Source organism: Chrysemys picta, chromosome 14 (genome assembly GCF_011386835.1).
Source record: "Chrysemys picta bellii isolate R12L10 chromosome 14, ASM1138683v2, whole genome shotgun sequence".
Classification (NCBI taxonomy): Eukaryota; Metazoa; Chordata; order Testudines; family Emydidae; genus Chrysemys; species Chrysemys picta.
Genome location: NC_088804.1, coordinates 19,749,052 through 19,893,230, shown reverse-complemented (window position 1 = coordinate 19,893,230; position 144,179 = coordinate 19,749,052). Strand labels below are relative to the sequence as shown.

The 144,179-nt window shown below is 40.9% G+C and overlaps 1 protein-coding gene across 7 annotated transcripts; it reads right to left on the bottom strand.

Annotated features, from left to right (window-relative positions):
• Nucleotides 1-40,179: 40,179 nt before the first annotated feature.
• On the bottom strand, nt 40,180-141,646 carry LOC101938809 (ATP-binding cassette sub-family C member 12). 7 transcript variants are annotated; one of them, XR_010592562.1, is made up of 31 exons: nt 141,466-141,628; nt 133,288-133,412; nt 125,542-125,708; nt 124,691-124,846; nt 123,334-123,481; nt 119,498-119,731; nt 119,062-119,235; nt 115,943-116,090; nt 112,776-112,924; nt 109,539-109,646; nt 106,216-106,491; nt 105,371-105,442; nt 100,264-100,388; nt 89,769-89,841; nt 82,937-83,140; nt 67,950-68,084; nt 67,744-67,846; nt 67,592-67,663; nt 65,340-65,429; nt 63,873-63,976; nt 60,379-60,585; nt 58,337-58,563; nt 56,800-56,937; nt 54,645-54,831; nt 52,553-52,642; nt 52,246-52,435; nt 48,641-48,790; nt 46,977-47,055; nt 46,528-46,641; nt 42,417-42,581; nt 40,180-40,890 (listed from the first exon to the last, which is right to left on the bottom strand). XR_010592562.1 is itself a non-coding variant. In XM_005289954.5 (31 exons), the coding sequence occupies exons 2-31, from the start codon at nt 133,381-133,383 to the stop codon at nt 40,798-40,800; spliced, it is 4,284 nt and encodes a 1,427-aa protein (XP_005290011.3). In that variant the 5' UTR covers nt 133,384-133,412; nt 141,466-141,628; the 3' UTR covers nt 40,180-40,797. The 7 variants fall into 7 exon arrangements, 6 of the variants coding, with proteins under 6 accessions (XP_005290011.3, XP_023959893.2, XP_065423172.1 ...); XM_005289954.5 differs by having other exon boundaries at nt 48,631-48,790; XM_024104125.3 differs by lacking the exon at nt 67,950-68,084 and having other exon boundaries at nt 48,631-48,790; nt 141,466-141,646.
• Nucleotides 141,647-144,179: the final 2,533 nt, after the last annotated feature.

Sequence of the window (144,179 nt, the reverse complement as noted above, 5' to 3'; positions counted from 1 at the left end):
GTGCTGGGTCTAACCTTCCCTGTTTGACAAAGCTTATTGACAAGTTGGTGTCAAGGTATCATGGGTATTACTTGTAGTGTTTAGAATTCCTTGAAAACTAATATTTTTGTTCTGTCAGAAACTTTTTTTTAACCACTGTCTGTGAGGATTTGCTTTCCAGACTGTGGGCCCTAACTGGGGTAGGGCTTACCAAAAAATCAGCTAGAAGTCTAAAGACTCAGGGAGAGAAGTAGAAGTACATAACCTACATAATCTGTGAGGGTAGGCAAAGGAGTTGATGCAAAGAACTCTTTGCTCTCGTTATCTTACCTTTTCCACAAGCAGTGCATTTTCTGTGGGCCCTGTGTCAGAGTGCGCCACAAAGTAGTTGATAACTCTAAAGGAAGCAGAATTGTTGTTTTTCTATAACCTATTTTTTTGTTTGTTTCCTTTATTTAAAGAATTTTGGGAATTCAGCTCAAAGGTATAACTGTTTTCTAAACATACCTTATTTTTATGTATAAATTAGTTTTACTTGATTGGTTATCATTAAATTATAATAAGAATACTTGTATGCAGTGTTGTAGCTATGTTGGTCCCAGGATATTAGAGAGAGAAGGTGAGTGAAGTAATATCTTTTATTGTATCTATTATGTATTTAAATTTTTTGCTTTATTGAAGTTGGTCCAATAAAAGATATTATGTCACCCACCTTGTGTCTTTAATAAGAATACTTAGGGTTTATACCATGATTAGGGGCTTGACTCAAAGCCCGTGGAAGTCTATGGGCTGGATGAGGCCCTTCGAGACGGAAGGTGATACTGTAATAAAGGCACTGGACTATCACAGTCTGGGTCCTCCCACAGGCTTCCTGTGTCAGCTTGAGTCCCCACTTAATCTCTCAATAGTTCAGTCTCCTATCTGTAAAATGGGGTAATACCTTTGTCTTTCTTGTCTATTTAGAATATAAGCTCATTGAATCCTGGACTGCCTCTTATTGTGTATATGTACAATGCCTAGCAAAATAGGGAGACAGTATTGGTTTTGGCCTCTAAACACTACTTCCATACATATAATAATAATCCTCAAAGTACTTTAGTATGAGCTGGATTATGCAAGGTGCTGAGCACCTCCTTAGAGGTTCTGGGCAGTTGCAAGAACTATTCAAAAGTGTAGGGGTGAAAAAATGTATAAAGACTTAGATATTATGATGAATTTTACCTTCAGTTTTTATGGTTTCTAAAGAAAAAATGCAGAATTCGAAAGAGAATGTTTAAAGAAAAACAAAGGAATTTCTAACTATATTTTCATAGAAAGCTATTTCCTTTTAGTTTTGGTGACTGGTAACTACAGTGTTGGAATTGAGAAGTTCAAGAATAAATACAAGTTAAAATAAGTTTTAAAAAGAACGTATCTAACCTCATGTAGGGTCACAGGAAAATTGCTGGAATAAATAATTGCCACAGAATAATTGCTATAGTTAATCTAGTCAGATTAAATTTTAGAACATTGTTCTATTTGCCCATCAATTAATTTATTGGCAGATGTAGTCTCCAACAACTTTGTAACTGGCAGAGGCTAATTACCAATGGGCATTATGCTTAAAATCTGGCCAACTCAGTGATAAGAAAGAATATTCGTAGAAATAATTAGCAAATGCATCCATTCATGTGCACAATAACAAATCTCAATGTTTGGGGTCCTGATGCACTAACCAAATTATTACATATCTATGGATTTGTCAACATGGAAACTTTGTGAGCAGCAAGCCAGGATGTAAAGCTACAGAGCGCTAGCTTATTGCACACTAACTGGATGTGTGGATCTTGCTACTGCACACTAAATGTTCTGTAGTGTGCATTGATGTACTGCTGTGTATGTCAAAGTGCACTACAAAACTTCTAGTGCACAGTAGCAAGGCCCATGTGATGACTTAGAGTGCTGTACATTTCCCCCTGTGCAGACAAGCCCTGGGTAAGTTTTACCCTACCTCATTTATATAAGGAAGCACTAATAAGTACTTTTCCAGTAGAGCTGGTCTGAAAAATTCCAAGAAAATTTTCTGTCAGAATTTGCCAATTCATCTAAATCAAAAAATTTAGTGAAAAATGATTAGGATTGAAACAGCCTAAGGCCTTGTGTATTCATACGGTTATTGCTGTTTAACTCTTCCTGATTAACTCCATATGCAGACACTTTCATTCTGGAATAAGAATGTCTTGTTCCCATTTATCTTAACCCACTTAACTCTTAACTCCCCCTCCCATTCTTTTCAAATGCACCAAGTGTAAACCTGTATTTTCATTTTTCAATGTACTTAGGTTTTTCTGTCACTGTAGTAAATCCACCCCCTCAAGGGGGTGGTAGCTAAGTTGATGAAGGAATTCATCTGTTGATGTAGTGGTGTGCATAATGGGGCTTAAGTTGGCTTTACTATATTTCTCAGAAGTTTGAATTTTCACACTCATGAGTGATATAGCTAGGTCTTCCTAAATTTTAGGCGTAGACCAGGCCACAGTATAAAAGATATCCTTAGTAAACTTATACTGGCATTCATTTTAAATTGCCTTTTCACTTCATCCCATTACTCCCAATTACACATTTGAAATATTTGTGATCTATTAAGTCCTTACTGGGTTAAACTAAACATAAGAGTGCCTAGTTTCTTCTGGAATATGCGTGTCCACACAAGGATTTAGTCAGGAATAACTCTGTATAGACCAGGGGTTCTCAAACTGGGGGTCGGGACCCCTCAAGGGGCCACGAGGTTATTACATGGGGGGCGGGTCACGAGCTGTCAGCCTCCACCCCAAACCCCGCTTTGCTTCCAGCATTTATAATGGTGTTAAATATACAAAAAAAGTGTTTTTAATGTATAAGGGGGGTCGCGCTCAGAGGCTTGCTGTGTGCAAGGGTTCACCAGTTCAAAAGTCTGAGAACCCCTGGTATAGACAAGCAAGAGGTTTTCAGTAGTGTTTAGCATTGACTTATCTCTGTTCTCTCATTGAAATCAGTGGGAGTTTCATCATTGACTTCAGTAAGAGTAGAGTTAGGCCAATGTTGAGCATTTTTGAAAACTCCACCCTAAATTACTGTGGCTGCAGCAGTCCCATAGGGATCACTGCACCAGCCAGAGATCAGATGACCATGCTATACGGCCTCCTATTCTCTCCCCTTTCTCAACTCTCACCAGTGTGCAGGACTGGAGAGCTATGCAACAGGGCTCTGCCACATTCTTCCAACTGGGTCCAAATGTCATTGCTAGTCTCTATGAAGCTATAGACAGCTATTAGTTTTGCTTTCAGAATTTACACAGTGTGCCTGTTGACATTCATTTGGGGCTTATCTTTCTCCTGTTAATGTTCCTTGAGTCTGAAACTCCTTGCTAATATAGAGGAGGCAGTGTCAGAACACATTTTTATGCATAACATAAGACTTTCTTCTTTGCTGTCACCTTCACTTTGTTTAGTATTTCATTAAATTCATTTTCATTTACATGGAACACACTATGCTCTCTGAATACTAAAGCAAACATAAATAGGTTTGTTCACCATTCATTGCATTTAAAGAGCATACTTATTGATAAATCAGCAGAAATTTGTGTGTCTTTTAGAACCAGGCTTTTGTTCAAAGGGTGGCTTTAATGATGTGTTTTTAAACTTCACAGAGTATTGTGCAAAATGTTACCCCTGAAATTTACCAGTAATCCATTCTGAAGGATATTATTCTCCAGTGAATAAGATAAAATCCAAATACTCTTGGTGTTGCATAAATTTTCATTATTGGGTGCATTCAGGATGTGGCAGGTGGCTGATAAAGCACTTACAGGAATTTTCCATCTTTTTGTTATTTGCGGAGTGTACAGTTTTTCCTCTTTGAACAGTATGTTTTATGTCAAAGGAGTTTATGTGCTGTTCAGACTTCTATTTAATCTCATCTACTCTTAGATGTGAAAATGCAGCTTTTGAGTCTTCACCATTTTATGCATTCACTGGTTTATACAGTAAAATGCTCTGTCCAGCTTGAGCCCATCTTCTGGAGCTATAACAGAATTTCACTCTCGAGTGCCTTACTTTGTGTATTTCTTCACCCAAAAAATGCAAAGGAAGCTACGAATTTTTGTTAACGTTCATTTAATGTCATTTTTCAGTGTCCATCTGAGTGAATTAAAAATACAGATGTTTAGTATAAGCACCAGGAATAAAATTGATAATGAAATAAGGAAACGACAAATAATTTATAGCTGAAATACAGCATTTGTTCCAAGAGCTTTTGAATTTATAATAAATTTTCTTCCACTGAAATGCACTGTGAGTCACTTCCCTTAATGATAATGTGAGCTAGGATTGTAAATGGAAAAACCCCAAGAGATCAAACACATTTTCAAAGATAACGGCCTAATTCTCAAAACTGCAGTTTTGCACACCCTTAATAGTCAAAAGTAAAAGGATTTTATTGCACAATAAAAGCCACAGTCTGCCCTCAGATATGTATGTAACTTTCATTTATTTAACTGGAGTTGTGCAAACATGAGAGGGAAGGATTTATCCCTAAACATACAGTATTGTCTGTTACCTTGAAACAGGAAGAACCCTACAGATTTCTATTTTGACTAGCTATACTTACATGTATGCATGATATTTTAATTTTCCCCTCCTAGAGCAACAAAAATAAATAAACCCGAAGAATGGCCTTTTGTTAAGGCACTGAGCGGAGACTTAGGACATCTGAGACCTGATTCTCCATTGCCCTGCACTTTGTGTAATCATACAGAGAAGTGCAAAACGGATGTAAAATCCTACCAGTCAGAATAATAGCATTTCACATGCACTTTTCACTGGAGTAAATGACTTCATAGTATGCAGAGCAATAAAGAATGCCTCTAAATCCTATTCCTCGCTTTCCTGCAAACTTCTTGTGTGACCTTGGGCAAATACCTTCACCACTCAGTGCCTCCATTTCCCCCATCTATAAAATGGGAATGATAACACTTCCTTATCTCGCCTTTTCGTCTAATGTTGGTGAGGTGATCAGGCGCTACAGTAATGCATGCCATAGATAGATAAATTCTTGTTAGGGTTTTGGTTGGTTTGCTCGTTTTTGTTTTGTTGTTTTTTTTTAAATATTTTGCCAAGGGTTATCTGTTGCAGGGCCAAATTCTGCTCTTGGCTACATCTTTGCAACCAGGGCTTTGGAGCTGTGCTCTGGCTCCGCTCCAGCTCCAGGCAAAAACCTGCAGCTCCTCTGCTCCAGAGCTGCTCCGCACTCCAGCTCTGGGCTCTGCTCCAAAGCCCTGTTTGCAGCACTCTGATTAACAGACTTGCATGCATGTAACTAAGAGCAGAATTAAGTCCTCAGTACGTAGCCACAAATTGCAAACATTGGCTTTGGAGTCTTGTTTTATATCATACAGTAGCTTCATTTCAAGCAGTAATCAATTAAAAAAAATATGGGCCAAAGTCCTCTACTCTCAATTACTTAAGAGTTACGCTAGTGTAAGAGAGAATGGAATTGATCTCATAGACTCCTTTACTGGGGAGTGCACAGGAATCAGGCAGTTTTTCATTACATTTAAAATGTTGTACTTGTTATGATTCTCACATTGCTAAAATTCTACTGGCATAAAAGTCTCTGCCTTCACATCATCTACTGTTCATGTCATTGGATACTTCTGCATGATAGATCAAGAGGCACATATTATGGATTTTCACATGCCATAGTAAGGAAATCCATTTTGTTTCCCAAAAGATGAATTTATTGGTGCTGAGTTTCACTTACAGTAGCTTATTGCTTTATGGTGATGGAGTTTTCAAAGTGAATTCAACTAAATTGATAGAGGCGAGGAAGCAGTTCCTGTATATAATCCATATTGTATTTTATCACAGAAGGGAACTCAAATAGAAATGGAGACTGGAATTCTAATTCCTTTTGCTCATTCATAAAAGTGTTTGGTTCAAGGAAATTGTTGCAACATAAAGATATGCACGATCCATGCCAAATGATGAAGGAAATTCTGATTCAATGGAGAATGGAATATGAAAAGATTATCTCCCTAGTACTGGGAAGATTGTCTCCATAGAGTGTTTATTATTGGTCAGATGAGTTTGGTTACAAGAATTAAAGAAGAAAAAACAGTTACTCACCTTCTCGTAATTGTTGTTCTTCGAGATGTGTTGTTCATCTCCATTCCAAGCAGGTGTGTGCGCGCTGTGTGCATGCCAGCCGGAAGATTTTACTATAGCAGCGTCCGTAGGGTCGGCTTCGGCGCCCTCTGGAGTGGCGCCTTCATGGCACTGTATATAGGGGCCAGCCGACCCTCCACCCCCTCAGTTCCTTCTTGCCAATACTCCAACAGAGGGGTAGGAGGGTGGGTATTTGAATGGACATGAACAACACATCTCGAAGAACAACAGTTACGAGAAGGTGCGTAACCGTTTTTTCTTCTTCGAGTGATTGTTCATGTCCATTCCAAGCAGGTGACTCACAAGCCCGAATCTAGGCGGTGGGGTCGGAGGTTACTGCAGACTGGAGGACTGCGCGGCCAAAGGCAGCATCATCTCTGGCCTGGTGTGTGATGGCGTAGTGCGCCATAAAGGTGTGCATTGAGGACCAGGTGGCCGCTCTACAAATTTCCTGCGTCAGGACCTGGGCCAGGAATGCAGCGGAAGAGGCCTGCGCTCTTGTGGAGTGGACCGTAATAGGCGGGGCTGGTATATTGGCCTGACTGTAGCACTCCCGGATGCAGGTTCTGATCCAAGCCGAAATTCGCTGTGACGTGACTGGAAACCCTTTTATCCTGTCGGCCACAGCAACGAAAAGTTGGGTTGACTTCCTGAAGGACCTTGTCCTTTCGATATAGAAAGCGAGAGCCCTGCGAACGTCGAGGGAATGCAGCCTACGCTCCCTCACAGAGGAGTGTGGTTTCGGATAAAAGACCGGGAGAAAAATGTCTTGACCCATGTGAAATGGGGAAACCACCTTAGGCAGGAACGCTGGGTGCGGCCTGAGTTGGACCTTGTGCTTGTGGAAGACGGTGTACGGGGGTTCAGATGTTAGAGCTCTGAGTTCTGACACCCTCTGAGCTGATGTGATAGCCACCAAGAATGCGACCTTATATGAAAGATATAACAGCGGGCACGAAGCCAGCGGCTCGAAGGGGGCCCTGTGAGGACGGATAGGACCAAATTGAGGTCCCAAGCTGGGACAGGTTGACGGATGTGTGGGAACAGTCTGTCAAGGCCCTTAAGGAACCGCGTAACGAGTGGGTTCGCAAACACTGAGGTACCCCCCTCTCTTGGGTGGAATGCCGAGATTGCAGCAAGGTGTACTCGAACCGACGAGAAGGTCAGTCCCAGGTGTCTCAGATGCAGCAAATAGTCCAATATGAGGGGGACCGGGGTGAGCGAGGGAGCCTGGCCCCATTGTGTAGCCCAGAGGGAGAAGCGCTTCCACTTGGCCAAGTATGTGGTCCTTGTAGAGGGCTTCCTGCTACCCAGAAGGACCTTCCTGACCTGATGAGAGCATTGCAACTCCACCGGGTTTAGCCATGGAGCATCCAGGCTGTAAGGTGGAGCGACTCCAGGTTCAGGTGAAGCAGGCGACCTCGATCCTGTGTGATCAAGTCCGGGAGTAGGGGCAACCTGAGTGGCACCCGCATAGACATGTGCAGGAGAGACGTGTACCAGTTCTGGCGCAGCCACGCCAGCGCTATCAGGATGAGCCGAGCGTGATCTCTGCAGGCCTTGAGGATTACTCTGTGAATCATGGGAATCGGGGGAAAGGCGTAAAATAGCCCGTCTGTCCAAGAGAGGAGAAAGGCGTCTGTTAGGGACCCCGGACTGCGTCCCCTGAGGGAGCAGAATTGGTGACACTTCCTGTTCTCGGTGGAGGCAAACAGGTCCACCTGGGGATGACCCCAGAGCCGGAAAATTGAGAGAACTATATCCCAGCGGATAGACCACTCGTGACCCTGGAACGAGCGGCTGAGTGCGTCTGCGAGCCTGTTTTGCGCCCCCGGGAGGTAGGATGCTGTCAGGTGAATTACGTTCTGTATGCAAAAGTCCCATAATGGGAGGGCTTCCCGGCAAAGGGGAGAGGAGCGAGCACCACCCTGTTTGTTGATATAGAACATCGTTGGAGTATTGTCCGTGAGGACAGAAACGCATCTGCCTGCCAGCTGGGATTTGAAGGCTATGCATGCGAGGCGCACAGCTCGTAATTCCCTGACATTGATGTGGAGCAAAAGATCCTCTCATGACCAAAGGCCTTGGGTTCTGAGGTCACCCAGATGTGCACCCCATCCCCGATCCGATGCGTCCGTTACCAGGGAGAGGGAGGGCTCGGGGTCGAGGAAAGGAACTCCTGCGCAGACCACCCACGGGTCGAGCCACCATTGAAGGGAGTCCAGCACCGTCCGAGGTAACGTCACCACCGATTCTAGGGAGTCCCTGACTGGCCGATAAACCCGTGCCAACCAAGACTGGAGTGGGCGCAGTCTGAGTCTGGCGTGTCTCACCACGTAGGTACATGCTGCCATGTGCCCTAGTAATTTGAGGCAGCTTTTTGCTGTGGTGGTGGGGTAACTTTGGAGGCCGAGGATAATTTTGGATATAGTCCGGAATCTGGCGTCTGGGAGATATGCTCTGGCGTGTGTCGAGTCCAGAACCGCTCCTATGAATTTGATTTTTTGGGTTGGAGATAGTGTGGACTTGGCCTCGTTGAGTAAGAGGCCGAGCTCGAGGAAGGTTTGCCTGGCAAAGACCACCTGAGCCTCCACTTACGCCCTGGACCTGCCCTTGATGAGCCAATCATCCAGGTAGGGAAACACCTGGATCCCGTGCCTGCGTAGGAAGGCAGCCACGACTGCCATGCACTTCGTGAAGACCCTTGGGGCTGCTGACAGACCAAAGGGCAGAACCGTAAATTGTAGATGAGCGTTGCCCACGAGAAACCTGAGGTAACACCTGTGCCGAGGGATTATCGCAATATGAAAGTATGCGTCCTTTAAGTCGAGGGCGGCATACCAGTCTCCTGGATCCATGGAAGGAATGATGAAGGACAGGGAAAGCATGCGGAACTTGAGCTTCTTCACAAACTTGTTGAGACCGCGCAAGTCTAGAATGGGTCTGAGGCCCCCTTTTGCTTTCAGTATTAGGAAATATCGAGAATAGAAGCCCTTGCCCCATAGCTCCTGAGGAACCTCCTCTACTGCCCCTGATGCGAGGAGGGACTGAACTTCTTGAAGTAGAAGTTGCTCGTGAGAAGGGTCCCTGAAGAGGGACAGGGAGGGGTGCTGGTGGGGTGGGAGGGAGGAAAACTGGATAGTATATCCCTCCTTCACCGTGCGAAGCACCCAAGCGTCGGACGTGATCCGGGCCCACGCATGATAGAAGGGGGACAGACGTGACGAAAAGGTAAGGCTGGCAGGATCCAGAGTTCTGACCGGTAGGTCGTCCTCGACCGGGCCATCAAAATGGTGGTCTAGGCCCCTGTGTAGGCCTTGGTTGGGTAGAAGACTGGCCGAAGGGCTGCTGTTGTTGCCTCCTCCTGCCCGTCATTGGCCTTCTGCGCGAGGCATCCCCTCGATTTTGAGGTAGGTACGGCCGAGGGGCCTGCGGTGGCCTAAACTGTCTACGCTGAGTGACAGGGGTGTGGAGGCCTAGTGAACGGAGAGTGGTCTGTGAGTCCTTTAGGCTATGAAGCCTCTTATCGGTTTTCTCTGAGAAGAGCGTGGGCCCTTCGAAAGGGAGGTCCTGGATTGTTTGTTGGACCTCGTGAGGGAGGCCGGACACTTGAAGCCAGGCTCCATGCCTCATGACCAGACCAGTCGCCAACGTGCGTGAAGCTTAATAGGCCACGTCCAGGGCCGCCGGTAGGGAAGCCCGGGTAATCAATCTTCCCTCCTCAACCAGGGCTGAAAACTCAGTTCGTGACTCCTGCGGAAGGAGGTCCGTGAACCTAGACAAAACCGAGCACGTGTTGTGTCCATACCGGCTCACTATGGCTTGCTGATTGGCAATGCGCAACTGCAGGCCCCCCGTTGAATAAACCTTGCGCCCGAACAGGTTCAACTTTTTGGCCTCTCTATTTTTAGGCGTAGCCCCCTGAAAACCCTGACGTTCCCTCTGGTTGGTGGCATCCACCACTAGGGAGTCCTGGGGAGGGTGTGTATAAAGATGTTCATAGCCCTTGGTTGGAACGAAATATCGCCTCTCAATCCTTTTGGCCATAGGGGCCAATGAGGCAGGGGTTTGCCACAAGGTGCGGGCTGTGTCCGTAATGGTCTTTATGAGAGGTAGGGCTACCCTGGATGGGCCTGACGGGGTCAGGATATCAATCACCAGATCTGTGTCTGCCTCGATCTCCTCAGTCTGGATCGAGAGGCTTTGGGCTGCTTGAGTAAGCAGTTGTTGGAGGATCCTATTGTCCTCCAGGGCCGGTGCCGTTGAAGTTCCCGCTACTGCCTCATCCGGAGATGAGAAGGAAGAGATCCCTTGAAGAGGGCCTTCATCTATCCCCTCTCCCTCTACGAGGGCCTGCGGCACACGTACTCAGGCTGCGCGGCCGGTGCAAACTCGGGATGCGGCACCGTGGCCTGTACCAGGGTCGACGCCAAGCGACGAGGCATGCTGGACGGTGCCTGCGGTATTGGGAGCAAGGTCCCCATCAGTGCCGTTGTCTGGCTAGACGGTGCCGTGTCCCTTTGTGGCACACTCCTGTCAGACGGCGGTGCCGGTGGCATTAGCGGCGGTACCGCGGAGGCTGAAGAGACAGATGCGGCTCGTGAACAGGGTCCGTACGCCTGACCCACTGACTGGTGGTAGGCCCACGGCATCCAGAATGGCCACTGGGGGGGCGGTTGCCACTGCTGCTGCTGCCAGTGTAGTGGGTATGGCTGGACACTGGTACGCGAGGACAATCGCCTACTTCTTGATCTGTTAGAGCGGTACGAGTCCGCCTCAGAGTCCGAAGTTTCCTAGTAGGAGGACATAGGAGGCGCGGTACCCACTGTCGCCGTAGAGGGTGCTGTCTGCACCGGTGCCGCTAGAGTGGCGCGGCGTGGGGAGCACGGCGAGAGCAATGCCAGCTTACCCCTAGATTGATAATGGGGCCGAGCGGTACCCGGAGGTTCTCTGCATCAGTGTGGCAACGCCGGCACCGGGAGGTTCAAGAGGTCTGAGGCGGCCTCAAACGTCTCCGGCGTCGATGAGAGGCGCACTTCCTCCATCGTGTCCGGGGATCTAGGCTTTTCCGGACTCGACCGTACCCTCTCCGGGGTGGGAGTCAATGGGATGGTCGGATGGGTCTGTGGCGCGAATTGTCCTGTAGTAGATGTGGACGGCGCAGGCCCTTTAGAGTCCCGGTGTGGAGAACGATCCCTCACCGGCCTGTTCTTTTTAACCGGCACTGGCGATGGGGAATGGTGTCTCATAGAGGACGGTTTCTTGTGCGCCGACTCTCTCCGGAGTCGGGGTTTGGTGGCCTTGGCCTCACGACTCATCTCCGGCACCGGAGCACTGCGCACCGAGGATGAAGTGCTCAGTGCCGTCTCAGTAGGCCCGGGATCTGATTGCGGCCGCAGGGCCGCCTCCATTAGGAGGACTTTAAGTCTCTGCTCTCTATCTTTGACAGTCTTGGGGCGAAAAGCCCTGCAGATACTGCACCTGTCTTTTTGGTGGCTCTCGCCTAGGTACCTCAAGCATGAAGAGTGTGGGTCACTCTTCGGCATGAATTTCCCGCAGTCCCGGCAGAGCTTGAACCCCGGGGACCCAGGCATGCCCCAGCGGGGCGACGAAAACTTGGGGAAAACCCCCCAAGTAATAACTAACTAAGCTAACACTTAACAACAAACTAACTATTTACAACAACGACGGAACACTGTTACGATTGCTGAAGAGCAAGCGAAGTTCCAGCTAGCCGTCACTGGCGGTAAGAAGGAACTGAGGAGGTGGAGGGTTGGCTGACCCCTATATACAGCGCCATGAAGGCGCCAGTCCAGGATGCAGGTTCTGATCCAAGCCGAAATTCTGACAATACAATTATAAGGTTGTGCATTCCTCAAACAGATCTAATTATTTATTATAGCCATAAATCAATATCAGTATGATAATCTAGTTGTATTCTGGTGTTTTTGACATCCCAGCTGGTAAAGTGAAAATAACAGCATCCTTCCAGAAAATGAACAGTGCCATAATCAGCCAATAAACTGTTAATTTATAAATGTAAGGATTCCTATACATAGACTTCGAGATTGTATTTAGTAAGGGAGCCAGTCATTTTGTGAACATTTATGTGTATTTCACACTAGTGAGTCAAAGGCACACTGACACAGATGATGCCTTTGATTAGGATGCAGATGCGTGCTTTGAGCATTCATTGCATCCCACAGTGAGTCTACACTGTTTTTTCTATACTTCAGTCTTTTAAAAAATAATAGACACCCACCCTATTCCCATTCACAGGTAGGGAAATGGATACACATTTAAGTTTCAGTGGAAAAGCAATCCCATCTAATGGCCATTTTAATTGACAAAATGTATGTCTGTTCTCTTTGGATTTCCCAGGATAAAACCACTTTCTTTATTTCTATCTAGCAGGTGGCAATACAAATTATTTTGTGTATTAATTTCCCTTCTCCATTCAGATTTTTTTATTGTTTTTTTTTTCCAACACAGCAACTTTTGACCATATTTGGACTGATCAGAGGGAGAATGACAACATTTAGGAGAATCATCGTAGCAAAAGCTTTTAAAAGCCTAGGTCAATTTGCACTCTGATATCCCAGTGTTGTGTGTGTCAAGAGACAGGTTCCTCCTCTCTTTCTTCTCTATAACAGTTGTTTAAATTTACATTTAACTTTTTTAAATGAATGCAGAGCTCCTGAAAAATGCCATGTGTGACAGTGTGGGAACTCAACAAAATATGCACAGCATGGCCTTTGGGAGTGATGCCTTCCCAGGTGACACAATACAGTTCCCCAACCTGGTTAGAGCAAAGGATGGCCTTTTGGCTTATCCAGTTCAAGGTCTCAGTCCTATATGCTTTGCAGTAAAGTTAGTGGGAGTCTAGGGTAGATGTGGAATGCGGGATCAGTCCCTTAGTCTCTAAATGACAGGGCTTTGGAGCTGTGCTCCGGCTCCGCTCCAGCTCCAGGCAAAAACCTGCAGCTCTACTGCTCCGGAGCTGCTCTGTGCTCCAGCTCCAGGCTCCGCTCTAAAGCCCTGCTAAATGTAATTACTGGAATGTTGATGAGTTATGTTGTCCACTAAGAGCTAGAAGGAAATCACCAATTCCATTCACATACCTCAGGACACTGAACAAACAGAATTTGATTATCACTTAGTCATCAGCACCAACAGGCTGTTTTGGAACCAGAAACTTAAAAGTTACACTGAGGAAGCCACCATGTCTGACTACTAATGGCTTTTCCAAAAATTTAGCAGTAAATAAAATGGTTATCTAATAATTTGGATCTTTGATTTGTATTGCTACCTGCTTGTTATGTTGGTAAACTGTTTTGAGATCTGCTGTCTCTTCCTAATGATGTTCTCCTGAGTTGTTTAACCTCTTTTTGTTACTTTGAAAAATTATTTAGATTTGTTTGTGCCATTACCTCTTATAATTAATGCATAATCTTAATGAAACAGTAATTGTTCAGGAACTGCTCTATTATGGCTCAGAATACTATTACAATTACCTTATTCATGGCTAAGATTTAAAAAAAAAAAAGATGTATAATTTCCCGGATCTCCATCTTGAATGTAAATTCTATTATCATTTTCATTGACCTTCGTCATGTCCCTGCTTTGCAGTGGATATTTAAAAACATCTATTAATGATTCCATTGTTTCCTTTGCTCTCCTATTTCAGAATACAGGAATGAATTGCATCTGGACCTGAGATTGTCAGACTGTAGGATCTTGTTTCTTCTTCTGACAGGATTGTGATTTCCCTCCCTCCCCCTCTTTTTCCTCCCATGGGAAATATATCTGTTTCCAGCATATATCTACCCTTCTCTGTGAACATAGAGCTAAAGAATCCATTTAATTTCAAGCAGTATGCAGGGACATAGCAAGAATTCATTGCAGTTGGATACACAATCCAATCCCAGACTTGCTTTATAAATAAACTTGCCTTCCACTTTACTCTGCACAGGTTTTCAGGAAATTAATTTAAAGAGAGCCTTTGTTTTCCACCTATTAACTGTGAATATTTAAATGTGAATGATTTAATTAAAAGGAGGCATTTCCCTCTGTAAACTATAATTCCTCATAGAATCCTCCCTGTACCACACAGCTTTTCTCACCCTTTCTCTCTACATATCTTAGTCTGTTTTATTTTTTGTGGCAGTATTAGAATGTGACCTTCTCAGAGCACGGTCCATTTTCTTTCTGTTCCATGTACATTCAATGAGGATTATATTGTGACTGGCCCTTATGTGGGGTACAAGTGGGAAGGTGTAATAAGTCCCTAGCTCAAGGGCTGTGGATAGCAGAGGACATTGCACCACTAGTACAGTGTCTGCATTCCCCTTTAGGTGCATTGATTCTGCCTTACTGAGGGCCAAATCTCCAATGTATAAACTGAGCCATAGACACTTAATTATAAGTTTTGACTTAACTGCTGATAGTCATAATTTTACTGCAGTGGCCTGATTAGTGGCAGAAACAGTATTGGATCCTAGCATAGAACAGATTCTCTTCTGTCTTAACAGTCCTTTAGTGAGCAGATGAACAATTTTATCCTTAAAAACGAAATGTTGCTTAATATTGCAGAATAACACGTCCTAGTGATTGTTAAATCAAATTTTGTTAATAGCAGACTGGATAGCATCTGATGCTAGGCCCTTTGCATTTGTCAAGTGTTACTTGACTCCCCCTGTTTCTTTTGGCCCACAAACAATTGTAGTTCCCTTAGGGCTAAATCCCTTCCTTGGGGGTATGTGTATGGTACCCAGTGCAGTTTATATTCTTTTAGTGGAATATAGCAATTGAGGCTTAATTCTCAGCTGTGACTAAGGAGTGCTCATGTCGAATGACGAAATGAGATGTGGCTTTAAATGTGCTCTACTGATCCTGGGACACCTGTCCACACAAGTTGCTGAGGGATGCTCTGACTTGTATTGAGTGTCTCGATATGTCTACATTGCAGCTACGAGCATGCTTCCCAGCCTGGGTAGACAGATGCACACTAGCTCTGCTGAAGCTAGGATGCCAAAAATATAAGCATGGATGTTGCAGCAAGTCTACAGACTACAGACCCAGGGTGTTGGATGGGCTTGTACTCGATGGCTAGCCGTGCCTCTGCCTGTATACAGTTTTCACACTTCTGTTTTTAGCACAAAGCTAGCACGTCTGTCTACCCAGGCTGGGAGGCATGCTCCCAGCTGTAGTGTAGACACTCTCAATGGCTGCAACTGGCTGTTGTGGAAGCTAGAGTTCGCTAGGACGCAAGAATGATCCGACTGTATCCTTTTGCTGACTGCTGGGGGAGCATGGGAGCTATTACAATGGCTCTTCACAAATCACAAAAACCTTTGTGCTGTGGAGGTGCATCCTTCCGTGGCTGCCCAAGTTACCCTGGAAAACTTAGTTTCTCTTTGTAATGCTAGCAACAACATTGTCTCCACTGATTGTAAACCCAGTAAGGAGCTGCATACCTTAAGACTGCGGTGCATCACAGGGCATGCCTACACTAGAAGAGCTACATTGATGCAGCTGTGCCACTGTAGCGCATCTGGTGAAGACACTCTGTGCCGACGGGAGAGCACTCTCCTGTCGGCATACTTACTCCACCTCTGTGAGAGACGGAAGCTACGTCAGTGGGAGAGCATCTCCCGCCAACATAGCACCAGTGTGGACAGTGTTTAGGTTGCTGTAACTTTTGTCGCTTGGGGGGGTGGGGGGGAGTGTGTGGCTTTTTCACATCCCTGAGCGATATAAGTTGCATCAACTCAAGCAATAGCGTAGACCTGCCCCCAGTATTTTGAACATATGTTACTGTACAACTTTCTGGCTTTCAGAGAATGTTTTTTCCCCCCTGAAGCACATGAAAACAATTTTGGCTATAAAACATTTTCAAAGAAAAGCAAATGGAAATATAAGTATTTTTCTTCCTTTAGCTCTAACAAAAGAAAGATTTCTTTGTCCCTCAAAGGGAAACAGAAATACCCATTCAGCAATGTTTATGTAATCTCCGTGTATGTCCATATTTGGTGGTCAAAAGGCTAATGTTTTTGAGGGAAAAATAATCAGTGCTGAAGATTCAGTTGAGAAAAATGCATTTTATAGGCAGAAAGCTTTAGGCTATTTGACAGAATTTTCACAGAGTGGAAAAATGAGTTTGACAGTATGTGTTCTGACTGAAGAAGCTTACAGCATTTCAAAAGTCAATCATTTCTAGCTTTAGAGGAGACTGTTTCTTCATTCTTTCCGCATGTTAAACCCTAAGTGCTTTATTCTGTTTTGTTGTACTACTTATGCATACATATAGTTTTTCTCCCACAAATTTCCTAGGACGATTTACAAGTGGGAATGCTGGTTGGTATTCTGCATATCAGCCACTGAAAATGCACAGGCATGAAAGTGTGCAAGCAACATTTGTAAGATAAGCTAAGATTTTATCATGGATATTTTTAGTAAAAGTTACGGACAGGTCACGGGCAATAAAGAAAAATTCATGGAAGCCCTTGACCTGGCCCTGACTTTTACTAAAAATATCCATGATAAAATGGGAAGGGGCTGTCCAGCTGCGGGGTGGCTGGAAGCTTGCGGGCCCACTGTCTCGGGCAGTGGGCGTACCTCACAGCTCCCTACTGCTGCAGGAGGCAGCAGGACCCTGCAGCTCCCAGCCGCCGGGGCTGAAGTCACAGAGGTCTTTGAAAGTCACAGATTCTGTGACTTCCGTGACCTGTGTGACAAAATCATAGCCTTATACATACAGTAACTCCTCACTTAACATTGTAGTTATGTTCCTGAAAAATGCAACTTTAAGCGAAATGATGTTAAGTGAATCCTATTTCCCCATAAGAATTAATGTAAATGGGGGGGTTAGGTTCCAGGGAAATTTTTTTCACCAGACAAAAAACCACACACACACAGTATAAGTTTTAAACAAACAATTTAATACTGTACACAGCAATGATGATTGTGAAGCTTGGTTGAGGTGGTGAAGTCAGAGGGTGGGATATTTCCCAGGGAATGTCTTACTGCTAAATGATGAACTAGCATTCAGCTGAGCCCTCAAGGGTTAACACATTGTTGTTAATGTAGCCTCACACTCTACAAGGCAGCACGAATGGAGGGAGGGGAGACAGCATGGCAGACAGAGACACACACCCTGTGTGTCGGAGAGAGAGAGAGATGCACATTGCCCCTTTAAGTACTCTGACCCCACTCTAAATACATTGCCTTTAAAAAGATCAGGAAGTTGAGACAGCAGCTGCGGCCAGCAAGTTCTTTCCATCCTGAGCCCTGTCATGTCCCCACTCTGCTCTATATGGAGAAGGGGTAAGTGGGGGGCAGGAGTAGGGGGGAGGGGGACACCCTAAATTAGCCCCCCTCTCTCTCCCCTTCTGCACAGCAAGCAGGAGGCTCCCCGGAGCAGCTCCAAGGCACAGGGCAGGAACAGCACATGGCAATGGAGGGAGGGACAGCTGAACTGCCGGCAATTGATAGTCTGCTGGGCGGCTGCCGCACAGGGAACTTAGGGGAGCGGGGAGCCGATTGGGGGGGGCTGGTGGCCCACCCTGGTTCCAAGCCCTACCAGCTAGCTACAACGGACTGCTGTTCCTGCAAGCAGTGGACAAAGCAGGCGGCTGCCAAACAACGTTATAAGGGAGCATTGCGCAACTTTAAATCAGCATGTTCCCTAATTGATCAGCAATGTAACAACATTAACCGGGACGACTTTAAGTGAGGAGTTACTGTAGATAGAATGAACTGGAAATATAGCCAGGGGAATTCTTTGTATGTTCACAGGGCCGGCTCCAAGCACCAGCCGACCAAGCACGTGCTTGGGACGGCACCCTAGAAGAGACGGCCAATGTTGGAGTGGCGGGGGGCGCTCGTGGTGTTTTTTTGTTGTTGTTATTGTTCGGCGGGGCGGCGCTCGCGGGGTTTTTTTGTGGGTTTTTTTTTGTTTCAGCCGGGCAGCGCAGGGGATGTTTCGGTGGCGCGGCCCCCGCGCTGGGGTGGGGGAGGCGCTTGGGGTGCCCGGGCACGGCACTCGGGAGGCAGGGGTTTGAGCGGCCCGGCGCTCTGGGGTTTGGTTGGCGAGGCGAGGTGCTCGGGGAGGAGGGCGGGGGTTTGGGCGGCCCGGCGAGTCGCTCGGAGGGCGGGGGTTTGGCTGGCGCAGCACTCCGGGGGTTTGGGCGGCCCGGTGAGGCGCTCGGGGGGAGGTGTGTTTGGGTGGCCCGGTGCGGCGCTCGGGGGGTGAGGGTTTGAGTGGCCTGGCGCTCCGGGGGTTTGGGCGGCACTGGGGGGGGGGGGTGTTACGGCGGGGCAGCACTCTTCTTTTTTGCCTGTGGCGGTAAAAAAGTTAGAGCCGGCCCGGTATCTTCACCATGTTTAAAGGGAAAAAAAACAAATTCTTGAAGGCCGGGATGCAAATTTTATGTATCATGGACTCACTGTAGCTTTGGAATAGTCGCTTAACCACTCCCTGCCTCACTTTCCTCATTTGCAATTGTTTAGCTACCTTGGGGTATTTTGAGGATTCATTAGAGTGAATGCCAAGATAATATAAAGAGGATTTGGTACATAGGATCCCAGACATTAAAAGGATCCCACACTCCACTCTCCTCCCCCATGTCCCTTCCATTAGCAATATCCTGTTGCCACGTCACTTTTCCAAATCATAGGGGACCATATTGTATAAATTATTCCAAACATGGGAAGGTAGGAAAGTGCCTAGTTTGGATGTGTTTTGAGATGTTTCTTCTTCACTCAGCCCGCTCCCTTTGTCCACAACCTTGGAGTCATCATTCACCCTAAACTCTCCTTTGTCCCTCCCATATTCTATATCTGTAAATCTTCCTATCACCGCCTCCACACATTGCTCCTGTAAACCACTGTCTTGAAAACAGATCTCTCTGCTAAAAATCATCATTGCCTTTCATTCTTTTAACCTTGACTATGGCATTACTGTCCATTATGGCTTCCCCAAATTGCAGTTATTCAAATTCCTCACCACACCACATACAGGGTGCTTTCTAACTTCTTGCCTGCACTATATTACGCTCATCCTCAGACACTGCCACTGGTTCCCCATTCATTTGAGGATGCAGTTCAAAACAGTTCTTCCTGTGTCTGGAACTCTCCATGGACTTAGTCTATTTAAGTGACAGATTCTGTCCCTGTCTCTCTTTCTATACTCCTTTCCACACTCCCTCTCTTCATCTAGTGTCTGCATACTCTCTATCAATTCTTACTATCTCTCCACCTTTATTACAAGAGCCCTATTCTCTGCAGCTTCTGCTGTTTGGAACAGCATTTGTGTATCTCTATACTCATCAGTTTTCCATTGCTAAAGATCTAATCTGGAAAAAAGTGTTTACTTCTGGTCTAAGGTCAGGACTGGAAGCCTGAGCATTTAAATCTCCATTTGGAGTCGGACACTGGTTCCATCTGTTACCTTGGACAACAGCTCTGCTTGTCTGTAAAATCTGTAATAATAATTACCTAACTCAGAGAGATATGGGGAGGGATATTGTTTATAAAGATTAAAAGCTAAATAATGCCTAATTATTAAGGGTTGTATTCTGCTGCCCATATCTTTACTATGCAGGTAGTCTCACTGACATCAATGAAGCCACTCACATAGAAAGGTATTACTCAATTGAGTAAGGGTGGCAGAATCAGGCTCAGAATGAAGAGGGCAATGGACTGTCGCTTGTCTGTACATAATAGAAAATGTTCTGAGGTTAGATGCAAACATCAAAATATCATTAGAACCTTTAAAGTTTAAATAAGATGTACATAAATGGTTTTATTTCTGATGATGGGTTTGCTGAATTTCACACAAAAATGTGAGTGAGCGGTATGAAATTTCTGTTACTAGTTCTGACTGATGAGGAAAGTCTGGAGGAATTTGAATTTGCTTGGCGTGATTAAAAACACTAACCAACCAATTCCTTTGGCAACGGCGGTGTAGGGGACATATTTTAAAACTATCCTCAGGCTCTTTCTTATTACATTTTTTAAAAGAAAAGGGGAGATTAGGAGGAGTAGCTTTCTGTAAATTGCATGTCTTTTTATGTAGATTTTCCAAAGAATCCACTGGCTACTGCCTCCAGCTAGGCATCTCCCTGAGATGTGCACTGACTTGATGGAGGTTAATATAATTTAGAAGGTAAAAAAAAAATTAAATGAGATCTGCTTTGCAGCATATGATTTAAGTTACACCAAAATCTGAGATACTCTGTGTATAAGAACTGGCCCTTCATATCAGAAATGAACAGCATCAGGGGCTTGGCAGGAACATTTTATTTGAGTTGTCCCATCACATTATTAATTCATTTGGAATTCACTTTGCTTCACTGTGATAAGACTGTTCATAATAAATTCATTTTGTATTAATGTGGAGGGTTCGTAGCTTCCCGATTCATCCCCTACAACATTGATTAAGTACTTGTGGAGATCGTATCTCCTCAACGAAAGTACAACTGTGGTTGACAATCTGAATTTATATAAATATGCTTTCACATAGGGGCCTTAAACATAAGAGATGGTTCATGTCCTTTTTATATACCTCTTGCATACTTTGCAAGATAATAGTGTAGAACACCTTCCCCCTCCTAAAACACATCTGTCTAATCTTCAATCCCTTTTCTCCTGCAGGAAATTTAATTGGAAACCTCTTTTTCATGCTTCCAGGAATTATATTATTATTTATATAGCACTGGCAAAGAAAGCCGTGAGAAAGGGCATCACATTTTGTGTATTTAAAATTAAGGCCCCAGTTCCAAGGATTTTCCAGTCTAATTTATACAACTAGCATAAGAGTAAAAGCATCAGATCAAAAGAGTTGAGAATAACTAAGAGGATAACTAAAGTTGTGGAATTTCTGAATTTTCAAAGATTTTTTTTATCTTATCAAATAATATGACTTTGCATTTCCATAGCACCTTTTATCTGAAGATCTCGAAGCATTTTACACAGTTATGTGATTAGGATTACTTCCATTTTACAAATGAATGTCCTTAACCAAGTCACTTAATCAGTGGCAGAGATGTGAATAAAAAGCAGGTGTTATCTGTTTCTCGGTCTCCTGTTCCCACTACTCCATGCAGTCATTGTGTATCTGTTATATACAATAAAGCAAAAATTGGGGAAAAAACAGCACCTTGGATTGTAACTGACAATGGCGGGTAATTTGTATTGGGGATCCCAAGATTGTTTTTTTATTTTGTTGGATCTGCTTTTTGAAAGCTCTCCCCAGAATTACCCAGGAGGGTCATTTTTTCAGCACATTTTTCATCATAAACTCACCAACAGGACCAAGCCAAAAATAAATAAAATAAATAAATATAAACGCTCTCACTACTGAGCTAATGGAAAAATGGAGATATTTTTGGCGATCGGGGACATGTGGGGGAGGGCAGTGAGGATGCTGAAATGGATGGTTCCGCTCAGGATGAAATCTCTTTGTTGTGTGAACGTGCTTTTTATTGGTTTGTGCAACGTGAGCCTGGGACCAGATGAATGGTTCTGTCAGAGATTGTGACAAAAATATATATGACACAGGAGGGAAAGGGGGGAAAGGTGGATTATGTCACAAAACTATGCTTAAGCCAAATACCTGAGACTAGGTCTGGAGAGTGCACACAATATCAAGAGCATTCTTTAAAGAGCTTTTGTTCAGGCATACGGTAGACCGAGAGATGCTATAAGGGCTGAATCTCAAAACACACTTTTTTTTTCAGTTTTTCAGTGAGACATCCAGGACAATGAGGATGTTTCGCAGCACTTTTACGTGCCTTTTTTTTTTTTTTTAACTTGCTGTCAAATGGGGATGAGAACACAACACATCCCTTCTAAGCACTGTTTTGGATAGTGAAGTGTAGAAACTTGGAGAGGAAGAGTCGAGGGAGCCCCAAAACAGCACCTTTCCAAGAGCTTTCCTTCCCAAATAGTTTGCAGCCCAGCTGAGGGACTTGCCACTTCAGCATAATGAATGGGAAAAATAAAGTAATAGAGCTGTCCACAGCCATATGGCTCTTGCTCCCGCAAACTCTGTAACATCAATCAAACCTGAGTTAGAGGGACATGTTACATCTCTGCTGCACGTCAGACTGCTGTTCAGGTGCTACTATGTATAAAGTAGCTCTAGAAGCCTGAAGCAAAAAACCAACATAATAACATTGCATCTGAAGTCATTTGCTACCTCAGTTGCATAAAGTCCTACACCAAATATTAGGTGTATTAGTTGATGTGTCCTGCTGCATCATTTACTGGAGAGGTCACATGTGAGTTTAGGGAAGATAAAGCTTATACGACAATTGAAAGACAAATATGGAACGATAAATTACCTTAGTGGGGAAAAGTGTGGCGTGTGTGTGGTCTAGATCCTGCCCTGTGTTAGGCCAGGCTTGTGTTGCTCTTACGGTACAAAGTTGTTTTAATGATGGTTTAGTTGGCCATTGGAAAATTTCCCCAGTGTCGGAGAGTGTGTAGCCTCCATAGTGGTCCGTGTGGCCTCTTCTCCCAATTGCTGTTGCAGGGGTGTGATCAGAAAAAAATGGCGTGTGGCCATGGTCTCTTCATCCTGGAAATCCTTTAGCTGCAAGAAAAGCTCCATAGAGGCCATAGGCAGCCAGAGCAACTTACAGTGGCCTTCAGATTTGGTCTAGCTTGCCCCAGGGACTGGTACCGGAATGGTCCATGATCAGAGGAGGGAGGGTACAAAGATGGCTTAAAACCAGCTTTCACACTGGCTCTCCTGACCTGCACTGAGGGCTTCTTAGCTGTCGGTCAAGATCTGTGTCTGTGTGAATGAGTGCATACACATACATCAGTTACCGAAATGGAATTACATGGTCTGTGGCTCTGTTCTGAAAGGAATCAAGAAGTGGCTTCCAAGTCCAGTTTATATTAATCAATCTTTTCTGGGTTCTCTTAGAAATACACACAAAAAAAGCACTCACTGTATTTCACAGGAGATCTGAGTATGGTTAGTTTTTAACGTATCAAACACTTTAAAAGCTTAAAATACGTAACTCATACAAAATCTGAAATGTCATAGATTTAAAACCACTCTTATGCAGTACAAGGCATCTTATTCCAAGGACTCTATTGTGTTATTTTGTGTGTGTGTTTGTGTGCCTAAGTGTATGATTTGCTTTGAGGCTGTAGGCAGGTGTCCTGGATGTAACATTTCTCATCACATTATATGATCAGATACTGCTGAAGGATCAAATTCCTTGTCTATGTGTTGTTCCTAGTTGCATATGCAGCATTGTTATAGGAAATGCTTTTTGTGCAGTCCATTATAGTGAACTAGTGACATGCTGTGAAATTCAAATGTATATCTAGGTTCAGATTTCATACTCTCAAACACCAGATCCAAACTTGGGGTTAAACTTCTGGCCAAGCGGGGACTTGGAAAATATTTCAGTCTTGGCAAAAATTTTCCGACTTGGCAAAATATTTTCAGCCCGCTACCTCCAGGTTGACCTGGTGGCGGAGCGGAGACTTGGAAAGTATTTTGGACTCGGCAAAAATTTTCAGGACTTGGCACAAATGTTTTGGACGTGGCAAAAAATTTTCAGCCCGCTTCCTCTAGGTTGACCTAGTGTCCCAGCGGGGACTTGGAAAATTTTTTGCACTCAGCAAAAAATGTTCGGACTCGGCAATAATTATTCGGACTCGGCAAAAAAATTTCGGCCCGCTTCCTTGGGGTTTACTTGGTGGCCGAGCGGAGATTTGGAAAAATTTTTGGACTCGGCAAAAATTGTTCAGATTTATCAAAAAATTTTCAAACCGTAAGCTCTGGGTTAATCTGGGGGCTGAACGGGGACTTGGAATATTTTTCCAACTTGGCAACAATTGTTCGGACTCTGCAAAAATTTTTGGGACTCTGCAAAATTTTTTCGGACTCAGCAAAAATATTTTAGCACCTTTCCTCCGGGTTGACCTCGTGCGTGAGTGGGGATGGGACTTGGAAAATATTTCGCATTAGGCAAAAAATTTTCAGACTCATCAAAAAATTTCGGCCCTCTTCCTCCGGTTGACCTGGTGGCCAAGCGGGGACTTGGAAAATGTTTTGCACTTGGCAAAAATATTTTAGCCCGCTTCCTCCAGGTTGACCTGGTGGCCGAGTGGGGACTTGTAAAATTTTTCGGACTTGGCAAATATTATTTGGACTCGGCAAAAATTTTCGGACTTGGCAAAAAATTTTCATCCCGCTTCCTCCGGGTTGACCTGGTGGCTGAGCAGGGACTTGGAAAATTTTTTGCACTCGGCATTATATTTTTGGACTCGGCAATAATTATTCGGACTCAGCAAAATTTTTCGGAGTCGGCAAAAAATTTTCATCCCGCTTTCTCCGGGTTGACCTGGTGGCCGAGCGAGGATTTGGAAAATTGTTTGGACTCAGCAAAATTTTTCAGATTTGTCAAAAAATTTCAAACCGCAAGCCACGCAGGTTGACCTGGTGGCTGAGCGGGGACTTGGAAAATATTTAGGACTCGGCAAAAATTTTTCAGACTCGGCATAAATTTTCGGACTCGGCAAAAAATTTTCAGCCCGCTTCCCACGGGTTGACCTGGTACTTGAGTGGGGACAGGACTTGGAAAATATTTCGCACTCGGCAAAAAATTTTTGGACTCGGCAATAATTATTCAGACTCGGCAAAAATTTTCGGACTCGGCAAAAGTTTTTCAGCCCGTTACCTCCGGGTTGACCTGGTGGCCAAGCGGGGACTTGGAAAATTTTTTGCACTTGGGAAAAAAATTTTGGACTCGGCAATAATTATTTGGACTCAGCAAAATTTTTTGGAGTCAGCAAAAGATTTTACCTCCGGGTTGACCTGGTGGCCGAGCGGGAACTTGGAAAACTTTTTCAACTTGGCAAAAATTTTTTGGACTCAACAATAATTTTTCAGCCCGCTTTCTCCGGGTTGACCTGGTGTCCCAGCGGGGAATTAGAAAATGTTTCTGATGCGGCAAAAAATTTTCAGCCTGCTTCCTATGGGTTGACCTGGTGCTTGAGTGGGGACCGGACTTGGAAAATATTTCGCACTCTGCAAAAAATTTTTCAGACTCGGCAATAATTTTTCAGCCCGCTTCCTCTGGGTTCACTTGGTGGCCGAGCAGGGACTTGGAAAATTATTCGGACTCGGCAAATATTATTCGGACTCAGCAAAATTTTTCAGACTCAGCAAAATATTTTCAGCCCCCTTCCGGTTTGAAAATATTTCGGCCTCGGCAACAATTATTCGGACTCAGCAAAAATTTTGCCAAGTTGGAAAAGTTTTCCAAGTCCCCGCTCGGCCACCAGGTCCCCACTCGGCAAACATTTTTAGGACTCGGCACAAATGTTTTGGACTTCGGTTAAAATTTTCAGCCCGCTTTCAGCCCGGAGGGTGGTAAAGCACTGGAATGCGTTACCTAGGGAGGTGGTGGAGTCTCCTTCTTTGGAGGTTTTTAAGGCCCAGCTTGACAAAGCCCTGGCTGGGATGATTTAGTTGGGAATTGGTCCTGCTTTGAGCAGGGGGTTGGACTAGATGACCTCTTGAGGTCCCTTCCAACCCTGATATTCTATGATTCTATGGTGGCCGAGTGGGGACTTGGAAAATTTTTCGCACTCGGCAAAAAATTTTCAGCCCGCTTCCTCGGACTTGTCAAAAATTTTCGGCCTTTTCGAAATTTCCAAACTTTTCCAACTTGGCAAAAATAATTTGGACTCGGCAAAAATTTTTCAGACTCGGCAAAAAATTTTCAGCCCGCTTAATCCAGGTTCACCTGCTGGCCGAGATGGGCCTTGGAAAATTCTTTGGACTCAGCAAAAAATTTTCAGCTCGCTTCCTCTGGATTGACCTGTGGCCGAGCGGGGACTTGGAAAATTTTTCGGACTTGTCAAATATTTTTCAGACTCGGCAAAAAATTTTCAGCCCACTTCCTCTGGGTTCACCTGGTGCCCGAGCGGGGACTTGGAAAATTTTTCACTCTCGGCAACAATTTTTCAGTCTGCATCCTCCGGGTTGGATGGTAAATGGAAAATGGTAGAACACACTGCTCTAAAATCAGCTGGAAGAGTCTCCCAAATGCGGAGGGTAGTGGGAGGGAACAGAGATCTATTACATGGACAATTTCCTGCAAATAAAACAGCTTTTGGTCTTCTTAGCTCTTCACAGCTGAGTCCCCATGCTAAACTCTCCTCGCATAGGTTTATTTATAAAAAGTATTTATACTAATAGAGATTTATCTGCATTTGCAATTGGGTTGATAGAAATAGTAGGTGCTTTTGCTCACAAGTGCCAACTTCTAGGGCTAGATTTTCAAACTTACATGCACAAATGAAAAAATGTGTGTCTAATTGTCTGACTTGTGGTTTGGCTATACAGGTTTGCGTGAGGGGTAAGCATGTAAGATTCCACTTCAAGTGAGAGAGTTTCTTCTGACTTGTCAATACTGTATATGGAAAACACAGAGGAATTTGCTCTGGCTCCTTAGAATTGTACATTAATATTTCCCAATTTGTTTTAACCTTTGAGAGCAACATATGGGTAACCTATTCTCTTTGGCAGGGTTCTCCTATGTTTAGATTTTTGTCCCTTTTTTAGTTAGATGCCTTTCCCCCTTTGTTTAAGCAAGAGCATGTATCCACAGATATGCACCAGATTCTCAGATCGGGGATTCAGAATTCAATGACTGCATAAAGAAAGGGCTGGAGCCATATTACAGAACTTTCATTTAATGTATGTGAAAATTGGAACTAGCAGGAGATGAGCAATAACAATAGGTCACTTACTTTAATTCTCTGTCTCACTAAGAAAACAGTGTCTTTGAAAATGCTGTTTGTTTTTTAGTCTCAATTAACTTCAATTGCATGCTAATTTCTATTATCTTGTAAACTGAAAATAAGTTTAAAGATGAGGATACTCAACATATTTTACAGTGTGATGGAAGTTGAATAAACAAGCAAGTATTAGGGTTTAAGAACCGAATCAGCTTCAATGACATCAGCCTTAGCCTGTCAAACAACATCTGTCACATTGCGCACTAAGCAGAGCCTGATGGAAACCACCTGCCATTCCAGAGCTGGATAAATTGTAAAGAGAGAGACTGTATAGTTAAAAGGGGGTGGGGGAGGAGTAGGGAAAAAACACTGAACTACACAATTATTCATGTCATAAAATAATCACTGATTTTATTTATTTACTTATTTATTAATAGCTCTGAATTTTCAGTTTTCCTCTAACCACAGCAGCACCCAGTGGCTGAAAAATTAAAAACTCCCTGAAAGCAGAGCCCCTGATCTTTGGTGTGGTATGTTAGTTTCTGATCATGCATGTAATAATTCAGTAGGATTACTATGGATGAGTGAAGTGTCAAGGTCATTTACATACTTTAAGAGACAATAAAGTATCTTAAATGTGTTTGATTGCAAACACTAGAGCAGTCATTTAGAACTCTCAACTCAAAGCCTGTATTGGGACAAATCCAGAGAGATGCTAAGCACCTGCTGAGCACTTTCAATAGAAGTTGCAGATGTTCAATATCCCTCAGCACTTAGTCCATTCAGTGTAAAAGTGTAAGCCTGAAAGAGCTGAAGAGTGATTCAGTACAGTACTAAGTATTATTTAAAGGCCACCCGCTGCCCAGGACCATTGAAGAAGGCAGTTGTGTGCACATTTTGTCATAGCAGCATTCAGTTCTAATTGTAGAATTCATTCCTTTCCAGTTAAAATTTATTGGTGAGAGAGTCACATTGATATTGAATTCCTTTCCTGTTTAAAATGGGGATTTTGTTTCTTTGCAATAAGAGGAAATCTTTTGTAAATGCTTTGGGAGTGGTTCTGCACTCAGGTACAAGTTTGCACCTACTACCAACTCCAGTAGGGTTTGGGGCTCTTGAATCTGAGTGCAGAATAGGAACCAGAGTGTCATCCTTACCCACTTCTTCTTGTATTCACTGGGCCTGATCCTTCATTCCCTTGAGTTGCCTCTACATGCAGATAGCTACCCTGATTCAGTGAAGTTACTCACACAAGTCAGGGCTCTGCAGGATCAGGATTGCTGTAGGTAACATTTTCCATTTGTGTTTACCTTTTGAAAATTCAAGCATTTCATCAGAGTGGAGATGTAGGGCCAGATTTTCAAAAGAGCTCAGTGCATCATAGCGCATCTTTTGAAACCTGGCTGTGTCACACTAGGAGCTGCTGAGTACTTTGAAAATCTGACTTTATTTAGGTACCTAAATGGAAGCTGAGCTCTTTTGAAAACCTGGCTCCAATTTTGGGTGCTAAAGCACTTGAAAATCTGGGCCTGAGTTTGTTTGTTTGTTTTGAGTGAATGATTAGAATCAGATCTTCTCTTTTGTAGCTCTCATACAATGCTCTTGGTTCCTATTAGAAAAGAATTTGCTAATCAGACATAGTCTAACAAACTGACTATTAATGAGGGAAGACTGAGTGTGCCCATGTGAATTTCTTTCTTCAGCTTAATTTTGATTTGTTAAGGACACTGGCCTTTTGATTCCAAAGGTTTACCAAATTATCTTTCTGCACAGTGTGAAGTGGTAACCTGTTATTTAGAATTCCTTTTGAGGGAAATTTACATTTTGTGTAATGGAACTGTAACTCCCGATGCACACTTAATTGACACTGAAAATGTTCAAGTTTATTCAAATAGAGCTAAACACTGAGATGTATAATTTTAATGCCAATTAGTCTGCTCAAGTGAGGTTACTTAATGAAAGTCTGTATTTAAGCGATGAAAGAATTTGCTGTGGAAAAAAGAAGCCCCATATCTTGCAGCCCATTAAATCATTGTAGAACATACAGTGTATTTCCTCAGATATTTATTACAAAAATGAGAAGATGCTAAACAGCAGTAAAGTGCTACAACTATAAAAGCTTGGGGAAAACATGAGTAAGATAATAAGCAAATGTTCTAAACCCTTTGAATGAATGGAGGTAAGAGAGTAATTCTTCATTTTCTCTTTTAGGGATGTTAGGGTTAAGGAGTGGTCTTCTGAGATACACTCCATTCTTGTTCTTTTATCATCCTTCAAAAGCCAGGGTCCAGTTTGCTCTCTCCCTCCAGCTGAGGAAAGCTGTCAGACGGAACTGCCTTCAGGTTATTTTTGTGCCTCTTCCAGGTCAAGCTGGAAGGAACTGTGTCAGAGCAAAACAAGACGCTCCCTTCCTCAAAGTTCAGTTTACTCCTTCACAATCCTTGCAGACACTGGGAATCAGGAGACTAAGAGACCAAATACACATCTGAAGTCCAGTCTGCTGCATTGCTTGTCTTTCACTGCATTTTAGGGATGAATAGTATAATTGATCAGAACTGTACTGCTGGTCAAATTGTAGATGCCTGGTGCAGAGCATTAGCAAGTATAATTACCAGTTGTCCAGTGCAGAGTAATCAGTTTAATAATCACCATTTTACAAGTCAGTAAATAGATCTATGTGTATGTACATCCCCAGAGCCATAAATGGCAAATATTCTCTCTCACACACACACACACACACACACACACACACACACACACACACACACACACACTTTGTTTTCAACAGGCTTAATCTGCGCAAAGGGGTGGGATATGTGTGGGCCAGCCATATTATGTGCATGCAGTAACACATTTGCATAATTTGTGTGCACCCTTTATTGGACTACCTGGTGTAATGACACAATTTGGCCCTAAAATGTGTAGAACTTTTTTTTGCATGGAGTTGGAATTTTCCAGCCCAGAACCCATTGATGTTAATGGGTCAGCAAAGTGAATTATTTCTGGCTCCAAAGAAATAATTTATTAATTACAACAAGTGGGTAATGGATTTTATTAAAATGATTAACAGTCAAAGAAATGGAATGCAACATTGCCAAAATAAAGAGGTTATAAAAGGTGACCCTTGGGATTTTCCAGACCTTCAGATGTGTTTATCTGCATTGCCCACATCCTCAGAGCATTCCCAATAGTGGACCTGGAAAGGATGTAATTTATCCAAAAAGGGATGCTTTGCAAAACATTCCCAACATTCATCTTCTAACATCTGAGAATTGCTTCAGTGAAGTCTGTTTCACACACCCAAATTATTTCAAATCTTAGATGGAGTAGCGTAAAAGAATGTACAGGTCACTTGCTGCTATATGGAGTAGCATCCTACCGTCCCCCGCCCCAGTTGTACCCATAAGAGGAAGCCATGCCAAGTCAGGCAGCACAGGGGCAGTGGTAGCAGAACTGCAATATTAAATGCTGCAGGGGCTTTTAAATTCTCTGAGCTGAACTAAGCAGCTGCAGGTGCCCTGCTGCTTAGTGGAATTCACAACCCAAGACAATGCATTGTTGTTAGGTGCCTAAGGGTGGGTTTCACAAAAGCCAGCAAGCTCTTGGGTGAGTACTCCAACAACTGGGCTAAAAGTTATAAGGGAGGGGCCAGTGCCACCTCCTCTGGCATCTGTGGTGTAGATTTAGGTGTGCTCTGAACATGCCCCGAAGACAAGATAGTTGGGGGAATGCCTATTTTGAGAATCTCGCCAAGATTTGGGGGTGAGTTTGTTGCTGAGCTGCTGAGTGTCAAGAAAGAGGTGGCTGTATGCATGCCCAGCCACCAAAATGTAGACACCTCAGGGGCTTTAACAGTGGAAATTTAGGCAGCAGTTGAACAGGGGTTTTGTGGATGCCATGGGTACCCACATGTTTGACTTAGGCACCTACTGCCTCTTTGAGTACCTAAGTCCCTTTGTGAATCTGGGCCAGAACCTTAAAATGGGTCTGGGCTAGTGCTGTGAGAGGATGAAATAAGGGTGAGAAGAAGTCAGAACAAGAGTCCTAATAATTGCTCTGTTTATGTGGAGATTACAGACTATTAAACTTCATCCAGGCTTTGCTGGTTTGTGTAAATTTGGATGAACAAAATCATGGTAAATAAGTCAGAAAGTCCAGAGACAATTTTAGTTAAATCTGGCTCTCCTGTGATCTTTCTTGCTATCTACTCTGACCCTGATTATTACTGTCTGATGTGGAGCTGATAGGGAACTGGCTGGCAGTGTATGTTTCTGTATGTATCTGTTGCTATAAAGAAACGATGCAAATGTTACCATTAAGAAGTGTTACGTGGATTTGAAACAATCTATGTGAAATATGGTTTAATGAAACAATTGTTGTATTTAGACAGCTTCTGACCTATAATTCTGATCCTGCATGATTCATGCTGCTGAGAGGGAAACACTATGTGTATGCTTAAGATTAGCACTGTGAAACTTCAAAAGTTCAGTAGTAGATAGCAGTGTGAATGAACTGTGAAATATATTATATATAAACATTAATTTGGCATCTGTGATGAAGCTTCAGACATTTGGGATGACCAAATGGAAATAACGAGGAGTCATTGCAAAATTCATTTGCAAATTTAACACCATTAATTTGGGCTTGAATAGGGACTGGGAGTGGCTGCCTCACTACAAAAGCAACTTTCCCTCTCCTGGCATTGACACCTCCTCATCAATTATTGGGAGTGGACGACATCCACCCTGATTGAATTGGCCTTATCAACACTGGAAAGGTAACTCCCTTCTCTTCATGTGTCAGTATAATAATGCCTGCATCTGTAATTTTCACTCCATGCATCTGAAGAAGTGGTTTTTTTTACCCATGAAAGCTTATGCCCAAATAAATCTGTTAGTCTTTAAGGTGCCACCGGACCCCTCGTTTTTGTGGATACAGACTAACACAGCTACCCCCTGATACTTGACACCAAATGGAAATAGTTTTTTAAACTTTTAGGACACAATGGATAATGAGTTACAAGACGATCAAAAAGATTTATACAAAGTATGCATGGTATTGGCAGATTTTTGTGGCAGGTGGCATGCATGTCACTCTTTGGGGCAGTTGCTGTCATTTATTTTTTTTACTGTGTGTGTCCAGTACCAGTCCCAACTTGGTAAAGGCAGGTAGGCACTACATATGCAAACTCTAGATGTAAGTGCTGTAGCCTGAAGTCCTTAGAGAAGGAGCTCTCTGCTCTCATCTGTTGGTGAACAAGTGGAAATATGGCTACAGAGAGAGTATCTGCATAAGCTTTCTACCTAGTACTCTTCCAGTAAGACTTTGTGTGTCTCCATAACTGTACACAAGCTCGGAATTGGTTGGATAGTGGAACTGAATTGAGATGAGAATAGGGCTCTGATCTCCCAGCAAGCAGTGCATCCTCTGTGGTAAGAACTCTCCTCAAGGGTCCTGTATGCTACTGGTTTCATTCCACTGAAGATTCTGTAGTGCAATCTCTTTATTGTGAAAGTACAATTTACAAATGTAGGATTTTTTTTTTTACATAACTGCACTCAAAAACAAAACAATGTAAAACTTTAGAGCCTATAAGTTGAAGGATGAAGGGGCATATGAATGTGTAGAGAATATCTAGCACATAAATATCTTGCAATGCTGGCTACAACAGTGCCATGCGAATGCCTGTTCTCACTTTCAGCTGACGTAAATAAGAAGCAAGCGGCATTATCTCCCATAAGTATAAATAAACTTGTTCGTCTTAGCAATTGGCTGAACAAGAAATAGGAGTGAGTGGACTTGTATGATGTGAATTGAAAAATACTATTTCTTTTATCTTTTTTACAGTGCAAACATTGTAATCAATAATAATATAAAGTGAGCACAGTAAATTTTGTATTTTGGGTTGTAATTGAAATCAATATTTGAAAATGTAGAAAAACATCCAAAAATATTTATAATGCATTTAAATTGGTATTCTATTATTGTTTAACAGTACATTTAAAACTGCAATTAATCATGACTATTTTTTTATCTAGTCAATTTGTTTTGCATTTATCTCTTGCATTAACTGTGATTAATTGACAGCCGTACTTTCATTGTTTCATACATAGCCGCTGTGCTGGTGAGTGTAGAAGTATTACCTACTAAGGGCGCCCAGCCTGAGAAAGTACTTAGTGGTACCAGAAATTTGTGGGTAGGGGCTTGAAGTGGTGGTGTGCTAGTCTTAAGAGGAACCCTTTGGTATTTGGACCCAGACCTTTTTGTTGTGGACAGCACCTCCAGTAGAATTACACAAATTATGTCTGTGTGGTGAAATGCATGGTTCATGTATTAAGCTGTGTCTTTCATCCAGTGCTGCAGCCCCAAAAAAATTTTGGAACCTAAATAAGAGTGGATGGAAGATCTGGCACAAAGGAACACAAGTTTTGTTGGTACTTGGACACTACTGAAATGGGTGCAGAATAAGAGCCTAGGTAGAGTGGAACAGAGAGATCTGACATTGCTGTGCTATTACTTTTTGGGGAAATATTTTCCTTGATGTAACCTGTTGTGGAATACTCTCTTGTATTTCTGTATCCGTATGGACAATAACCTTCTATCACGGATAAATACAAGAGGGCTTCAGATATTTTAAGAGTAGTGAAAGTTTCATTTCAGGTAAAAATCCCTCGATCGTGATTCCTAGCTCTCTCTACCCATGAAATCCAATACTATGCTCTCTCCTCTATTCTGTCAATCCCCCAACATGCTGCTGCCTTCCCTACCTTTTAAAATCTTTTGCAGGAATCAAGTGTTTCTCTTTTGGACTGAGCACAATTAATTAAAACCTCTTTAGCTCTGACTGAAACATTGGAGTCTGGGGAGGATTTAGCTCTTATGAGAGCTACAAATTACATATATTTAGATAATATATATGTATTATGTGTGATTGCTATTTAAATAAGGTACTACCCTGAACTGATGACTGTTTAAAATGGAGAAGCCACTTCCTACTTTGATTATATTAAAATAATGGGAACAATATAATTTCTACTTTAAACATACCTGAGTGAAGAACAAGTGACTTGCCACAGATCACAAACTGAGTCACAAGCAGAGCCAAGAACAGAGCCCAGAAGTTCTTGCACTTTAACTGTCAGACTATGCTTCCTGTTCCCTTGTTTCTAGTACTGCTTGACTGCTGAATCACATTTAATGTGGGTCTTGCCAATTTTCTTAGATAAAATGCTCATCTACTATGGTGAAGGGCAGCTTCAAAACTCCTAGATAGAATAGAATAAATCCAGGATAACCATTTAGCTTTGTGGGAGATTTTATAAACTACTTCTGTTAATCAGCTGATTGACAGTAAAAAGGACTTCTTTTCATGAACACTGCAAATTTTTAAAAATGTCCCTCTGATTTTTATTTAAAGCTTGCCATTTCATTTAGGCTATTTCTTATATTTTTTTTCTAGAATCGGAGGCAAAAAGTCATTTTAAAATGTGATATTTTAGAGAAGACGACAGATAAGATAAAGCTGTGTAGAAGTGTGTTGAAGGCTGGTTTGACAAGATTTAGTGAATTTAAAGTACAGAACAAACAGACTGAGAACTTTGTCAGTGACTTAGATTCTCTTAAAATTTTTACTGACAAGTTTCCTTGATTTATCTTTTTTTAATGCCTTCTTCCTTTTAATATCCCCCATATACCCTTGCAAGATTAATATGGGCTAAGTCTATAGGTTCCGGAACAGCAAATCCATTTTTCTTCTTTTCATACAAAAGGCAAACACTGTTTCCAGTCACTGAGAGGTATTGTTTTCTTTTTTGCTCAGAGTAATTAAGATGTGAAAATATACTGCCTTTAGGTGATATTCAAACTAAGATTATGATGCAGAATGTCTTTGGTGCTTCCAGGGCCGACAAGGGGGGGGGAAGCCGGTACAAATTACCGGGGCCCAGCTTCCCCCCCTCTTGTCAGCCCTGTTTAGGTGGTCCGCCCTTCCTTGGGGGGCCCGAAAAAATTCTGGGCCCAGCTTCCCCCACCTCTCGTCGGCCCTGTTTAGCTGGTCTGCCCTTGCTGGGGGGCCCGAAAATTTTTTTCACCGGGGCCCGAACCCGCTCTCGGCGGCCCTGGGTGCTTCTGTATCATTACAACTGCGTGAGTAGCTTTTGTATAAGAGCATGCCCATTATATGATCAACATGAAGATCTTATAAAATTGTTTAAGAATTTTATTTAATATAGTTTATTTTCCTTTGGGGTGAGCATTTGCGCATTAAACCCCTTCTCTTTCAGAAAATATCTCTGATATTTGGTGTAGACTTTTATAGCAGCACATAACTGGAGGCAGTTTCGAAGACTAAAGTAATTGTGGGCTTATTTTATAGCATAGTGATGTCTATCTACCTGACAGCATTTGCAACTCAGGTAGTTGGACAACTGAGTGCTGTAAAATACAGCTGCAATTATTTGCAAGCAGAAAAATGCAGGTGCAAAGTTGAGGCCAACTTTGAGGTCTTTTTGAAATTCAGAGACAAAATCTAAAATATTGCCATCAAATTTGTATGTGCATTGGTGAAAAATGCCTAAAACAGAATCTCCGGAATCCCTGTAGCATGTGGAAACATTTTGCTTTACTCTAAGTCAAAAAATACAATAAAGCCAGATATCCATTGGTTAGGGATCTAGATTAGGGCAACAGATTAATTCACTGTTTCATTTCTGAAGGTTTGGATTCAAATGGAACAAAGTAACCGTCACACCAGATCAGATCAGTGGTCCATCTAGTCTAGTATACTGCCTTTGACAGTGGCCAATAGCAGATGCTCCAGAAAAAAGTACAAGAAACCTTCTAATGGATAGTTATTGAATCATTTACCATAGTCTTACTTCCTAACCCTGTCAAACAAAATGAAGGTTACTTAACAATTGGTAGGATCAAGCCCTTTTAAGCCATAGCACAGATTTTTCCCATGCTGCAGTACGCAATTACTTCCAATAAAGTCACAAGCAAGTCACCACATTTCTTGTATATTTTGTACTATACCATGTCTGATGAGTCATAAATTTTAATAATGAATGTGCTAGAACAGTCCCTTCCAGAGAATCCCCTAATTTAGCTGTGTTGCAAAGATGTTACTGACAAGATTGTGTGTCTCCCTGAGTATGGACACTAAATTAATTATTCCTGAAAATGGTAATCCCTTGCCAGAACTTGCTGTGAATTTGCTCTCCTTCTATATTGCAATTATTGTTTCTATCACATAGCAGGGAAGGGGAAAAATAGAGCTAAATGTTTAGCATATGCTTGTGTATAAACTGCCCTATCATTTATTCTGATCAAGGACTTGGCGATTTGGACCATTGGACTTGGACCATTAGGTATCTGCTTCAGGACCATCACTGCCAAGTGCCCACACAGTTTAAAAAGCAATATACACATCGTGCTTATACTCAGTTCTTTCATTTTAATATTTTTCTTCTGTTGTCCTCATTGTCGCTTGTCTCCACAGACCTTTGAAATCACTGCCATATTCCTGTATTTCAGTGCTAGCCAACAGTGCAGCTTCCCTCCAATGAGAGTCTCACAATTATTTTTCATATTCTCTACCTGCCATTACCCTAGGTACCAGTCCATGCTTTTCTGTTTCCATTACTAGGCTGAAATTGTAAGGTTGTTTTAATTTTTTGCTTTCTTTGGGCTGCCTTATCCTGTTGTGGGATCTGGGGGGACAGAGGACCCTGGAAACTCAACATGGTTAACTTCACAGAGCTTCAGATTAACCTTCTGCTAGGTGGTAAAGATGTTGTAGACTCCTGACTCATAGTACCTGGGATCCATGGAGACCAGGCCCAGAGATCCAGAGACATTTGTATACGGACATATGTTCCATGCTGCTTACTTTAATAAAATATTTCCTTCTGCTGTTTACCCTACTGCTCCCACGTTTTCTTAGTGCTCTTATTTATGTACAAAACATGCACTGACCCGAGTAGAAAGGCCTTACAGCTAATTTTGATGACAGCCACAGAGGAACTCTGAAAAGGAAGTATCATAGACAAGATCCCTAAACTTACAAGACCCTCCCTTGGCCTGATTAATCTCCATCTGAGGGTCCTTTCCAAAGACAAAGCCATCCAAACTCATTTGAATTACAGGTTCTTTAGGTATTGTCCCTCCCCTTATTTTCCTTCAAGACAAACGAGATAAGGGACAAGTATTAAAATACCGTAGGCCTAGATAATTAAGGGCTATATGTACCATAACCAAAATCTTATAGTGAGAACACTGGTAAGTTACAACCAATGCAGATCACAAAGAGAAGGCATTAACCATACAGATGCTTCTATAACAACAAATAAAAAGGTAGCTGTGTGCGCTGTATGGCTCTTAGATTCTGGATTAATTTTAAGGGAAGGACTTCTAGGAACAATTTAGGATGATTTAAGCTGGAGTTGAAGAATTATTAAGGGCTGAACTGTGACATCTTTTGGAGGGTCTGAAACACAGTGGAATCCATCAGCTTCCTAGGGTAGAAAAGTAAGACCCCAATTCAGTGAGGCATGTAAGCATATTGTTGTTTGTAATGTGGTAGCACCTACCAGCCCTAGTCATGGACCAGGGTCCCATTGTGCTAGGTGCTGTACAAACACAGAACAAAAAATACAGGCCATGCCCCAAAGACTTTATGCCTAATTTTAAACATTCATGTAGTCCCATTGAAGTTGATGAAACTATTGACATACTTAAAGTTAGGCATGATCTTAAGTGACTTGCTGAGTTAGGGCGTATAGTGTGTTCCCCACCTCGATAGGACCAAGGATTGGCCTGGACCTTAGCATTTGGATTCTAATCTGAGTGATATTTTTATTTTTTAGAATTATCAACGTTTCAGGAAATGAAGGATAAAAACATTAGATTATCCCAATATTTTCATTTTATTGTGGACTATTATTTCATTATTTCAATTTTTATTATTTCAATATTTCATTTTATTGTGGATTATAATGCCCTTACTCATACTGAATGGTTCCTCACTGCACAAATATCCACGTTTACTTCAGTGGGACCACTTGTGGTATAAGGTACTATTTATCATAAGTTACAGCATCACAATCTGACCCCATATTTCTCCATATTATTTTGTGGTGTATCGTAGGCGCCGACTCGTGGGTGCTCCGGGGCTGGAGCGCCCATGGGGGAAAAATGGTGGATGCTGAGCAGCCACTGGCAGCCCCCCATCATCAGCTCCCCTCCACCTCCCCAGCACCTCCCGCCTGCTGGTGAGCCTCGTGGATCAGTGCCTCCCCCGCCCTTCCCGCGCCGCCCACCCGCCCACCGCAAACAGCTGTGTCACAGCAGGAGGCTGGGGGGAGGGGGGAGGGGGGAGGAGGGAGGACGTGGCGCACTAGGGGGAGAGGGTGGGACAGGGTGGGAAGAGGTGGAGCGGGGTGGGGGCGGGACCTGGGTCAGAGCCGAAGGTCGAGCAGCCTCTGGCACTTTGGAAAGTCGGCACATGTGTGATGTATATTATTCATAAGTCCCTTAGGTAACATCTCCATGAGGATAAAAGCCCCGCAGCACAGCTGCAGCTGGCCCAGGTCAGCTGATTCAGGCTCACAGAGCTAAAAATTGCTGTGTAGATGCTTGGGCTGGAGCCTGAGCTCTGGGACCCTTCACCCTCGTGGGGTCCCAGAGCTTAGGCTCCAGCCCAAGCCCGAACATCTGCACATCAATTTTTGAGTCTGCAATCCTGAAACGGCTGACCTGAGCCACCCACAGGTTTGTATCCCTGTGTAGACATACCTTTAGAATGGAAGTGGCTTCATGGCCTGGGATTCTGTTTTGTTTGGTGCATACTGCATATTGTGAAATATCAGTCACTTTAGGCATTGCTTAAGTAGCAAGAAGAAGAAAAGCCGCTCCCAGATGACACACAGCAGATCTACACAACACTAGCAGGGAGCTCTATGCAATCTGATATCAACAATCCCTTTCTTTACAACTTTCTTAAAAAGCATAGACACTGATTTTTAACCATACCAATGAAACATACTTTGTAACATTTTGCATCAGCAATTAATATAAACATTTAGTTCTCATTGTAAAAGCTAACCAAAGGCCAATGTTTCAACAGAACCATTTAAGAACATTAAGAACCATTGAGAACATTTTCAAAAGTCACAGCTTATTATCACTGGCCATTCTCTAGGCCCTTTAGAAAATGTTCATGACAACAGTAGAAAGAAAACACTGAACTACTGTGGTTCAGTTCTCATACTGTAATGTATGAGAAAGCTCTAATTAAATTACCGAACAAAAAATGTATATGGAAGGAGAAGATCTGCAAGAAATTTTTACTTTTTTACAGAAGAGATCAGACACAAACATACAAGTCTACATACCAGTGCATCTGCATGCACAATTATCTATTGCACACAGGAAAATCCTGATTTTCCAGTTAAAAAAAGGAAGTGTCCTCACATAGGGAGGTCTCCTGAAAATTTGGGCCATAAAAGGAAATATTAAAGAAACACATAACATTGCAGAAAGACAAATTTTGTGAAGCTGCATTGGCAGGTGTTTTGAGTAACATATTTGAATGACAAACAGCAAGATTAGTGGCAGAGCTAATAGGCGGTCAAGAGGGGCAACTGCAGCCTTTAGGTGTATGTCTGGTGCCTTTTCATGCATTTTATGCATTGACAAAAGAAGGTGTACAACACAAATTTTCACATGGCACTGGAGACCGACCCCACCCTGCACTGACCTGATGGTTGCTCCTGTCCTGGAGGGCTGGGCATTATGACATGGCACTGTGACCCTATGTAACATGTCACAAGCCACTCACTCCAATTTCACCCAGCAGCCCCTTCATCGTGAGGAGGGACAGCTGGGCCAAACCTGAATGGTGCTGCGACCCCGTGCACTAGGTCACAACACCTGGACCAGGGAACTGGGCCCTGCCCTGCAGGACAGGAGCCATTGCTGCTGGGTGAGTGCAGAGTGGGCTCACTCTCCAACACCCCTGTTCCCAGGGGCCTTCCTTCTGCACCAGATCAGAATTAAGGCTGTGATGCTAAGGTGGAGGGTGCAGAAGGCATGATAATATGTGAAATACACAGGCATGATAACGTGTGAAATTAGCAAACCAGCAGGTATAATTGAAGGTGGCACCACTAATTATCCATTGCCACTTCTGGTTCCAAACTTGACTTTGCCACTGAGCAAGAGATAAAAGTATTGAAACATAAGCTTCAATGGATAAAATTTTATTTTTTTCCAGTCTGTAATGATTAATAGATCACATGGAGTATACAAGATAATCATCTTTACACCAAACTTGCCAACAAACTTAATTTATGCCTTGGATCAATACACCTGTTGCATATTAAAATGAAAGATATTAATCAGCACTTACCCATAAACTTCCAGGCTTTTCACTTCTAATTTTATAATAAAGCTTTAAAAATATTATTGTCTTGCATTTTCCAGTGTTTCATCATTTAGCTATATTTTTATAGGAGTGTACAATATTGGACTGGTTTTAAATGATAGAATGTGGTAAAAATAGTACATTTCTGTAGTTTCCACTGGCTGGGTGCACTATGACACACATGCTTCATTTCCAGACTTCAAACCAGATGTGAAGTAAGCAACTAATTCATCTGGCATTTATTCTAGCTTAATCCTTAGTCCTTTTAGGTGATGTTACGTCACTGGTAGTGATATGACTTTCAGCTAAAGGTCACAATTTTAATTTCTAACCAGATCTTGTTGCTGGAAGTTAACATGGCAATCTAGTAATATCTTTATTTCTATCTATATCACACATCCCTCTTCAGTGATCACATGACAAAACAAAACATGGCTTCTAAAATGCCACTTTGTTTGCTGCAGCCAAGAGTGATCCAAATGCAGAATCTGTTTTTTGTACAAGATCTTCGGGCTTGCCAAACTCGATTACCTGAAAGTCAGCAGGAAATAGATTGAACAAATGTCAAACAGGAAGCAAAAACACAAATGTTTTTGAGTTTCACACTATATAAAACTTCTTTGGGTGAGGAGACCACTATAGGTTATGGGCCTATTAAAAGAGTGGCTGGGGAAGGGTCTGTGGGTTATGTGCAGGAAGTCAAACTAGATTATCATGATGATCCCTTCTGGCTTAAAGTATATTACATATATAAACTAATAATGGCAGTATGAATTTGCTATAGACCACCAGCACTAGAGAAAAGTGAGCGGAAAACATTTGTGAACCAACTTATGATTCTCTGAACCTCAGTGCTTTATACTCATGGTAAATTATGATTACCCAGAATTCTATAAGGTAATAAATGGAGCCACAAATGCATCAGCAGAGACATTTCTATATTACTTAAAAGATAACTTATTAGCTGGTGAGGGATGGGGGCATGGTCAGAGAGCTGCTAAGCTCCAGTTGATTGCTGGCTGATGCAATGGTCTTGTAAAGATCATTACCAGCTGGCATAACCCTGAGACTCTTCTAAGTGGCACTGGTTCCCTGATCAAGGGGTGCAAAGGTCACAAATTCCATCTTTCCTTCCCCATCAATTTTTACTTGCCAACAAGGATCAGAGCCAAAGGCATAACTTTACGGAACAGTTAGATAAAAGTCTATGTAACTCTGCTGTGACTATACCCAGAATATTGCATTCAGTTCTAGGCACCTAATTGCCAAAATGCTATCAACAAATAGGGAATTCAGAGAAGAGCAACAAAAATGTTTAGGAGGCTGGAGGGACTGAGGACTTGTCGACACAGGAAAGTTTTTCCAGTTCTACCAATATAGTTAAGCTGATATAACTCTCCACGTGGACACACTCATTCCAGAATAAGAATGGTGTTTTTTCAGTTTAGTTTAAACCCCTTCGTAAGCAATATAAGCTAAAGCAAAAAAGCCCCCTTATACCAGAATAAAAATACCAGTTTAAATTCATGTCAGTTTATACCAATGTAACTTTTCTGAGTAGAAGAGCCCTGATTTATAAAAAAATGATCAAAGGCTCACACTTGTTCTTAAAGTTAAACTTAATTTATTTACTGGATTGGGGCCAGAATGTTCAGCACATTACAGAACTGAGCCCCGAAAAAGTTAAATAAATATAGCATGGCTGAGCAATAATGAAAGGAAATAGGGGAGGGTCATGGCAAAAGTCTAAATATTTGAAGGGTGCAAGCACCAATGATGAAGAGAATATTTTGGATGGTTTGGAGTCTGAAAGGGAACAATGGGAAGAAATTAAGAAGAAACTTAAGGAAAAGTTTCCGTGAAAAGAGATCTATTAGGCAGTAGAAACCTTTTTCCCAAAGGAAGTAGTAGTGAAAGCCCCGTTGTTTCAGACATTTTAAAGTAGACCAGACATAGCACTAGTAAATGTACAATAGGGAATAAATGGTACAGTGGCAGAGTGATGGATTAGATGATCTAACTGGTCTTTTCCCTTTCTAACTTCTTTGATTCTGTACCTTTCCATTATCCATAACCAGAATATGGTCACACTCCAGAACAGTGTTTATGCGATGCGCAATGGTTAAGACTGTGCAGTCCTTGAATGCTTCTCTGATTGTGCACTGAATTAGTGCATCAGTTTCAGAATCAATTGAGGCCGTGGCTTCATCAAGAAGTATGATCTATTGAGGGGAAAAAAACTTTTAAACATACAATATGTTGTTTTTTTTTAAATCTTTACGCCTTACAATGCTTTTATACATGAATAAACAGGAACATATATTAAAAATGGCGTTTATCAAGTTAGATATTTATTTTATAATGCTTATTTTTAACAATCAGATTAGACCAAAAAATGAAAATCTGATTATTAAATTCTCATCATAGGGGTTTGTTTGAGAATTTGCAAGGTGGGGAGATTTTGATTTGATCCCTAATCCTGTAAATACTTATATGCATGCTTAACATGTGAGACTACTCATGTTACAACTACTTACATGAGGAAAGTTAAGCATGTTTGTGTGTAGGATTGGGGTGCAAATCAAATACTCACTACACTTCAGATTCTCAGAAGAAACCCCAGTGATGTGAATTTGATTTTCATTTTTTCCTGTTCTATTTGTATTGTTAAAATAAGCATTTTAAAGATTTCTCCCATACTGACTTCAATGGGATACTCATATGCATAAAATTAAGCATGTGGTGTTTGTAGGATTAGGGCCTTGATTTGTAATATATTTCTGCTACTTGCTGGTGGTATGTGCAGCAAGGTGCAGGGGGAATGTGCTGATGTACTGGATTTTGTAATGATTTGGGTATTATTTTTAACTAATGGCAAAGCCAATTACAGCTTGGACTAGGGCATTCTTTTATGTCTTTTTAAATCTAAATGAATAAATATTCATTTTAAGCATTGGATACCACAGTTACAAACTGAAATTTCCACAAGGTGGGGAAATTTTAAGCATATTGGTCATCTAAGCAATAGCACCATCTTCCTCTTCAGTTGCGAATAACAAAAACAAAAGTAAGTATGGGGCTGTGACAGAATATACCGTGTTCATACCATACACACTATTGTAATAATCTTTGTACAAAGTATGCCTTGTAAGGTATCTTTTGAAAACTCATAATTTGCTGTTCAGTATCGTCCTGATAAAATGTGTGGCAAAATTGTATGTAAAATTGTAAAATTTTCCTGTATGGTGTTATTAACACAGGTTCCAAACTCCACAGCCCTGCCCAAACAGAAGGCGGCAAACAAGTCTGCCCTAAACAAAGGAATGTGTGCTTGCCGTAATTTGCATTTAGGTAGTAAACAGTCATCAAGCAAGAAGGGAAACAAAGAAAGCTCAAACAGGTGAGGGGGGAAAACAGCAGGGAACATCCTCTAACATAGACTCTTTGTCTTCTAGTGCCCAGCTAGAAATATTTTTCAAGAGGGGGACTGAAACCATAAAAGGAGGGACAAAAACCCAAGGCACCCCTCTCTCTCTTCCTGCCCATCACATTCATTGCACCTGAAGTGACAAAGGAAGCATTTGCTGGACTCTGGGGAAAGGGTCCTGACATACAGTTTCGTCAGTAAGACTTCTGAAAGCATGTGGTGAGAAACTTTGCTTGAATCTGATATAGTTTGTTAAATTAGGTATTTGTAAATGTCTTATCTTTATTCTTCTTGTAACCATTTCTGACTTTTATGCCTCATTTTTTGGACTCACTTAAAATCTCTCTCATTGTAGTTAATAAACTTGGTTTATCTGATCTAATGTATTAAAGTTGAAGTGTCTGGATAACTCCATTTGGGGTGACAAGTTTTGTGCATATTATTCTCTTAAAGGAATAATGGACTTAAAATATTTTGTACTGTCTAGGAGAGGTCTGGGCAGTACAGGACATACATTTCTGGGGAAAATCTGGGACTAGGGGAGTGTTGGGGGTCACCCTGAAGTACAGCCAAGGCTGGTAAGAGTTGGAGTGTAATCCAAGTGTGGCTGGCAGGCTGCAGTTACATAAAGACACAAAGGAGGTGGTTTGCATGCTGGAAGGCTGTTTGTGAGTGACCCAGGTGTGAGCTACTTCAGCAAGGCATTGTAACCCCCCTCCTCCCAGGTGGCAGGACAGAGGTGACAAAGCCCCTCATTGGTCTGGATTTACCCTGGTATGTCACAGGGGCCAGTTGTGTTTGTTTTTCAGGAAAGATTTAGGTCCTAAATCCTTCTCTCATTGAAGCCACTGGCAAAACTCTCTGGGTGACTCCAAATGGAGGAAGATTGAGTCCTAGAAGAGCAAATTATGGCCCCTATTGTATGAAGTGTTGAGGAAAAATTAAACTTGAATTACAGGAGAGAAAAGATAGGACACTTGCAAAGAGGACTCTAGGAGGCAGAAAAGAGGCAGTCTTGTAAGTGGAACACAACAGCAGCTTTATATGTATTATCTAGTACGTACCTATCTTTTGAGGGGGAGGTTCTGACTTAACTTTAAGAGATAATGTATATGGATGTAATTTCTTAAATGGCTATGTATGCAAACAACATGATCCTGGTGTGGTGGGTCCTGTGATCCTTACTTACATTGAATAGTACCTTATTCCATGAATAGTCTCATTTTATTTCAGTGAGGCTAGATTAAGATAGAATCTTGCTCCTATCTAGTTGCTTGAATTGCACAGTTTGCGCCTTCAGAATTGCAAATGTGGGTTTAAAAAGGAGGTTGAAGCCCTTTGGAAATGGGGCCCACTACATTAAAACACAGAATCCATGTTTGAGACCATCCTGATACAGTTGCAGGCTTGAAAGGGTTTGCCAGAGCTGGAAATTCATAATTTTAAAAATATTTTGAAACTTTTATCGGGGAGGTGGGGAGAGAAACAGTGGATCCTTGGAACTTTTGTTCTGATGGTTTCGGCGATTGTGGAGGAATGAGAAACCTATTATAAACTAACACCACATATCTTGTAATATTAAAAATGGGTCCAGATATTTGTATAGATCAGTGCCAAGTGACAATATGTGCATGGCTTTATTAAAATGAAAGGTACTCAAGATCTTGAGGCTTATACATTAATAAGGATTTACTGATCCAACCCTCATTGATATTCATTGTCTTTCCACAGAGTAGAAACTGGATTGGGCCCTTGCTGAAAATTGGCAGTAAGTCCCCATTGTCATGTTTATGCTCAAATATGCAAGTTAAAGCCAAACAGAAGCTTTTATGCTTTTACAGACAGATGTAGGAACTTGTTTGTTACTGCTCTATTGCCTTATAGATTATACCGTGTCAACACTTGAAGAGTAGCCTGATGGACCAGTTCTACAAGGTTATTTAGTTTCCTGAGAATGCTGGGAAATCCCATTATGGATTAGTTCCTCTCAGGAACCAGTTCTCATGGTCTCTCTTACAGGTTTTAAACCTTCATTCCGAATAAGTTTGGATATGTATATTTGAGCATAAAAATTATTTGTAGGGATGTACTCCTCCAGGGAGAGAGAATCCCTGCAGACAGAGCCCTCTTTTGAAGTTTAAATTTCATTTTTACTTGAAAAAGCATAGCTGAGCAATAGGCAAATCTCAAATATGCTTTGCCAAGCAAAAGACAAAAGGTTAGAGCCTCAGCTGGTGTAAATCAGCATAGCTTCACTGAGGTCAGTGGATTTATACCAGCTGATGATCAGGCTCCATGCTTTTATAGATTCAAAAATGACCACAGGCTTCCTGTCCTCATAGTGCTATTAACTAGTAGGACAACAGAACTTTGTGACTTCAAATTGCCAAAAGCAGCAATTAAAGTGAGCAGGAGACATTGTTAGTGTGAGATGTATATATTGTTGGAAAATAAAGAATATGGGTGTTCAATCATTAACTGCAGTAGATGTTTAGTGTTTAATATGACAAGATATAGGTTGATTTATGAGGAAGCTAAAAAGTGGAAGAGATTTGGATCAAATATAGCAGATAAGAAATGCTGAAAAATATATTTCAATTGAGTTGACTTTACTCATAAGCTAGTCATAAAACTGAGAACAAACATATTGGTTTCTTTCCTCTAGATGGGAGGAAAAATATTGCAACTCTCATGCATTTGGGACCACTGCTAGAAGTATCAGACTCTCCCCCATTACTTACTTTTGAATTTCGAAGGAGTGCTCTTGCCATACAAAGCAGCTGTCTTTCCCCTACTGAGAAGTTTTCTCCATTTTCAACAACTTCTGCCTGTAATTTTCCTGGGAGTTTCAAAATCTAGAATACAAAGAAAAAGACACGACTATACATACTATACAATAATATATATTGATTGTGCATGATCATACATTTATCAGGATGTTATATTTTCATGATCATTAAAAAGAGTGTTGTACATTTCAAATAAACATTCTGCCATTATAACATCAAAAAGGAAAGCAATGCGGTAAGTAGACATTATTCACAACTAATGAGATTATATATTAATGCCTCACTATTATTATCACCAATTTATCATGATAAATTATATGCCATAACAAACAGTAAATAATGACTTTCCGTTTATTATCTTTAACAGAAAATGAATTATGACCAAACCCCAAAAAATGTACCGTCTCTTTCATAAATGTTCTTTCCAGAGCTTTCCAGATCTGCTCATCTGTATAGTTATCAAAAGGATCTAGGTTGTACCTGACAGGCAAAAATTAAAATTAATTTTTTTTAAATAAAACACAATATAGTACAACAATACTTTGTAAATTACTATCACAAGTCACTTTGAACATGAAATATTTTGGCTGAATGGCCAAAGAACTTATATCTGTACTTTAATTTTTATAATGCATGTTTTCAATTATTTTTCATACATTGTTTTCCTGTATTCTGAACTCTTAGCTGGTTTGAGGGAAAAATCAGTTTGTCCTGTTGATATTGATACTTCTGGATTCATGATTATTCCGTAGAATATGTTGATATTATTATAAAAATATAATAGCTATATTCAGGATTTCAGTGTTACTGCTAATATGATCTAATGCCTTCTCTTCTCACCGAAGTGAGGTTTTTATTAAGGAATTTAAGGAATGTTGGTGAACAAGTTTGGGCAGCATATTCCAACACTAAAGTGAAGCATGAAAGATTGCATGGAGGGCATTGTAAAAAAAGATGAAGGTGTTATGAAGACCAAATGGAGACGAGGGTGCAAGGGTAGTGTAGGCCTGGTTGAAGATGTAGGCAAGCACTCTCTGACATGGGGCTATGAAGGCAAATACAAGAAGGTGGGCATGAAGAACAGCACAATGGGAAGCCAGGAAAGTAATGCAAATAAGAGGATGGTGTGGTTGAAGTGACAGCCAGAGAGGTAACATTTTGGATAAATTGGATAGGGACAAAGGAGAGTGGTGGCATCAAGTTTAATGAGGAATGGAGGTAGTGGAGAGGGTCTAGAATGAAGGATAATGAGCTCAGCTTTGCCCACATTAAGTTTGAGATCATGGTGAGCCATTCAAGCTGATATATCTGAGACATAATGAATTCTGCTCCAATGAAGATGAGTGATTTTTAGAGGTTAGTTCCTTGCCATTAACAAACCATTTTCAGTATTGGTAAACTGGGAATTTCAGATGTTCTGTGTATATTTTATGAAATTCTGTTTTCAAAAATTTGATTCTGAGAGCATTACTGGACTTGGACACAAGTGGTCTGGGTTCAATTCCCAGGACTGTCACAGACTTCCTGTGTAACCTTCGCCAGTCACTTAGGATATGTCTACACAGCAGCTGAGAGGTGCAGTTCCCTCCATGGATAGACATACATACACTAGTTCTGCTTTAGATGGCACCTAAGAATACCAGTGTGGCCCCAGCAGCTTGGGCTAGCTGCCAGAGTACAGTCTCCTCCAACCTCCTGGGTAAGGACATGGGTCACCATCCATGCTGCTGTGGCTATACCGCTGTTTTTAGATGCTAGCTAGAGCAGAGCTACTGCCTCTATATCTACTTGTGGTGGGAATCGCACTCTCAACTGCTGTGTAGACATACCCTTAGCCTCCCTGCGTCCCAGTTCCTCATCTGTAAAAGGGGATGATAATACTTAATTTATCCCACCTTTGTCTGTTTATACTGTATGCTTTTCTTACTATGTGCATGTATAGCATAAGGGGGTTTGGATCTCAAGGCTTCAATCTCAAACCAAAATGCCTCAATTTATGATTTAATGAGATTTCACTTGCAACAAATGTTAATTTACAGTTGTAAGAACAACTACCTTACTGTACCTACAAACAGAACAGGATCTTGAGGAATAATAGAAAGCTTTGTTCTTAGATCTTCCAAACTAATAGTACAGATATCAACATCGTCAATTAGGATAGTACCAGCAGTTGGTTCTACTAGTCGAAAGAGTGCAACTCCTAATGATGATTTTCCTGTAGGGGATAAAAAAAAATATTATGCAGATAAACTTTGACTTTTATAAACAATGATGTAAAGTGCATTTTAGTCTACCTGGAAAGTTCCAGGTTTGATATATGTGTGATCCGAACTTTGTTTTACTCACAGATGAGTTATAGCACAGTTAGCACCAGTGCAAGTTGCTAAAATGTAGTTGTCTGTACCGCTTCAATGTGTGGCAACACTTATACAAATTGATCACTTTGAAGGTGAGAGGTAAGTTCATTCTCCATGCTTATTCATTCTTGGGCTCTCTGCTGAATATGTTAACAAGTTTGCCAATAATGTTAATTATAAATGAAAGATACTTACTTGTAACCAGAGTTCTTCCAGAAGACTCTGTAAATATCCATTTACGGGTAATGTGCCGCCTGGTGGTGCCTAATGATAGAACCTTCTCCAAGTAGTGCCCATAGAGTACACATGTGCCACCATCTCAGCATCCTCAAATGTTCTAAGGGTAATCTATATGAGGTGATGGTGTGCCCCCTTCCACCTTGTTCTTTCCACCACTAACCCAGAGAACCAAGGTAAGACTCTGAGAAAAAGGGGAAGGTTATTTACTTGTACCCGAGTTGTGGTGTGAATATGCAGAGTTGTCTTGAAGAACTCCAGTTACAAGTAGCCACTTCTTCTTTGAGTGACTCTGCATATTCATAGTTATGAGTAGTTTGGTACACAGTGCTGAAATTTCAGGAAGAGGGAACAGAGTCCTAATCAAATAATGATTGAAGCATGTCTCTTACTAACTCTGGCATCTGCTCTTGAAGAAAAATCCAAAGCATATTTTTTGGTAAAAGTACAATAGACTCACCTCGAAGTAGCAGCTTAGTAGATTTCTCCAATAGGAACATGTTTAAGGCATGCAAGAGATGTTACCATTGCTCTAGTAAAATGGCACTTTACAATAGCAGGCACAGGAACTGCCACTAATTTATAACATTCACTTATACATTGTTTAACTGATCTAGAAATAGTCTGAATAGATACACTATTACCCATATGATTCTTAGCTTAAGAGATAAATAACCTAGATGACGTTCTAAAACTCTTTGTTCTATTTAAATAATATGCCAGAATCCTTCTAGCATCTAAAGTATGTAACTCCAATTCCCCTTCATTAGCATGTGGCTTAAGGGGGAAAAATTAGGGAAAACAAATTAATAGTTTGATGGGTAATTCAGATGCTATTTTTGTAGAAACTTGGAGTCAGTTCTAAGAACCATCTTGTCTGTATGAAAAATAGTAAATAATGGAACTATCATCAGAGCATACTTTTTGATGCCCTAGATCCATGAGTAGGGAGATTGTGGAGTTGATATGAAGTAGCAGGCCCTCACATGAAGAAGACTTCAGCAGCCAGTTGTCCAAATACAGGTAAACAAACACACCCTGCTTTCTTAAATACACTGCTACTACAGAGAGCCACTTTGTAAAGACTCGTAGTGCTGTAGAAAGGCCAAACAGCAGGACCTTGTACTGGAAATGTTGCTGGGCCATAACAAAACAAAGGCTCAGCTGGATTGAAACATTAAAGACCAGAACTTCCAAATGTACTTGTTCTGTTTTCTGAGATCTAAAATTGAAGAGAATCCCTCATCTTTTCCTATACCAGGAACTATCTTGAATAAAACCCGGACACCAAAGATGTTTGGGTATCTCTTTGACAACACCTAGCAGAAGCAGTTTTTGAACTCGTGATAGAAGAATAGCCTCATGAGACAGTTCTCTGTAAAGGGAAGATTAGGGAGATTTGAAAGAGGGTAGTTTTTTTATTTATATGGCATACCCCTCCTCGGTGATTTCTAGAACCCACGTGTCTGATGTAATAAGCCTTCAATTGTTTATGAAAATGATTAGCCTGTCTCCAAATAAAGGAAGGGAGGAATTGTCACTTATTGGTTCCTGACTCTCGATCCTCACATCAAATCTCAGGCCTGGTGTTCAAGGAAGGTAAAGAGGAGGGAGCAGGTTGTTTAGTCTTAGGTATGTATCTAAAAGCCTTCTTCTTGCACTCGCTCTGAGATGAAAACAAAGCTTACTGATACTGACATCTGTGATTTGAGAAAAATAAGCAAATGACTGAGGTAAAATTGTCTCTGATAATGGAAACAAGGAGTGTGGTCTCTTTCTGAACCAGGGATAGATACCCAGTGAACAAGCAGTGGATTTGCTATCTGTTAATTTTTCCAAAAATTCATCAGTCTTATTGCATCCCTCTCAAAAAGAAGATCTTCCATTTTAATTTGGTATCCACAGCCAGTGAAGAGGAACAAAGCTAAAAAGGTCTCCTTAAGGTAACTACAGATGCCAGTGCTCTAGTGGAAGAGTGAGAAGCATCAGCTGAAGCCCTGAGAGCATGCTTCACATTTTGTCCCTTCATCAAAATAATATTTGCCAGCCTTCTCTTATTGTCTGGCAAAGCCTGAACAAACACAGATGCCATGACCACCTGGTAATTAGTCATTCTAATACCAAGAGACGAGGAAGAAAAAAAACTTTCTCCCCCTCTCTGTCAAGAGTCTAATGGGCCTAACTGGACCTAAACTTATTACTGGCAGCAGCCACCACAGTGAATTAGGCAGAGGGTGAGTGTGACAGTAAGAAAACCCCAAGTCCTGAGGTATCTCATACAATCATCTACTTTTTCAGAAATACACTGACTGGAAGCAGGGGTTGCCCAAACAGTCCTAGTAGCAAGGGCCCAATCCAGTTTCTACTCTGTGGAAAGACAATGAATATCAATGAGGGTTGGATCAGTAAATCCTTATTAATGTATAAGCCTCAAGATCTTGAGTACCTTTTATTTTAATAAAGCCATGCACATATTGTCACTTGGTTTCCTCCACAGCCACAGATGGTAAGTTCAACGTGGATGCCATGTGGTCCACCAGGTCATGAAACTGCAAAGCATCCTCAGAAGGATACAAAGCAGAAGCAACACCTACCTGCTCATCAGGTGACAAGTCACATCGAAGTCTGTATCTATCTGCTCTTGTTCAAAAAGAGGAGCTATCTCTATCTTCCTCTTTAGAAAACGTGTCAGGCACTGGACTCCAGGCAGGAACTTTCTGCTGGAGGTGAGAAGCCCCGGGGGGCAGCTGGGCTCCCAGGGAGGAGCGGTGGGGAACTGAGCGCCCTGGCCCCTACAGTGCCCCCCTTTAGTCAGTGGAAGTGCTCCTGGCAAGGATGTGCACCACCGACAAAAGGAGGGTAGTGTGGACATCAGCCACCACGACTTAACATAGGTCAACTTAAGATTGCGATGTAGACATTCCTTTAATGGCAGAACTGAGTCCTTTTAATGTAATGTCACAATTTACAGATAAACTGACTATAGAAAACACTGAACTATCAAAAATATGTAATTAATTAGTATGAGGGGCCAGAGAGAAATCAGGGGGCAAAAAGACAAAATGGTATATCGCACCAGAGCCTGTTCTTCCAACAATACCAATTGTTTCTCCACCATGAATGCTCATATTTAAGCCATTGAGAACCACAGGACTGTTGTTTCTATATTTCATCTGGTAATCTTTAAATGTGATGTCCCCTCGATCCGGCCAGCCTTTGGGAGAGTTCACTATATCTGCACACTGGGAGGCCTCACGAACACACGTCTACAAGAAAGGGAAAAAAAGGAAAACATTTAATTGAGCCACCAAGTCAACAGTTAAAGATTTCAGCAATATTTATACACATGGGGTCTTAGTGGCCCATTTAGATGTATTTCTTACCGAGATATATTCTTGTATCTGTTCAACAGAAGTGAATTTAGCTTCTGTCTCAGTCCCTGTTCTTACACATACTTGGAGAAGTCCACTCAACTATTAAAAAAATAAATAAAAACTTTAATGGAACTATTCATGTGCATAAAGTTGAGCATGTGTCCTAAATCTTTGCAAGAAAAGGGCCTAAAACAATAACAAACTCATTAATATTTATATCAGCTTGCTGAACTCTTCTGACTACTGTCCAGAGCTTCACAGGAAATCTCTTTCTGTCTAATAAGTGAGGCATATGATAGTGATCATTTAGGGTGTGACTTTCAAAAGCACAAAGGAAAGTTAGCCACCCAACTCCCATTGATTTTCAGTTTGATTTGAGTGCTTAACTGCCCTTCGTGTCTTTGAAAATCAATCCCTTACAGTCTGACCTTCAAAAGATAGGTGCGCAAACGTGTATCTAATATGTTTGTTTATTCAGCCAATACTCCATGCGGGGGTCTTGCTGTGGTATAGTCCTTCCATGCCCACGCCAATGCAAGGCTATTAGGTATAATCTAGCCCACAGCTGTGCCAATTCTCCATTCCTTTTGAGAAGTGTAAAATCTTCACACACACAACTGTATGCCAGGAGTTTCTCCCTCTCTAATTATCTGTGTATGTAACAGGCATTTGAAAAAGTGTATATGAATCACGTAACAACATACAGCCTTTGGAATTTAGCCCAGTGCATTGTGGGAAGTCACCTTCTATTCACTTCTATCTACAGTAGCTCTAGTGATGAATGAAGAGTGCATAATTAATGTAAAAAAGTGTTTTGGAGAATGAAACTGCACACAAGCTAATCACCAGCACAGCTCAATAATAGATCCCGAGGTGATTTCAAAGCTATTACAACTGCCTATGGAGCTTGCCAAGCTGAAGCAACTGGAAAAATATCTTTCACAGTTTGACATGAGGGTCCTGCATTTTTCTGGCCTTTCTGCTCATTGTTAGGAGATATTAGGTTGTCAATTAAATGTGTTATAAATATATTAGTATTTTCCATGACATCTTAACTACCTCACATTTAGGAATAAATAATATATATATTTTTTAAATCTACATTTTTTCATATTTATTTTTAACATTTAAAATATATTTTGGCAACACATCATTAATCCAGCAGTAAAAGCAATTGGGCATATGTATTCAATCTTTGCACACTAACTTTTAATAGATGTATGAGCTTTAAATGTTACGAACAAAAGTAGTGGGCTAAGGTGACAACAGTTAAGGTAAAAATGCAGAAACTCCTTGTTGCTTCTGAGAGGTTCATTATGACTGGAAATATTTCTATTACTTTATTGAAAGTAGAAAGGTTATGAAAGTAAAAACAACACTACCCTAAGTGTGTAAGAATGGGGATGGTTTATTGTAATTTTTAAGGAAAAAAATATAATTTATTTTCATTTGCCATTTAAAAAAAATAAACAACTCCCATTCCTTTTTGTACTTTGCAATAAGTTAGGTATCATTTTCTATGGTAAATTCTATATAAAATGAAGGGATATTTAACATTCATATACTAAACACAAATGGTTTGGAATTATTTACTTATATATTGTGCAGTAGTACATGAAGGCCCTGGTCAGGATCAGATACACAGTCTGGTAGGTGCTGTACTGACACATAGAAAGACACAGTCCCTACCTTGAAATGTTAGCAATCTAACTTAAAACAAGATATTACAAATGAGTTATTAAATAATAGAAGGTAAGATGCAGTGAAATGAGGATGAGATAACGTATTTACATAAATTAGCTATGTGTACAACTTGAATCTCAGCTCTTTCTAAAATGTGAACTATTTTTTGTCTCCCTATGTTCTCGATTCTGCCATTCTTTTTCACGCTGGGTAATATCTTGAGCCATTGATTTCAGTATCCAATGCGCTATTTGCAGAGTAAAGTATTGCCCAGCCTGAGTAAGGGTGGTAGAATCTGGCTTCAAGTGAATATAATACTTTCATGTATTTTAGGATAAAGAGAGGGTAGAATAGGAAATGTATATGCACTAACATAATTAACAGAGGTTAACCCAAGACACCAAACATTTATTTTTACCTGAATAATATAGGACAAAGCCAAGCCTTTTGCTGCAGTACTAATAAAAGAAGGGCTCAAAGCAACAAATAATGCCACAATGAAGGTTACCAAGGTCATGAGGATATCCGTTCTAATCGCAAACCAGCGTAGTGCATAATTAAACAGCAGAAAATGGCTGCAGTTTTCATCATTTAGCATTTTAAACCTGAAATGAAAATAGATGAACATTTCTGATAATCTAAAAGAGGTTTTAACACGTAAACACAAGTTCCATTCCTCCTAGTGAGTCGGTGACGTAGATATTTTTATGACAGCCTTCATGCATGTTTTATTCTACTTACTTAAAATATTATGCAAACACAGTTGAGTAAAACAGGAATACCACAGCTTAGTATGAATTTTTCAGGAATTGATTTATATTGCAACATTTTTCTAAAGGGAGGCTTCCATAAGTCCCATCCTCAGGAACAGAAATGATCTACTGTATCTGGACAAGACCCACAAATACTGATAGGGCAAGACTGTACAGATTTAGGAGCTCTGGGAGTCTAAAGGGGCCTTAAAGTGTGTGTAAGAGTAATTTATGCAGTGTAAAGAGCCATCAGTATAGATGAGAATCAGACCTTTAATGCAGACGAGAAGTGTCATGGTTAACCTCAAAGTCCACATGACATGAGGTAAAACACAACAGTCCTTGTCTATGATCAGTGCTACATTGTGTTAAACATTGCATTAGTTAACCTGTGTTCTAACAACCTGTGCATTTAGACACATAGGGAAACTGGGAGCTTCCCTTTGGAATTTCAGGGGCTATGGATAGGGGCCTACTAAATTCACGGCCATGAAAAACGCATCACGGACCGGGAAATCTGGTCTTTTGTGTGTTTTTACCCTATACCATACAGATTTCAAGGGGGAGACTAGCGTTTCTCAAATTGGGAGTCCTGACCCAAAGGGGAGTTTCAGGGGGGGTCACAGGGTTATTTTAGGGGGGTTGTGATATTGCCACCCTTTCTTCAGCACTGCCTTCAGAGCTGGGCAGCCAAGGAGTGACAGGTGTTGGCTGGGCGCCCAGTTCTGAAGGCAGTGCCCCGCCAGCAGCAGTGCAGACGTAAGAGTGGCAATACCAAACCATGCCACCCTTACTTCTGCACTGCTGCCTTCAGAGCTCGGAGAGCGGCAGCTGCTGACTAAGGGCCCAGCTCTGCAGGATACCATGCCATCCTTACTTCTGCGCTGCGGCTGGCGGCCTTCAGAGCTGGGCTCCCGGCCAGCAGCTGCCATTCTCCAGCTGCCCAGCTCTGAAGGCAGCGCCACTGCCAGCAGCAGCACAGAAGTAAGGGTAGCAGTACCACAGCCCTCCCTACAATAACCTTGCGACCCCTCCCCCCAACAACTCCTTTTTGGGTCAGGGCCCCTACAATTACAACACTGTGAAATTTCAAATATAAATAGCTGAAATCATGAAATTTACGATTTTAAAAATCCTTTGACCGCAAAATTGACCAAAATGGACCGTGAATTTGGTAGGGACCTAGCTATGGAATCTGAACCTTTAAGCAAACTAAGCAGGGTTCATAGTCAGTTCTGGAGAATAGATCTGACATGGTACAATTCATGAGACATCACAAATCAAACCCTAAAGGTCTGTATGTGTGGGTCTAGATAATTTTGAGAACCCACCAGTGAGAACTCATTGCCCCTTGGCTTTTAATTCAGATCCTAGAAATTGCTTAAAACTCAGAAAGTAAAAATATTGCACAATGCTCAAAAGTGGACACAGAGAGATGGGACATATAGTGCTGTTTGTGAGACTTCTAAGAGTCCATGGTACAAACTAGGAGCATCATTTTACAAAAATGAAAAGCTGCAGGATCATTGCTGTTCTGCATTATAATAACGGAATGGTTTCATCAGTGTCACTTAGAGTGACCAGATAGGAAGTGTGAAAAATCGGGACAGGAGGTCAGGGGTAATAGATGCATATATAAGAAAAAGCCCCAAATATAGGGACTGTCCCTATAAAATTGGGGCATGTGGTCCTCCTAGTGTCACTGGATGTACAAAGACACAGTATCCACAATCAAGTAAAGAATAACAATGCAGTGCTCTCTGTCCATATCAAAATGACAAACAAAACAAACAGGATATAATTGTAATGTATGCAGCTTACTGGTTGATATAGTCTTCTTTTTTATTATAAGCATGAATTACACTGAGGCCTTGCACAGAAGAAGTAATGTGTGAAAACCATGGAGATCTGCTAATGTTTTCCATTCTTTTTAGTTCTCTGATGGCTCTCTGAAAAATTCTGCAACAAAATGAAAGCAAAATTATATTGTAGGTGTTTATATGTCAGTAAGCCAATGGTATACATCACTGTCTCATGGCTAAAGCCAGTAGTCTGAACTGGAATCTCAAATGGCCTGCACTGGGGGAAAAGAGAGAGGAATTGCATTTCACATCCTTACCTGGAGCGCCTAAGTATGAAGAAGGAGTGCACATACCATACTATGCTCCACTCTGTGCCCAATCAGCTTATCTTAGCTGGTCAGTGCCATGCTTTACCGTCTTCCTCTCACCCCCCTGGAGTACCTTGTGTCCCCTGAAGGCTAAGAGGGAGCAGTCCCTAAGCCCAGGGACAGCTGCTGGGTCTGCCCTAGCACTGAAGTACAAATGGAGGAAAGCTCCTTGTCTAAACTTAAAGTGAGTAGAAATTGTGAGTGCCTCCTGCCTCCATTTTTAAGGGCCCAGTTTGAAATACTTTAAAAGGACTGGATAATCAGAAGGGACTGGGTGCCCAATTTGAGATACCTTAAAGGGACTGGATGCTTAGTACTTTATGAAAATCAGGTCATTTCTATGTGTCTCAAATTGGGCACTCAAAGTCACTAATCACTTTTTAAAATCTTGGCTACGTGTATCCTCTCTGCCCCCCAGTGAGAGACCAGGCATAATCTAGCCCTTCATGTATATCATAATGTATTATGAGTACTGAAGTATGACAGTAGATTTTGAAAACTGCAAGAGTAATATCATCCCCTCTACTTCCAGGTACAGAAGGGACGAGAGGCATGTGAGAAAAATACACGCAACATGTGGCCAGAAAACACGTATGGGGAGAGGAGCCTAAGCAGCAGCATCCCACTGAACATCCATCCTCCATATGAACAACAGAACTGTGGCTTGGTGCTTCCACTGTGAGGCTGTGGCTTTAAGCTGCAGTCTCCATAGTGTCTCCACTGCTGGAGATTATATAGCATGGGCTAAATCAACGCATTCCAGGTTACCTTGGCTATGCCTTCCCCTGCCAGCCTGGTTTATTTCTGTGGCTTTGGTCCTGATTGTAGACCTATAGGTTGAGGGAAGGTTATGGATGACTTCTGTCTCTGTAACATCATTTTGGGCAGACTAAGGGCTCTGGACTATATTGGCAGAAAACAGTGCAAGCAAAAGACAGAATTTAGCCCTTAGTATAGAAGGCAGTAAATATTTGATAGCTTCCCAGTTTCCACTGGCTGTGCCAGCTCTATGAGATACTGGTTCCTGTAGTTCTCACCCTCCAGTAAACCTTTACAAAAGAATTTATAGTATTTCGGAACTGGAGTTCAACAACAGATGTACATAAGAACTACAATTGCTATTGACTAGACCGCAAAGGTAATAAAAATTCTTAAAATAGTTCTTAAAGAACTAGCACATCAACTTACCGAAAGAGAATAACAAAAATAGTAGCTAGGACAACAACTGCAATTAGGAGGAACGGAAACACAATGGCTATTATGATTAGAATAGAGATCACCATAAAAAACTGCTGCAAAAAATTCTCTGCATGAAATGGAAGTCTCACATCCAATTCATCCATATCCTTAGAAAAACGGTTCATTAGCCTACCAGTGGGAGTTGTATCAAAGAAACTCATTGGACTCAGTAAGATCTGTGGATAAAGGGAAACAGCAGAATCAAATGACAGTCTTTGTCTTTTACAGTATTCAGAGTTTGTGTGATAAAATAGACACTAGTATAATCTTGACTAAAATGTAAATAAGAGAAACAGCAAACAAATGTATTATAGCTTTCACAACATCACATAATATTTGTGAAGCAGCCTTTGAAAATAGAGTAAGGGCTTATCTCCTGTTGTCATGATCATAACAGAATAAATGTACATGAGAATCTGAATGGTGAGGATCTACAGTACACTTAAAAAGGAATCATTACAAAAAGATATACTGTATAGGCCCTGATTCATCAAGGTGCTTAAACAGGTGTCTGACTCAAAGCAGGTATTTGCAATGTTGTGGTAGCCATGTTGGTCCCAGTATATTAGATAGAGAAGGTGGGTGAGGTAATATTTTTTATTGGACTAACTTCTGTCGGTGAGAGAGACAAGCTTTCAAGCCACACAGAGCTCTTTTTCAGGTCAGAAGTGCTCTATGTAAGCTCGAAAGCTTGTCTCTTTCACCAACAGAAGATGGTCCCATAAAAATATTACATCACTCACCTTGCCTCTCATAGCAGGTGAGTAGTTCCATTGAATTTGATAGAACTATTCGTATGCTTAGAGTTGGGCACTTACTTAAGTACTTTGCTGAATCAAGTCCTCACAAAATATAGGAACAAAGGACAGGTCACACCAGATTAGATGAATGAGGTAAAATTTTCAAAAGCACCTAGGTGATTTAGGAGTCAATAAGCTTTACAAAAGCACCAAAGCAGGTTAGGTGCCTAGATCGCAGGCGCCGACTTTCTGATTTCTCCGGGAGTGCCAGACCCCCGCTCCGCCCCAGGCCCCGCCCCCACTCCACCCCTTCTGCCAAGTGCCCATCCCCGCACTTCCTCTTCCTGCCACTGCTCCTCTCCCAGCTCTTCCCACCCCGTTCCTCCCCCGATCATGCCCTGCCCTCACTCTGCTTCTTCCTGCCTCCGCTCCTCCCCCAGTTGATCAGCAGCAGGCAGGAGGCACTGGAGAGGAGGGAAAGGAGCTGATTGACAGGGCCTGCCGGTGGGTGCTGAGCCCCACTATTTTTTTTTCCCTGTGTGCTCCAGCCCTGGAGCAACCACAGAGTCGGCGCCTATGGCCTAGATGCTTAGGCACTTTTGTAAAGCCCACTAGGCAACTATCTGCATCTTTAGACACCTAAATAGCTTTGTAAAGCTGGCGTCACTTCTGAAAATTGGATTTAGGTGCTTTTGAAAATGTTACCCTTTGGCCCTTAGACTCCAGTGCCTGGAGTGATTTTCAGTTGGATTTGAATTCCTGTCTTTTAGGCACTTTTGAACATTTTACCCATTGCCTTTTTTGTCTAGTAAAATGCTTTCAGCAGAGACCAATATCTGATGCTTCAGAGGAAGGTGAAAATCCGTATGGTGTTTCTATCCAATTGCACAGTGCTGTCACATGGTGATGTTGCAGTTTCCCTCAATAGCAATAATTTTAGGTCCAAGTTGCAAGAAGTAATAGTTTGCATTTACATAGAGTCTTTCATCTGAGAAGCTCTAAGCACTTTGTGAACATTAATTTAAAGTTTACAGCAACTGTGTTCAGAAGGCAGACATTATAATTTAATAGAGAAACAGGCACAAAATGTTCATATGTTCAAAAGGTCACACAATGAGGCAGCAGCTGAACTGGCAACAGAACCAATGACCCCAGGCATCAATAGTAACTACTGAACCATACTCCATCCTTTTATAAGCTTATTATGGTAAATATCCCATAATAATGGTTAAAGCCATGTATTTTCCATACCTTATAAAATACATCATCATGTAACATTGAAGACGCCTTTAACGTTGTCTTTGTGAAAACAAACCCTTTGATGATACTTAGGACAATCATGGTCACCATGCTTATTCCATAGACTAACTGGTAAAAGTGCAGTCTGGGGTTATCCGAGATGCTTCCCATGTCACAAATGGGATATTCTGTTTCATTACTCAGGAGGCTGCAGTTTGTCTTTAAAGCAAATGTGTAAAATACAGTGATTTAAATTTGAAAGCTTTTACTGATAAAATGATAAATGGATAGGGATAAAGAAAGATCAGATAGTTAAAGTGTAAGGATACCCTCATCTACACCACTTTCCCTATGCCTGAGTCAGAGCTGGGGTGGCATAGTGCTATTATGTCACCTTCAGACCACACTTGAATCTCCCCCCCCCTTACACAGTGAAATCCTCACAATGCTGCATATCCACTGATGTCATGCAGCCATAATGACTCAATCTCGCCCAACATTGTTACTTTTTGCAAAGAAAAAGATTTTCCAGTTTGAAATCCTACAGATTTTTGTAACAACAGTTCTCTGGCTATGTTACACATACCCCTTCACTAGCTTTCTCTTTTTTATTGTATTTTTTTAAGTTTTATAAAATTCATTTTCATTAGACAGTTCCACTTTTGCCTACATCTCATCTCTCATTTTTTTAACAACTTATCCTCCCATTCTAATTTGAATAAAAATTTATTTTTATCCCTATTAAATTATTTTGGACTTTTCTAGTTATCATGTATGTGTGTGTCACTTACCTCCACTAAATGGAATCAGAACTGCTCAACTGTATTTCATAGGACCCTATAGCTAACTGTTAAAGGAGAGTCTCCTCTGTGCAAGTGGTAGGGTCTTGTGCTTTTGGAGAAGTATCTGCATTCTATGTTGTTATCATTAAATTTTAAATTACTATTGTGTGGAGCTTAGTGACACCTGTGATGTTTCTAGGTCCCACAGCCTTGTTACTCTAGTAATATGATTTGTTAAGTACCATGTGTATTTATGGTGCTATATAAAATGTAATAATATTGCCTCCTGAAAGCTGTAGTTGGGTTTTAAAATGTATACTTGTATATTTCAGCAGGCAGACAGCCACTGAAATCTAGAAGTCAGAGTTCTTACTTAAACTCTTTAAAATAAGGTAATGGCATGTTGTTAAGAGCCAATAGTTTATAACCCTGACTTTATTTTTTCCAGTCCAGTATGTACATCTGTGGAAATAGAAGTAGTATTGACAAAGCTGTTACCAGAAAGACAATGATTCTTATTTTTCCGTGGAAATGTATATCAGATAAGGAAAAGTAAAGTCAAGAGTTTAAAACACCACTGTACCTTTAAAAATTTACCTTTACCTTATTTTGTCAGCCTAACCCTTGTTTATGAAAAACAACTGTGGATATCAGGAGTCTTTTATCTCCTTGCCTTTGAAGTATCTTAAATATTGTAAATTTAAGAGGGGAAAAATTAATATCTATTTATATTTTCAGGGACACTGTCAGAGATATCCCTATTTAAAAAAAGCAAATTTTTAACCTGTTAATGATAACACCTTAAATTATTAAGAACCAATTTTACTTTTCTCCATTAATTATATTCATATTTTGCATTTCCTTTAGCTTGAAGAATGAAAACAAATTGATCCTTTTTACTGGAAATTATGCTTCATGGTTCTGATGCATGAATACAAAGTTAATGATGCTTACTTCCTTTGTAGAGCATTTTGAGATCTACTGATGAAACATGCTCTATAAAAGCTAGGTATTATTATTATTATTATTATTATTTATTGTATTATAGTTTTGGGGTTATAAACACAGCATACTGGAACCTTATACAAAAGCTGTTTTCATTTACATTATTGTTAGGTTTTTCTGTCATTAAAAAACCCAAACACTTAAAGTTGAGTCACTGTCAGCTAGTTAATCCCCTTTTATGCTACATAGGGACAAGTTTTTACACTTGCCTAAGCCTTACGTAGCTGCAAAGACAAGTAGAAAGAAGAAATTTCTCCCCAACAGTCTTTTGAAACTGGGATGATGCACTGGCCAGCTCTGGTAGTCAGCTGCCTGGCAAAGGGGGCAAGATGCTGGACCCCAGAAAGGGATGTTGCAAATTACTTCTCCCCAATCCTATGCAACTGGATTGCCAGGGAGGCATTGTACCTCTATGATCCAGGGCCTCTGGTGCCCTTCAGCTGGCGAGAAGGCACAATTTAGCTCTAAATTATTTTTATCTAATGATAATGGGAAATTTAGGTCTGATTTTGTTCCAGTAAAACATGTACAACAATAGAGCACTCAAACTAATACAAATCAGTACATGATTCATGTCCATTTATTTATATTCATTGTGAAAAAATGTGAAGCAATAAATCAGTCATATACACAGCTTTGAATTCCCAGCTAGTATGTCCTCAATTAGTATATAATTCAATACAATCAATTTGATTTTTATATGGCATACTTAATATGCATTATCTCAGAGTTCTTTACAGAGAGTTCATTCTATGCCAAAAAGGAAGGAAAAGTTTTTGAAGTAAAATTTAGGGTGAGTATGTGAGTCAGTGGGTTGGAGAGAGATGTCAGAGAATCCTAGATACAGGACATACAACAGCATCAGAGAAAGATTAACTTCTGGAGGAGCCCAAAATTGTAGAGGTGGAATGAGTGGGATAGGAGGGGATTAGATAAATGTGAGGCTAAAGGGACAGTGTGGATTGAGTACAGGGAAAGTGTTGCAAACCAGGAGGGCAATGTTGCATTGGAATGTGCAGGAGGCTGCTGAAAGTGGCAGGGGTGATATGGTCCATTTACTTAGAGAGCGTGCACACAGCAAATGAAGGGGTGATTGTAGTGCCAATAGGCATACTGGTACTAGCTCTAATCGAACTAGCCTGGGTAACAATAGCGAAGATGTGGTGGCACAGGGTTCAGTGCAGGCTAGCCATCCCAGTTGAAGCCCACCAGGAACCCTGGGTGCACACTTGGGTTGCTAGCCCATGTTGAAGCTTGTGCTGCCCCATCTTCACTACTGTTGTTACCCATGCTAGCTAAAGCAGCAATCACACCATTATTTGCTCAGAGAGAGAGAAAGAGAAATAGTTTCAGCAATATGAATCTGAACGAGCATTGTGTAAATGATGACACACTGGACACTTTCAAGAGCAAGTTCAACAAAGTTCAGAGGAAGAGAGAGTGGCCCTCTGAAGTTTAGAGAGAAAGGATTTATGAAAACCATTTTAAAAGGAACTGCAATTGAGATGGGAAGAAATTAAGACAAATAAGAATTTCATATAATTCATATTATTTCATATTCATACAAATAAGAAGCAGGGTTTGAAGGAAGCTGTCGAGCAACTGTCTTAATGCTACAGATGCTGGAGTTGAGCTTTATTATTCATATTAAATTCTTCAAATATATGTGTAACTCTGTTTTTAAGGAGCAGAAATTTACAATTAAATTGTTACACTTACCCCTGAGCCCTGTTCTAGCCAGAAACTTAACCACCAATTGCTGAAGGTTGAGCAGCCAATCATCAAAATAAAGAGAAGTACAACAAAGGAAGATAGTATGAAACCTGCAAATGGAACAAAAGACTAGACTAATAACTGATGGTGTAAGAATGGTTAAACATACTATACTCATGTACCCTGTTCTCAGCAAAGACTTTATTGTTTAATCTGTATTTATTCTTCTCTTCCTATAGGTGCAGAACTGCCATTTACAAGAACGTGGGGACAAGGAGTTAAATCCTGAAGTAAAGATCAAGGTAAAAACTGAATAGGGGCTTCTGTATTTAACCCATTAGCCCTAAGAAGGGGAACTGATATTAATTGTTTTTGGTATTTTCCAGAATGGTGGCTAAGGGCCAGATTCTGCAATCCTTGATCATATTAAGTAGCTCTTATTCAAGTGAGCAGTCTGACTGTACAAAATGTTAATGATTATGAGTGTGGGTTTCAGAATCTTTTAGCAAATTAATGCTTGGGAAAACACTTGATGTACATATTAAAATCTATGCGTACTCACTGCACACACACACCACATGATTCTTACTAAATGAACCAGCATTGAAATAGTGGGCAATGCTCCCTGGATATAAACCCAAAAGGGGTTATAAGGATTAATAATTCATATTTAAAATCTGGTAAGTGGGTCTCACTCTCATTTATGTATGTTACTATGTGATCTGTGAACATAAATGCTTGTTTGCATATGCATATATGGGATTTGTGGTCAAATAGTTCTGTGTGCACTTTTACAGGCACAGTAATTGTGCCCCTGGCTAACCATAGGCCCAGACAGTATGTTTTATGTCAGCGAGGTAAAATCTTAAGGGTAAAAATATGCATACATATTTACATAAACACAATTTTCCTATATAATTGTAGGATTAGAAGTTGTCTTAAAGCAAAATCTCACAAACTCCCTGGAAATCTGTGGGGTGTGTAAATCTGAACCTGATCCAGACCTGAATTTCACTGCTGACTTCTCTATCTAATGAGCTGGACCAAAACCCAGATGTGAACTATTCCAAACTTCAATCTTGAAATCCCAATCTAGATCCAAATTTTGCTTTTCAGGCTCCGCTCTGACTAGAACGTTTCACATTTTCTCTCTAATAAATGTCAGAATATCTTAAATTATTACTCAATTACTCAATTTCTCTATAAAACCCAGAGATCTGCAATTCTAGGTTATAAATATATCAGGAGATTACAATGCTTTGTTTCTTGAGAAATACAACCATTGTTTTGTGTGTTTGTCTAATTTCAATAAGATTAAAGCAGGAAACTTTAACAGAGATCACGAATGAGGCAATCTGAAACTGGAATATTAGAGTTTAGATTTAGGGAAAAACATTGGAAAGGAATCCTAGCTTTAAAAATGGAAATATCAAAGGAAAAAATTCAGTATAAAGACATTTTTGCAGAATGTACCTCCAGATGCCTTAATATACGCGTGATAGGTTTTCCATGTCACTGAGCCTTCTTGTTTTTCCTCTTTTCTAACAAGTTGGTTTACAGGAGCTACCACACAAACAAAAAGCATACATTCGTGTAACAAAATTTTGACCCAATATCAAGGAATCCTGGGCGTGTTAAACCAAAATAAAAGACTCTATATGCTAAAATACATATTTGTAGCTTCATAAGAAACTCAGTGAAATGTATTCCTTCTTTTAAAGAATCCCCACTGCCTCTGGATGCTGCCATATGGTAAATGCTCCCTCCAGTTTTATAATGGTTTTTGAATGACTAGAAAATCATGATGAGAATTAAAATGTAAATGATATGGATTTGCTAAAAATGATCGATAGCACATAGGTTTGAATGCAAAACTCTATTGACATTCCTGTTCTTCTTCCTCATCCTTGACAGAGCAATATGCATGCTAAAGCAGAATAAGAAACCAATTTTTTCTGCTCCACCTAAGACAGTTATAAAACTGTGTATATCACTACACTGCTAATGTATAGAATTTGATGTGAAGGGAGAGGTTTTTTAGCTAAAAAGTAATTTGCTGTCTAGATTAGTCCTTTACAACAGTGCTTCTCAAAGCTGGTCTGCCGCTTGTGGAGGGAAAGCCCCTGGCAGTCTGGGCCGGTTTGTTTACCTGCCGCGTCCGCAGGTTCGGCTGATCACGGCTCCCACTGGACGTGGTTTGCCGCTCCAGGCCAATGGGGGCTGCGGAAAGGGCGGCCAGCACATCCCTCGACCCGCGCCACTTCCCGCAGCCCCCATTGGCCTAGAGCAGCAAACCACGGCCAGTGGGAGCCGCGATTGGCCAAACCTGCGGACGCGGCAGATAAACAAACCGGCCCCAACCACCAGGGGCTTTCCCTGAACAAGCAGAGGCCTGACTTTGAGAAGCACTCCTTTATAACATCCCTGTAACTTTGATTTAGCTTGAAAGTGTCTTTTGTTTGTCCTAACCCCATTTTGTTTCCTTGAAAGGATTTTAAGAGCAGTTGAAATAACAGTTCCAGCCACTTTGGGCGATTCAAATGAGAAACTTCTGTTCAGCATTAATACTGTGACATTTGGTTCTACTGAAGGATCTGGCTGGCAATTTAGCCAAGGTAATTTTAACTTCTTCATATTTGTGAGAGATGTTCTTATAAGTGACAGTGTCAGCTATGCAAATGAAGGAACAGTGTCAGTGCTTAAAAGTTTTCATCTTTCAGGACAGATAACAAAATGGGCTGTGTCTTATCTTCTCTCTCTCCTCCCTGCACTTTTTTAGCTACAACCCCACTCTTCCACAAGTTACATTTAATAAATTTCAAAGTTGCTCCTATTCCTCCAACCAAGTTGAAAAAACGTCTCTCAGGTTGCTTCACCCCACCAACATGGAAGGTGGAGGTAGGACTCTCTTACTGGGAGTCTCATTAGAAAACCCCCCACTCAGACTTACTACCTCTCCAGCAATGCCTCAGTTGGTCTACAATAGAGTGGAGGCACAGTGGCAGAGCAAATGTGGGGATGCTTGCACTGCAAGTGTCTGTGTTATGCTTGTTCCCAGGGCCAGCTCCAGCGTTTTTGCCGCCCCAAGTGGCGGAAAAAAAAAAGCTGCAATTGGCAGCACTTCGGCGGGAGCTCTACCACCGCCGCTTCATCCTTCGGTGGCAATTCGGCAGGAGTTCCTTCCCTCCGAGAGGGACAGAGGGACCCACCGCCGAATTGCCGCCGAGGAGCCGGACGTGCCACCCCGTTCCGTTGGCCACCCCAAGCACCTGCTTGCTGCGCTGGTGTCTGGAGCCGGCCCTGGTTGTTCTAAAGGGAAGACATCAGCTTACAGTATTCTCAGTGTGGCATTTTTCAAAATATTAAATTAATCTAAAACTGTTCCAAGAAGTGTGGCGGCAATGATGATTGAACTGCCTCTCTGCCCATCAGGTCAGGAAAGGCAATTTTATTATTATTATTTTAGAATAATTATTTGTTTTGCAGTAATGCACCAACATCCCATTGTGCTGTACAAACAGAGCAAAAAGACAATGTCATCCCTAAAAGAGCACCTAATCAACGCAGGCAAGAGGATCTGAGGAACAGAAACTAGTTGATGGACACAGCACATTTTGAATGCAGCAATCTCTTTCAAATCAGAAATCCATATTAATATACAATTAAATTTATTTTTTTAAAACCAACAATTTGGAAAGATGCACAAATGAATCTTTGTAGCATACCTGTGTTATTTCCCCTTTGTGGGCCTCTTTCAGGTTCCTTTATGATGATTTCTTCATCAGACATAACAAAAGCTATGTGTATGAAAGAACAGTTAGTCTTTTTTAAACAACAGAGAATAGGCAATTCTGATTATTGTCCTAAAATACATTACCAGGAATTTCAACTCCTCCATAAGAACTTCCTGAGGAATCACTCTTATCCTGAGTTTTGCTCGTTGGTTCTTTCATTGATCCAGTCAAAATAATTTCTGGGTCCTGTAAAATAAGAAAAATTTACTTGTGAGATCTGAAACCCTATTTTCAATATTCTAAGGCATGTAAAAGCAGAATATGTTTAAGAGTAAGGGCTAACTGTTACCTTTGCTTGCTCCATATAGAGGTTTTGAATTAGCTGAGCATAGCGTCCTTTTTCTTTCATTAAATCTTTGTGAGTTCCCCTTTCATATATTTCTCCATCTTCTAATAAAATGACTTCATCACAGAATTCTAAATACTACAGATTTTTAAGAATGGACCATTAATTCCATAAATATTGTAACTGCATTGGAAATAAATGCATGCGCGTAGTGTCTTCAAAGTGAATGATGGTAATTAACAGGTTTCATTTCACAGTTGGGAAAACATCAGCAATTCTATGTTCATTTACTACATTCATGCAGGTGTCTATGCCTCTGTCTGTACTCCACAATTAATTGTGTAAAGGAATTATTTTAAAATTGCTTTCCAATACGATCAATTTTGTTTCAAAAATTCAGCCTAAATTACAAAAATAGCTTGTTTGGGCTCCACTGAAATTGATGCTCTTCCCTTTAATTTAGCCAACATAATGGATTCATTCCTTAGCTGTGTTTATAAATGGTGAGGGCCACTGAGAGGAAGAACTGTGAAAAGGGCACTTTCTATAACCCTGGGGCTGGTTCTGTGCTGGACCCTGTGTAGTTAGCCCTGGAGCCTAAGGGCTGGCTATGATTCCAAGGATCTGATATATCAATTGGAGATTGTCAGAGCACAGTGGCACTCTGGTCACACACCCTTCTTGGCATGACCTCAACATGTCCCCTCTGTAAGTTCCTGAAGAGAGATAGCATAACAACTGGCTATGGTGGCTGTACTCCACCCAAGAATTTCTCCTTGGCAGAGGGTTTCCAAGCTGACTGCTTATGTTTTCTTTCCAACCTCTTTAGGCCAACTGAATGGCAGTGCAGAGCAGGGGCCAGGGCAGGTCTGATGCACTTAATTTACTAATTGGATTTCTATTTATTCTGTCTCTGACAAAGCTGAACCAAATCTCCCCAAGTTATTAGTGTCACAGTTCTGCACATAAAGGGCAAATCCTGCCTTCACTGGTACAGGTACAGCAGCAAAACTGGTGTGGCTGCTGCACTAGAGGCATGGGGGGATGTTCAAACTGCAGAGGGATGCACCATGCCTCTGCAAGTTCTCTTCACCCTACTGGCTTCATGGAGTGGCGCTGGCTGCACAGTAATTTCATTGCCTTGATGAGAGTATTCTTCTTCCCTTCCTTGGGTGCTGAGGATTAGTTTTGCCCCATGAGTCTCTTAGAAAATTAACTTCAACAATCACCTTTCCTCAGCCTTTTCTGTCAAACTGTACTTCTTGCCAAGTTGGCAGGCCCCTTACTCTCTCCCCAAAAGACATGTCAATATGTGATCATTACATTATACATTCAGTTCAGATCTGGGCTCTGGAGTTTTGTGTCCCAGAATGTACTGGGACCTAAAGAACCTGAGAAATTTGAAGTAGGTGACTATTACTCCTGGGAGAATTCTGCACCACTATGTACGCGCAGAATTGATGTTCAACGCAGAATTTCTTTTCCTGCAGAAAATACATTCTGCCTAAGAAGTGCTGCAGTTCTGCCTTTCACCCAACAGAGGCTACTGTGGCACCAGAACAGCCATGTAGAATTTTTTGGCGCACAATCTCCCCCCACTTCCCTCTTTGAGAGCATTCCAGATTGTATAAGCAAGTCCTTGCCCCAGCCAGCCCCAGTTGATTTCAAGGAGGCAGTAGTGCAGTTTTTCTCAGCTCCAAATAAGTGCAACGTATGAGTTCAGTTCTTGAAGCGCACTCATATCACTGTCTCCTGGAAGTATGCACTGGTGCATTTGCACCATCACCACAGAGTTTTTTTCTTTAGGAAATAATTTAGGAAGATAAAAACACAGGCTCTAGTTCTAATGGGGACTTCAATCACCCTGACGTCTGCTGGGAGAGCAATACAGCAGTGCACAGACAATCCAGGAAGTTTTTGGAGCATGTTGGGGACAACTTCCTGGTGCAACTACTGGAGAAACCAACCAGGGGCCATTCTCCTCTTGACCTGCTGCTTACAAACAGGGAAGAATTGGTAGGGGAAGTAGAAGTGGGTGGCAACCTGGGCAGCAATGACCATGAGAGGTTGAGTTCAGGATCCTCACAAAAGGAAGAAAGGAGAGTAGCAAAATACAGACCCTGGACTTCAGAAAAGTAGACTTTGACTCTCTTAGGGAACTGATGGACAGGATCCCCTGGGAGGCTAATATGAGGGGGAAAGAAGTCCAGGAAAGCTGACTGTATTTTAAAGAAGCTTTATTGAGGACGTAGGAACAAACCATCCCAATGTCCAGAAAGAATAGCAAATATGGCAGGTGACCAGCTTGGCTTAACAGTGAAATCTTTGTTGAGCTTAAACACAAAAAGGAAGCTTACAAGAAGTGGAAACTTGGACAGATGACTAGGAAGGAGTATACAAATATTGCACGAGCATGCAGGGGTGTAATCAGGAAGGCCAAAACACAACTGGAGTTGCAGCTAGCAAGGGATTTGAAGGGTAACAAGAAGGGTTTCTACAGGTATGTTAGCAACAAGAAAAAGGTCAGGGAAAGTGTGGGACCCTTAATGAATGGGGAAGGCAATCTAGTTACAGATGATGTGGAAAAAGCTGAAGCACTCAATGCTTTTTTTGCCTCGGTCTTCACAGACAAGGTCAGCTCCCACACTGTTGTCCTGGGCAACACGGTATGGGGAGGAGGTGAGCAGCCCTCAGTGGTGAAAGAACAGGTTAAGGACTATTTAAAAAAGCTGGACAGGCACAAGTCCATGTGTCCAGATCTAATGCATCCAAGGGTGCTGAGGGAATTGGCTGATGTGATTGCAGAGCCATTGGCCATTATCTTTGAAAACTTGTGGCAAGCGGGGGAGGTCACGGACGATTGGAAAAAGGCAAAGTATGAATTGGATGAATGGACTGTAAGGTGGATAGAAAGATGGCTGGATTGTCGGGCTCAACGGGTGGTGATCAATGGCTCGATGTCTAGTTGGCAGCCGGTATCATGCGGAGTGCCCTAGGGGTCGGTCCTGGGGCCGGTTTTGTTCAACATCTTTATTAATTATCTGGATGATGGGATGGACTGCACCCTCAGCAAGTTTGCAGATGACACTAAGCTGGGGGGAGAGGTAGATACGCTGGAGGGTAGGGATAGGGTCCAGTGTGACTGAGACAAATTGGAAGATTGGGCCAAAAGAAATCAGATGAGGTTCAACAAGGACAAGTGCAGAGTCCTGCACTTAGGATGGAAGAATCTTATGCACCGCTACAGGCTGGGGACCGACTGGTTAAGCAGCAGTTCTGCAGAAAAGGACCTGAGGATTACAGTGGATGAGAAGCTGGATGTGAGTCAGCAGTGTGCCCTTGTTGCCAAGAAGGCTAACGGCATATTGGGCTGCATTAGTAGGAGCATTGCCAGAAGATCGAGGGAAGTGATTATTCCCCTCTATTCGGCACCGGTGAGGCCACATCTGGAGTACTGCATCCAGTTTTGGGGTCCCCACTACAGAAAAGATGTGGACAAATTGGAGAGAGTCCAGCGGAGGGCAACGAAAATGATCTGGGGGTTGGGGCACATAACTTACGAGGAGAGGCTGAGGGAACTGGGCTTGTTTAGTCTGCAGAAGAGAAGAGTGAGGGGTGGGGGGGTTGATAGCAGCCTTCAGCTACCTGAAGGAGGGTTCCAAAGAAGATGGAGCTCGACTGTTCTCAGTAGTGGCAGATGACAGACAAAGGAGCAATGGTCTCAAGTTGCGGTGGGGGAGATCTAGGTTGGATATTAGGAAAAACTATTTCAGTAGGAGGGTGGTGAAGCACTGGAATGGGTTACCTAGGGAGATGGTAGAATCTCCATCCTTAGAGGTTTTTAAGGCCCGGCTTAAAAAAGCCCTGGCTGGGATGATTTAGTTGGTGTTGGTCCTGCTTTGAGCAGGGGGTTGGACTGGATGACCTCCTGAGGTCTCTTCTAACCCTAATCTTCTATGATTCTATAAATGAGGCCAGCTATATTAATGTATTATGAAGGATGCCTGCTAAAATAGAAAGTTTTTAAAAAATCAAGCAAAGCAAAGGCTTCTACAGCAATGTCAAATCAGCTAAGGTATACATATGTAGGTTTTTCTCCTCTTGTTTTTCTACATTTCTATTTATGTTGTTAAATGTTAAACACAAATATACAGATTGGGCAGAGTGGCCAAGCTAACATTGCTGTAGGAACCTCACATTTTGCATTTCCTGACTTTTTCTTTTCTTTTATCAAACCAACCTTAAAGTTGCATTAATTTAGATTTTGGCATTTACTACATGCAATGCTAATGTCTTCCATTAGTGTAGGACATTCTCCTCCAGCTTTTGCTTCAAGGCAGTGTAAAATGTTGCTTCTGTGCCACCTGCTGGTACATTGCTTTTATATTACTAGCAACAACAACAACAACAAAAGTGAAAAATGAAATGGGTGTATTAGATCAAACAAAAAAGCAACTCCTGAGACATATTTGCCATTAGGAAGCTATGAGAAATGCATTCCAGTATAAAGGCTCTAATGCTGAACAAAGACATCTGTGCTTTAATTAAGATGTATTGAAAATTATGACTTTCAAAAGGGAGACATTTCCCTACTTCGTTAATGGAAGGAGGAGGGGCTTGAAGCACAGTGCTTTAGACTGCAGAGAGATGTCTGCTCAAACACAAGGCTTTGTACTGTATGTCTAGTAAGCCTGGAGGTAGAGCTGGGAGGGGAAAGTTTTTCCTGCCCAGCAAAAAACAATTTAAGATTTCAAATGCTTATTCTTTTCTGCGTTGGGACAAACCCAAGAGTTTTTGAAGTTTTGTGCCTGTTCCCAGAACACCCACTAGCAAGGGCTCTCAGTGGGGACATGGGAGATCCAGGTTCAAGTCTCTGGCCTGAATCAGACAGAGCAGGGACTTGCACCTGTGTTGCCCACATCCTAGGAGGATGCCCTAACCACCAGGTTATTGGGTATGCTTGGGTGCATGGCTCTAGCAGGGTGGCCTGCCCCTTAAGGGCCAAAAGGCCTGCGGGTAGTCAGCCCTGTTTAGGATGAACATATTTTCCCAAAGGGAAAACAGGACACTAGGCCAACCTGAAACCCACCCCCGCGCCCCACCCCTACCTGCCTGCTGCTGATGGGGCCGGCCTGAGGCCTCCCTTTCTCTCCCATGTGTGGGGCTGGCCCGAGCCCCACTGCCGTCTGCCTACACGCAGAGCTGGCTTGAACTCCCGTGCCCTCTGCCCGAGCCCCCCTGCTGCCAGTGCCCCCCTCTACCCCACTTGGCCTGAGGCCTCCCTCTACCCACTGCATGCGGGGCTAGCCCAAGGCCCCCTGACACCTGCCCACACAGAGCCTCTCTCCCAAGCCCTCCCTCTCGTGCAGGGCTGGCATTGCCACTCATCCCCTCCCCCCCACGCATTCCTCAGTTGGCAAGAGCAAATGCAATAAATGTACAGTTTTTCCAAAAAAAGTTGGAACAGCCAGAACAGGGCTTAAAAAAGGGACTGCCCCGGCCAAAATGGGATGTATGGTCACCTTAGCCCTGTTCAGTCAGCTCATCTGCGGTGTAATTAATTAGCTGCTTCCCAGCCTGAGGGAGCTAGATTAATTGGGGTCAAGTGATAGCATGAAACAGCTGGGCCTCTTAAAAGGACTAAGAAAGCTCAGTTGGGGGGGTAATCACAGGGAGCAAGTTGGGTTCCTGTGGAAGGCTTTGAAGCAGGGTCTGAAAGGACTCCAGGGAAGCAGCCTGGGTCGTAGAGCCAGAGTGACTGAAGCTGTGAAAGGAATTAGCTTTGCAATCAGCACTCTCCTCCCGGGAGCAGAGACTCTGGCCTGGACTACACTACAAACTTAGGTCAACATAAGCCTCCTTATGTCGATCTAATAATGTGTGTGTCTATGCTACTGAGTCCCTTCCACTGATCTAAGTGGTCTGTAAAGTCAACTTCTGTACTCCACCTCCACGAGAGGCATAGCACTTGATTCGAGACCCATGTGTTGACATAGGGATAGTGCAGACACTACATTGTGTAATTCGAATGAATTGGCCCCCAGGAGCAGGGTGGATAAAAATCAATGATATTTTCAAAAAAATAAAAAAAATAGGATTTTTTTAAATTTAAATCGGATTTTTTGGATAAAATGCTTTTTGAGGAAGAAACCTATCTAAAGACAGATACATTATAGCTCAATGGTATCTCATCATGAAATAGGAATGATAAATTCTAATTTTATAGTATGATACAATATATTCATGGAATGTTTAAGAAAAGTTTTGTAAATGAATTCCAATGGTTCATGGATTAGAGACCCAATCTTATGGGGTTCCAGGGGCTTCTGTATAGATTATTTACGTTAATCTTTCTATCTACCCAATGGGACTCAGTGCTCAGTCTAGAAGATACCATCAGAGATGCTTAGTTTTGCAGTTCTCAAACTGTGGATTTGTGTCTCCAGAGATAACACGCTTGTTAACAGCAAAAATGTTTTTAAATAAATAAATGAATAAGTAGAGGTGAGAAATAACAGACCTCAACCCTATTGTCTCTCTGCAAATTTGTGTACACAGAGTCAATCCCTTACCTCTCTCTAAAAGTGCAAAGTTTCAAAAAGTTCAATGAATAGAAGATTGTTGGGGACAGAATAGATCTGGACAAGGAGAAGAAATCTGGAGATGTGAGAAGGGAGGGACGGGCAGTAGAAACAAAAGTGAAACTGTTTGAGCAGCATATTCCAGAAGTCTTGAGGTCTTTCTGAGGGTAGCCTTCATTGATTTGAGCTCTACCATACCATTCTCTCACTAGAAGGGAAAACCTACAATGGCATCAGGCCGCAAAAGAGTCCCAGTTTGGGAATATTTTAATGAAGTTCCTCTAGCTCTGGGTAAGACAGGCATGCATGCAAAATGCAAACAGTACAACAAAGAAATGCAAGGCCTGATAGCCCGAATGAAACAACATCATGAGAAGTGTTCCTTCTCAGGAGTAAGCTGCGTTGAAGATGATGAAAGGAACATGTCTGAACATGCAGGATCTTCAGGTTGGTAAACTTTTTTTATTTCATACTTCTTTCTTAACACTGAGCAAAAAATATAGTTGTTACTCTATGGTACTATAATTTTAGATGCAGTTGTGATAAAAAATAAATAGCTGAAATAGGCAGATCTTCCTTTTACAATTTAACCTTTAAAGTAGTACTGAGTGTCAGTGAATGCAATGAGTAAAACTAAATGAGCAGTATGATAATCATAATTAAATAACTGCATTGACTTATTTTGTTTAGGAGAATCCATCCTCAACATACAGGATTCTGAAAACTATCCACCTTCAAGATCACCATCATTGTCTATAGTTTCAGAGTTATCTGCCAGTGTTAGTGTTTTAGTCACATCATGTATGTCACATAGCCACAGTATATCACCTGTAGCAAAAAGAACGAACATCTCCATCATCCAGAAACAACCATAGATAAATTTGTGATAAGAACCAGCAGATTACAAAAAGAGGTAATTGATGAAAAAATTGCCCAGTTTGTTTATGCAACAAACTCGCCTTTCTGTATGATTGAGAACCCACACTTCATTAACATGGTTCAGTCATTAAGACCAGGATACAGTCCACCCAACAGAGCAGATGTCGCAGGCAAATTGCTGAATAAAGTGTATGAAAGAGAAATTGAGCAGTGTGCAAAAGGTCTAGAGGGTGAAATTGTCAACCTGAGTCCTGATGGGTGGAGCAAGGTCCACAATGATCCTGTTGTATGTGCTTGTCTGACAACAGAAGAAGGGAATGTCTTCCTTACAGAAACAATTGATACATCAGAAAAGGCACACACAGCAGAATACTTACAAGAAGTAGCAGTAAAAGCTATAACAAACTGTGAAAGAAAATTAAAGTGTCTAGTACGCAGCTTGGTCACAGACAATGCTGCAAATGTATCCAAGATGAGAAGAAATTTAGAAGATCGTGAAGAGAGTCCAAAGCTAATAACATAAGGTTGCAATGCTCATTTGATGCACCTCCTAGACAAAGACTTCAGTGTTCCATGAATAAAGGCTAATGTTGTTGAAATTGCAAAATACTTCCATAACAACCACTTTGCAGCAGCTGCTCTGAAAAAAGTGGGAGGAACCAAGCTAACTCTCCCACAAGACGTGCGATGGAACTCAGTAGTGGACTATTTTGAGCACTATATCAAGAACTGACCTAATCTGATGACAGTTTGTGAACAAAATCGTGAAAAAATAGATGGCACTGTCTTAGCCAACGTTCTCAACATTGGGCTTAAGAGAAATGTTGAACATATGCTGAGTATCCTGAAGTCTATTTCTGTAGTCTTGAACAAAATGCAGGGAAATAGCTGTTTTATTGCTGACGCTGTTGAAATTTGGAAGAAAGTGAGTGAGATCTTAAAAAGAGAAATATGCAAAGACAAAGTTAAATTACAAGCATTAAAAAAATGAATGGGACAAGCACTATCTCGAGCTCATCTTCTTGCAGATATTTTCAATATTTGGTACCAGGGTCAAACCTTAGCTGCTGAAGAAGAGGAGTTGGCTATGACAAGGACATCCAGGAATAGTTCCTCCATAATGCCAACTATAATAAACTTCAGAGCTAAGGGTGAACCATTCAAGAAATATATGTTTGCTGATGATGTTTTAAAGAAAGTCACACCAGTGAACTGATGGAAGTCACTTAATCACTTGGATTCAGAGACTGTTGAAGTGATAATCTAACTTTTAACAGCAGTAGCTTCTTGTGCCGGTGTAGAAAGAATATTTTCTTCCTTTGGACTAATTCATTCCAAATTGAGAAATTGTTTGGGACCTGAAAAAGCAGGAAAGCTTGTTTTTTCTTTTCCAGATTATGAACAAACAGGAAAATGAAGGTGAAGACGACTGAATTAACTGCAGAAACCAATATTTTAAGTTTCTCATGTTGACCTGGCTGACATAGTTAATTTTTGTTTTTGTTTTTTAAATATTTCATTTAATTATTTTCGTTAAAAACAATTTTAACAAAAACAAACCTGATTTTAAAAAATGTGAATGTTTAACTAAATTCAAAAATTAATATGCTTGTTTTGTTAAAATATTATATGTTTGCTGTTGAAGAAAAAAATCCAGAATACATAACATTGCTGTTTTAGTTAAATAAAACAATTTAAATATCTGTCTGGTGATATTCTCCTCCTAATACAGCATGGCAAGAAAATCCTCCAAATATTAATCATTAATCTGTTGAATTGGAGATAGTTCACCTCCCAATGACTTCATAAATATCTGCTTCAATTACCTTTGGTAAATTAAAATTTTCTGATATAGCTGTAAAATTAATCTGAAAAGTTTTCAAAATAAATCACTTTAAAAATGTATAGTGCGTACCTTCTAAAAATGAAACCTACATCTATCTCTGAGTTGTGAAGAATATGTATTAAGGTTATAAGAACCAACAAAAATGCACTTTTATGTAGAAATCCATGATTAAATCGAGTCTTCTTGACTAGTGATTTAAATCAATCTGATTTAAATCAAATCCATCCTGTCCAGGAGGTATCCCACAGTGCTCCACTGTGACCACTCTGGAGAGCACTTTCAACTGCACGTCAACCAGATACATGGGAAACGGCTACTCCCCTGTTAAAGGCCCGGGAACTTTTGAATTTTCATTTCCTGTTTGATCAGCGTGGCGAGCTCGCCAGCACAGCTGATCGTGGAGACTCACAGCTGCAAACATGCTCCAGCATGGAGTACACAGGAGGTGATGGAGGTTATTGTTGTGTGGGGAGAAGAGTCTGTGCAGGCAGAGCTCCGATACAGCAAAAGAAATGCTGACATCTATGCCAACATTGCACAGGGCATGGGGGAAAAGGGCTACACCAGGGACATGCAGCAGTGCGGTATGAAAATAAAAGAGCTTCGGCAAGTGTACCAGAAGACAAGGGAGGCGAACAGTCATTCTGGTTCTGCCCCACAGACATGCTGCTTTTATGAGGAGCTGCATGTGATTCTCAGCGGCAACCCCATCACTACCCCAAAACGCTCCATGAATACCTCCCAGAAGCACTGGATGACGTCGAGCAACAACGAGGAGGACATTGTTACAAGGAAGAGGAGGAGGAGGAGAATGTGAGGCAGGCAGGCAGAGTATCCATTCTCCCCAACAGCCAAGAACTGTTTTTAACCCTGGAGCCCATCCCTTCAAAGGGCCAGTTGCCAGCAGAACATGATGCCAGGGAAGGCACCTCTGTTGAGTACACATTTCCAATCAAACTGTAGGGGTTTACATGCTATTATTTTTTATGTTTAATCTGGACAAAAAATTAGGGGTAGTGGGTATCGGAGGCATCTGGTTGCAGTTCAGGAAAGGCAGCTGGATGCTAGAGTCCCTCTGCAGCCTATCCTGAACCTGTTGCCATCATCGCCTAGTTCTACATCCTCCTCCCCCAAAATGTCCTATGGGGAGGGGGTGAAGTTCAGTATTGCTTACACTCAACACCAGGGCAGGGTACAAGGATCAGAAGGTGCACATTCTCACACCTTTGATTGTTATTGCAGTGCATCGGTAAGCAAGCTTTTCTTGTTTCTCCCCCCACTGTTTTATCAGCACTTTTGCCCCAGGTTATCTTACTTTTCTTTGCTGTCCCTGTGTGTTTGTGTGCATAATAAAACTTAACGGATTGAGGAGAAAAGGCTCTTTATTCATTCAAAACACCATGGTTGGTGGGGGTTGAGTTTACAGGGAAGAAAATGTGATGGAGGAAACAGTTTGGTAAGAAACAACACAGATAAGTGTCACATTGCTCTGGCTCATTGCTGGCTTTCAAAGGCTCATGGAGACACAGAGCCCCTCAATGTTCTCTCTTCTTACTGGCCTGGTGTCTGGCTGCTCAAAATTGGCTGCCAAGCGATCTGCCTCAAGCCTTCTTCCCAGCAGAAACTTTTCTCCTTTTGTTTCACAGATATTATGGCTCACACAGCAGGCAGCAATAACAATGGGGATATTGCTTTCACCGAAATCTAATCTAGTCAGCAAACAGTGCCAGTGACCTTTTAAACACCCAAAGGCACATTCCACCATTCTGCACTTGCTCAGCCTATGGTCGAACCAGTCCTTACTGCTGTCCAGGCTGCTTATGTACGGCTTCATGAGCCATGGGAGCAAGAGGTAGGCAGGGTCTCCCAGGATCACGATTGGCATTTCAACATCACCAATGGTTATTTTGCAGTCTGGAAAGAAAGTCCCTGCTTACAGCTTTCTGAACAGACCGGAATTCCTAAAGACGCGCACATCATGCACCTTTCCCAACCATCCCATATTGATGTCGGTGAAATGGCCCCCATGATCCACCAACGCTTGCAACACCATTGAGAAGTACCCCTTTCGGTTTATTTACTCTTTGGCAAGGTGGTCTGTTGCCAAGATAGGGATATGCGTTCCATCTATCACCCCACTGCAGTTAGGGAACCCCATCATGGCAAAACCATCCACTATGTCCTGGATGTTTCCCAGAGTCACTACTCTTCTTAGGAGAAGTCTGTTGATGGTCTTGCAAACTTGGATCACAACAGATCCCCCAGTAGATTTACCCACTCCAGATTGATGCCCCACTGCCCGGTAGCAGTCTGGCGTTGCAAGCTTCCATAGAGCTATTGCCACACTCACTTCTCCACTGTCAGAGCAGCTCTCATTTTAGTACTGCTGCGCTTCAGGGCTGGGGAAAGCTCCAGTTCCTGGAAAGTGGCCTTACGCCTTTGAAAGTTCTGCAGCCACTGCTTGTTATCCCATAGCTGCACAACAATGCAGTCTCACCAGTCAGTGCTTGTTTCCTGGGCCCAGAAACGGCGCTCAACCATGTCAAGGTGATGCGTGACTGTCGCCAGCAACTGTGAATTGCTCCACTCTGTTTCTTCCAACAGGGCTGCTTGTTTGGCATCACATTGTTCTGTAAGGCAGCTCCTGTATTGGCTGTGTAAATACTGCAGAATAAGGCACGAGGTGCTTGTAATGCTCACAACAATAGTGTACAGCTGAGCAGGGTCCATGCTTATCGTGCTATGGCGTCCGTGTGGGTAACCCAGACTTACAGAAAAAGGCGTGAAAAAGGCTGATTGTTTGCTACTGATTTCAGAGAGGGAGGGAGGTAAGTGCATCATGAGAAGCTAACTCCATGTTCCTATAACCACCCACGCCAATGTTCTGGTCCCATAAGGCATTGCAAGCCCAACCCAAAATTCCACTCAGCTAGGTGCACTGTGGGATAGCTACCCACAGTGCAGTGCTCCGTGGGTCGATACAAGCCCTGCTAGTGAGGATGCACTCCGCTGACACAATGAGCGTAGTGTGAAGATGCAAGATTGACTTGCTTAAATTGGAGGGTCAATGTCGACTTACATGAAGTCAAATTAACTTTGTAGTGTAGACATGGCCTTTGGCAATGTCTGTGCAGCCTGCAGAAGCTAGCCTCCCAGAGCTGAGCAGACTTGGGCTCATGTTACTGTGCTAAAAATAATTGTTTAGATTATTGCAGTTTGGGCTCTGAAGACTCCAGCGTGGGGACTAAGTAGGCTTCGGAGCCTGAGCTCCAGCCCAAGCTGCAATTTTAAAGTGCTGTCTACATAACTAGTTATAGAGTGTTAGCATAAGCCCTACAATGCTAAGTCTGTCAATTTGCAATGGGAAGCATGCTGCCATATGCTGTATATACAAACCCTTAAAGGGAGCCTAGAAAACAAGTGGATGAGGAGCCCGTGTGGAAGGGAAAGAACATTTTGTTTGTTTGGGACTTTTAGAAGTTTGGAATTTTGTAAGCTGGTTTGTGACTTGTCTGTAGGCCTAAGCCACATCTCCAGCACTGACCTGTGTGTGGAGGGCTGAGGAGCCCTACCTTGGGGAAGGAGAGAGAGTCTGCAGCAGCACCATACGTGGCCCACAATGGCTGCTCTGAGTTGACCACACCCTATTACAGTGTGTGTCTATTGTGACCAGAAATTCAATCCTGGACCTGAGAAACCTTCTCATTGAAAGGATTGGTGTTGATAACTCAGCATGTTGTGTCAAAAAAAATCAGTCAAATTCCTGAACAGCTGTAGAGGTTGAGATTAAGTTTAGAGAACAAAGGAAATAGCTAGCTAGCCTGGTTGAGGGAGCACAGGGGCTCAAAGGAAGAGAATATCAGCAAAGGAAACTATTTTAGCAAAGGAAGAGACCCACCCAGAGAAGGGGACTGATGAGCATTCCCTTTGCTTTTAGGACGTGTTTTTTTCTGAGCACCCCGTGCTCCATTTGAAATCAGTGAGATCTATACATACACTGCATCAGAAAATCAAGATGTAAGTGTCTAGGACCCTATTGCTATATGCAATGGGACTGGTATTCTGACACTTGGGAAAAATCAAGGTCACAGACATGGGGCCTGATCTGAGATCAATGGAAAGACTCCCGGTGGCTTCCATGCACTTTGGATCAAGTCCATGGAGACTGCTGCTCAGTTATGTTTCAACTTTAAGTTTTGTAGCTTCTGGCTCATTCATGCTGATTTACAGCTTAACTTTCCCCTGCAGTTCTTGTACATGGGCATTATGTATACCACGAAAGTGTAAGTTCCAAATATAGGATATTGGAGTTAGTTTTCAATGGCTATTAACTTAATGCAACAAACAGTCAAATGAAAGGCAGAGGCTATTTAATGCTTTTTCCATTATTATAAGTTACTCATGCTAGTCTCCAGTGGGAAACTAGAGCTCCTAATAAACTAACTACCAATATCCTATATTTTATTATTATGATTTTTCCCATAAGGTGGCTCAAACTAGGTGGGAGGGATAGCTCAGTGATTTGAGCATTTGCCTGCTAAACCCAGCGTTGTGAGTTTAATCCTTGAGGGGGCCACTTAGAGATCTGGGGCAAAATCAGTACTTGGTCCTGCTAGTGAAGGCGGGGGCCTGAACTCGATGACCTTTTGGGGTCCCTTCCAGTTCTATGAGATAGGTATATCTCTGTATAAAGTGATTAAAGAGGGCTCCCTATCTCCAGTGCTAACAAGTGTGAAATGAAGAACTGGAGGCAGTTGATTAAATTGTCCTCGCTCCTAGAATGTTCTCCAGAAATGGAAACTGAGGTGGAGTCTAAAAAAGAAACATCTATCTATATATCTACTCCCATCATCATAGTACTTGAGTGCCTTGCACGTATTTAAAAATTATAATAATAATTTTAACCTGAAGAGAGAAGGCCAAAACTATAAACAAACAGCAATTTTGTCTTATTGATAGCAATAGTTGAATTATTTAACCCTCAAAAAAAGAAACTAACTGTGAGAGACTACTTAATTACCTATGAAAGCATCTGTATCCCCAGATTTTAGAGACATTTAAACACCAGTTAATTGGTTCCTACAGTCAGTGTCCTGTGTATTCCGCCATTCCACGGCTGCAGAATTTGCCATGGAATGCACTCCCTTCTTCAGAATCTAAGCTTTAATTTTAAAAAAAGATATTTCCAATCCTTTTGATTGCAAAGAAAACCTTGAAATTATGTAATGAATGTAAACCCATGCAGAGTTGTCTGCATGAGTCCAGACAACCTAAAATAATAACTCTAAGCCGTATTCATCTCAGTAAGATATTAACCACTCAACCTAAGGATCACATTTAAAATGACTTAACTATTTCACTGATGACCTTTATAGCAGACCTGCCTAATGTCATTCAAGAAGTCTGTGTTAGAGCCTGAACTTAGCACCCGGACCTAAACAGTAATTATCAGGCTGTCCCACATTCTCCTTTTATGTTCTATTTCCCCAACAGAACACTTACCATACAATCTCCAACATACTAAAAATAGAAAGAAATTGTCTCCTCTATTAGGTACAGTTTTGCTTACATTGTTTTGTTTGTGATATTAATATTATTTTACATGTATACTTATACATATATATGCTTCAAATATAGTTCACATTTATAATTATTGCATTAATAATATTAATTGTTTTAATTACCTGTAGTTGATGAGTTACAAGAACTACTGTTTTTCCTTTAAGGGCCTCTTTTATGCATTTCTCAAAAATGTATTTTCCAACATGTGCATCAACTGCTGATAGGGGGTCGTCCAACAAGTAAATGTCTCTATTGGCATAAACAGCACGAGCTAAGCTGATTCTTTGCTTCTGGCCTCCAGAGAGGTTGAGACCTCTTTCACCTATCTTTAAATGGGAAAAGATGACTGCATGAGTTTATTGGTAATAATTGATTTTTTATATATATACGTATAATAATAGGTCCTCTCCCTATAGTAAAGGTTGCACAAAACTTTGCATTATAAGACCCTGTTTTCAGTTGCTTATAACTTTGCCAAGTCAGGCAAGCTAAGAGCAGGAAAGAAGGCAGGATCTGGAGAGGAGGGGCTATAGAACCAGAAGGGAACAGGGAGAGGCTGGCAGGGACAGCTCAGAAGGATCTGTAACCATTAGAGATCACTCTCCTACAGAAACTGGAATTGAACCCATTATTCCTGAGTCTCAAAATTCCCTTACTGTCTAGTAAATAGCTGTAAAATCTACTGGCAAAGTGTGTCTATCTCTTCGAGTGGCAGGTCCACATAGAAGATAACCGCTTTCTGCTGCTATCAATTACAGTAACTCCTCACTTAACATTGTAGTTATGTTCCTGAAAAATGAGACTTTAAGCTAAACGATGTTAAGCGAATCCAATTTCCTCATAAGAATTAATGTAAATGGTGAGGTTAGGTTCCAGAGAATTTTTTTGTACCAGACAAAAGACTATATATATACACACAGTATAAGTTTTAAACAATTTAATACTGTACACAGCAATGATGATTGTGAAGCTTGGTTGAACAAGACCCCACTCTAAGGGTAGGTCTATACTTACCTCCAGGTCTGGCGGTAAGCAATTGATCTTCTGGGATCGATCCCGGAAGTGCTCGCCATCGACGCCGGTACTCCTGCTCCGCGAGAGGAGTACGCGGAGTCGACGGGGGAGCCTGCCTGCCTCGTGTGGACCCGCAGTAAGTTCGAACTAAGATAGTTCGACTTCAGCTACGTGAATAACGTAGCTGAAGTTGCATATCTTAGTTCGAAGTGGGGGGTTAGTGTGGACCAACCCTAAGTACATTGCCTTTAAAAAGATCAGGAAGTTGAGACAGCAGCTGCGGCCAGCAAGCTCTTTCCCCCTGAGCCCTGTCATGTCCCCACTCTGCCCTATATGGAGAAGAGGTAAGCGGGGGGCAGGAGTACGGGGGAGGGGGACACCCTGACATTAGCCCCCCTCTTCCCTCCCTCCGCACTGCAAGCAGGAGGCTCCCCGGAGCAGCTCCAAGGCAGAGGGCAGGAGCAGCACAGGGCAGTGGGTGGAGGGACAACTGAACTGCCTGCAATTGATAGCCTGCTGGGCGGCTGCCGCACAGGGAACTTAGGGGAGTGGGGAGCTGATAGGGGGGCTGCCAGTGCACCCTGGTTCCAAGCCCCCGCCAGCTAGTCCAGTGGGCTGCTCTTTCTGCATGCAGTGGACAAAGCAGGCGGCTGCCAAGCAACGTTATAAGGGAGCATTGCGCAACTTTAAATGAGCACGTTCTCTAATTGATCAGCAATGTAACAACAAAACAACGTTAACTGGGATGACTTTAAGTGAGGAGTTACTGTACTCTATTAACCCATTCATAGAGGACTGTGCTGTAGATCTAAAGATCCCAACAATACTGAACCACAGGGATGGGCACAGGCTCAATATGGTTCCATATGAATAAATATTTACTGTTTCAGTTTTTAAAGAAACTTAGGAAACTACATCTAAAAACATAATTAAAAGAATGTGAAGGTTGTAAAGTCATCCCCTCAAATGGTAGGGAATGCCAGAATTCAAGTTGCCTGTGCAACCTTCGTTCATCCTCCTTGTGCATGTGCTTCATGATCGTCTTTAACTACATGATCACATCCTATTTCTTCCACAGGACCTCTGCCTAACTTATTGATTTCCCCTGCTACTGCTGTCTGTAGGATTCCTGCTTCATTTGTTGCAATTCTTGGAAGGTGTGTAATTAATGAGAAAGGATTGTCTTGTGGTTAAAGCAGCTAAATACCATCCTGGAAAATTTTATTCTATCCCTGCCTCTGCCACAGATTTCCTATATGATGAAAGGCAGGTCATGTAAACGAAAATTTTAACAGGTGATCACTGTGTTCCACATATTCTCAGTACCCAATGTGAGACTTCTGTGATCTGATTTGCAGAAATGCTCAATGCTCACCACTACAACTAACGTCAATGGGAGCTCTGCTCAGAACATATAAAGTACCATAAAATGCTAAGCATTCTAAAAAATCAGACCCTACATTTTTCAAGTTGAGGACCCAAAATCAGTTGACACCCGCTCTTCTAAAATCTTTGCATGCAGAAATTCTATAGACCTCAAAAGTAGTTCTGTACACAGATGGCATGTAAGATCAGGTCCATAAATAGAATCTGACTTGTTCTTTAGTTCTGAAAAAAGGATCAGACTCTTCCAACAAGTTTTTGGTTAAAATTATTAAAATTACTGTGATAGTTATTATTACAGAAGAGCTAATTAAAAATCTAACCTCACTGCAACAAAATATCAATATGCTATAAAAAGAACAAATAGGCTTTAAAGGGTTGTAATTGTAGGTGCATTCCCCCTAAAGCCCAGTGCCTCCGGAACTTCCTGCTGTGCCAAACAGCTTTAAGCCAACCAGAAAGTGGGTCATTGATTTAAAAACACAACTAAGCCTTAAATTGGAATATGCTTTATGTTCCTAGTTAAGTTTTTAATAAAAAAAATTAACAAGCTGGCCAGACCATGAGGAAAGCATTGTTGAATCAAATGATTGCAGCACCCTTAAAATTAGGTTGAAATATTTAATGTCAACTCAGAGAGGCATGTAGTATGATAGAATGCAAAACAGATAATAAAAAGGGCAGCTTTAAATGAGTTTAGCATTGCATCCACTTCATTCTCGCCAGCTTGTTCAGATAAAAGGGTTGAATGAAAGATGAGAGACATAGAAAGGGGAAGAAGAGGACTAGTAGCCCTAAAAAGGGAAGACCACACAGTGTCAGTAAAATTATGATTACAGTAAAGATAATTCTCTAGTAGAGATGGGCGTTACCTGGACTCAAGTGACCCTGAATCTTGTGAATTTCCCCATCGAAGCCAGATCTAAACTTCGTGGAGTGAACCCATTTCTACTTTCTAATAACTTTAGTTCTCTGATCCTTCACCCTGTTAGGTCCAGGAATCGATTAAATGAAAATTCCTAGAAGGGTCGGGCATTCCTCTAGTGGAATGAATTCTGACAGGAAGGAGCATTAAACTGATGAACCTCTCTGTGTAGTAGTCCAAAGATACCACAAGACCACTTTATATGGAAAAGAATAACAGGAGGTTCTGATAAGAAATTGCAACATAGTATCTTAATTTTAAATAGTACCTTTCAAATACAAGGTATATCAAAGCACTTTACAGTAATGGATCAGATACTGATCGTGCAGTGGTTAGGCAAATATGACAACCATTGTACACTTAATAATACCTCATGCACAGTTTGAATCTGTTTCACTGACAGTTAGCTGGATCAGTAGAGTTACCTTTTACTTTTTAAAAGGTGCCATGGATTCTATAATTTCCACAGGAACAGCCACCAGATATGGAAAAAGGAATACGATTTAATACAATCTCAAGGTCCCCACCTTTAACAATACTCTAGCCTCAACACTGCATGAGAGCATTAATGTTAGCGTGAACCCAAATCTTGATGTGGAACTTTAACCTATGCCTTTCTTAACCCTGAAATACAAGTGCAAGGTGCAATCATGTGAGTCCCACTAAGACATACATATAAGACATACATATAAAGAAACTTTCTACAGCAGCTTATAAAAGAAATTTTTAAGGTGTCAAGCAGTTCAGAGCCAAAGAAGGAGGAGAAGGTGAATGAGGTCAGGTTGTACTGTTTCTGTTCCCTGATTGGATCACGTCAGTGACTAATCAGAACAGTGTAAACTGTGAATATTAATTAGTTGAAATCCATGCTGTTTGGCTAATTGGTAAGTTGAGTTAGCAATATCTGTTGAACATATAATTCACAATTTGTGCAGTTTTTGTAATATTTGCTGTTTGTATTTTGAATCTGCAGATAAGACTGCAAACTGAAATTTGCAGACCAAGACAATTGTGACTAATTTCAAATAATAAATACATTTGAAAATTTCATGATCTGTTCCCAGATAGCAAGCAAACAGAAGAAAATGCAAAATCCATCAGTTAAACTATTACAATTTTTTGATCATCAATACTATCAGTATTAGTTTTATGGACCAAAACAAGAACATTTTAGAAAAGTGACTGACGAAAGAGAGATAAGGAGGGAAGCTTTCATTGCAGAAAGGAAATCTGTGTTATCTAAACCTTATTTCTTAACTTTTTCAGGTTGGCAACCCCTTATTTGAAGTCAAGATTTTCACGAGCCTCTTACATTTTTGATAAAAGTAAGTTTTATTTTTAAATATCAACTATAAGCTTATATAATTTATTTGTGTGTGTATTTCAGGAGGTTGACAGCGAATACTTGACTTTGAAGTGTAAAGGTGTATAGCGAATAGGGATAAGAGATTTTCTTTGTTTTAGATTGTAATAAAAATTTCAATGCCTTGTGACCCTCCTAATTGCTTTCCATGACCCTCACCAGTTGAGAAATATTGATCTAAACATTCAGGGTCAGAGTCTCAGTTGCTGTAACTTGATATATCTCCATTGACTTCAGTTTACACAGTTGAGTCGGGAATCAGAGATGCACAGGAACATTGTCTCTGCAGTGAAACAGCTCAGGGAATACTACCATTCTCCCAAATCTGTTTCCAGAAGATAATGGCTTCTTTGTATATTTAAAGACCCGGAGTGAACCCTTCTATGTTCGTTCAGCTAGTATGTCTTTGTTTCCTTGTCTGTGAGGACATGAACCCATTTTCCTTACAGGACTTGAGAGCTAGGTGCACAGATATTTATATACAACTTCATCTCCAGAGGATAGTGTACAAGAGATATGTTACGAAAGGCTCTGAGTAGTAAATTCTCACCCATTTTGGGAATAATCTGTCACAAATGTGACCTGCAATTGATGAAGACAACATAAAAAGAAAGTCAAATTGGACTCTAACGCCCACTAACAAATAATGCTTGACAGGATAGTTGACAAACAGTAATAGGTGAATTGTAATATTTTAGGGGCCATTGTGCTCTGAGAATGTTCTACAAAGAAGATATCTTTTAGCCTTGGTAACAGATCCAGTACAGGAAGTCTAGAAACCACACAGACAAACTATTGAAAGTATTTGAAGAGGTGGGTGTTATTGCATTGAATTATAGAACTACCACAGTAGAAATCTGTAAAATAAATACCTACAATGAATTATCAGTCATCCTTTTTTCTGCTGGAGGATGCTTTTCAGGGTTATGTCAGCTGTTAAGAATGTTTACATAAAACAGATATTTCTCCTATAACACAACTTTGATTTTTTTCATTTAATAAAAAATAGATGTCACTTGGGTTTTTATTTCTTTTGTTTTCTTTAAGCAGAAGCATAACATTATTTTATGTCCGTTAAGGCTTTCTTGAAGATTAGGGCCAGATTCAAATCCTGATGAGGTCAAGGTGAGTTTTTCAATTGACTTCAGCAGGCTTTAGTTTAGGCCACAAGAGCAACACCTAGATAGCATGGTTGATAGTTGAGAGTGCTCCTCACCCAGGTAGTAGGAATATGTATGCATATAATCGTAGCAGATAAATAGGCTATTACTGCTGCCCATCACCCTGTATACTCTGTGGCAAACTGGATCTCTGGATTATGCAGAAGCACTCTGGTGTCACAGACTGGAACTTCTATGGCAGCTTCATTTAAACATTAAAAATACAGGGTTTTAGTTAAGCAAATATGAATAATACAAAGAATACAGTGGCCCCTGTATTTATTTTTATATTAAATTCATTTATTTTATGCTGGTCTGGATGAAAAGAGGCGGGAGATAAATCCATAATCCTTCCCTGTCCCCTTTGCTCTTTGTCTCTTTTCTGCTTTCATATGGGCCATAAAATTTGTGTGCTAGGAATAGTGCAGTTAATATGTGGGAATATGAGTACTGTGGGGTATTTTCTCCTTTGTGGTGTATAATACTTTTGTATGTGTTTTATATGTTGGCACCTAGAACTTGTTTGGTTTGTTATAAAAAAAATGAAAAAGTTTCATAAATAAATACTTTATGCAGCCCCCACATTTTCAGTTTTCAGTATGTTGCAGATTTTTGAATTGACAACACAGAACTACTTTGTAGAAGCTGTTGGAGGAAGCTGGATAGGAGCTTGGCAGTTTGATGGGGCTCAATTAGAATATTTTTTTACTCCTAGGAGAGTGGGGCCGTAAGCTTTGGGTTGTGGGATAATCACACTACCAAGATGTATTCAGCTTGTCTGCAATCTTAGAAAGACCGTGCTGCATGATTTACATTCAGTTCATATTTGTAAAATTTCTTTTGTGCAACCATAGAACTAGAAATAAGTTTTTTTAAAATATTTTGAAATCCCCTTTCTCTAAAACTTTAAAACAAATGCCCAGGAAAAAAAATCTAGCCTGGGATTTGGTGTGGAATGTGAAATTTTTTTGGGGTGTGTGTAAATCAGAGTGAAAGTGGGTTGAAAATTGGACATAATGGGACTCTATTGTCAACTTTTTTCTATGGAGAGTTTAACAGCTCTCCATAATATGTGCCAATATTTTACTAGATTGCATAATGAGACTTACTTCAGTCAAATCTCCATAAGGAAGAGTTTCCATATCTGACTTCAGACTGCACACATGGATTGCATAATTGTACCTAAAGAATGAATGTTCAGAATTGTTTAATTTCTAAAAATCTATTATTTTCTTCAGCACAAAATCTCATGCATTTTGAATTACCCTAGCATCTTTGTTGCAAATACATTGATTTGAACCATAATTCAGTGACCATGGCTATTATTCATTCATTCAGATCCAGCCCTTTCCCCCCCGTTTTCTGTGTGTACAAGTTACTGTTATATCATACTGTGACACAGTTGCGTTTGAAATTCTTATACAATATCATCAAATGAGCAGATATATAGTGTTGTACTCTACAACCTCCAATTGAGACCAAGAGCATCAACTCTGCAATTCCAGCCTCACATACAAATCCAAAAATGTAGGAATTTGAGATTAGATTTGAGATTATTTTGGATTTCTCAACCCTGAATCACAGTTGCTTGCTATAGGTTGAGCCTTTTGACCAACCAAATACTGAACCTGATTCTCATTTACATTAAAGAGTTTTTACACCACTTTGTCAGTGTAAAAAGGCCTTACTTTATTAGTAGTATTATAATGTATTTGAATTGTGTGGCACCCAGAGGCTCTACCCCATTGTGCTCAGCTGTGTACAAACATAATAAGGACATGGTCCCTGCCCTGAAAGTTTAAAATCTAAAAGGGCATAAATTTGCATTGATGGCCACTTTGGGGCACCTTTACACTGCAGTGTAAAGGGGCCTTAGTGTAAATGAAAGACAGGTTCTGAATGTTTAAAACTTTGTACTGTAAAACAAGAAGGATAAAGTGCAATCTTATATACAATCTACACAGGCAAAATTTCTTCTTCTTTCTGGAGAGGATGGGCTAGGTGTCTACCTACCAGAACTGGTCTCAGATATTAAAAGGAATTGTTCTTTTACTACTGTAAGATTATATTGCAAATATTAATCTTATGCTCTTCTTTTATTTCATATTTTGCAAAGAACGACTAACATTTCATTTATCAGCCCTGTTTCTATGAGCAGTAGTCCATATCAGTTGCACCAAATGCCTTATAAAACATTGTTTAGTTCCTACCAAATTTATGTAGTGGCTATATGTTCAGAATCTTCTGGTTCTCCTGGAAGAAAATACCTACTGTATTAAGGTCTTGCAGTTGTTGCATCCCAATGTTGTTTTACAGGGCCTATACCCCACTGTCTCACCTTTTTTCAGAACCCTTTATTGTAAACATGCCATGGGAAATTTGAACCAAATTTCAGCTACTAATTCATATGTTTGTGAAACGATCTCCAATTTGTATTTTGTGTTTGTATGCTGGTTTCTTAGGAAATTTGGGGAAACAAACACCAGAAACCCTGTTTTTCTTCCCTATGTAGCGCACATTTGCTGCACCCTGATGGTGCCTGAGCAGTAACATTGTGACATCAGCGCTAATCAGACATTCATCACTCACTCCCTCCAGTTCAATTGCATACTTGAGGAGAGTCACTAGTGCCTTGGTTGTCATGGCAACTGCTGCCTGTGATAATTGATTTACCTCAGACAACCATGACATTATTACAGTGAAGGAGCCCAGGAGGAACTGGAATGAAGGCTGACTGTGCTCTTTTGGACTTGTCCTGTGGCAAGTTACACTGTTTATTTTCAAAGGGTAATTGTTACTTTTCTCAGATACAAAATTACTTTTCATGCATATTGTTTACATGCTTCTTTCAAATTGGAGGTTGAGACTTTATGAATACCTCCAGCTTTTTTAAAAACATGGGAAATTATAGGTCTGAATCCCTACTCAGTTTTCACTGTCAGACAATTAAAAAAGTCATTTAGAAGTTGTAGTAAAACTGAAGTTTAATTACCAAAAAACATGTTCTGACTACAGTTTAATTTAATTCCTTACAATATATTGGTCAACATGTATTGAGTGTTGAAATATGGAACTTCACAAAGATAAGAATGGCAACCAGATATATATTGAAGAAAGCTAATATGCAAGTGCTTTACTTAAATAGTACAAGGGGCCGAATTAAAGGTTGCATGGGCAACAATCGATCTGGCATTTCCAAACTTTCATAATCTTTTAATCCTATTTAGTCTTTAACCCTGTACTTGTTAATGATTTTATGGTTTAGTTTATTGATGACTGACCTAAACTAATGGTAAAAGAAGGTTTTTTTGTTTAATTTGTGTATATTCTTAGAATACTTATTGCCTTTTAACTACATGTAACTCTTCATAATCTAAAACCAGTATTCTTTGGAGCCATTTTCAGGAACTGGTAAATGGAGTTTAAGAAGAACCATAGAATTTGATATGCTGCTTCAAAAATTGCTGTAATATATGAATACCATAAGAAATGGATATTAAATGTCTTTTTCTGATATTTCTATGTCTATATGTTTTGATAAAATAGCTACTAAACTATTTAAGAAAATTAGCTTCTTGAATTTTTAAATACAAACCATATGTCTGGGATGTCTAACGGAAACATTTATCTGAAATTTATAGACAAGCAAATTCATTCCATTTCCCACATGGCTCAACTTCACGAATTGGCAGGTTGAAGACAATAGCAGGTATTGAGCAAAATGAACATCTGACAAGCATGGCTGCTCACCAGCATCTAGCCAGATTTGGCAGGTTAGACACTGGAACAAGTCCTTTTTTAAAAAAAAAATACGCACAGGGATTCTCTATCTATTGTCCATAAAAGTATGGCTGAACAAGGTTGGAACTAGAGTATTAGCAATACAAAGGTAGCTTTTGTTAGTACTTAGGGACGGGAACTTGCTGGTTTTATGCAATGCTGCATTGATAAGTAGCAGGAATGCAGAGGAAAGTTTATGGATATTTACAAGGGCTCTTTATTTTCTACATTTTCTACATTTTTCCATATTTCTTTGGTTTGAAGTCTCCTAATTTAGTTAATTTGTTCCCATTTTGGATTTAAAAAGCCTCCTCTCACATATTAAAGTGACCTGTTGTGTGATATGTGTGGCCCATGTGAATATAAAGGAGAGAGGCATGTGCATCAGGTGTGTAACAGGTTGTCCTGCCCCTTTAAGGGCCAGAGGGCTGGGGCAGCCAGCCATATTCACTATTCAAATGCAGCTGTGAAGGAAATAGGTGTTCCCTATTAAAGAGCTGCAAAACAGTGGGACAGCTGAGAGAATCTGCAGGAAGGGACAGTCTACTACAGTAGTCCCATAAGAAGGGATATTCCTGGGGGAAAGCCCTGCTAATTGTGGTTGGGTAGAAAGCCCCAGCTGGAAGTTTTGTTTTCCTTTTGTGACTTGTTTGGACAAAAAAATGGAACCAGGAAGGAGGGGCTAAAAGCTGATTTGGCTGTAAAAAGAGAGGGGTGTGTGCACCTTGGTAGGCATATTCAATGTGTTCTAAGTCTATGTACAAAGCACAACATATACATGGCAGTGTCACACTACATGAACTAAAATAAAACCCATTTCCCTGCAGTCTCAGTCCAAAGCCAGAAGAACATAGGGACTGCTTCCTCCCTAGGGAGTAGAAAAAGACAGGGCTGGCCTTACCATGAGGCGAACTGAGGCAGCCGCCTCAGGTGCCAGATTGTGGGGTGGTGCCACTAGGACCCAGAGGGTAGAAAATTGTGTCTGCTGCTGGTGCATATGTATTCTCTCAGCTCTAGATGCACAGAGATGGTGGAGTGCTGTGCTAGAAGAAGGAGGGCACAAGAGACATAACAGGTAGGCAGAAGAAAAGGTGAGAGGGAATAACAGAAAGCAGCAGGAGCTGCAGGGAGAGAGAGGGGAGAAGCCTCTTATGTACCTCTCTAGCACCCCCAGGAGCCTGGACTGAATAACACCAGCTTCTCAGGGAGCTTCCTGTTTCCTGCTGCTTCCCTGAACCCATTTGAGGAGAACAGACAGTCAACTGAAGTAATAGGAGCCAGTTAGGCCCTTAAGACACTGATATCTTCCCTCACTCAGGCCCTGCTACCAGCCTGCTTATTTGTCCCCTTCAATTCAGTGTTGAGAGCCACGATAGCTGGCACAGAACAGCAGTCATGAGTGAAAGAAAAAAATGCCCCTCTGGGGCAGCATTCAGAAAAAGAAAGAAAGCAAAGGAAGCTTTTCTATCTAAGCAGGAAGGAGCTCTCCTGAGATACATAGGGTAGGTCTATACTTACCTCTGGGTCCAGCGGTAAGCAATCGATCTTCTGGGATCGATCCTGGAAGTGCTCGCCGTCGACACCAGTACTCCTGCTCCGCGAGAGGAGTACGCGGAGTCGACGGGGGAGCCTGCCTGCCGCGTCTGGACCCGCGGTAAGTTCGAACTAAGATAGTTCGACTTCAGCTACGTTATTCACGTAGCTGAAATTGCGTATCTTAGTTTGAAGTGGGGGGTTAGTGTGGACTAACAAATGTTCACAGTGAGCCTTCCAGCCCCAGTGAGGATGTGAGTGGTGAGGAGATGCCTGATCTTCCAGTTAGTCAGAGTGCAGGTGACTTGGCAGCTACTGCACCATCCATATCTCCATCTCAAATGTATGTAACCATGCACATTCCTGAAGAAAAGTGTAGATCAAAGAAGAGTGTGGTGGAGGCGCAAGAAACAGCTGCTGCTGAGTTTAGTTCTTTAAGTCTAGATGATCCAGGACTGTGGACCCACTTGAGCAGTAGCCTGAGGGACTTCCTTCTACTGCATGGGCCACAACAAGTGAAAAACTTCATGTTCCCCAAGGACAATGAAAATAGAAGTTTCCATCCAACACATTACTGGTGTAAAATACCCAATGGTGACAAAGTGGAGAGGCCATGGCTTATGTACTCAAAAACCCAGAATGCTGCATACTGTTTTTGTTGCAAACTCTTCCAGCCACATTGGGTTCTACAGGAACAAAGGACTGTAAAATCTGGCTAGAAATCTGGCATGCCATGAGAAGGCAGCAAATCACCAGAGAGTATTCCATAGGTGGAAAAAGCTTGAGATGAGACTAAAGTTCAAGGCCACCATAGATGATCAGCATCAAGAGAAGATTGCATCGTCTCTCTTTACTGGCAAAATGTTCTGAAAAGGCTCATTGCTTGCTACCCAAAACCCTAGCACTGCATGGCACTTCAGATCAGCTGTATGTGCCAAACAACGGAAACTTCCTTAAAAGTTCCACTTCCTAGACCCCACAGTACAAATAAGCGATGGTCACATTAACACCACCATATACCAAAAACCCACCGACCGCTATGCCTACCTTCATGCCTCCAGCTTCCACCCCGGATGTGGAGGCTCTCTACACAAACATCCCACACACAGATGGAATACAAGCTGTCAGGAGCAGTATCCCTGATGATGACACAGCACAACTTGTTGCTGAGCTCTGTGACTTTATCCTCACGCACAATTATTTCAAATTTGGTGATAATATATACCTCCAGACCAGTGGCACCGCCATGGGCACCCGCATGGCCCCACAATATGCCAACATTTTTTTGGCTGACTTGGAACAACGCTTCCTCAGCTCTCATCCACTCACGCCCCTCCTCTACCTACGCTACATTGACGACATCTTCATCATTTGGACCCATGGGAAGGAGACTCTGGAAGAATTCCACAACGATTTCAACAGCTTCCACCCCACCATCAACCTCAGCCTGGACCAATCTACATGGGAGGTCCACTTTCTAGACCCCACAGTACAAATAAGTGATGGTCACGTTAACAGCACGCTATACCGAAAACCCACCGACCGCTACGCCTACCTTCATGCCTCCAGCTTCCACCCCGGACACACCACACGATCCATCATCTACAGCCGAGCACTGAGGTACAACCGTATCTGCTCCAACCCCTCAGACAGAGACCAACACCTACAAGTCTTCACCAAGCATTCTCAAAACTACGATACCCACACAAGGAAATAAGGAAACAAATCAACAGAGCCAGACGTGTACCCAGAAGCCTCCTGCTACAAGACAAGCCCAAGAAAGAAACCAGTAGAACTCCACTGGCCATCACCTACAGTCCTCAGCTTAAACCTCTCCAGTGCATCATCAGTGATCTACAACCCATCCTGGACAATGATCCCTCGCTTTCACAGACCTTGGGAGGCAGGCCAGTCCTCGCCCACAGACAACCTGCCAACCTTAAGCATATTCTCACCAGCAACCACACACCACACCATAACAACTCTAACTCAGGAACCAATCCATGCAACAAACCTCGATGCCAACTCTGCCCACATATCTACACCAGCAACACCATCACAGGACCTAACCAGATCAGCTACAACATCACCGGTTCATTCACCTGCACGTCCACCAATGTTATATATGCCATCATGTGCCAGCAATGCCCCTCTGCTATGTACATTGGCCAAACTTTTCCTTAAAATTGTGGAGCTGATGGCCGAGTTTGATGCTGTACTCCAGGAGCATCTAAGGGTAGGTCTACACTTACCTCCGGGTCCGGCGGCAAGCAATCGATCTTCTGGGATCGTTCCCGGAAGTGCTGGCTGTCAACGCCGGTACTCCAGCTCGGTGAGAGGAGTACGCGGCATCAACGGGGGAGCCTGCCTGCCGCGTCTGGACCCACGGTAAGTTCGAACTAAGGTATTTCGAATTCAGCTACGTTAATAACGTAGCTGAATTTGCGTACCTTAGTCCAAAGTGGGGGGTTAGTGTGGACCAGGCCTCAGAAGAGTCACCACGCAAGAAATGTACACATGCCACTACCTTGGAAAAACAATTCAAAATGAGATCATACAGTTACTGGCAACAAAAGTCAAACAGAAGATTGTGGCAGATCTGAAGTCAGCAAGATATTACTCTGTTATTCTGGACTGCAACCCCGACATCAGCCATATGGAACAAATGACTTTAATGGTGCAACAATGTTTTGTAACAACAACAGAACCTAGTGACAATGTCCCTGCAATGGTGACTGTCAGAGAGCATTTTCTAGAATTTATTGACATTGATGATACTACAAGGCTTCTTAAAAAGCTGGAAGATATGGGAATTGCGATAGCTGACATGAGAGGTCAGGGCTACGATAATGGTGCCAACATGAGAGGAAAGAACAGAGGAGTGCAGACATGGAGCCGAGAGTTAAACCCTCGAACTTTTTTTGTCCCATGCAGTTCTCATTCATTGAACTTGGTGGTGAGTGATGCAGCGTCAGCTTCTAGTGAGGCTGCTGAATTTTTTAATGTAATTCAAAGCATTTATGTATTTTTCTCTGCATCAACTCATCAATGGCAAATTTTGAAGCAACATCTGGGAACATCCTCTCTGACACTGAAACCACTGAGTGCCACATGATGGGAAAGTTGAGTGGAGGCAATAAAGCCTATCAAACACCAAATTGGGAAGATAGCATTATCCTCCAGAATGGCAACTATGGCAACATCTATGACAGGAACTGTTCATAGGAGAACAGTGGCAGAGGGAAATGGAATCACCAGAAACATACATAACTTCAAATTTCTTTGTGGCTTAGTGTTGTGGCATGACATACTGTTTGAAATAAATGTTGTAAGCAAGAGAGTCCAAGGTGTTGACCTTGATATATCTGGAGCAATGGAACAACTGGACAAAGCAAAGTCATACCTACAGTCTTACCGGTCAGATGAGGGATTCAAAACATTCTGAAGAGTGCACAGAAGTTGGCAGAGGAACTTCACACTGAAGCCTTTTTCCCACCCATTCAAGAATACAAGAGTCACCGAAGAAGAAGACATTTTAATTACGAGGCACAGGATAATCCCATAAAAGACCCCAAACAACAATTCAAAGTTGAATTCTTTAACCAGGTGCTAGATTGTGCAATACAGTCAGTTGAAGAATGTTTCATGCAGCTCAAGGAACACAGAAGTATATTTGGGATGTTCTATGATATTCCAAAACTCCTCATTATACCTGAAGAAGACCTACACCAGCAATGCAGGGCACTAGAGGCAGTGTTGACACATGATGACATGCGCGATATTGATGCGAGTGATTTAGGTGATGAACTAAAAGGCCTTTCAAGATACATTTCAGCAGGATTGTCTCCAAAGGCTGTTCTGGAATGTATGTGCACAAATAAGATGACCACCCTCTTTCCAAATGCTTTTGTTGCTCTGCGCATACTTCTAACACTTCCTGTAACAGTTGCCAGTGGAGAACGCAGCTTCTCCAAGCTGAAGTTAATAAAAACACATCTACGCGCCACACTGACACAGGAGAGGCTGGTCGGCCTTGCAACCATCTCAGTAGAGCATGAGCTGGCCCAGACTGTGGACCTTCAGAAGCAGTTCAAATCTTTGCAACCAAGAAGGCACGGAAAGCACCACTTCAATTATTCAAACAGATAAAAATGCCAGTGTTTACTATGCAGACAAGAAAAGTTCCATTTGCTGTTCAGGCATTTGAAAGTTGTGTTACTTAAAATTTTTGAACAAGGCATTTTAGTTAGTTCTCCTCTGTTGGGGTAGGTAGCAGAGCAGTACCATGAGAGGAGTAGAACAGGAAGAAGGCAGAATTGAGACTTTTCAAAGTTTTGGCCCAAGCGAGGGGGCATGGGGGCGTCATTTGAGCTCCCCTCCTCAGGTGCCAAAATGTTGTCGGTCGGCCCTGAAAAAAGAGGTGAAAACTTGGCCTTGCCCATATCACGAGCTCATAGTGTAGGACCCAGTGGGTACTGGGGAATATGCTGCACTCACAGGAGGGTGTATTCCCCTTGCACATCAGAAGTGCTAGAAGGCATTTTACTTCATTAAGGCAGAATGTTTCCTAGTGCTTCCCCTGGAATGGTGCACCTCCCACTCATGCCGGGAAGAGCTGTGCCTTTAAGACACAAATGAGTCCTGAGGCCCAGATTTTTAAAGGTATTTAGGTATTGCTCTGCTCACCATTGTGGGGTCTAAGTTCCATTTTCAAAAGTGTCTAGGCCAGGCATGATTTCAATGGAAGTTAGGCAGTTAGGTGCTTTTGAAAATCCTACTTGGCATCTATCTGCATCTTTAGGCACCTAAATACCTTCAAAAAACTGGCCATTAGGCACTTTGGAGCCTAAGTCCAATTGACTTTGTGAATAGAACTTAGTCATCTAAATCATTTAGGGCCTTGCAAGGTAGAGTGCAGCAGTGCCAAAATACCTTTTAAAATCTGGGCCTAAGTAACTAGATGAGCTTTACACCATGTCCTGAAGATAAACAGAATAATACTGACAGACCAATTGGTTGGTATCCCCTTAAATAGTTGGGGGGGGCCTAGTGGACCTGCCTGTCTTCTACTGCAGGAGACACCTAACACATCAGCAGCATATATATGTACTAGGCCTTGCATGTTTGATTATAGGTAGTAAATATGGTTATATGGACCCCCCAGTCTGCCCTTGTGGTTTCCTCTTAGTCTTAATGTTGCGTAGAGAGCAGAGACTCAACACCAATAGAGAAAGTGAATTCCATACATTTCCTAGTTGTTTATAACTAATTAAAAAAAAAACCTTTTAAATAGTCTCACAAAACTAAATGCAATATACACTGACTGCACTGCATCAGTTAATAATATGAGAACTTATGAACTGCTGCTTTTGATTTCTGGGGATATTTCTGTTATTTAGCTTACGGCAAATTTAACACACGTATTTTCTTCTGAGTTTTAGTCACAAGCTATTGAAGCTGAAATTTGAACACATGGTACATGACAACAGGAGTAAAGTGATGATTTAATCATCATTATAATGTGTGAATACCAGTCCTGAAAAATGAAAATATCCAGCAGTCTAGGTCAGCACAAAGAAAGTAATGGCTATTTATAGCCTAACATTAATTTAACGTAACTTTTTAAATAGTCCATTTGCCTTTTGAGATATATAAATTAATTAAAATAACTGATTAGCCTGATCCTTCAATTGGCAATATCTGAAGTCCATATATGAGAGAGACCTGGAAGTTTTAGTTCTAAAGCTAACTGAGGCTGGGAGCATCAAAGAGGTGATACTATATATCTTGTGACTGAGAATGTTGAATACATCTCGTCTCAGCAGTCACTGATGACTGGTTGTGGAGTTAATGTCTTGGAAGATAATATTTGGCATTGATGGTTGCAGCAGAGTATAGAGTTTCATTGGGTGTGGATAGGAGCGTTGGAACTCAGAGGTGCGATATCCTGTGGTGTACTTATGCATGGTGCCATGATTAATTATAGGTGTTCTCGCAGAAGTGAACCAGAATAAAGGCAATGGTGAAAGTCAAATAATACCCTCTCCTCCCCGTTAGTCATGGGATCAAATAGAGTGAGGGAAACCACATGCTCAGAGTCTTTGGGCCCTAGTCACAAAAGGGAACATACAATAGAAGACGTGTGTGTGTGTGTGTGTGTGTGTGTGTGTGTGTGTGTGTGTGTGTGTGTGTGTGTGTGTGTGTACACGTATGTAAGCTCATCTGTCAAATATGGAAGCTTATACTTAGAGTAAATAAGTATTGGTAAGATTTCAATATTTCAATAATTACCTTTCTTCATTGTATTCTTCTCCAAATAATATATTCTGCCTAACATTTCCATGAAATATCCATGCTTGTTGTGACACATAAGCTAATGTTCCATCAATACCTACTGTCCCATCATACAAGTACATCTGAAACAAATAGATTGTACAATTAAAAAAAAATGTATAGAGGTCTTCTAATCATCATTATAACCTGACTCAAAATACTGGACAATCAGCAAGGATGGTCATTTTGCTAATGTGTTATGAGTGTAATTCTTCACTGTATAAATAACAGGTTTCTAGAACATGACTTAAGAAGGACCCGCAGTTCTTTTGGCCATTCACCCAAAAGCTCTTGTAACCACTCCTCTATGGTGCCCTTTTTACCTCCCTGGTCCTTTTCAGGAATAGCTGAGAAGTGGAGGGCTAAGTGAGTGATAAAATAACTGCGAGTGGCCATAGTTACCATCGTGTGAATTGTTCTTGAACTTTGAGGAGTTTCTCTCCTGTGTAGGGCAGGGTTTGAATAAATGAGTAGATCTGGTCAGAAATTTTCCAACAGAACCCTTTTCCTGTGGAAAATGCTGATTTGTCAAAACCAGAATATTCCACAGTAACATGATTCCAACGAAATTTTGATGGAAACCAGGCAGATTTCCAATGGAAACTTACCTGATTTCCTATCTCCCTGCCCAATTCCCAGGGTCCTCAGGATCCCAACTGGTGGGCTGCTGGGGAATCTAGGCTCCTCAGTTAACCCTGATTCCTCAGCAGCCTGCCAGGGCTTCCTTGGCCGACTGCCAAGTGAGCAACTGTGGAGCCTGGGAGCCCAGGGAACTTATTTTGTTTCAGGCATGTTTTGGGGCATCTGAAACTAAATATTGCAGATTTCCAGATCTGTGAAAAATTTGAAGTTTTTGGATTTTCATCCCAATCTGGGATGAAAATTTTTCCAAAACCTTGTAATTCTGTATGGAACTGAAAATCCATTCTGGCCAGCTGTATTGGTGAGAGTTAGTGAGTGCTTGTCACTTTTAAAAATCAGCCCATTTATTTGGGTGCCTAACTTTAGGTTCCTATATTTGCAAATCTTAGCCATAACATGAATTTCTTATTCTCATGTTGAGACCCCCACATCAGTCTTTCATCTTTTGAGGGTGGTTATTAATTTGCTCAGTTTCTCTTTTTTGGCCCTAAAGATCAAAAGAAAACTCTGATCCCAACACACATTTCTTAATGTCACATACCTAAAGGACAGGCAGTAGTTACGTTCAGATACATAACTGAATACTTCATCCAAAAGCAGCTTAAGAGAAACTCAGCCAACATAGTTTCAGAACCTAAGAGTCAGCGCCAGCCTTTTTCAAAATAGCTAACAAAACCAATGTACTAGATAGGGCTGTCAAGCAATTTAAAAAATCAATCGCAATCAATCACATGATCAAAAAAATCAATTGCGCGATTAATCGCACAGTTAAACAATAATAGAATACCATTTATTTAAATATTTTTGGATGTATTAGTAAAATAGTATTTTTCAATTCACCTAATACAAGTACTGTAGTGCAATCTCTTTATCATTAAAGTTGAACTTACAAATGTAGAATTTTTATGTAAAAAAACCTGCATTCAAAAATAAAACAATGTAATATTTTAGAGCCTGCAAATCCACTCAGTCCTACTTCTTGTTCAGCCAATCACTCAGACAAACAAGTTTGTTTACATTTGCAGGAGATAATGCTTCCTGTTTCTTGTTTACAATGTCACCTGAAAGTGAGAACAGGAGTTCGCATGGCACTGTTGTAGCCAGTTTCGCAAGATATTTACGTGCCAGATACACTAAAGATTCATAGGTTTCAGAGTAGCAGCCGTGTTAGTCTGTATCCGCAAAAAGAAGAACAGGAGGACTTGTGGCACCTTAGAGACTAACAAATTTATTAGAGCATAAGCTTTCGTGGACTACAGCCCACTTCTTCGGATGCATATAGAATGGAACATATATTGAGGAGATATATATACACACATACAGAGAGCATAAACAGGTGGGAGTTGTCTTACCACCTCTGAGAGGCCAATTAATTAAGAGAAAAAAAACTTTTGAAGTGATAATCAAGCTAGCCCAGTACAGACAGTTAGATAACAAGTGTGAGAATACTTACAAGGGGAGATAGATTCAATGTTTGTAATGGCTCAGCCATTCCCAGTCCTTATTCAAACCGGAGTTGATTGTGTCTAGTTTGCATATCAATTCTAGCTCAGCAGTTTCTCGTTGGAGTCTGTTTTTGAAGTTTTTCTGTTGTAATATAGCCACCCGCAGGTCTGTCACTGAATGACCAGACAGGTTAAAGTGTTCTCCCACTGGTTTTTGAGTATTTTGATTCCTGATGTCAGATTTGTGTCCATTAATTCTTTTGCGTAGAGACTGTCCGGTTTGGCCAATGTACATGGCAGAGGGGCATTGCTGGCACATGATGGCATATATCACATTGGTAGATGTGCAGGTGAACGAGCCCCTGATGGTATGGCTGATGTGATTAGGTCCTATGATGATGTCACTGGAATAGATATGTGGACAGAGTTGACATCGGGGTTTGTTACAAGGATAGGTTCCTGGGTTAGTGGTTTTGTTCAGTGATGTGTGGTTGCTGGTGAGTATTTGCTTTAGGTTGGGGGGTTGTCTGTAAGCGAGGACAGGTCTGTCTCCCAAGATCTGTGAGAGTAAAGGATCATCTTTCAGGATAGGTTGTAGATCTCTGATGATGCGCTGGAGAGGTTTTAGTTGGGGGCTGAAGGTGACAGCTAGTGGTGTTCTGTTATTTTCTTTGTTGGGCCTGTCTTGTAGGAGGTGACTTCTGGGTACTCGTCTGGCTCTGTCAATCTGTTTTTTCACTTCAGCAGGTGGGTATTGTAGTTTTAAGAATGCTTGATAGAGATCTTGTAGATGCTTGTCTCTATCCGAGGGATTGGAGCAAATGCGGTTATATCTTAGAGCTTGGCTGTAGACAATGGATCGTGTGGTGTGTCCTGGATGGAAGCTGGAGGCATGTAGGTAAGTGTAGCGGTCAGTAGGTTTCCGGTATAGGGTGGTATTTATGTGACCATCGCTTATTAGCACAGTAGTGTCCAGGAAATGGACCGCTTGTGTGGATTGATCTAGGCTGAGGTTGATGGTGGGATGGAAATTATTGAAATCATGGTGAAATTCCTCAAGGGCTTCTTTTCCATTGGTCCAGATGATGAAGATGTCATCAATGTAGCGCAAGTAGAGTAGGGGCGTTAGGGGACGAGAGCTAAGGAAGCGTTGTTCTAAGTCAGCCATAAAAATGTTGGCATATTGTGGGGCCATGCGGGTACCCATAGCAGTGCCGCTGACTTGAAGGTATATATTGTCCCCAAATGTGAAATAGTTGTGGGTGAGGACAAAATCACAAAGTTCAGCCACCAGGTTAGCTGTGACATTATCAGGGATACTGTTCCTGATAGCTTGTAGTCCATCTTTGTGTGGAATATTGGTGTAGAGGGCTTCTACGTCCATAGTGGCCAGGATGGTGTTTTCTGGAAGATCACCGATGGATTGTAGTTTCCTCAGGAAGTCAGTGGTGTCTCGAAGATAGCTGGGAGTGCTGGTAGCGTAGGGTCTGAGGAGAGAGTCTACATAACCAGACAAGCCTGATGTTAGGGTGCCAATGCCTGAGATGATGGGGCGTCCAGGAATGGCTGAGCCATTACAAACATTGAATCTATCTCCCCTTGTAAGTATTCTCACACTTGTTATCTAACTGTCTGTACTGGGCTAGCTTGATTATCACTTCAGAAGTTTTTTTTCTCTTAATTAATTGGCCTCTCAGAGGTGGTAAGACAACTCCCACCTGTTTATGCTCTCTGTATGTGTGTATATATATCTCCTCAATATATGTTCCATTCTATATGCATCCGAAGAAGTGGGCTGTAGTCCACGAAAGCTTATGCTCTAATAAATTTGTTAGTCTCTAAGGTGCCACAAGTCCTCCTGTTCTTCTTTTTAAAGATTCATATGTCCCTTCATGCTTCAACCAGCATTCCATGGGACATGGATGGTGGGTCGGATTCTGTAGTTTCTGCATTGGAGTGTTGCTCTTTTAAGACTTCTGAGAACATGCTCCACACCTCGTCCCTCTCAGATTTTGGAAGGCACTTTAGATTCTTAAACCTTGGATCAAGTGCTGTAATTATCTTTAGAAATCTCACATTGGTACCTCCTTTGCGTTTTGTCAAATCTGCAGTGCAAGTGTTCTTCATGTGCTGGGTCATCATTTGAGACTGCTATAACATGAAATCTATGGCAGAATGCAGGTAAAACAGAGCAGGGGACATACAATTCTCCCCAAGGAGTTCAGTCACAAATTTAATTAACACATTATTTTTTTAACGCGTGTCATCAGCATGGGTGCATGTCCTCTGGAATGGTGGCAAAAGTATGAAGGGTTTTATATGAATGTTTAACATAGCTGGCATGTAAATACCTTGCAATGCCAGCTACAAAAGTGCCATGAAAATGCCTGTTCTGACTTTCTGGTGGCATTGTAAATAAGAAGAGGGCAGCATTATCTCCTGTAAATGTAAATTAACTTGTTTTTCTTAGCGATTGGCTGAACAAGAAGTAGGACTGAGTGGATTTGTAAGCTCCGAAATTTTACATTGTTTTGTTTTTGAGTGCAGTTATGTAACAAAAAAATCTACATTTGTAAGTTGTACTTTCATGACAGAGATTGCACTATAGTACTTGTATGAGGTGAATTACAAAATACTATTTCTTTCGTTTATCATTTTTACAGTGGAAATATTTGTAATAAAAAATAATATACACTTTGATTTCAGTTACAACACAGAAAATAATATATATGAAAATGTAGAAAAACATCCAAAATATTATATACATTTCATTTGGTATTCTATTGTTTAACAGTGCAATTAAAACTGCGATTAATCATGAATAATTTTTTTGAGTTAATCACATGAGCTAACTGTGAGTAATTGACAGCCCCAGTACTAGAACAAACAGTACCAAAACATTCAATTAAATATGTATTTCTGATGCAAAAGGAAAATAAAAAATAATTATGGAAGTTATTCTACAGTGATTAGCGTACCTGTCCTAGAATAGCTGATATGACTGAGCTCTTTCCGCTTCCAACATTTCCACAAATTCCCAAGATCTTTCCCTACAAAGAGACATATTTTGCAGATAGTTGATCTATATTTGTAAAGTAAGAAATTTCTCATGTCACGTTGCCTACTGTTCTGCGATCATGCCACAGATATTTCATGTCCTGTCACACCTGCCAATTCAGGAAAGCATCCTTATTCAGGAAGACCTCCTAAGCATTTAATTTTAAGCATGTAGATAAAGTGCTTTCCTGTATCAGTGCCATAATGCATATTTTACCCCCAAGAAGACAAAGTTAAAGGTGTTGTATTTGGATTGATAGGAGCCTATATAAGTGGTATTTTAAATAATGCAGTGATGTAAATTTTTTTTTTAATTTGTTTTTACTGTGTACAGTGCTGTAGCCTTTTCATTAATGTAAGGAATTTACAAAAAACTTCTCTATTCTGGTGACTGGTGGATAAATGAAGGCTTGAATATGCAATTTATTTATAAAAATCAGTCATTGTTTGGTATTGAGATATGCACTTTATAAACCATATTATGTGTTTATATCTAGAACAATAGAATACTGATCCATGACTGTGACTCCTAGGCACTACTGCAGTACAAATAATAATTTATTCGTGGGCTAATGGGTGCTTTAGAAAGCCTGTGCTGGGCAAGGAAAGGTATGTGTCTGGGGAAAGAAGGAGAATTGAAATCTTTGTTCCTTAGCTCAGTAGGGCAGTGCAAGGCAGAGATAGCAAGGGAACCAGGGCACCCAAATCCTTGCAGGCAGATTGTAAAAAATATTCTTTTTAGAAAGAATATTTAAGACAAACTTACCTTCTTCACAGTAAAGCTTAAGTTGTATAAAGCAATTGCTGCACTACCCTCTTTTCCTGTTTCTCTGATTGATGTCTCAGAGTGAGGAAGGACAGGCTCTGGTTTTGGTTGGTATTTATAAGCACTCTTCCCATTCATACTGTTTTCATTATTGTTCTTTCTGCTGTGTTCATTCAGACCTTCCCAAGACAGTGTAGCATTTTCCATTACCACGGCATTTTCTGAATTTTTCAGTTGCTTTACATAAACAGGAGGAATTTCAGTTAGGAGAATTTTCTAAAATAAGAGAGATAAAATTAAGAATGCCATTTATTTATCAAAGTATGAAAAGTGAAAAAATATTATTATTTTTTTATTAATCCAGCATAGAGCTGACTGCTAATAACATGTTGATGAAATGTGGTGAAATTCTGGGCAAACTATTTAGTATAGAAGCAGAATCAGTGCAAAAAAGCAGTGGGAAGCAGATTCAGTGCAAATATTGCTTTAGAAATACTGCAAAAATATTCTTAAGAGATTTTCACTTTTAGGGATTCAAGAATTTGGATAAACATTTGAGCTTTTGTGCACTGATCCTCTGAACCATTTGCGGTTCACCATGAACAAATAATTTGTTTAATTACAGTAAAAGTCCACTGACTAGTTCTAATACAAAGAGAAGCATCATGTAAATCCTTTGGCATGTGGGAGGCCCAATTGTTTTCAGAATCAGGACCTTAGAGACCTATTTGCTACATAACATTTCTTGAGATTTGTTATATATATATATATATATATATATAATATTTTTTTAGAAATATCTGCTGCTGTTTCGGTATCTCTATTCAGTGAATGGGGTTAATTTCTCTTTCACTGAGGGCAGGCATTTCTATGATAGCCACATTACGTGAAACAAAGTAGAACTAATTCAATCAGTTGTCCCATAAGAAGGCACTGGAAATCAGAAAATTTCAGAGCTTGTATAAGGTAATATTTTTTAAATATATATATTATATGTAAAAAATAAGGGCTGGTTTAAATCACACTGTTGAACAATAGAATACCAATTGAAATTTGTTAAATATTTTGGATGTTTTTCTAAATTTTCATATATATTGTATTCTGTGGTGTCACTGAAATCAAAGTGTATATTTTTATTACAAATATTTCCACTGTAAAAATGATAAACAAAATAAATAGTATTTTGCAATTCACCTCATACAAGTACAGTAGTGCAATCTCTTTGTCATGAAAGTGAAACTTAGAAATGTAGATTTTTTTTCATAACTGCACTCAAAAACAAAACAATGTAAAACTTCAGAGCCAATAAGTCCACTCAGTCCTATTACTTGTTCAGCCAATTGCTAAGACAAACAAGTTAATTTACATTTACAGGCGATAATGCTGCTCTCTTCTTATTTACAATGTCACAGAAAGTCAGAACAGGCATTTTCATGGCACTTTTACAGCTGGCATTGCAAGGTATTTACATGCCAGATATGCTAAACATTCGTATGCCCTTTCATGCTTTGGCCACCATCCCAGAAGACATGCACCCATGCTGATGACGCTCGTTAGAAAAATAATGCATTAATTAAATTTGTGACTGAACTCCTTGGGGGAGAATTATATGTCCCCTGCTCTGTTTTACCCGCATTCTGCCATAGATTTCATGTTATAGCAGTCTCAAATGATGACCCAGCACATGTTGTTCATTTTAAGAACACTTGCACTGCAGATTTGACAAAACGCAAAGGAGGTACCAATGTGAGATTTCTAAAGATAGCTATAGCACTTGACCCAAGGTTTAAGAATCTAAAGTGCCTTCCAAAATCTGAGAGGGACGAGGTGTGAAGCATGCTTTCAGAAGTCTTAAAAGAGCCACACTCCAATGTAGAAACTACAGAACCCGACCCACCAAAAAAGAAAATCAACCTTCTGCTGGAGGCATTTGTCTCATATAATGAAAATGAACATGCATCTGTCCAAACTCTTTTTGATCGTTATTAAGCAGAACCCGTCATCAGCATGGACACATGTCCCATGGAATGCTGTTTGAAGCATGACGGGACATATGAATCTTTAGTGCATCTGGCACTTAAATATCTTGTGACGCCGGCTACAACAGTGCCATGAGAATGCCTATTCTCACTTTCAGGTGACGTAAACAAAAAGCGGGCAGCATTATCTCCTGCAAATGTAAACACACGTGTTTGTCTGAGTGATTGGCTGAACAAAAAGTAGGACTGAGTAGACTTGCAAATCTAAAATTTTACATTGTTTTATTTTTGAATGCAGTTTTTTTCCCCATAATTCTATATTTTTAAGTTCAACTTTCATGATAAAGAGATTGCACTTCTGTACTTGTATTACGTGAATTGAAAAATACTATTTCTTTTGTTTTTTTACATTGCAAATACTTGTAATCAAAAATAAACAATCTGAGCACTGTACACTTTGTATTCTGTGTTGTAATTGAAATCAATATATTTGAAAATGTAGAAAACATCCAAAATATTTAAATAAATGATATTCCATTCTTGTTTAACAGTGCGATTAATTGCGATTACATTTTTAATCGCTCGACAGCCCATTCTTTATATATATATAAACATATTGGTTCACTTAACAGTTGGTTCAACAATAACTTTTAGGTTAGCTCCCATTTTTTAAAAATAACTTAAGAACTCACTATTTCCAGTGCACTCTAACAGGAAAGAGATTCTTTTAATCTTTCTTCTTTTCTCTTGCTTCATTATATTTTTGTTTGTACAGCACCTAGCAAAATAGTGCCCTGGTCCTGGTTGAGGTCTCTTAGGTGCAGCCGCAATACTAATAATAATAACAGAGGAAGAAGGCAGTGGTGGCTTATTTGATGGATAATTATTCTGTTTTTAATTCTACTTTTGAGATACACATTTTTAGTTTTCTCTTTAGAATTATGTATGTAGCTTAGTATAGTTTTCTTTTATTTACTAACTAAAGCCTGTTATAATGCCTGAAATCATTGAAGTCAATGGGAGTCTTTCCATTGCTCTGAACAAGAAGTAAAACTATAATCTACATTAAGGGATTGTCTGCACTGAGAAATTAATTCCGTTAATGTAAATTAAAACAGAAAAGCTATTTCTGATTAACTTCTTGTGTGGATGCTCTTATTTAAGAAGATTCTTATTCTGGCCAATTTTAACCACTTTGGAAGTGGATTAAGCTAATTTAGAATAAGGTATGTACATATAGGGAGTTAATCAGGAATAGTTATTCCAGAATAACTCCCTATATAGGTAAGCCCTTGTTTGCACTTATCTAGAAAATTCCCCAAATATTTTAAAACTCTGCTTTACCTTCAATCTTGTTAGGGAAACTTTAGCTTCTGCTGCTGCTTTCACTGAGAAAGGCAAGATAGCAATTGAAAACTTCATTACATTAAACATGGCAATCACACTAAATGCCTGCAAAAGAAAAAGGAAAAGGGCTTTTACTATTTTAGTGCCGACCATTATTTTGCATTAAAATTCTAAATATATTATTTTTGTATTATATTTTAAAGGGTAGGAAAAAATATATCTATATGCTTTTAATTTGTGTGGTTTTCATTTTCATAATTGCAATGTGAGTGGCTAAAACACAATGCAATTCCTTCCATTTTTCAAGTCATTATGAATATGCAAAATGTCATTGCTCCCAATTTATAGCTTTCTAGAACATCACTTCGAGAATTCTTCCTTGGTCTTCTACCACTGATTTCAGTGAAATTAGGTGAGGGAGGAATTTGGCCTGTTAACAATTAATCTCTGAACTCTTCCTGCAAACCAACTTTCAATCCATCTTGCTATGTTAGCAATGAAGCTTACATTTTTGTATCTTGTCTAGAAGCTTCCTGTGTGATACCTTATCAAAGACTTCACTGAAATCCAAGTAACTCACATACACTGCCCTGCCTTCCTACATATGCTTTGTCACTTCTTTAAAGAAATCAGTCAGGCTTATTCTTAGTGAACACATGTTGGCAAGTGCCTAACTCCTGTTATATACTTATAAGTGAAACATTTCATTTCATCCCTAATACATGAACCCAGTATTTTCATAAGACATAAATGAGATTACTGATTTGTAATTAAGGGGCCTCTAGCTTACTATGCATTTTAAAAATTGGTATTACGTCCACTGTCTTTGTGCATTTTCTGTTTATGCAGTTACGTGCAAAATAAAAAGATGCTAATGTTTTTGCTTGTTCCTTGCTTAATTCCAAGAGTTGCCTAGGGAGCTGGGCAAGCCCAGAAAGCAACTGCCTGGGGAGTCAGAGAACTGGGAGAGTCTGTACTGGCAGGAAACTAGGCAGGCAGACTTTGACAGAATCAACATGTTCCTACATAATGTTTCAGTCCTCTTGAATCAGCATTTTCTAATAGAATATTGTTCTGTTGGAAAATTTTCAACCAATTCTAGTGGGCAGTGCAAGAAACTAGTCACAGTTGCAACCCCTCCACAAGCTTTATAGGCACCCCCAGGCTTCCCAGAGAAGCTGATACAGATGCTCTCTTACATGGTGACATGGTTCACAAGACTCATCTCAGGAGATTTCAACATCCACAAGGGCAAGGACTCAGATATAATAGCTCACAACCTTCATCATTGTTTTCTCATAGGGAATCTTTGGACTCCCACACATAAAGCATAAAATATGAAAGTACTATACACAAATATACAAGAAACATAACTGGAATAAACAACTGTTACAAAATGCATCAGCAGATCTGTTTAGCAAAATGGGTTGCTGTGAAATACATCCCCTTTGTGCAATACTCTGCACCAGCTCCACAGTTCAAGGTTTCTAACCTGAAATTCAAAGCTTTCCATGGAACTGGCCCTGTCTACTTGAGAGATCACTTCCATGGCCATGACTTCCCATGACAACTGTGTCTCACTGGAGCAATGAAATGATCAAACAACATGGGAGGCCAAACTTTACAGGAGCTAGACCAAGACAATGGAACTCGCTACCAGAAGTCAGAATGACAACTAATCTCACCATGTTTACAATGAAATCCAATGTTCATCCCTTCTGCTTAGCTTTACCCCCGTTTGCTCAGTAAACACATAAACCCTATCAACTATTCAAGTTATATCTCCTACGGGCTGGGGAGAAAGAGAGAGACCACACTATTATTTCTATTTTCCAATAGAGGAGGTGTTCGGATACTGGTATGCTGGGGGACATATAAGCATATAGATTCATTAGATGAAATCCTGGCTCCATTGAAGTGAATGGCAAAACTGTGATAGTATATCAGAAGCTATATTCTCTTTTATCAGAATTACATGGAATCTTTCCCCCTGCTTTTTGCTGTTTCTTTGACTTTCCTTTTGTACATCCTCACTCATTTTGTAGTCAAGTGTTTTTGCCAATAAACCCCCTACATGTCAGGTTGTTTATTTTTTTAAACAAAATTTCCTCCTTTGCTTGTATGTTTACTCTTCCTGCCCTCCGTCTTTTCCCTGGCTACTGCTTTCTAAAGGGGAATGCATCTTGCTGTTCACCAGACTGAATTTTGCATTAATCTGCATTGAGTTCTGTGTGGAAGGAGTGGGTAGTAAATGATCCCAAATGTCTAGTTAGTTTCTTACTATTTAAGAAAATACTTTAAAGCATTTAAAAGACCATATATCTTCTTTTAGAAGCTTCCCTAATTAATAACCAATTTAATTTATTAACTTTATCTTTACCATGCAGTGTTTAATAGAAGCTACCCTTGTTTACTAGCCAAATACAGGGGCAGCGAGTTGTATTGGCCCATGGTGCCCATGCTCCAGGAATATTCAGGGCCTGGGGGCCCAGCTCCACCAATGTTTGGGGCCAGGTCTCTCCCCGGCCCTGCTTGCCGTCCCCACGCACCTGCCCTGGAGCGTCTCCTGGCCCCGCCTGCTACCCCTAGGCGATTTAAAAGGGCCTGCAGGCTCCCAGCTGCTGCCACCACCACCGGCAGCGCAGTGGGGCTAAGGCAGCTTCCTGCCTGGCCTCACTCCGTGCCACTCCCAGAAGCGGCCAGCACGTTCCTGCAGCCCCACACTGCCCCTGCCCCAAGTGCAGACTCCGCAGCTCCCATTGGCCAGGAACTGCGGCCAACAGGAGCTGCAAGGGTGGTGCTTGCGGGCAGCGGTGTGTGGAGACCCCCTGGCTCCCCTGCCTAGGAGCCGCTGCCAAAGGGGTGTGCAGGTCGCTTTCAGGAGCCACCGAAGGTAAACGCCAACTCCTCACCCTCTCCCGCACCCCAACCCCCCTGCCCCAGCCCAGAGCCTGCACCCCTCCCACACCCAAACTCCCTCCCAGAGCCTTAGGCAGGTGTGTTTGCGGGGGGGAGGCAGAATTTGGACCCATTCTGAGCACCACCAAAAATTACACAAACCTGGCCATATATATCTGTACAGGAAAGCTATGTTAATTTTGGAGCTGCCATTCATTAAAAATCCTAGGGGAAAGTAAGTAAATTTAAGAGGATCCAGATCTACTCTACAAAGATATACAGTACTATAAGGGAACAAGGACTTTGGGGGGAAAAATATATAAAAAAAAGTCGTACAACTGATGCAGTTAGTTCTTGCTTTAAAAGGGTGTGTAAAACAAATGTCATGACAGTAGCCAGTGTTGATACAATAGGTGTCAGAGCAGAGTTTACACTTTGTACATATCCCGCTTTTTCCAGTATTTTCCTTTCCACATTTCTTATACCTGTGAAATATAAGAAATGTAAAATATTGTAATGTAAAAAAAAATGTAAAGCAAAGCTAACATTTTCAAGAGAAGACTATTCTAAACAGCAAAGGCCTTCCTTATATTAAGCCTGGATTTGGGAGACATTGATATCAATTGAATTGCATGCACCAAAGGTAAATTTATGGCCCTACATTTGATAGCATTAAGGTGGTAACACAAAAGCTATTTAAACATTGTTCCCTTTAAACAAACAAACAAAAATCTTATGATTAAGCAAAAGCCTAAATGACTACCTTACATATATACTTTTAGATTTGGAAGAAACTGATTTTGATTTTTTTTTAAATAACTTCAATAGATAATACCAGTTTTTTTTAAAAAAAAATTCTATTGATTTAAATTTTCACAGTTGTGTAAAATTATGTGTTTAAGCATTCTTTTATTTGTAATCAAGTTTAAATTTTCACTGGTGCAGAAAACTGGGAGGGATGTCAAACAATAATTAATGACAGATGTTGAGCTTCAAAAAGTTAAAGCTTTTAATTTAAATTAAATTAAATTAAATTTCAGTTACTGTTGATGGAAATATTTTTTGTTGGTTTGTGGGTATATAGTAAAATTAACATTTCCCGATAAAAGACTATATATTTTTGCCCTTTAAAAGCATTAAATGATGGATAATCAGTAAACAGACTCAAATGTTTGCACTTAGGTTCAGTTAAACATTGATTTTAGAGCGCTCTCTTTTCATTACCATGTTTACCTTCTTAAATCTGTATTTTTGTATAAATATTTTATTTCCATATTTACTCCAGAATCTGGAGGAAGTCTTTACAAGGGCTACATTTAAAATAGCATGGGTTGTGATGAACAAGACGATGGGCTTGCTTTGTACAGGTTCTGACCCCAGTTTTGCTTTGAGTTTTGGGTTTGTGTGAAAATGCAAACTCAAAGTGGAAAAGGGAAAGGAAAACACAAAAAATGTCTCTCGGTGAGTTGCACTAAAATTGATCAAAGCACTTCCACTTCAGTAACCCTTTCACCCCAGTAAGCCTGGCCCTCTCTTCAGTGGCCTGGAATCCATCCACTCCCTTCCAAAGGTATCCCGTCACTTACCTTTTGCAGCCTTGAGGGAGAGCCACCTCACTTACTCCCTCTTATGTGAAGCCTTTAGGGGGCTGCTTTTCTTCCCACCAGAGTAAGGATCTTCATGGACAGTGGGAAGACTGTTTCCTTTGTCCCCTTCTCCATATCTCACTTGGTCCCAAAGTTCTATTTTTGTGTCCCATTTAATCTCTATGTACCACCCGTTCAAAGGTTAGGAGCCCTCTTATAAGAGCAGCACCTCAGTTTACTGCTGCCCTTCTAAGATTATTTCTGGAGGACTGACTCACTTAATGTTCCTCTCTTGACCACCCATAGGAGTGTAACTCCTTGGTGGTATACCCTGCAGCTGTCCCATCTGGTCTAGGATTTCCCCCTGTTCAGTCTATCCTGGCTGCTTCTGACCATTTCCCCCCACAGGTTTCCATTTGGTTTCACCCATATGCGGAGACTCATCACATATTTTTCCCTCATCCTCCTTTGACCATATGCACAACTCTTCTGGCCTCCAGTGCTCTGATTTCCCTGTCTGATTCCCTGGCCAGGATCATGGAAATTCAGGCTTTAGGCTCTAAGATAAGGGATTTGTGAGGTGGGGCTGCCTGGAGAAAGGGAAATATTGCAATACAGGATGCAACATTCCAGGGGCATTGCCACCATAGCAGGCAAAGACGAACTATCTCCTGTCGAGAGATGCCACCCCATATGCACTCTTTAATTGTTACCCTTTCTATTGCCAAATCACAATGTTTCTTATTTGCTGCCCTTTATCCCTATAGCTCTCCCGACATTCCTGCTTTCCAGCTTTTGGTCTCCCATTGAATAGTTTTGGGTCATTTTTACCTAAATATATTAGCTGAATTTCTTCTTCTTATTTTCTGCCATATTGCTACCTCTGTCTTATTACTGTGTTCTGACCACCTCCTGATTTAGTGTCAGCCAGTTTGATCAATGTGTTATTTACTTTCACTTCCACATCATGAATGAAGAGATTAAATAGGACAAATCTTAAAATCTCCCCCCCCCGCCCAATTTAATGCTGTTTTACCATTCTACTTTGTTTATGGCACTTCAGTTTCCAATCTAGGTAAGTGTTCGCATCCAGGCCAATACAAATTAATCTCGTGATCAACATTTCATGAGTCATCCTATTAAATCCTATATTGCATTTGCTACCTTCCTTTATTAGGGGCCCAATCCTGAGAGGTACTAACTGCTCTTCAACTCCCACTTATGATGGGAGTTGAGGGTATACAGCAACCTTTTGGGATTGAGCCCTTACTTTGTAACAGCCAAAAGCAGTAATCAGATTTGTTTGGCAAGATTTGCTGCTTGTTGTAGACAAATTGGAGTGAGTTCAGAGAAGAGCAAAAATTTTATTAGGAAGCTAGAGGGAATAATTTATGAGAAAAGAGAGCCAAATATGCATGGTGTGACTAAGCAATAAAGGTGATATCAGATTTTACAAGTATTTGAAGAGTATAAACACCAAGGAGAGAATGAGTGGAATTATTGAGGGTGCTTCAGCGGGTATAAGTAGGAGTAATGGGATGAAATTAAAAGAAAAATGTAGGCTCAAAATCAGGGTTGGGAATCTTGTTAACCCCATTGCTTGGAATTGCTGAAATTAGACTGGATCAGGAAGCAGACTAGGTAACCTACTGTAGGGAGCTGCATTGGCAGGGTCATGGAGTAAATGGCATGATACTTCAGGGGTAACGTTTTCAAAAGTTCCTCACTGACTTAGGAGCCTATGTTCTACTGATTTTCAGTGGAGAAAACAGAACAGGGATTCATGAACATCCTTCTTAGAGACAATAAATGGTTTTAAAAACACAGAGCACATTAAGTTTCTATAAGTCACTGATATTGGACAGAAAGGCACAGTTACCATTTTATATACTACTTTAAAATAGCCGCTTTCTATACCTTTGATTGCCTTTGCAAAAGATTTTTCCCAAGCATACATTTTAATCAATTTAATGCATGTTAAAATCTCATTCATTGTTTGCACACGCGTATCAGTCACTGAAATAGCAGCTCGTCGGAATACGGATGTGAGCTTAGCCATGAGCATCTGCAATCAAGATGTAAAAATGCCATTAAAACATATCCTTAAAATGGAGACATCTAACAAAAAATGTGAATTTAAGCAAACATGTTTGAGTGTGTGTTTGTGTGGATGGTAAATGCCTACAACTGGCAATATTGCAGGAGCCAATTGCCACATCCTTTTAAAGTGACAGCATTATATTGCTACCTCACTAGCTAGTCTTTATACATTTGAATGTTTTTCCTCCATATGCTTCCAAACTCTTTTTTGAATATTCATGTTTCCAGTTTCTGTTGATACTCATTGTAGTATTCCAATGAACACATTAAAGGCCTCATTCAGGACTCCATTTTTGCATCCAATATCATATAATGTATAGATTTCTTGTTCCTTTTCTAATTTGACTCTTCTTCTAAGATGTGTGTCACCTAGACTAGAGCTTGCTTCCATGTTCCATGTCAGAGGCTATTAACATATCATGTAAAAAACAGGAACAGATCTGTATGTTCCTGTACACCTTACTATTTAGACATGACGAGGAAACAACAGGAAACAGCTGTGATTTCCTATTCACCTTAATATGTAGATTTGACAATCTTTGTATATATTTTTACCCTTACAGATGCTAATATCAAGTTAGAAAAAGAACAAGAAAGCTATACAATATATATTACTGGATACAAAAAGGGAGGCCTGAATGAGTCCTTTATTGTGTTCAGTGGAATACTGTAATGAACAGCAATAGATGCTGGAAACATGAATATTCCAAAAAGTTTGGAAGTATATGGCAGAAAAACATTTTAACGTATAAAGACTAGCTTGTGAGGTAGAAGTATAATGCTGTACTTTAAAGGATTTGGCAACTGGCTCCTGCAATATTGCCAGTTGTAGCCATTGAGCATCCACACAACCACACACTCAAAAAAAAAAAAAAAACCTGCTGCCACCGTATTGAAAACACTTTGAGGCAATGGTTTGTGGTTCTGTGTGTTTAGCTCCTATAAGTGCGACAGCATTGTACAGTAGGAGATTATCAAATGTACTTTAGAAACTGTTAAGATGTGCCTGAAAAAGTTTAATCAATTGAAAACACATTTCCTTAACTAAACAGCTCTATGCATCCCTTTTAAATAGAAATAAAAGACATATAGCTTAATTTAAAAGTAACAACGGATTATTCCACTGTTACTGCTTGAAAGGAAAGCTCCTTTAACTATTCTGAATGTAGTTTATTCTTTATATGAAAAATGTAAGCACCAGTGAATACTCAATCAATACATTAATTAACACACTCGAACTATCTTAAGGCCATATTTTCATAATAGTCTCTACGCTTGCACGAGTTATTGATTGTACAACAGGTACAAAATTGCAGTTACATATGTTAGAATTATCATCTGTAACTATCGTACCTGATTGTTTTTGAAAATTTGGCCCTTGTTTTGTCTTTAAATCACATTCATTTTAGTTTTTCTAAAACGGCTTAAATGGCAACACCAAAGTGAAAAGATACTTGCAAGTAGGTATTGCAGTGCTGTGTATCAGAATGAGATCAGAGGCCTAGGTAATAGAAATTCAGATATTGGGACAAATTCTCCTTTTAGTTATTCCAGAGCAACTGTGAGAATAGAGTTACTTTGCATTTACTGAGAGAAGAACATGGTCCTTTATTGAGTTCTTTAATAAAATATGATTTAAGGACTTTAGCAAAGCTTTTGATATGGTCTCCCACAGTATTCTTGCCACCAAGTTAAAGAAATATGGGCTGGATGAATGGACTGTAAGGTGGATAGAAAGCTGGCTAGATCGTCGGGCTCAACGGGTAGTTCAATGGCTCCATGTCCAGTTGGCAGCCGGTTTCAAGCGGAGTGCCCCAAGGGTCGGTCCTTGGGCCGGTTTTGTTTAATATCTTTATTAATGATCTGGAGGATGGTGTGGACTGCACTCTCACCAAGTTTGCAGATGACATTAGACTGGGAGGCGTGGTAGATACACTAGAGGGTAGGGATCAGATACAGAGGGACCTAGACAAATTAGAGGATTGGGCCAAAAAAAACCTGATGAGGTTCAACAAGGACAAGTGCAGAGTCCTGCATTTAGGACGGAAGAATCCCATGCACTGCTACAGACTAGGGACCGAATGGCTAGGTAACAGTTCTGCAGAAAAGGACCTAGTGGTCACCGTGGACGAGAAGCTGGATATGAGTCAACAGTGTGCTCTTGTTGCCAAGAAGGCTAACGGCATTTTGGGCTGTATACGTAGGGGCATTGCCAGCAGATCGAGGAACGTGATCGTTCCCCTTTATTCGACATTGGTGAGGCCTCATCTGGAGTACTGTGTCCAGTTTTGGGCCCCACACTACAAGAAGGATGTGGAAAAATTGGAAAGAGTCCAGCGGAGGGCAACAAAAATGATTAGGGGTCTGGAGCACATTACTTATGAGGGAACTGGGATTGTTTAGTCTCCAGAAGAGAAGAATGAGGGGGGATTTGATAGCTGCTTTCAACTACCTGAAGGGGGGTTCCAAAGAGGATGGAGCTCAGCTGTTCTCAGTGATGGCAGATGACAGAACAAGGAGCAATGGTCTCAAGTTGCAGTGGGGGAGGTCCAGGTTGGATATTAGGAAACACTATTTCACTAGGAGGGTGGTGACGCACTGGAATGCGTTACCTAGGGAGGTGGTGGAATCTCCTTCCTTGGAGGTTTTTAAGGCCCAGCTTGACCATGCCCTGGCTGGGATGATTTAGTTGGGAATTGGTCCTGCTTTGAGCAGGGGGTTGGACTAGATGACCTCCTGAGGTCCCTTCCAACCCTGATATTCTATGATTCTATGATTCTAAGGTAAGGATTTTCAAAGGAGCCTAAGGAGTTAAGTACCCAACTCCACATTAAATTTTAGTGCCTTATACCCTTAGGGTCCATTGAAAATCTCAGCTTTACATTTAATATTGATCAATGTACATATAAAATGATTAGGAAAATTAGTCACTTTACCTGTAGAGGTATAAATATAATATAAACAAATGTTCCTGTGAGTGCAGTGGGACCAAGAATAAGACAAGAATATATGGTACAAACGATCATTAGTGCAGGCACAGTAATTGGCAGAGGACAAAATAAGGCAGCTTCAAACATTCGATAGCCATCATTAGATAATACATTAATGACCTGCAAACACATAAAAAGAGAGAGATGAATAGTTCTCCCTTTTATCAATATTTTTGTGACCAAGAGTTTTTAAACCAATCATGTTTTTATAATCCCAGGAGTAAGCCTTTCAGGATCCATTATCCATATACTGTTTATTAGTGCATCAAGACTTAAGTGACTATACCATTTAAATTGACTTATTTTAGTATTTCACAAAAACAGCTCAGACATTAAAGGCCACCTAGAGGTTAAGAAGTAGAATATGATTATGAAAACTTACCTCACCAACAGAGATGTGTGTCAAAGACTTAAATGCTAATAGATATTCAAAAGCTACTGTAGATACAGCAACTTTTAATCGTATAGCTGTACGGTAGTTGATGGCCCACGCCAATGCCCAAAATATTACTTTGGAAAGTTCAGCAAGAAAAAGTGCTATGCAGAGTCCAATTCCCTGAATGCTGTCTTTGGTGACGCTTTCACTGTGCTGTAGAATTTTATGAATGATCACAGTCTGCAAAGAAATTTCAGAATTATTTTTTAAAATTGCATCATGAAAATTTTCACATCTGTTAACCTTTGGGAAGTTCAACATAGCAAAGTTAGGAACTGTGCTGCTTCCACAGATGCCTCTACAATGCACACTCCTTTCAGTGGCATGTAGGCTTGGTCTACACTACCCCCCCTAATTCGAACTAAGGTACGCAACTTCAGCTACGTGAATAACGTAGCTGAAGTTCGAAGTACCTTATTTCGAATTAGTTCAAACTTACCTTGGTCCACACTCGGCAGGCAGGCTCCCCCGTCGACTCCGCGGTACTCCTCTCGGCGAGCTGGAGTACCGCAGTCGACGGCGAGCACTTCCGGGTTCGACTTATCGCGTCCAGACTAGACGCGATAAGTCGAACCCAGAAGTTCGATTTCCAGCCGTCGAACTTGCCGGTAAGTGTAGCCAAGGCCGTAGAGTTCATAACCTACATGCCCCCTAGCAGTGGTATACATAGCAGTGTAGATGGTGAGGCACTGCTTAGGTGAGTAGAGTGACAAAACGGCTGAACCATGTGGGTATGTGCCCTACATTACTCTGCAATACCTCTCCATCTATGCAGATATTTTAGTAGTGTAATGTTACGCTAACTCCTCATTGCTGGAGTCTTTCACCACTGCAGGGAAAGGCTCCAGCAGCAGGGAGCCTGACGGGAAAGGCTCTGGCAGGTTCCCCACCCTCAAGAGCCTTTCCCCACTGTCTACCCTCCCTCCCCTCAGAGCCTTTCACTGACATGTGTACACATTGCAGTGTGGACTCAGACGGTTTTTCACTGCAGGGTGTAGCTACATGTACCCTACACACCTCTGCAAGTGCTGCGCAGTGTAGGCATACCCAGCATGGTACCATATGGGATTTATACATATAAATAATAGAGGTTTTGGAAAGGAAAGTACATTTTATATTCATGAGGTACTAAAGGATAGGCACTCAGATACTATGGTGATGAGTGCAGGATGATGCCTGGCTAGATTTTAATAGATGGTTACCAGTTACCTATCTGTCTGTCACATTTGAGAAACACGTGGTTTCACTGCGGGAAGATTCTGAAATTAGTTACTTGTATTATTGGCCCAATGAAAATATTTATCCACTCTTGATATCCTGATATAAACCACTGAAATCAGCTCAGGTAGCTAGTTACCAAAAGTTGCTGCTACTCTGTGAGGGAGGTATGAACAAATACATTAATTGATAAAACTGCAATAATGGGGATTTCAACTAAGCATGCTTAAACTGGTCAATTGTCACATCAGAACACCATTTAACAATTGCTTTTTGCAACAAATAGTTCCAAAGGGAGAGATTATTCTGGACTTGTTTCTTATTACCACACAGAATAGGTTGGTTCAAGGACAATAATAGAGCCATAAAGTAATATTGACTGCAATATAATTAAGTTCAACATCCTTGGAGGAGGAATCACACCAAAAGCTAGTATGCTGAGACTAAAATTTAGAAAGTGGGATTTTTTAAATATAAGAGGATGATTGACAGAACTGAAGGGCAACAAATTTAAAAGACAAATTGCTAAAAGAAAAGACTAATACAAAATTTAATGAACCATTGGAACTCATTCCCATGAGATATCATTGAGATCAGGAGCTTATTAGGATTCAATAAAAGGATTAGACATTTCTATGGCTAATGAGAATATCCACAGTTACATGGGACAGGAATAAAAAATGAACGCTACAGTAGTACATGTAATAAAAAGAAACCTCTGACAAGAATCAGGGCCTTTAGCAGAGCCAGTCTAGCAGCAGGGCCTGCAGCAGACACTCTCCGGACAACCTAATGAGCACAGCTGGCCTGTGGCTGCTTGATTGGTTACACAGCCTATTTGACTGGAAGAGCCATCAGACTGGCTTTTAAGCCCAGCCGCAACAGCAGTTCAGGGGTTGCTCAAAGCATTTGCCCATAGAAGCAATAGCTCCTGAGTTTCTTGTTAGCTTGTTTCTAGGCCTGCTTCTGTCTTGGACCCAGCTTCTGCCTTGCCTCACTCCAGGTAACCTAGTTCTTACAGGGAGGGTCCCCAGAGCCCAGGCTCCAGCCCGAACCCAAATGTCAACACTGCAATCTTATAGCACCAGAGCCTGAGCGCAATGGGCCACCCACAGATGTTTGATTGCAGTGCAGACATACCCTAAGGCTCTCAGTTCCTCTCTTCCCACAAACAGTTTAAAAAAAATCACTGGAAATCACTAATGAAGTAGAATAACCTTATTTGTCAACTTGTTTCTGAAATCCTTCTGACTTATCTGGGTTTCCTCCTTACCTTCTTCTCAAGTTCTTCTCATACAGATACTATCTCTCTCAAGCCCACAGAAATATCTTTGAAAATCATCAAAGAATGGTGAAGCAAAGTCCCCCCCCCCACCCAAATCTGCCATTTCTACTTTAAGAAGCTGTAAAATGTAAGCAATAAATAGTAATAGGTGAATGACAAGCATTGTGGATCTATTAAAGTTTGAAGATGGCCCTGTTGCCTACCCCTTTCTTGTATGGACTTTGCCCCATCCCTGCAGCAAGCTATGGCTCCTCTACTTGATGCCATTGTCTTTAGAGGCATTTGCTGCCTTGCTTTTCTGTAGCGGGAACCATTTTGCATGTCTCTTCCTTTTTAACAGTTATTAAAACCCCCATTCCTTTGTATCCCCTTATTATGGAGATTCTCAACAAACAATCTTTTGCTTTGTGATTGTTAGGTAGATGATACAACTAAGATTTTTGAGATGGTCACAAGTTAATGTGATATTATTATGGGGCATTTTTACAGTGCAAGTTTTTGTTGTTGTTGTTTTTAGTACTCATGTACATCTTTTAGATAAAGCATATTTGCCAAGCAAGCTCGTGGGCTTGCCTACTTATAGAGGCAAGTACTTTAAATGTAATTGGTAATGTACAAATGTTTAACTTCTGACTTCACAACAGAAATGGCACTAGTAAACAGAATAATAATGCAGGATACTCTTAAAATCTGCAAATGTAATAACATACTGCATGTAGTAAACATACAGTGATACCATGACTAGGTACTCAGACTACAGTGATGGGTAGAAGGACTCAGAACACGTTTCTGACTAATGGAACATTGCTGTTAGGGTCTCTGAGAAGAATTCAATACTTTAATAATAAAAATTACTTTAGATTTCTATTGATTTGCCATATATAGAATATGGGGATTCTACATGTATGAACAGCTAGCAGGCCTTGAACTCTTCGTGGACTCTTATAAGTTGAAGTTCATGTTATGTCACCAGAAATCTTTTTTAGATTTGCAATAAAATATCTGATTTGATCCAGACCTTCCATGACACCATACTTTAGATGAGACATAGCTTTATAAAAAACAAAGATTAAAATAGACTCATTTGGCCTTGAGATATCCATGGAATCCTCTCATTACAGGTGATTGGTGAGATTAATGTCTTTTAATGCCTGTTAGTTCTTTAAAATTCTATCAATAACTGAGCAACAAAAAATGGTCTCCATTTCTCATACTTAGTTTATCAGAGAGAGATTAATTGCAGTATACTAAAATTGTTCATCAGTATGGAACTACTTACTGGTCCTAAAGCAGCCAAGATAATACAAATGAAGTTTGCTATCACATCCACCAAAATTCTTGTTCTCTGAAACTTAAGAACTACTCTGACCAACGAAGCTTTTTCAGGCCCAACTCTTGCAAGCTCTGCTTCCCAAAGGAGTCGAAATCTGGAGAAAAAAATATCCCCACATATTAAAGAGTAGAAGGTTAAATAGAATAGATAAATAAATAGAATGGTAAAGCATTTTTTCTAATCACAACAGTTAATAAGAAACATATATGAAACTGCTACGATGATAACATTAAAATTCAGTTCCTCATCCTGTCAATCAATAGTTATAGAAATCTAAAAATTATACAAAGAACATTTTTATAGATCAACAATTCATGAAGGGAATTCATTATTCAATGTGATTCCTCTAAGGAAATTATCACATTGAAAACATTAAAATTTGCAATCTGAGGACAGATATTCTTAACTGTTCAGCTAAGTGTATGTATTCCAAAATGGACTGGGTTGAAATCGTTTTCAAAATCTCAGAAATTAATTGGTTGCTGATGGTACCTGGGGCTGAACTAATGAATACTACAACCACTAAATCAAAGTTACATAGGGTCCTTAATATTCTTTTCCCAATCCATTCTGTGCAAAATGTACTAGTCCTTTCAAAGAGCTTTGCAATACATTTAGGCTCAATATTGTATGATGCTGACATTCTGGTCTTGATCCAGCAACACACTTAAACATGTGTTTGAAGATAATGTACTTATGTGCATTGCTAGATTTGGGCCAGAATGTTCAGTACCTCTCAGGATCGAGCCCTTCAGGTCTGTTTCAAATCCCGTTAATGGAAAGACTCCCATGGACTTCAGTGGGCTTTGGACCAGGACCTGTAGTGCCATAGCTGAAGAAGCCTTGTCTGCCATACAGAAGGCTAAAATTTTGGAGGGAGTTCTTGATTTCAACACACCTGGGTCTTCCTTGTGAGGAGTTGCCCCCTACCTCAGCTTCTTGCAATGTGGAATCCTTGTATAAGATATGGGAAGAAAGAATAAATGGAAAAGCAATAAAGGAAAGAGAAGACTCAAGAAGTTTTGTTTCTTTCTCCCTTCTTTTGTATCTTTCTTCAAAAAACAATCCCAACAACTTGTTTTCTTCTTTTCCTTTCTCTTCCTCCTCTTTTTTATTGTTTTTTCTTAAGGGTCCTGTACTGAGTCAAACAGTAGGAAACATGCAAAACATTTTGCAGCTAAAAACTGCTATTATATGTTATATCTAGTGCCCCCCAGAAGTCTCAAATCATGGCTCTCAATAAAGAAAACCACATAAGGAGGAATCTTACCATAATTATATTGAAAAATTGAAATAGTCCTACCTTTTTGCATTTGGCTCTGAACTATCATGATATGATAATGGAGGTAAGGTATCCGCGTTAATATTGTGTCTGTATCCTTTGATCATTAAAGATGAAAGCCAAGAATATGTAGCAAATGAGAACAGTCCTGCATTATCCATTGGGTTAACAGCAGATCTAGGGGGAAAATAGAAGCTACTAATACAGTATTCAAGTTAATTTCACGGTTGTCTCACTGACCTTACAAATGTTAACTGTAGAAAATTATGTTTTCTGAGCCATATAAAGACCTTTCGATACTGTTAGGCAGAGACCATCATGCATCCCTTAGTGGAGTGATAGATAGTATGAATACACCACTTATTAATTAATGATAAGGTAAGGTCACACTGATGGGGTGAGAATCTAGTCTGTAGCTTCCAAAGCATGCTGTGTGCTCAGCTTCTGAGCTAAAAACCAGCTTCATTACTTGAAATCAACTGGCATTTGCTGCATTTAATCAGTATCCTCCTCAGATAATGCTACAGGACATACACAGAGCATCATAGTAGTCACTCATTCTAGCTTTCAACAATGCTGAAATGTCAGATTCTGTCAGTTTAGCTCAACTCAGATTATGCCTAAAAATGTTCTTGGCATTGTATTAACTCAATTAACCAATTAATTATAAGTGAGACACCGTTAGTAGGTTCATTAAAACAGATAATACAATTTTAGCCACTAAAATACATTTGAAGTAAATGCTAGCTTAATAGTTGGGGAGGTGGGAGTAATCAAGACTTCCTGAAAAATAAATTTTAATCTTCATTAGCCATCAAAAAATGATTTTCTTTCTATATATTATATTTCAATTATAAATAAATGTGACTTGCTTTGCTTTGAGGCGGACAGGAATCATTGTTTTTAAACTAGGTTCGTATTTGTGGTGAAAGGTCATTTCATCATCTCGTATATCTAGATGAGGTAGCAGATACGGTGCTGAAGTAACCATTGCGCTGGTTTGCAGGTACCAAGGTTCTTTGTGCTCAGTCAGATTTCTCTTTGAAGTAAAATTTAAAAAATAGAGCATATTAACATTAATTACTTTTATTTAAGTAACATTTTAAAATATGTGGTAAAGCCCATAACCATTTTCAAACCACAACAATATCTTATCATTGGCGAAAGGCTGGAAAGGATCTCCATAGTTATCTATTTCATTCCCCTGCACAATGTAGAAATACAGTACACATATACTTTCTCCCCATTTATAATGCTCCCATCACCACAGTAACTCAGTAACCAAAACTATAAAAACCTACAAGCTGTCCAAAGCCTTTTGCCTTTGCCTTCTGACATACAGAGAAACCCCATTAAATCACAATACACTGAACACATGCAGCTCAGCATCTCTCAAAATCAGGTCATTTATTTTTGGTACCTAATATGGATATACCAGTAAGTCCTCAATTTTAGGTACCTATACTTGAAAATGTCGGCGAACAAGTTTAATCAAGTTTATGGTTAACATCTCTAACGCTGTTGCCTCAGTGACCTCCCTTGGCAATTTAGGGTCTTATCCAAACCCCACTGAAGTCAAAAGGAGGTTTTTTTCTACATTGAGGATGCTAGGATTGAGCCCTTAGTCTGTCTTTGTATGTTATAATGCCTAATCCTTTTATCATATTTGTAGCCTTTCTATGGAGTTTCTTTTCAGTCTTTTTCTAGTGAAGAGTTTCAAACTGTAAACAGTCTGAGTCTGAATGTACTAAAGCTATATTAAGAGATGAAGTGTGTATATACACCAGAATAGTTTTGCTTTTTTCTCCTCAGTGTAAATTCATGTTGGATTTTTGTGCCTATACCCGTCTCTGTATTTAAGATGTCTTAACCATCAATCTCCATTTTGTACTTCTGAATGCCATTATTTTCTTTCCTCCACCGCATGCTCACATAATGCATTTTTCAAAGTAAACTCATTCCCACTTACTTCTGTCCAGTTCTCTAGTTCTCTCTGGATCATTCTGTAATTCTTTATAAGGGCATGTTTGCAGATCCTCCTCCAGAAATTTTGTGATATCTGCATATTTGATCCATTTACAATTCATTTATTCCAAATTGTTTATAAAATATTAGACAAACATAGACCCAATATTGATGCTATTGGGACCATACACCCATTTGATATCTTGCCTCCATGTAATGAAAATAAACCGTTTGATAGTACATTGATGGAGACTATAAATACCCTGAGCAGAGAGATTTATCCTAACAGGAGCCAAATTCTGATTTCTTCACTCCATTTTTACCCCAGTCTTACTGCTTTGTCTTCACTGGAGTTGGTCTTGATTTATATCTGTGACACTGACATCAGCCATCTCTCATGTATAAATGCTGGGAGATGGAAACAGGCATCTTGCTCGTTTCCATTGTTTCTTCCATTATTTTTTTTTAATCTGTTTGTGCCATTTAATTTGTTTGCATGGTCCCTGTGGTCCTGCATACAACGGGCACGGACACTTTGATTAGAATATTTCCACGCAAAAAAATGTTTAAGCACAGTTCACTAGAAAGATGGTAAGTGCTAACACAGTTTTTCTGGCCATTATAGACAGAATCTCTTTTGTAAACACTTCCTGTCTCCCTTTTCTTTCTAGTTTATGGCAATAAAGTGCATCTGAAACCCCATAACCATTATATTTCCCAGAAAGCAGATTAGACCTTGTAGGAATATATGAACAAAGTGTTTGACACAATATGCTGAGCACTGAACACACAACCAAGAAAAATGAACTCTTTGCTGAATGAGGACTGAGATTTGCAAATAGGACATTTTCTAGCAACCTTCTTCTAAAATGCTGAAAAAGGCATATCTTTGTGAAAAAATGAAAAAGACTGATTACCGTCTGTATCACTGTTCAGAGATTCAAGTCCCATATGACCTTTTATTTCTTGTTACATTTTTGCTCCCGTAAATGCTCAGAGGGATACTGGGCAAAATAACTCCCATTATTTGCAATTTTTAAAATAAACTTACTGCAATCATGTCAACTGAAGATAATAATCTGCCCAATACACTATGCTGATTTAAAATACTCAACTGATTTAACAATAAAATTGAGTCTGCTGAGAAATCAAGTTGCCATACTTTGCATGAATTTTTAAAATGGTGCTCTTTACAATTCAACTGCAAAAATCATGTCTCATGTCAATTTCCTTTGGTCAAATCTCTAAAGGTTTCATTTTACAAGTTCTTTCCCTATTTTTTCTTTTATGTAGATATAAAAAGTACAATATATATTGAGTCTTCTAAAAAGATGTAAAGATATATTTTTGAAGGACAGTTGTAATATAAACTGCTAATGGACAACTACAGGACTCTATCAGCAATATAGATCATAATATAGTCATGTGATAAACAAATATTTGCTCATAATGATGTTGGAGAGTTTAGTCCGACAGTGAAATTGTATTATACTTGATTATGTAAAATATGAGTTTTCACTAATGTAGTGCACATGTTGCCATTAAAATAGGAAATGTTAATTTTATAACATTATATTTGTGATAAATTGGGGGGGGGAGGGGAAGCTATCCTTTTGCAGCAGCAGAAAAACTAATCTCTACTCAAATACATGTGAAGTAAATGCTAGATTATTATTTGGGAAGGTGGAGGTAGCCAAGGCCTACTGAAAAATAAATTTTAATCTTCATTAGCCATCGGAAAATGATTCAGGGAAAAGTTATTTTGTGTGTGTTTATATAAATACATATACAATGAATATTTGTATAAGTCACACATATACGCATTGTGTAAATATTCATCCCAGGACTGGTGATATGGGGACAGGGAATTCTTGTTTTTAATGTTAGAAGTAGCAGGCACAGCCTCCTCTCTCTTTGCTGGAGGATCTTGCCATTTTTGGAAGACCTTAATATTGATTTCAGAGTGGTAGCCATGTTAGTCTGTATCAGCAAAAACAATGAGGAGTCTAACAAATTTATTTGGGCATCACATAAGGCTGTAAGGTAAACGGCACCTCTCCCTTCTGTCAATTTTAGGAACAGAGGTACTGCTTCTTAGAGTCTATGATATTCCTGACATTTCTTTTGTTATCACTGAAATTTCTCACGTATAACCAAAGCAAAACTTTTTGAAAGTTTGAAAGGCCATCTGTGTATATAAACTTCAATTCAGGAAGCTATCCTTATTCAGGACAACCCTTAATACATGCTTAACTTTGACTTCAGTGAGATTTAAGCACAAGCTTAAGTGCTGTCCAGAACAGGGATAGAATGAGTGAGTGTTAAGCGCTTTACTAAATCAGAGCCTAATAAAAAGGTGTATATGGTAAAACCAAATTTTATTTTGTTTTTAAGATCACCTTTAATTAATAGTGATGAATGAAACATAGACTATCCCAAAAGATGTGCATAACAATTTAATGCATCCTGGATTTAATTAAATGGAATAAGGGTCAAATTCTGCTCTGTTACATTAGTGCAACCCCACTGAAATTTATGGGCATGCACCAGTGTAATTGAAAGCATAGCTGGCCCTACATTTCTAATTATAGTGCAAATAAACATTCTTCAATCTCTGGCAGCTGTGGGGCTGGGATTAAAAGGTTGTTTGAATAGGGCAGGAGGTGGGCTAAAACTTCTAGTTCTGGGCTAAAGCATATAGCAAGTTAAATCTGCCTTTCCTGTCATTATTTTATAGTTCACTTCAGTACTGCTTGCACATGATATTCTCCATTTGTCTTCCTGCACGAGGCCTGAAATATGTGGTTACCCTGTATATATTAATGAAATAACTTGCCATATTGGATGTCATTTGAGGAGAAACTAGTTTAACACAAGTTATTTCACTCAGATCTCCAATTTTGGTGAAATGTGCCCCTTCCCTTCTCTGTGATATATAGGAGGTCATCCTCAATTATCTGGTGGTCCCTTCTGGCCTTAAACTATGACATCACAACCATGAATTTCAACCTGTACAGCACATTCTGAGTTGAGAATTCATGCATTGTAATGTACATAATTGGGTCAGTTATATGTAAATTACAACAAATTTCCCAGGTATGTACTGCACATTTAATAATAGCTGATATACCAGGTGGTCTTTGGGGCTTTTTGTTTTTGTTAAGTCTGATTAATTGCAATTTTTAAATAACGCTCCTAGGAACTTTTCTAAACAGCCATAAGAAACTTTTGCATAAGATACTGAAGAACTATGTCTGCATTCAGAAGTACACAGCCCATCACGAGGCAATTTGACCTGTTAATAAAAAGACAGCAGCTGCAGAGTTTTTTTTAACAGAGATGCAATGTGCAAAAATAAGTGTCTATATCTGCCATTGTTTTTTTATGTACAATACTTTAATATTCTAACAGAATTCCTATGAACATAAGAATGGCCATACTGGGTCAGACCAAAGGTCCATCCAGCCCAGTATACTGTCTACCAACAGTGGCCAATGCCAGGTGCCCCAGAGGGAATGAACCTAACAGGTAATGATCAAGTGATCTCTCTCCCGCCATCCATCTCCACCCTCTGACAAACAGAGACTAGGGACACCATTCCTTACTCTTCCTGGCTAATAGCCATTAATGGACTTAACCTCCATGAATTTATCTAGTTCTCTTTTAAACCCTGTTATAGTCCTAGCCTTCACAACCTTCTCAGGCAAGGAGTTCCACAGGTTGACTGTGTGCTGTGTGAAGAACTTCCTTTTATTTGTTTTAAACCTGCTGCCCATTAATTTCATTTGGTGGCCCCTAGTTCTTATATTATGGGAACAAGTAAATAACTTTTCCTTATTATTTTCTCCACACCACTCATGATTTTATATACCTCTATCATATCCCCCCTTAGTCTCCTCTTTTCCAAGCTGAAAAGTCCTAGCCTCTTTAATCTCTCCTCATATGGGACTTGTTCCAAACCCCTAATCATAAGATGCTACAACATGGGGGGGGGAGGGATAGCTCAGTGGTTTGAGCATTGGCCTGCTAAACCCAGGGTTGTCAGTTCAATCCTTGAGGGGGCCACTTAGGGATCTGGGGCAAAATCAGTACTTGGTCCTGCTAGTGAAGGCAGGGGGCTGGACTTGATGACTTTTCAAGGTCCCTTCCAGTTTTAGGAGATGAGATATCTCCATTTTAAAAAAAACACATGAGGAGGAGAGGCAAACAATGTAAGGCAAAGCAAATATATAACTTGAGCTAAAACTTTGTCTACTTCAGTAACTTTAATAGATTTGGTTCAGTAAAGACAAATGCTAAGGTGAAAATCCTGATAAGTGCTGAGCACATGCTAATTATCTGCAAGTACTGTGGATCACAGTGGGAATTGCAGGTGTTTAGCAAAGGAGCAAAACCTCTTGGGATTTGGCCACTTTTTTTTTATACCTAAGAATAAAATGCCTGTGCAATAATTAATACGGAAGAATGTTAGTTAGACAGCAATACTTCAGACACAGATTTGGGCAAAATAATAGCCAGTAAATTGAATGTTACTCTACAGTGAAATACAGTTGCAGAGAAAGCACAGGCTGTATCAGAGGAGGAATTTCATATGAGACAAGGCAGATACAGCACTAATGAAGCTGCATCTGAATTACCACAAGGATATTAATAAAATGGAGAGTATCCAAAGAAAAGCAACAACTATACTGAAGGATTTTGAAAACATGGTTAGGTATGGGTTAAAAAGCATTAGTTAAATGAGGATTCACTAAGGGAATATATAAAGCCAGATCCAATCCTACACTGACGCTACTGTATGCTGTGCCACTGATGTGATACTGCCCTGAGCCAGCTACTGGAGGACTCCTCCTGCATAGGGGGTATCCTAGGGTGTCACTTAGTCATTGTAGTAGCTCCCACCTCCCTGTGGCCAGAGGAGAGGTGTAACCAGGAGAAAAGGTGCATGACCACAGCAATTCCTGGCTGTTGGAATAGTTCCTTGGGGTCATAAGCAATCATGATAATTTAATGGAGTATAATAAAATTATGATGATGATTATTACTGTTACACAGGTTGTCTCCTCTTTGCTCTACCTCCTATTTCATAATATCTTTTACAGGGAGCCTTATACTAGGGGCACAAAGGATGTCCTTTGGGAACCTGGTGTCAAGACTACTCATCCCTAGCCAGGCTCCGCTTCCTGCCTTGACTTTAGGCTCTTTACTGTTGGAATCTATGAATCAGAGTAGGTGAAACACTAGTGGCTTCTTTTTATTACCTCTTTATTCTGTAGCCCCAGTCTTTTTCCTAGCCTGCTCTCAGGTGACATGTAAACTAGCAAGAGCAGAAGCCTCCTCTGTAAGGGAAAACATTTTTTAAATGGGAGTTGTTAAATGAAAATATTTTAAAGTAAAACTAACAAAAGATGCGTATGTCCTATGTGACAAGCTCCCCATTCCCTCCAGCTAGCTACCCCCTAGCCTTGCAACACTTTCCTTTACAGGCTAACACTACAGTTATTGATGAGTTCTTGTTCCCTTTAGTCACCAGAGTCCTCAAGCGCTGAGCACCCACAACTCCAGCTGATGTCAGTGGGAAATGTAAGTGCTCAGAAAATTAGGGCCAAGTTGGACATCTCTAGCAGGTGCAACACAAGGCACTTATCTGTTTCCTTGGCCTTTTTCTTGTTCCTTCCCTTCTAATTTTGTGTCTTGAATCTCTTCTTTATATTTTCTCTGGTACTCTATTTCTTCTTCAACTCATTTTCATCATCATCTGTTTCTCTCCACATTGAGGGAAGTCCTGCCTATCATTACTAATTACACAGACCTCTCGCTCTCCAACTGCTCAGTCCAACTGCCGCTTGCAACCTGCAGGGAACCTTCTGGCACCAACATTCCTTCCCCCATTCTGTTAAGGAAACATCACCCCAAACATTCTGCCTGAAGCAAAAGCTAGAAGGCGTCCATCGAGAATGCTTAACCTTTTTATGCATAAAGAGCAAATTAACTCCACTACAGACCCTCTTTGTAGCTCAGCAACAAGGCTCCCCTTCCGTGCAGGATCCTCTTGGGGAACGTAGTGCTGGAGCTAGCCACACCTATATTGAATCCTCTTTCAGAGCCGACACACAGAAAAAGCAGAAAGATATTTATTTTTTAGCCCCTGTGAGTTTTGACAGCATGGGGATTCAGTCCTTGTCTGGGGTGGGGGCAAGGAACACATCCTGCCCCTTTGGTATCTTTTAGTAGCCAGTCATAAAGAAAAGAAGCAGTCTTTAGTTGTAAACTGTAGGATCAGCTGTGCAAATGCTGTTTCATGGTACAATATTAAGCACTTTTTAAATGGGCCCATCCTGTATTCCTTACCAAGACAATGGGAGCTTTGCCTGAGTGTGGGATGCAAGATTAGGCCCTAAGATTGTCTTCCTCCCCCAACTGTGACCTTTCTTAAAAATCATAAACTGGAAGTATTTTAGACCATTAATATACCATTTTTACTTTGCAGATAAGAAAATCTTCATATGATCTATGTAGAAGAGAAATGCTCCTGCCAGTGTAAAGTGGCACTTAAAGTTCCTTTTGTAGTGCCTTCAGACTGGGTGAGTGAATAGAATTTGGGCCACTATACATGGCTGTAATGTAGTTTAATACAGTAAATTGTTACTTACATAAGTGAGGCCAGTAACTCCATTACTTTCTACATTCTTCTCTTTGGTTGAATTATTTTTGGGGCCAGAAAAACATTTACTCTTCTTACTTGGCATTTTCTGTTAATACCACAACTCTTTCTTTTCTAAAATGGAGAAGAAAAGAAAACAAACATTACAAAAACACAGCAAAGGTAAGTGAGCCTGAAGCCTTTTCCTTTACCACAACTTTTTCATTCAGGTAAACTATGTTTAAGAAACACTTATCTCCCATTAGCAGTTCCCTAAACAAAAGCTGATCTGGTAGGATGCAGAACAGCAACTTTTAGGGCCAGGTCCTCAGTTGGATATTAAAGAATGGAGCTATGCTGATTTTTCCATGGGAATTACCTGTGTCCTCCAAAGAAGTTAGTTTGCATCAGATTTTTGTGATGTATTTCTAGAGTTAAAATTTTCACATAAAAATCAAATTCAAGATTGGGTGGGCAATGCACCCTTGATGTTCCTCCTCTTGGGCTGCTAGTTCTGAACTTCTTCCTCCATCCACTTCCAGGGCTCAGATGGGGCGTGCGCAGGAATAAAAATGTGATGGCTTTGGAGGGGCATGTTCTATGCATGCCCCAGGGCCGGAGGAGCTCTGTCCCCCCTCCAATTATTGGAAGTGTCTGTGCCCCTGCTTGTGCCCCTGCTTGTCCCCCCGCCCCTTGTGCATTCCCATGGGCCCTAGTTTTATGTCTGGTCAGACTGAACTTTCTCTTGTAATTCTTACTCTCCCCTTTTCAACATGGCCCCTCTTTTATATTTGAATGGAGAGATTGAAATCTGAGATTCACTAGCAAATATTCCTAGAATATTGCACAATGCAATTACTGTGAAAGAATCCCACACGCACAACTGAAAATCTCTGTAAGGTCTTAAACTCATTCTTTTTGTCAGGAATGGACTGCCAGCAATTCTTGGCATGTGTTCCACGTACTGAGCTTACACAACCAACTGGCAGTATTTCAGTCAAACTGGATATAGAAAAAAACCCAGAGATCCTTTGAGGGCAGAGGAATGATTGCGGGTATTTAATACAGAGACTACATGTGAAAAATAGCTTTTTACATTTCCAGTGCAACCGTCTAGTGTGAGAGACATACAGACAGATAAAATAACTGCACTGAATTATAAAATTTATGATGCATGCATTGAATAACTTGACATTCAAATCTCCTGTTTGATGATATTCTTTTGATTTGTGGGGCCTTGATGATATATGTCACGATGCTGAGAAATATGTGAAACTTTTGCCACATTTGGAAAAGGTGAAGTCTCTCTATATTGAGACAAATAATCTGATGATCAGACTATTCAGTTTTGTTCCTTTACATAGAGAGTAGACAGTATATCCTATGTGATCAGTCATCTAGCATAACTTTACATGGCTTCATCACTTATGCATAATGAGGTTGTTCCAAATTCATGACAATAAATGCTTTCTACCACATCCTACCTCACCTTCCTTTAGGCATTCTCTGTGGGCCAGATCATCAGCTGATTAAAGCGGTGATTAAAGCTCACATCCGTATGGTTGAGTATATGTTTAAGGGCCTAGGTATCAGTACTCAGCCTGAACTTAGGAAGGAGGCCTCTTAGCTGATATCCTGGATAAGCAGAGAACATAAGAACGGCTACATTGGGTCAGACCAATGGTCTACTTAGCCCAGTATCCTGTCTTCCAACAGTGGCCAATGCCAGGTGCTTCAGAGGGAATTAACAGAACAGATAATCATCAAGTGATCCATCCCCTATTGCCCATTCCCAGCTTCTGGCAAACAGAGGCTAGGGACACTTCAGAGCATGGTTTTGCATCCCTTCCCTTCCTGGCTAATAGCCATTGATGGACCTAGCCTCCATTAACTTATATAGTTCTTTTTTGAACCCTGTTATAGTCTTGGCCTTCACAACATCCTCTGGCAAAGAGTTCCACAGGTTGACTGTGCATTGTGTGAAGAAATATTTCCTTTTGTTTGTTTTAAACCTGCTGCCTATTAATTTCATTTGGTGACCCCTCAGTCTTGTGTTCTAAGAAGGAGTAAATAACACTTCCTTATTTACTTTCTCCACATCAGTCATGATTTTATAGACCTCTATCATATCCCCCATTTCTTGTCTTTTTTCAAGCTGAAAAGTCCCAGTCTTATTAATCTCTTCTCATATGAAAGCTAATAATTTGTGTGCCCTTTCTGTACCTTTTCCAATTCCAATTATCTTTTTTGAAATGGGGGCAACCAGATCTGCACGCAGTATTCAAGATGTGGGCATACCATGGATTTATATAAAGGCAATATGATATTTTCTGTCTTATTATCTATCCCTTTCCTAATAATTCCCAACATTCTGTTACCCTTTTTGACTGCTGCTGCACATTGAGTGGATGTTTTCAGAGAACTATCCACAATGATGCCAAAATCACTTTCTTGAGTGGTAACAGCTAATTTAGACCTCATCATTTTATATGTATTGTTGGGGTTATGTTTTCCAATGTGCATTACTTTTGCATTTATCAACATTGAATTTCATCTGCCATTTTGTTGCCCAGTCACCCAGTTTTATGAGTTCCCTTTGTAATGCTTCACAGTCTGCCTGGGACTTAACTATATTGAGTAGTTTTGTATCATCTGCAAATTTTGCCATCTCACTATTTATCCCTTTTTGCAGATGATTTATGAATATGTGGAACAGTACTGGTCCCAGTACAGACTCCTGAGGGACACCACTATTTACCTGTCTTAATTTCTGAAAACTGACCATTTATTCCTACCCTTTATTTCCTGTCTTTTAACCAGTTACTGGTCCATGAAAGGATCTTCCCTCTTAGTTTGCTTAAGAGCCTTTGGTGAGGGACCTTGTCAAAGGCTTTCTGAAAATCTAAGTACACTATATCCACTGGATCACCCTTGTTCACATGCTTGTTGACCCCCACAAAGAATTCTACTAGATTGATGATGCATGATTTCCCTTTACAAAAGCCATGAAGATTGATGCAGAATATTTGTTTAGTTTCTCTGCTGAGACCTTATCTTCCTTGAGTGTTTCTTTAGCATCTCAATCATCCAGTGGTCACATTGGTTGTTTAGCAGGCTTCCTGCTTCTGATGTACTTAAAATTTTTTGCTGTTACTTTTTGAGTCTTTGCCTAACTGTTCTTCAAATTCTTTTTTGGCCTTCCTAATTATATTTTTATACTTTACTTGCCAGAGTTTATGCTCCTTTCTACTTTCCTCAATAGGATTTAACTGTCACTTTTTAAGGATGGCTTTTTGCCTCTAACTGCTTCTTTTACTAGAGATGCTGGAAAGTTAAGACAAATTAACTAAAGGTATGAAATTAAAGTGCATTACATCCCTGTGTGGTTGCTCTCATCCAGAAATCAAGTGGCCTTAGCTCACTTTATCTTAATTCCACAGGATTAATCCAGCAGTTTAGAGAGGGGAGAGGAATGTAATTCCCAAAGGAGACCTTCAGAGTCAGGCCATGTCTACACTACAAATTTATGTTAACTCAAGTTACGTTGGCATACAGCTGCCGCAGTTAGTATATTGCTTGTGTGCATGCATACTTTGCTCCTTGTGTTGGCAATGTGCGTACTCACCAGGGGCACTTGTATTGATGCAGAGTGCGGTGTAACATGGGTAGGTATCCCACTGTGCAACTAACCACCATCCAGCACACTGTCTTTTGAGAAATTTGGCCATGCATGACACGACTGAAACGAGTCGTGCAGGAGTGACTGGGAGTATGGGGTCAACTTCCTAGTTTGCAACTATTTCCATCCCATAACGTCATCTGTATTCCACAAACTCATGTGGTCCTCCTCGCTGTCCACCATCTCTGACAGAAGCATGGAGCCTGCAATGCTCTGCGCTCTTGTCATGAGCATTGCAAGCACAGGGCACACAATCCTGCAGTATTTAAAGAGCCACAAGTAAAGACACGGGAACATGATGATTCCTTGGAGAACAGATTGCTATGGGTCATAGCAAGAAACAGTTCCAAGTTGTTGGTGGCGTTCATGGAGCAGCTGCAGATGATGGAACTCTGGTTCTGGGTCTGAGAAACCAATACTGACTGGGGCATCGCATCATAATGCAAGTTTGGGATAATGAGCAATGGCTGCAGAACTTTCAGATATACAAGGTCATATTCCTGAATCTGTGTGCCAAGCTCACCTAAGCCTTCCAGTGCAGAGACACCAAAATGAAAGCCATACCGACAGCGGAGAAGCGAGTGGCTATTGCACTATGAAAAATTGCAACACCAGATTGCTACCGATCAGTCAGGAATCATTTTGGAGTCAGGAAATCCACCATTGGGGCCACTGTCATGCAAGCGTGCAGGACTAATCGCTTCCTGCTACGTCGGACTGTGACCTCTCAGCAATGTGCAGAACATAGTGGATGAATTTGCAGCAATGGGGTTCCCAAACTGTGGTGGAGAGATAGATGGTACGCATATTCCTATTTTGGCAGCAGACCACTTAGCCACAGAGTAAATCAACAGAAAGCACTACATTTCTATGGTTATGCGAGTGTTGGTGGATCTCCAGGGATGCTTCACTCACCTCAGTGTGGGCTGCTCAGGAAAGGTGCACGATGCATGCACTTTTAGAATACAGTAACTCCTCGCTTAACATTGTAGTTATGTTCCTGAAAAATGCTACTTTAAGTGAAATGATGTTAAGCGAATCCAATTTCCCCATAAGAATTAATGTAAATAGTGGGGGTTAGGTTCCAGGGAATTTTTTTTCGCCAGACAAAAGACATTATATACATATACAGTATAAGTTTTAAATAATTTTAAACAAACAATTTAATACTATACTCCCCCAATGATGATTGTGAAGCTTGGTTGATGCAGGGGCGTAGCGGGGTCAGGGCGTGGGACTTGCCCTGCTCCACCCAGTGTTCCAGCTGGGGCGCAGGGTTGGGGGCTTGCCCGCTCGCTGCGTGGAAAGCTGGGTGGGCGGAGCAGGTCAAGCCCCTCCGTGCCCTGACCCTGCTCCCCGGCAGGAGCACTGAACGGGTGGGCAGAGCGGAACATTGCACGACTTTAAATGAGTATGTTCTCTAATAGATCAGTGACCTAATAATGAAACAGTGTTAACCGGGACAACTTTAAGTGAGGAGTTACTGTTCAGAAAGCTGCAAGCAGGGACTTTCTTTCCCAATCAGCAGATTACAATTGGCAAAGTTGAAATGCCAATAGCGATCCTGGGCGATCCAGCCTACCCCTTGCTCATGAAGCTGTACACTGGCTACTTCGACAGCACTAAGAAAAGATTCATCTACAGGCTCAGCAGGTGCAGAATGACAGTTGAATGTGTCTTTGGTTGTTTGAAGGGTCACTGGCATTGGATCTCAGTGAGAAAAATATCCAAATGGTTATAGCTGCCTGTTGTGTCCTGCATAATATCTGTGCAGCAAAACGGGGAAAGCTTCTGCTGAGGTGGAGCAGCTCTCTGCTGAATTTGAACCGCCAGATATAAGGGCTATTAGAAGAGCTCAACACAGAGCTATGCAGCTCAGGAAAGCTTTGAAAGACCATTTTCATAGTGAGCCAGAATAGCATGTGTTGTTGTAGTGTACTCTGTCGGGCCATGGTAGGTGAAGCCTAAGGGTACGTCTTCACTTACCGGAGGGTCCGGCAGCAGGCAATCGATGTTCTGGGATCGATTTATCGCGTCTGGTTAAGATGCGATAAATCGATCCTGGATCGATCCCGGAAGTGCTCGCCGTCGACGCCGGTACTCCAGCTCGGCGAGAGGAGTACGCGGCATTGACGGGGGAGCCTCCCTGCCGCGTCTGGACCCGCGGTAAGTTCGGACTAAGGTACTTTGCGTACCTTAGTCCGAAGTGGGGGCTTAGTGAAGACCAGGCCTAACTCTGGAGGGGAATGAAAAGGAAAGAACTCTACCTCTCTTGGTTGTACCACTACCTCTTGTAGCATGAGTAAATCAATACATCAAAAAACGTGCTACTTTGAGGAGGGGGCCATCCTTGTTATTTAAAATTAAACTACAAACTTATCCGAGGTTCTTTCCCTTGGATTGTGCTTGCCCGTGCTCAACTGGTAGGACTGGCTGGACTGGGGTGGAGTCAAAAACAGATCCTAGCTTGCTGTGTACCTGGATCCCCTGATCGCCTGTCCCTCATACTCCTCCTCACTGTTGACAGCAGGGACCTGTGACTTATGCTCCTCGGAGGTATCCACTGGTGCTGCTGGTGGTGGTGATGGGATCTCCACCGAGTATGGCATGCAGCTCATCACCGGATTGATTGTTAGCCTCCCTGGCCTTCTGATATACCTGCCACAGCTCCTTGGCTTTAACACAGCATTACTGGCGGTTTCTGTCATACCACTTCTCTTGCATCTCCTGGGCAATCTTCTTGTAGATGTCCATGTTTCTGAAGCTGGTTTGGTGCTGTGCTTGCACAGCCCGTTCTCCCCACAGGCCCTAGAGATCCAATATCTCCTGTCTACTCCAAAGCGAAGAACGTCTGGAGCAGGTAGCTGGCATGGTCAGCTGGGCAGTTGCATTGAAAATGGAGAGTTGCTAGGTGTGCTTGCCAAGCCAGGCAATTGGGAAAAGGAATTTCAAAAATTCACAGGGTTTAAAGTGGGGAGGGCGGCTTCTGCTCTCCGTGACCCCTGGGCAGTAGAGTTCACAATGGTAACCAGAGCAGTGAGTGTGGGGTATTGTGGGACAGGTGCTGGAGGACAGCAATGATCGACATAAGTAATGCAGCATCTACAGGTACATCAACCTTGGCTCTGTGCTGTTTAGAGAGGTGGTGTTACTAAAATTGGCATAATGGGACACTTAGGTTGGCAGGAGCTAAATTTAAGTGAAGACGCATGCACAACTAGGCTGACATAAGCTGCCTTGCATCGGCCTAACTTCATAGTGTAGTCCAGGCTTCAGAAATGTATGCAAAGGTCAGTAGGATTCAGAGTAGTAACATAGTTTAAAAAAAAAAAAAGTTCAGTGACATATTGGGGAAAATGGCTACACAGGGTATAGCAAAGAACTGGGAGTTTGTGGGTGTGTTAGTAAGGGGACACCTAATGAAAGTAAGATGAGGATCACGTCCATCAAGAGGAGCCTGATTGTGGTAAATGGAAGAGGGGGAAAGCACCTTAGCATCTACTGCAGGAGAGGGGAATTGAGAGTTACATGAGATAGGTATTAAGAAGATCAGGATGTATGACTGTGTAGGTTGTGGGCTGGGAAATCTCGTTCGTAGGGGAAGGGAGACAGTTTTGCTTTGGAATAAAGTGTCTTTATATGCATATTATAATATGGTGGAGTTTATAAAGCTGTGATATAATAGGTTGCTGAGACTACCCCGTACAGGCTGGAGCTTTGGTGGCTGTTGTGGAATGGCTCTGCACCCACTAAAGAAGAAATGCACCTGTAGAATAAAGACAGCAGCTGCAGAAAGGTTCTGGGGCTGGATAGGGAGCTTATATTGCAGGAACTTTAATAAAAAACAGTATCATGACTGTCTACAGTGAGCCCCAGGGAACAGCTAACTTCATCCAGCATGAAACTGTTTCATTGTGTGTACTTTTCTCAAAAGATAGTTCAATAATATAAAGTCTTGCATCCTAAAGTAAAATGTTCCCCTATTTAAAAAAAAAGGAAAATAAACCTATCAGCTGTAATTATCATTTCAAAAGACATGCTCAGTTAAATCTACCACAGTCCAGTAATAAAGTGTCATTATCTGATAGTATACATTACTGCATATAAAAAATTTGTCTTGTCATCCTCCCTATTAGTGAGAGGAATTAATTACTCAGCGTAGCAATGGATACAGAACAGTTAGAGGTTGCACTTCAAGAGAAATAAGGTGGAAGCATTGCACAGTGTAGGATCTGTTTTCATTGACATTGTTACTTATAATATAGATTTTTCATGAAACAGAGTATTTTCATAACTAACAAAGTTAGCAGTCATACAGTTAATATAAAAGGTAAGTCATTTTTCTTTTAGATCTATGTCTGCATATTAAAACTCAATGGAACATGAATCTGGAAAAATAGTTTGATACCATTATATTATCATATATAATATGCAGTTTATTGCAGAATAATCTCACTTTCATTCAAAGTTTATATTTATCCTGCACACATAAAAAAAAGAGGTTCTTACCCACGAAAGCTTATGCTCCCAGTACTTCTGTTAGTCTCAAAGGTGCCACAGGACCCTCTGTTGCTTTTTACAGATTCAGACTAACACGGCTACCCCTCTGATACTTTACTCTACCATGTGAGTTAGAAGTGTTTGGCTTGTCCTGTTGAAGGAGCTTCTGTGCAAAGGACAAAGTTCTTGTGGCAAATGTTTTTATGTATGGTAGTATTGCAGCAGTTTCTCAGTGTAATTAGTCTAAAGGTTAGATTAGAGAGTCCTGTGCAATTCTAGATAAAGCACTTATATAATTAAATGTGTCTCTTATAAAAGTCAATTTAAAGCTTGTGAAGATTTCTACAGAGCCACAGAAAATGTACATCCTATTCACCTTACCCTTGCAAGTATTTACATTCAAGTCTAGGCTGATTTATGAATCTGGTATGATCAAGAATGCTATATGTAGTATTAGGGGTACTATGTAAGGAAAATAGTTGGAGGTAGGAATCAGAGCAGAGAACTAAGAATTAAGATTTCTGGGTTCGCTTAATGGCTCTGACCCTCTGTGTGACTTGAGCAAGTCTTAGGTCCAAATTTTCAGAAGTATTTATTATATCTTAATTTTGAGTGGCCAACATGAGACACTCAAGCCCTGGTTTTCAGAGGTGCTGAGCATGCACTTTGAAGTAAAGTGGACAGTGTAGTGGAGTAAAAAAGTTAATTTTTAAAAGGAATAAAATAAATAGATCTCTAAGCTGGCTAGTTTCTTGTAGGCTTCACAGTGGAAGTGGGTGTCAAGGGGAGGGGGAACTTGACTGAGAAAAGGTATGGCCTTGCTAACCAGCTCAACAGCATTTTGTGCCTTATCCAGCAGCGCACTTAAGCACATGAAGTATGACTACTCACATGCTTAAGATTAAGTATGTGGTTTTAGTACCTTGCTGAACTGGTTCCTAAATCAGGCCAGAGCAATTTTAGTTTACATGGGGCCAGCCAGTGCAAGCTTCTTCCGGGAGCCACTGCACTGGTAGAGTTGCCAGCTCCTCCAGAGGTTTAAGTGACATGGGGCAAATTGGAGGGGAAAGGTGGTGATATTCTTCCAAGCTCTGCCCACAGAATAAGCCTCACCCATTTGAGTCAACCAAAATGAGGTACTACTCATGGTAGATTGTGCAGAGATTCAAAATATGGATTGTTCTATTCTCTGGGCTCCTCAAACTTGGTCCCCTTCAGCATGCTTTGAATGTGTCAATAGACTGTGCTGGGCTCCTCAAGCGTGGCTTCACCTTTGTGGTACTTAGATCCCCAGATATGCTCCTTGGGCTTGGCTCTTCCTTGGTGGGACTCAGGTCTCTGCTTGGCTCCTTTAACTTGGGGGAAAAGTATCTCCCAGACACCACCCACACATACTTAATTTTTGCACTATCACTTTCAGGCTATTGTAAGGATGTGAACTTTCCTCTCCTTGCTTACATGCTTTCATGAGCAAGTAGCTAACAGTGTTGACAATATCATCACTGGGCATCTGAGTTAATACCTCACTGAGATAAAGGGGCAGTTCACACCTCTCAGAGCTATTATTTCAGACCCATTGCATCAGTTAACCTAAAAAATGTGATCTCAATGTTTCTTAGCTACTGTAACACTTAGAGACTTTTTAAGAAAAATTAGGAGCTGAATTTTTGGAGCACATCATGGCAGTGTGAGAGGGGTACCAATACACTGTACCATGACATATTGGCTCAGCCTTAGTCCTGCTTGATAGTAACAACATCAGAAGGTGTCATAACATTGTCAACATTAGAACTCCCACTGGTGCAGATGTATATTTTGCTAAGTTTCCCTAGAGTGCATGTTACCTGAAAAGCAAAGGCTCTGATTGCCAGGCCCAATTGTCCTGGCAATCCAGCTTTAGGGAATAGAGTCAGATGACTCCATGGAGCCTATGATAACGGTAGATAACCAGCTGAACATGGGCTGCCTGTGCAATGCTGTAACTAAGAGGGAACACAGTCCCTGGAGATACAAGGGAATATCAAGTAAGAGTAAGGAGGTGGTATTACCTCTGTATATGACATAAGTGAGACTATTACTGGAGTACTAGGTCCAGATCTGATGTCTATATTTCAAAGAAGATGTCAGACAGTTGGTAGGGATTCAGCAAAGGGGTATAAGAATGTAAGGTCTATTTTCCAGACCCCAAATCAACGAGAGACTTAAAAAGCTCAAGCTATTTCATTTATCCAAGAGAGAGTTAAGTGGTGACTTGGTCACACTCCACTAGTACTTCCATGGGGAAGAGATTTCAGCTAGTAGATAGTTCTTTAATCTACTAGAAAGAGCTAATGAGATCTAATTGCTGCAAGCTGAAGCTAGTCAAATTGAGACTAGAAATAACATGCACATTTTAACAGATATCCTTATCTAGGGATATGGTAGCATCTCCATCACTTGGAGTCTTTAAATCAAGACTGGATATCTTTAAAATATATGCTATAGTTCAAACAGAAGTTACAGGCTTGATGCAGATATTGCTGTTATAGCCTGTGTTATACCGGCAGTCAGATCATTATAATGGTTCCTTTGGGCCCTAAGTTCTATGAAACTATGGAGCTAACTGAGAAATCCCTTTGACATTATTGTGAGGGGCTGGTTCTTCAGTTACTGAGTGATGTACTGCCAGCCACTAAAGAACTTTAGGGAGGCAGAAACTCAAAGATTATTTGAGCGCACTTAAG

Excerpts from the sequence above, each read along its gene's own strand:
- LOC101938809 (XM_005289954.5), bottom strand. The coding sequence starts at position 133,383 with ATGCCAAGTAAGAAGAGTAAATGTTTTTCTGGCCCCAAAAATAATTCA. Across the intron at positions 116,091-119,061 it reads TTATATTTATACCTCTACAG|ATGCTCATGGCTAAGCTCAC; the intron begins GTAAAGTGACTA and ends TCTTGATTGCAG. Across the intron at positions 109,647-112,775 it reads AAGAACTAACTGCATCAGTT|GCATTTAGTGTGATTGCCAT; the intron begins GTACGACTTTTT and ends TTTCTTTTGCAG.